General features: G+C 30.6%; 14 protein-coding genes and 1 non-coding gene across 29 annotated transcripts; 2 read left to right on the top strand and 13 right to left on the bottom strand.

Annotated features, from left to right (window-relative positions):
* Positions 1-665: 665 nt before the first annotated feature.
* Positions 666-2,637, bottom strand: LOC113860632 ((+)-neomenthol dehydrogenase-like). Its single transcript, XM_027493077.1, has 5 exons — positions 2,618-2,637; positions 2,207-2,453; positions 1,413-1,460; positions 1,150-1,323; positions 666-1,043 (listed from the first exon to the last, which is right to left on the bottom strand). Exons 1-5 carry the CDS (start codon positions 2,635-2,637, stop codon positions 666-668), a joined length of 867 nt encoding a protein of 288 aa, XP_027348878.1.
* Positions 2,638-5,433: 2,796 nt separating this feature from the next.
* On the bottom strand, positions 5,434-12,333 carry LOC113863262 (NAD-dependent malic enzyme 2, mitochondrial-like). The gene is made up of 19 exons (XM_027496785.1): positions 12,214-12,333; positions 11,546-11,642; positions 11,232-11,350; positions 10,968-11,135; positions 9,969-10,097; positions 9,411-9,471; positions 8,966-9,069; positions 8,797-8,880; positions 8,571-8,677; positions 8,317-8,419; positions 7,915-8,022; positions 7,659-7,724; positions 7,412-7,484; positions 7,231-7,317; positions 7,002-7,056; positions 6,841-6,912; positions 6,308-6,370; positions 5,779-5,893; positions 5,434-5,540 (listed from the first exon to the last, which is right to left on the bottom strand). Exons 1-19 carry the CDS (start codon positions 12,331-12,333, stop codon positions 5,469-5,471), a joined length of 1,803 nt encoding a protein of 600 aa, XP_027352586.1. The 3' UTR covers positions 5,434-5,468.
* A 3,641-nt stretch (positions 12,334-15,974) lies between these two features.
* On the bottom strand, positions 15,975-19,867 carry LOC113862759. Its single transcript, XM_027495935.1, has 2 exons — positions 19,571-19,867; positions 15,975-16,347 (listed from the first exon to the last, which is right to left on the bottom strand). The coding sequence occupies exons 1-2, from the start codon at positions 19,742-19,744 to the stop codon at positions 16,261-16,263; spliced, it is 261 nt and encodes an 86-aa protein (XP_027351736.1). The 5' UTR covers positions 19,745-19,867; the 3' UTR covers positions 15,975-16,260.
* Positions 18,026-18,167, bottom strand: LOC113864103. Its single transcript, XR_003504707.1, has one exon. It is a non-coding gene; the product is annotated as a small nucleolar RNA snoR135 (small nucleolar RNA).
* A 2,113-nt stretch (positions 19,868-21,980) lies between the features above and the next one.
* Positions 21,981-22,449, bottom strand: LOC113863419 (NAD(P)H-quinone oxidoreductase subunit S, chloroplastic-like). Its single transcript, XM_027496989.1, has one exon. The coding sequence runs from the start codon at positions 22,428-22,430 to the stop codon at positions 21,981-21,983; it is 450 nt and encodes a 149-aa protein (XP_027352790.1). The 5' UTR covers positions 22,431-22,449.
* A 1,821-nt stretch (positions 22,450-24,270) lies between these two features.
* LOC113863621 lies at positions 24,271-28,251 on the bottom strand. The gene is made up of 7 exons (XM_027497265.1): positions 28,108-28,251; positions 27,043-27,378; positions 26,859-26,952; positions 26,215-26,336; positions 25,897-26,046; positions 24,909-25,001; positions 24,271-24,538 (listed from the first exon to the last, which is right to left on the bottom strand). The coding sequence occupies exons 2-7, from the start codon at positions 27,361-27,363 to the stop codon at positions 24,488-24,490; spliced, it is 831 nt and encodes a 276-aa protein (XP_027353066.1). The 5' UTR covers positions 27,364-27,378; positions 28,108-28,251; the 3' UTR covers positions 24,271-24,487.
* A 1,202-nt stretch (positions 28,252-29,453) lies between these two features.
* Positions 29,454-34,228, top strand: LOC113862625 (digalactosyldiacylglycerol synthase 2, chloroplastic). 2 transcript variants are annotated; one of them, XM_027495710.1, is made up of 5 exons: positions 29,454-29,584; positions 30,715-31,097; positions 31,742-32,008; positions 32,421-32,770; positions 33,077-34,031. In XM_027495710.1, the coding sequence occupies exons 2-5, from the start codon at positions 30,816-30,818 to the stop codon at positions 33,573-33,575; spliced, it is 1,398 nt and encodes a 465-aa protein (XP_027351511.1). In that variant the 5' UTR covers positions 29,454-29,584; positions 30,715-30,815; the 3' UTR covers positions 33,576-34,031. The 2 variants fall into 2 exon arrangements, with proteins under 2 accessions (XP_027351511.1, XP_027351512.1); XM_027495711.1 differs by having other exon boundaries at positions 29,474-29,584; positions 30,707-31,097; positions 33,077-34,228.
* An 11,231-nt stretch (positions 34,229-45,459) lies between these two features.
* Positions 45,460-46,802, bottom strand: LOC113862476 (F-box/LRR-repeat protein At3g48880-like). Its single transcript, XM_027495561.1, has 2 exons — positions 46,441-46,802; positions 45,460-46,018 (listed from the first exon to the last, which is right to left on the bottom strand). Exons 1-2 carry the CDS (start codon positions 46,800-46,802, stop codon positions 45,460-45,462), a joined length of 921 nt encoding a protein of 306 aa, XP_027351362.1.
* Positions 46,803-50,327: 3,525 nt separating this feature from the next.
* LOC113860988 (SPX domain-containing membrane protein At4g22990-like) lies at positions 50,328-62,006 on the bottom strand. 9 transcript variants are annotated; one of them, XM_027493584.1, is made up of 12 exons: positions 61,762-62,006; positions 57,089-57,203; positions 56,926-56,998; positions 56,521-56,641; positions 55,668-55,979; positions 55,370-55,483; positions 54,831-55,285; positions 53,484-53,785; positions 52,279-52,451; positions 51,938-52,128; positions 51,314-51,447; positions 50,328-50,776 (listed from the first exon to the last, which is right to left on the bottom strand). In XM_027493584.1, exons 3-12 carry the CDS (start codon positions 56,976-56,978, stop codon positions 50,538-50,540), a joined length of 2,094 nt encoding a protein of 697 aa, XP_027349385.1. In that variant the 5' UTR covers positions 56,979-56,998; positions 57,089-57,203; positions 61,762-62,006; the 3' UTR covers positions 50,328-50,537. The 9 variants fall into 9 exon arrangements, with proteins under 9 accessions (XP_027349385.1, XP_027349382.1, XP_027349380.1 ...); XM_027493581.1 differs by having other exon boundaries at positions 52,279-52,454; positions 56,926-57,038; positions 61,762-61,897; XM_027493579.1 differs by having other exon boundaries at positions 52,279-52,454; positions 61,762-61,897.
* A 5,005-nt stretch (positions 62,007-67,011) lies between these two features.
* On the bottom strand, positions 67,012-67,359 carry LOC113862475. Its single transcript, XM_027495559.1, has one exon. The coding sequence runs from the start codon at positions 67,357-67,359 to the stop codon at positions 67,012-67,014; it is 348 nt and encodes a 115-aa protein (XP_027351360.1).
* Positions 67,360-70,172: 2,813 nt separating this feature from the next.
* LOC113861249 (pentatricopeptide repeat-containing protein At3g22470, mitochondrial-like) lies at positions 70,173-74,069 on the bottom strand. Of its 3 annotated transcripts, none has more exons than XM_027493949.1 (3): positions 72,345-74,041; positions 71,486-71,562; positions 70,173-70,713 (listed from the first exon to the last, which is right to left on the bottom strand). In XM_027493949.1, exon 1 carries the CDS (start codon positions 74,022-74,024, stop codon positions 72,420-72,422), a length of 1,605 nt encoding a protein of 534 aa, XP_027349750.1. In that variant the 5' UTR covers positions 74,025-74,041; the 3' UTR covers positions 70,173-70,713; positions 71,486-71,562; positions 72,345-72,419. The 3 variants fall into 3 exon arrangements, with proteins under 3 accessions (XP_027349750.1, XP_027349748.1, XP_027349749.1); XM_027493947.1 differs by having other exon boundaries at positions 70,190-70,750; positions 72,345-74,039; XM_027493948.1 differs by having other exon boundaries at positions 70,250-71,342; positions 72,345-74,069.
* A 492-nt stretch (positions 74,070-74,561) lies between these two features.
* On the bottom strand, positions 74,562-81,342 carry LOC113861250 (SPX and EXS domain-containing protein 1-like). 2 transcript variants are annotated; one of them, XM_027493951.1, is made up of 13 exons: positions 81,030-81,342; positions 79,476-79,582; positions 78,811-78,849; positions 78,583-78,675; positions 78,369-78,485; positions 77,831-77,926; positions 77,368-77,481; positions 77,072-77,125; positions 76,787-76,834; positions 76,147-76,297; positions 75,769-75,934; positions 75,439-75,508; positions 74,562-75,357 (listed from the first exon to the last, which is right to left on the bottom strand). In XM_027493951.1, the coding sequence occupies exons 2-13, from the start codon at positions 79,539-79,541 to the stop codon at positions 75,109-75,111; spliced, it is 1,263 nt and encodes a 420-aa protein (XP_027349752.1). In that variant the 5' UTR covers positions 79,542-79,582; positions 81,030-81,342; the 3' UTR covers positions 74,562-75,108. The 2 variants fall into 2 exon arrangements, with proteins under 2 accessions (XP_027349752.1, XP_027349751.1); XM_027493950.1 differs by having other exon boundaries at positions 74,624-75,357; positions 76,787-76,864; positions 81,030-81,321.
* Positions 81,343-82,068: 726 nt separating this feature from the next.
* On the top strand, positions 82,069-90,206 carry LOC113861594. Of its 2 annotated transcripts, none has more exons than XM_027494519.1 (16): positions 82,069-82,362; positions 82,491-82,581; positions 82,882-83,056; positions 83,139-83,244; positions 84,264-84,346; positions 85,043-85,069; positions 85,153-85,265; positions 85,404-85,517; positions 85,937-86,017; positions 86,210-86,274; positions 86,726-86,782; positions 87,205-87,276; positions 87,411-87,659; positions 88,319-88,434; positions 88,611-88,724; positions 89,758-90,206. In XM_027494519.1, the coding sequence occupies exons 1-16, from the start codon at positions 82,312-82,314 to the stop codon at positions 89,921-89,923; spliced, it is 1,680 nt and encodes a 559-aa protein (XP_027350320.1). In that variant the 5' UTR covers positions 82,069-82,311; the 3' UTR covers positions 89,924-90,206. The 2 variants fall into 2 exon arrangements, with proteins under 2 accessions (XP_027350320.1, XP_027350319.1); XM_027494518.1 differs by having other exon boundaries at positions 82,232-82,362; positions 85,392-85,517.
* A 1,783-nt stretch (positions 90,207-91,989) lies between these two features.
* LOC113862474 lies at positions 91,990-92,989 on the bottom strand. The gene is made up of 2 exons (XM_027495558.1): positions 92,547-92,989; positions 91,990-92,373 (listed from the first exon to the last, which is right to left on the bottom strand). The coding sequence occupies exons 1-2, from the start codon at positions 92,778-92,780 to the stop codon at positions 91,990-91,992; spliced, it is 618 nt and encodes a 205-aa protein (XP_027351359.1). The 5' UTR covers positions 92,781-92,989.
* A 2,279-nt stretch (positions 92,990-95,268) lies between these two features.
* Positions 95,269-98,776, bottom strand: LOC113861403 (UDP-galactose/UDP-glucose transporter 2-like). 2 transcript variants are annotated; one of them, XM_027494205.1, is made up of 7 exons: positions 98,115-98,776; positions 97,711-97,739; positions 97,422-97,623; positions 96,854-97,096; positions 96,441-96,542; positions 96,246-96,353; positions 95,269-95,723 (listed from the first exon to the last, which is right to left on the bottom strand). In XM_027494205.1, the coding sequence occupies exons 1-7, from the start codon at positions 98,238-98,240 to the stop codon at positions 95,457-95,459; spliced, it is 1,077 nt and encodes a 358-aa protein (XP_027350006.1). In that variant the 5' UTR covers positions 98,241-98,776; the 3' UTR covers positions 95,269-95,456. The 2 variants fall into 2 exon arrangements, with proteins under 2 accessions (XP_027350006.1, XP_027350005.1); XM_027494204.1 differs by having other exon boundaries at positions 95,326-95,723; positions 96,246-96,542.
* Between the last annotated feature and the right edge of the window lie 4,583 nt (positions 98,777-103,359).

The following is a 103,359-nucleotide window of genomic DNA, read 5'->3' as shown; positions in this document are numbered from 1 at the left end:
CTTGCATATTATATTTAATTTCTCCAACGTAAATGAGTGATATTTTAATAAATTGTAATTATAATCATTAATTAAAAAATTAATGTATATGATTTTAACAATTTCATAATTTTTTATACATTATTTATAATTTATTACAATTTCAACTATTAATTTTTTAATTAAAAATTATACTTAGATTTTCTCTTAAAGCATATTTCTTTACTTTAAACAAATCTTATGAAATGCATTTAACTCCTCCAAAGTGAAAATATCATAAATTAGAGGATAAAATATAGTTATAACCATTGATTTTAACAAATTCATGCTTTTTATACATATACATGTATTTTTATCATAATTTTAACCATTATTTTTTTAATTAATAGTTATAGTTATACTTTGTTTTTTTAATTACTTTCTCAAGGGACAAATTCTCGCATATTATTATTATATTAATAGTTAATAAGGAATAGATCATCTCATGTCCTGCAATATCGAAGTGCATAACATGGCAAATGAACTTGGACTGTGGCAAGCAAGAACAAAGAGAATAAAGCTCTAACTGGCAAGTATTCCTCAACAATTCACTAAGACACAAACATAATTGTAAAAAATATCAGCAAGATGCATATTCTCTGATGTTTATTCTTGACTCTAAATGATTACAATACAGTTAAAATCATTCAAAAGTTTGATTGTTCTTGCCTACTGAAGAAGAGGCCAGAAAGGGAACCATTAGGCAAAAGTGCTAATTTCACGACACTGGCAGCACCTTGGTGAACAGATAAGATACCAGTGTTTCTGTTTATGTCTGTTTTGACAAAACCAGGACACACACAATTGATGCACATGTTTGAATGCTTCTTTGCTAGAATCCTTGTGTAACAATTCATGGCTGCTTTTGAAACTATATAGGCAGACAAAAAGGTTGGCCAACCTTTGTTTTCAAGTGAACCTTCTTTGAAGTCTTTGAGAAACTCTTTCACTACCTCATCTATTCTCTCTTCTGTAAGATTTTCAGCATCACCAAACACCCCTTTTGCCCATTCATTTGATATGTACTGAAAACACCACCATAACACAATGTTGCCAATGTTGAAACCTTAATATATAATGATATTTCAAAAGGATTAAAGTTTTAAAAAAATATCTTTAGAACTCTTGTACCTTCAACAGGCCTGCTTGGGAGGAAACATTAACAATCCTAGGTGACTTGGATAACTGCAAAAGGGGAAGAAATGCCTCGGTTGTTTCCTTTGCACCATAGTAGTTTGTTGTTAGGCACTTTTCTACCATCTCAGAAGTTTGAGTCAGTTCCTTCCAGTTAATTGTTGATCCCACCTACAGTCACATAGAATATAAACTCAAAGCTTCAATAGAGAGGCTTCACAGAGACCAATACTACCACACATTAGACAAAAGAAATGCACACTTACCATTTCATATGGATTGACACCACTGATTCCTGCGTTGTTCACCTATTCATAGGTTAAAATGATTCATTCATATCATGTTAAAGGAAAACAAAGATGACTTTTAAGCTAGACATAACCTCAATTTCAATAAACGTTTGGACAAATGTTTTAAAAAAATAAACATAAAAATAAATAAAACTTCTCTTAAAAATTAAAAGTAACTTATACCATTTTAGAGAAATTATATAAAAAAAAGTTCTAAAAGAATATAAGGTACTTTTAACTTATAAAAGAAATTTAATTTATTTTATATATTTTTTACTCTTGTATAAGTTAAATTTATCTTAGGTTCGCAAGGTCTACCACTAGAGATGTGAAGCAGAGATAAGTTGGAATTGGAACTATACAGTATTTTCATAATAACTGCGACGTCCTATTAAGGCCATGCACTAAGTTGTATAACGGTTAAATATGTTTTTGTTTCTCTAAAAATTGAGTTCTTTTTCTTTGATATCTATTTTTAAAATGGAATTTATTTTTTGCACTTCTTAATCTTTATAAGGTATATTTGTTAATCTTTTGTTAATGTTAACTTTATTTATTAAGTGTCAATTTTACTTACTTTAAATCTTTCTAATACAAAACAAACAAAAGACTAATAAAAGAATTATATGAAAAGAGAAAACGTTTTACAAAATGAGAAATTTGTAATATTTAAAATATAAAAAACATACTACCTTTTTTGCTAATAAAATGAAAATGAATTGTAGCTGAGAATATTGAACATTAATATCAGCATGTCTTCTTACCAAGATATCGAGTTTTCCAAAGTGGGTCTTAACAAACTGTACTAGTGAAGCAATACTAGCAGAGTCAGTGACATCAAGTTGATGAAAAATGACCAAATGAGAGAGACCACACTCTTTCATTCTCTCAATGGCTTCATGGCCTCTCTTCTCATCTCTGGCAGTGAGCACCACCTTCACTCCATTTGATGCCAACTCTTTAACAGTCTCAAGTCCTATCCCTTTGTTTGCCCCAGTAACAACACCATACCTTAAGCACAAATCACACACAATTCTACAAATTATGCAAAAATACATTACACAAGAAAGAAAAAATGAATCTTTGCATGTGGGACTATGGTTGTGTAGGAATAGTGTGGCCCAAGAAAAATGAAAAAAAAGCAAAGTCTGAAGTGGTGTAATGCTATTGCTAACCTTAGTTTTGCCTCTGCCATTGATATTTGCTTAAACAAAATGAGGGTTTGAAGGAGAGGAATAAATGGTGTTGGAGATAATAACATGCATAAATAAGTAGAGTTGTAGTTTTCTCAAAAAGAAAAAAAGAAAAGAAAAAAGATTGATGGCTAATGTAGTCAAATGGGTTAGATTTTACTAAGTTAATGTTGTCTTTAGCACAGCATCATTCTTGTAGATATGAACAAATTTGTTTGTAGTGGTGGCACACAGGTATGATGAAATGGAATACTGGATTATATGTTACTGGACTAAACACAACATGTAAAGAAAGTGACAACACAAAAATCCAAAGAATGTTCCACCTAATCTCGTTTGCACATGCCTATATGGTCAATTTTGCAATGCGTATTCGTTAGACATTAATCTATTCATGTTTTTAAAGATAGATTTGGGTAAGTAGTTTCATTAACTGCTAATGTAATATTTTTCTTATTATATCATACAAAGATTTATAGTTATAAAAATTTATTAAAATAAGTTAAAAAATTATGAGAGTTCTAAGCTAATTTTAAAAGTTTTTTTAATTATAAATTCTTCTAATTTGAGTATATATTTATTTATTGGTAATATTTTGCATTAGTTTATTAATAAATATCAACTTTTATATACTACATTTAAATACTTACTAGAGTTTTAAGATTTATTTTTATCGTCTAAAATCAAGTATCTCATTTTTACGATATATATTTTATTCCTTTTAAATATTGTTTATTTAAATTTAATAAATTTCAACTTTACTTTTAAATATACACGATATATCAAATTAATAGATAATAAAATATGTATTTTGTTTTAAATAATTTATTTTATAAATTTTAAATTTTTTTATCTTGTTTACTCTTATTTAATATAATAGAATTCTCATTATTAATAGCGGACACATCTGTTAATATATTTTTTCTTAATATATATGATTTCATCATTGATTAATAATGATGATATGTTTATCTTTTATATGAATATTTTAAGTTTTTTTTTATGTATCTTTTACTTAAATTGTTAAATATTCATGCAATGCACAGAAAAACTTACTAGTTACTTTAGATCATGAGTTAATGTATTGTCTATCATGTGTTATTTGGTATGGAGTTTTCTTTTTGCCTCCCCCCCCCCCCCCCCCCCATTTTCCTAGTTAAATGAGAATGAATCCAGCAATAATATATAAATTAAAGTAATTAAGCATTCCAAATTTTAACATCAGTTGTTAGGACAAGTAAAATCTCATAGACATAGAAGTATATGTCAATGGTGCAATGACTTTTCAACATACAAATCTATGTCAATTTTCATCTGTATAACAATATAGCATATCCATGCCTCGATTTTCTAAGTAAAAAAAATTGCTGTTTTAAATGGTAATTAGAATATAAGAAAAATAATTGCTGTTATTGATTACTAATTTACTCTTTACCACCTTTATATTTAAATTCGTAATCATAACTATGTGATTTAATTGTCAAATTATAACTATTCCTATTTTTGGTATCATCGTTCCATTAAATGTAGAAGTCAGAAATAAAAACTATGTGAGAATGCAATGCTAATAGTTCATAGCAACAACTACACACAATAGATATTGTTTTATCTTGAATAATCTCAAATTTAATTGAGTAAATAAAATTGAAATTAAAATGTTTCCATCAATTGCAAGTTTCATTTGAATCTTTCGGAGGTTTTCTATGGAGACTACCATGTACGTTAATACTACATTATTTGTCTCAATTAAAAACCTAATCTTGAGTTTTTTATGGTCAAATGCAGTAATGGTTGCAAATAGTCGTTTGTTGCTGGTCAATTCACGCAACTTCTAATACCTTTAAGATTTTGATCATTCTCAATATAATATCAGTGTTTCTTTTAAACTAATAAGAACTTTAATTTGTACTTTTTCGTGATTTTTTTTAACAAGAGACGTGTAAGAAACAAACTACTCTCGTATATCAATATTTATTTGTTGGCAATTCAATGTAATTGTTCCAAAATTACAAACAATAAATAATTTAAAAGTGTGCTAACAATAAGATGTGTAGCACCCAAGAAAACAGGTTATTCCATCGCGTTACAAAAAATGAATTAGATTCATCTTATCTTATTTTTTCAGAGAAGTTAAAAACATTAACCTGTCTCATTTTATTAACAAGTTGGCGGGTGTTAAAGATTAAAAAAATTAAAATCATATATTTATCTTTTTTTATGATTTTAATTTATATGATCTTTTTGTTAGATCACTTTATCTAAAGAGAAGTGATATAACAACGTATTCTCTTTCTAATTATTATTAACAAAAAATCATTGGAAAACACAAAACTTGATATGAAACACATTATCATAGAGTCAGATTCGCATTGTTATACGAGACCTGATACATTTCATTGAAAGAGTTAAGAATGTAGTAAAAGAATTTCACTCATCCAAAATAAATACAAGATAAACTCTTCATAAAGTTGAATAATTAAATCGTTCTACGTTACTCTATATATCTTAAAAAAACGAACCTTTTTATTGATTTTCAGAAAGAAACATTTATTTTAACGTTAATAATAATGCAACAATCCGTGAATTTAGTGTTATTAAGGAAAGGAACTTGATAATTCGAGAGAAAAAGAACAGGTGTCTAATAACACACTACTGAAACTTCTAAACGTGGGTGAAAAAACGTGAAGGCATCTCTTGCCCCTCCTCACTATTTGATCTTCAACCCTCAAAAATCTTGCTATTAACGAATTGCTGAGATTAGAAACCAAAACAGTAAATGGCTTGGATGCATCACTTGGAGATATGAATAGCATAGCACAAGGCCCTCAAAAGTTTATTTTTCATGAACAAGGGGGCAATACTCAGGGTACCACATATTGCCCCTGACATACTCCACAGTATCCTCCTGCAACCAAGGCAACAGCCATGCGTTAGCACCAGCAGAATATCAGTGAAACCAAGGGGGAAAGAGAATAGATATGTTGAAAACTATAGCAGCAAAAAAGGAGTGTAGCCAATTTTGCAATGTTTGCATGCCAACTGGAACTGTTTTTCATCTTTGATAATAAGCAAAATATAGCAGCAGTCTACTTGACCAGAATATACAATATGTTATCTCAGTAAGTAATCTGAAATTTCCATACTTTTGACATGTGGCTAAGTTCTTTGAACCCTACATCACCACGTCCTTCGGCCTGCTTTTCTGCAACTGCTGCCCGTATAACAGCAGCCCCCACCTCTGCTGTGACATGTCGTATACTGCAGAGCAAACTAGTGTTGATCAGAAAAGCCATAATATCAAGCTGAGAACTATTTATTAACTTCCAACACAACTAAATACCCAGATCATTGTCTCTTTTGAAAATTTTGGGTACACGCTCCTCTTTACTCTTAACTATATTATGAAACACTATATTTGGGAAATTGCTGAACACACTCATCAATATTTTTAGATTTAGTACCATAATTGGCATCCTAATCCTAGATAAATTAAGAGAATCAGTTTAAGTGTTTATATGAATTGAATTTTACTTCTCACAATAGTTCAAAAAGGAGGATAAGGCTTGGTTGTTGTTTTTGTTGTTGTTGTACAGAGTTCAAAAAGGTGTTAGGGAAAAGAAGATCCATGAGAAAACGAACATCATTTGACAACAAAGAAAAAGGGAACATTACCAGTCAATGGATGGATACAAGATTCCCTTTTGGATATCTTCATCTGTCATGTATGAAGCAAGGCTGTGAAGATGCAGCATGTTAGTAATTTATTTAAAAAGGCATTGAGTGGTCATTAAAGTTAAAATGAATAGTAATAAGCATTCCACCATATAAATCTTAGAAGAAATGTGTCGAGGATAAAAAGTAGTGTAGAGCCTATGGTGAGTGCAAGGGACTACGACCATCATGTATGTTAATCTTGTTATTTACTACTTAACTTAAAAAAAACTATAAAATCCTCACTGTATTGAACACATGCACTACTGGGCTAAGACAAAAAACTATCCAGACATCAAGACATCAAAATAAAATATTTCAAAGAAAAGAAAGGAGACAGAAAACAGACAAACTGATTAGACATCATAAAAGACAAGGTCATGCCTAACACCCCCGAGTGACCCTACAAACATCAAAGAAGGTAATTTCCAGAAATTCCATCAATGGTTTTGGTAGAACAAAAGAAGTAAGCGTCCAAATTAACATGAATATACCATTCAGATGCTGCCTGCAACATTCCATCCGTTATATGACGAGCACCTGATAGCAGTGTTCCCAAACCGATCCTGAAATTCAATGTTGCAATAGAAATTACACCAATGGTTCCATTCAGAGAAATGATTCGAGCAAAAATATAAAGCAGAGGCACACCTACCCCGGGAACAGGTACATGTTGTTGGCTTGATTTACATGGCCAACATTTCCATTTCCTGACACAAATTCATTTGAAAGTCATGGTAAAACATAATGTCGAACTGACAAACCAAACTACATAGTAACAAGATTCATCCTACAATAAAGCCCCACAGCTGAGGAAAACTTGAAGTTTCGAACTAGACAAGATACTTCAAAACCAATAAATCATATTACAAAGAGTTAATTACCAAGATCTACATTTTCAAAAGGGCTTCCACTTGCAAATACTATATTTTCTCCAGTATGACTGAAAGCTTCAGTAGCAGTGCACTCAGCTGTCCCAATGATAACAAAAAAAAAATGTCAAAATGAAAAATATGAACATTATTAAGCAAATATGAGTGCTTAAGGAGCCTTGTACAAACAAACCATTCATGGTGGGATTAGACATGGCAAAGATAGCTGGTTTTGTTGAAACAGACTCTCTCATTGCCTTAAGCACCTGAGTTGAATCTCAACCATTAAAATGAAGAAACGCAATAATCATAAAATGAATGATGCAGAACCCAAAGATGCCAAAACAAATAATTTTTAAACATGCCTATTTTTAAACTTATAGAATAAACTTCGTTGAGTGATAAGACATAATACGAGTGGTACGATAACAGGTAATTACCTCCTCATTGAAAACACCACCAACGCCAGACAATCCAAGGAGAACATGTGGCTTAACCTTCTTAACCTGAAGATCATTAGGTTCAACAATTGAAGCATAAACGTCAATGGGTATGCATAATCTTTATTCTTTAATCTTGGATTCTTGGAATCATTTAAATATCCTCTTACATAAAAATATTGTTTGTACTATTATAAACATAAATAACAGATTAAAGACAATGGAAATTTTCTCAAACAAATTCAGTAGCATGTACCACTTCAACTATACTAGCTCCCTCTGTAAGCTCTTCAAGGTCTCTTGGATTTTTGGCAAATGGAATTGCAGCTGGATCTAGATTGCTCCTTTCCGTTGTGACAAGACCCTGCATTCAGGAAAGGTGCCATTATTAACAGACATGATGCATTATAATGACAATTGAATCAACTACATATAATGAAATAACTGAATCCAAAAGAGGATGTCAACATATATGCATCATGCCATCAACATTATAAACGAAGACAGAATATGATGACAAAAACTGATAATATTTGGATAAAAAAGTTAACCCAAAATCGGAGGGAACTGGATCATACATTGTTATGAATACAATTATGGTTTTTGAGAGCTGCAATTTAAATCACTAACAATGAAATGAAAGACAATGAAAGCATACATTTTTATCAATTAAAAAAAACTGACTTTTGGCAGCTGTTCCACTACACCCTGTCATCCTTGAAACTGCCTGGACAGCCATGTCAAGAACACCAAGCCCTGCACTGCCAACCAGGCAAGAAAATATCACGTAACAGAACCTGAGTCTTTTGGTAGCCATGTTAAGGCAGAAAGTAGCAATAATGAAGAGCATGACGGAACAATAACACAAACAGTGTCCAACAAAGGTTACATCAAAATTAGTTTGGCTAGTACCTCCCAGCTCCAACCACCACTATCTTTTGTTTCACAAAATCAGACAATGATTGACCTTGGGCTCTCACAGTTCCCAATAGTCCAGCAAGTGCAACACCAGCTGTGCCCTATTGGACAATGGAAATGAAGGAAAATGGAAGTTTCAGTAGTTACTTCAATAACACAGCGCACTACTTAACACCTTGAAGATTTTCAATATTAACAAAATATAATATCACTTTCTCACCTGTATATCATCATTAAACATGCAAAACCTTTCTCGATAACGTTTCAGGGTTTCAAAGGCCCACTTCATTTGGAAATCCTCAAACTGATAAAATTAGCCAATTCCAGTTACTAAATTAATAAAATATAAAGTGAACAATGAGAACACAAGTTCTAAAAGAAATACAAACCTGCACAATAGCCTTAGGCCATCGAGCATAAACAGCTTCCATGAATTCATCCACAATCGATAGATATTCTTCACCTTCCAACCTGGGTTGTCGAACTCCCAAATCTGTCAAATGAAAATGATGTCAGAATACAGTAACATTAGAATGTCAGTACAAGGAATTAGCATGTTAGCTTTTTTCATATTCAAGAATCAAGAGTGTCAAGAATCCCACTCCAACAGATCAAAAAGTCTTGGAGCAGGAATTAGTCAGATATACTTAATTAACAAAAGTGGAAAATTATACCTAGAAGGTTATATAAGTCAATTGCAACCACATAATCTAGGATAGTTGAAAATATGAGATCTTTCTCAGTTTACAAAGTAAATATGTCCACAGTAAATGAAAATATGAGACAAAGGACAACTATACAAATAAGCCAGTAACAGAATTGAGTTTTACTCACAAAGGCGATCTTCGAGTAGCTTTTGATTGTTTGTGCCAACATCTAACATAACTGGAAGTATCTGCCACAATTGAAAACCAGCATACCATGTAAGTTAAAGCAGAGTTATTAGCATTACCAAGTTGCAGTAAAAAAGAAAATGTAATTAAATTAAAATATTATTCAAAACCAATAATTATAAGTTTATAAAAAAAAAAAAAGTCTACATTTCATTTATTGATTACACATGTAACTGCACATGATAAACTTACAAATATTAAAACATTAATGAAACTAGAATTGTTGTCCGGCATCCTAAAACAGTTGATAACCTTGATAACCCAATCCCTAGATGTTAAGAATGAATCTATCATCAACTATGCTTGTATCCCTTTCACTAGGAAGATAAAAACTATAAACCTAGGCCAACAGGTAGCAAATTTTAAGGTAGCTCACCTAGGCTGCCACAAGATGTATGCCAACATTTCAAATATTAACAACAAAGTTATACCAAACATGCAGAAAATGCAAGTCAAGAGAAAATTAAATACAAAGACAGAGGAGTGGGAAAAGACATACTCTTTGTGGGTTGATTCCAGCAGCAGCAACATACATGTCCAGTTTTCCTATAGGTATTCCAATGCCCTGAACTCCAAGGTCACCCAGGCCAAGAATACGACTACCATCTGTCAAGACAATCATGTCTACCTGAAACAAGAAAACAAGATGATTATAACCAATACTAATGAAGCAAGCTAGGGAACAAGTTTGCAATCTACTGAACCAAAAAGGCAAAAAGCTCCTAAATTATGGCAGGGCATATAGTCACATAATACTTGAACTGCACCCAATTACTAGAACATTTTTTATGAAATCAGGTAAAGTGAAAACAAATGAGGTAACCACAATCACAGCTAAATACCTAAATCATTAGAAAGGTTCTAGAAAAACTTTAAAATTTACATCAAATCAATTTCATGCAGGGTAGATAATTCAACAATATAAAATTATTTCTCTTAATTATGAAACAAGAATAAAATACTCCAACTTCTAGATTTTCCTATTTTTTTCAACTACCTCCCCTCTAGTAATACCTATATAAACCTCCCTCTAACAGATTTATGAATTTAAAAAAAATAAATTATAGCAACAATCGTGTCCAAAAAAGGTCCTAAGTGACACTAATGAAGCAAAAGGTCTTTGGAGAAACTAAATGGACCCATATTTGCGGGAACACAGAAAACAATCTTGCAATCTACGTACTTCTTTGGTTCTTTGAACGGCATTACAAATTTTACATATTACTTAGAAAGAAACCTTTTCTATAGAATAAAAATACAACAATATCCAGGTTAGCTGAATTCCAGTTTATTCCTCAAGGAGTGCAAAATTTACTAAATTCTGCAACAGAATTACAGAATTCCAGTGAGTGCAGAATTCATTAAGTTTCAATAGTTTTAACACTTGCAAACAACAAAAAATAGTGTCAATATTAGAAGGGAAGAAGGAAAAGAAAAAGTCACTCAATCATGAGTGAAAAAAGAGGGATACAGCATTATATCAAGATTAATTCAATACCTGATGAGCTGGCCAGTTATAGATCATTGACATCATCTCTCCTTTATCTTTGGCACTAAAATACATTCCGCGTGGGCGCCTATATAACCCTGAATAATTTTCACACACTAACCCAACTGTAGGAGTATAGATTATTGGAGCAAACTCTTTGATATTATCTATAAGAACCTGAAGAGAATGGAAGGTATGAACATAAAAATCGCACAATAATAATTTTTATTATATATTCTTACATTAACAAGCCAATTTCCTCATCAAACTCACTCTGTAGTACAGAGTCTCATTCCTGTCATGCAGTCTATTTAAGATCCTCCATTTCGCTAAGGAAACAATTTTATCTGATTGGCCCCGAGTATTCTTCTCCAAAGATCTATATGAATTCACTGAAAAATAATAATAACAATAATAATATATTACGGCTATCAAATATTACTGAAGAAGGAGCTACTGACAGATAACAAACTTAAAGCCAAACACACTAGCATCGCACATAATACAATCTTAAGAGAGGCAAGCAGTAATTATGAGGCTGAACAAACAGAAGCATAAAGTATCAAAAGGTTAGGCTTAGAACTTACTAAAACGATCATATTGCTGTTCAAATGAAATGACACGAGGAGGAAGGAGGCCCCTAAGCCCCAATCGATCCCTTTCAGTCAAAGGAAAGCCAGTATCCTACATATTTTAGGATTAGACACAGCCATGAGAAGAAGCTTCGATTTTTTATGTCATGAATCAACATTCAGCATTTATCCAAATTAACTTAAAGGTTAAAACAGATGCCATGTAAAATATCAACATGAAAGAATTTGCTCCATGTTTGATTCTACATTCATATAATTCGTGCACATCACATATCATAATTTCGTAGCAAAAAAAAAAAAAAAAAAACCGCTAATGTAATCTAAATTCCAAAGAAATCTGAGTGTTCCCATCTAATAAACCAAATCATAAAGTCAAATTTTAAGATGGATAAATCATTCAGGATGATATTAAACTTGTTTTTTTAAAAAAAAAATTGAATCTGAAATCTGAATTAACTCGGCGTGCCCTGAAAAAGTAAAAATGAAAAATTAAATATTATTTTTTCATCAAACATAAGAAAACATCTTCCTTAATCTTTCTTCAGGTTTAAGTTTGAATGAAAATAACTTCAACCTCAAAACTCAATTTCAAATAATAATAATAATAATAATAACAACAGAATTAGCGAACTAGATCGAAGTTGAAGAGGAAGATAGTGAACCTTGTTGAACCAAGGATCGTGGAGGATATCAGTGCCGCGCTTGTGAACCATGCACGGACCGGGAATCGCCGTCGAGAATCGACGTGATGGGGAAGCGGCGAATCGCAAAAACTTCCACATTCTTCGAATTCGAAACAAATTGCACCAACCAGCACCACCTACTACGCTAAAGCGAAATCAAAATAAACAAAGAAAGCTAACGTGATTTTTATTATTATTTTCTGAGTTGCGATAAGCACATTGTCCCGAGAAAATGTATACTAGGTAGGAATTGAGGTAGGTGTTATCGTAGCGTGGCATTTATAGGGAGAGAAACTCTCTCTCTCTCTCTCTCTCTCTCTCTCTCTGTGTCTTCTGTACGAGTTTCTGAAAGTGAACAGTTTGAAGCGGGTTGTTGCAGGTGCTGACCGTACGTATTCGGGCAGTAAAAAGGCAAATGGATCAATGGGAAAAGCTGCCCGAGCAAGATCCGGGCAGGGACTAGGGAGAGATAGTGACTAACTTGGATGAATAAAAAAACGTGTTTTGGACCTAAAAAATAAGCTACAATATATCGTCCTATGATTCACTCGCGTACTAGGTAGTTTTTTAATGTTTATTTTTTAATTATGCTTTACAAATTTTTCATATATTATTAACAGTATTATCATAAATTTATATTTTATTTTTAAAATATTTATACATTAAAAATTAAATTAAACTATTATATATTAAATGATTAATTTATTCATTTTATGAATAATGAATAGATATATATTAAGAATTTTACAATAAATAAAAATATAATAATAAATTTAACAATTAATATATCCAAAAAAAGTTTTTATTTTTATATTTAAGAAAAAATATTAATAATTACTTTTATAAATAAAATCGGAAATAATATCTTTCAATCATGAGCTACCTGGCTCTTATCCATTTGGGCTGTTCACAATGATTTTCTCTTCAAAATGTCCAATTTTTAATTGTTTTTATGATTGCCCTTTTATTAATAATGATTTCTTTACTAATCGCAACACATTCTATCAATATCACCTTTTAAAAGTGTATCAAAATTTAATTAAATAATTTATAATTTCATATTTGTGCATGAAATTTAAGAACTCGGATATTTTACAATTTGCTGAAAAGTGCATTTCAATATTAATTAAGGATATATTCAGATCTCCTACAATTAGGTGAAAAGTGTATTTCAATATTGATTATATTTTTAACGGCTGTTTCAATATTATCATTACTTGTTAAAGTAAAGCTTATAACAAAATAAAATTATAAATGACTAAAAATTAGAAATCATTAAATATTTAAACTTTACTTAATGTACTTTTTTATATAAAACTGTATTACTAAGGGGATAACAAAGATCTTGCTGTAAATTTCTTAATATGCATACTTTAGAACTTAACTTAAAATTTTGAGTTTAGATTTTAATAAATATACTTATATTTAAACAAAAAATTTGTCTTTATTTTGTTGGAACAAATTATATTCTTCAAAAAAAAAATAGAACCTTACGTTATTTTCTCTCTGGGTAACTGTGTCTGACCAAAGACTATGCATTGCTTTGTGGCAACGAAGTTTAGAATATGCCGTGTCCACATTAGATGGCTAATAAACCAAACCTTTCTGAGGAACCTGTCTCAGAAAACACAATATTTGTCATTGGAATAGATTCGACATGTTCGATTTTAAGTGGTCAAAATTCACTCAATATCCATTTTATCATCTCATAATAGGTAGAAATTCATAAAATGACTAAAAGGCTTACAAGTAGAGGATTTTGGGTGAAATCAAAGAACTTGATTCCATTGGAGCAATGGATGGAAATTGTATGTTATGTTTGGAACCAAATCTGTTCGTTCCATTATTTTAGAACATTAGCCTCCTTCGATCAGTTTCCCATTGGCCATTACCACCATTAAATAAAAATACATATGCCTTAACTAACAAAATCTATATTTCAGAACTCTTACGTTCATTTTTTATTTTAATTATTTATATTTATATATGTTGGTACTCATCTTTTAGGTGTTAAATAGATGAAGGAAGAGAGATATAAGAAGAAAAAAAAAAAGAATGGATGAAAAGAAAATAAATATAAAGATAAAAATGATTATTTTATATTCCATTTATCGTTAAATTTTATTTTTCTCTTTCTCCTTCTTTATCTCTTTTATTTAAAGAGACATAAACATTTCAAATTGACGTAAAAATAACTTTATGTTCACTTTTTCTTCTATTATTTTTACAAATTTTTTATCTTCTTTTCTCCCACGTTATTTATCTCATTTTTACAATTATTTACTTATTTTACACCCATTTCATACTAGAAAATGTGAAAAAATATACAATCAGGAATGATGCTTACTTCTTTTTGTTTGGGTCATTGGAACGATGCTTACTAAAATTTACCCTGATCGCAAGTTCTTGAACATGTCCACTAGATAACACTTTAGTCCCATTGTTAACTTTTGACTTTTGCCAAATTGATTGTTAACATGTCTCGAATAGAATATGGATATCTCAAATTGATTGTTAGCATGTCCATTATATGGAAGTGCCTTTTTACTTGTGTATCTGAAGGTTTATCATAATATATTATATATACCCGAAAAGTGTGTGTTTATTTTCTGTGAAGGTGCGCCTATATGTTAAAAAGTTACACTGATAAAATACTCATATTTAAAATCAAAGAATTTGATGCCATGAATATGAGAGGATTAATGCAATGGGAGGGTATGATTCAATCCAGCCACTATGTTCTACTTCGCATGCCTAATTTCTTTCTTTTCTTTTTTTAACCATTTATACTAACATGCCTTTTGAATGGTCCTTGGGTGACCGGAGAAATACAGACGAAAAAAATATATTATATAAAAAATAAAAATAGGGGAAAAAAGTTTCTCTTTACACATTTGAATGAATTATAAATAAATAAATAATAAAAAATTGTGTATGGATACAAACTTATCCTATAGTGAAATAATAAAAAAAAAAGTGTCAATGTTAGGTATGTAATTTTATAATTTTTCTGCTTTCAATGTAAATATCTTGATGAATACGAAGACAACTTTTTACAGGCCACACCTTATAAATGGTTCTCTCTATCCTCATTTTTGGCCATCTAAATTAACAAAATTGAACACTTCTCTGATATCTCTTTTTCCTCTGGTTCATTACTTTCCAAATCTGATAATCCCCAAATAGTAACATCAAAAAATAAATAAATTTTGTAATGCATCGAGACATAAATTTATGATATTAATGTTTGGATGAACCATTGTATTTTAAAACTTTCGACAGTGCATGGTTAAGATAATTTAAAAGGTAATATATGTTTTTGATCCATGCAAATATTTTGATGTTCTAAAATAATCCTAGTCACTCACTATTTAGCAACGACATAATATACATGTTATTATACTACATTATATGAGACCTCAATGATTGTCAACGTAACATGTCTAAACACATTATATATCCCCATTAATCAATGATAAAAATGATTTTTTAAAAGTTTTAAAAATGTACAAAATTAAAACTAAATGAAATTTCTTTTTGAATGATTAAAACTAAACAAAATAATATTTATAGGAACTAAACATATTTAAGTCTAATATAAACTTACATTCATCTAAACATAAAACTCTAGTTTTTTCATTCAACATTCAAATGGGGAAGTCACATGTATATAATATTTATGAGAAACTCAATTGCGAAAAAATAGAAGAAAAGTGGAAAGGTGGACAAGATTGATAAAAATAACATCACTTACCATTATTGTAACCAGTAATCCCACTTTGAACAAGCTCTCAAATAAAGTATCCAGACATAAGCACACTTATTTAATTTCATTAGTTTTAAAATGCATGTCTAATAAATGTAGCCAAAACAAAAAGGCTATCCACTGTATGATCCTAGATCCAAGTCTTACATAACACTGACAGCAGCAACTCTGAAGATGCCCATATTCTCTGCATTTAACAAAGAAATTTTGTTTGACAAGATGTGAAAACCAGCACGAATGATGCAATTGATGATCCAGGATTATTTGTAATCTTCATAGTCTTTAGTTCCAAAGTTCTTGCACCAGAGTTGGGAAGGGATTGGGCGAACAGGGTGATGGGGCCGTTGCTGAAAGATTAAAAAGCAAATCTTCTTAGTCAATCAGTCCAAGTCATTGTCAGATTACTACTAGCAACATAACAAAACTTAAACGAAAAACAAAACATAGTAAAAATAATAATTATAGCATGCATTCAGGCATTTATAAAGAAGGAAAAAGCAACTTGAAAAGGTTGAAGAACCAGAGTCTTCCACCCCTTTTAAAATGGAAATTCAACTCACCCATCTATTCATGCACTTCAAAGTAAACCATTGGAAATTTTATCAGGCGCTTCAAAAGCAAACCCGTATTCTATTTTATATCCATGAAATTCTAGAATCCAGAGCAGATCTTAAAAAAAAATGCTGCATTGTAAGCAGCTATTATGCATGATTTATATCCCTCATAATTTGAAGTATATAATGTCCAAGAGGCAATGAATGACGTGTAGAGAAAAATATATACACAGCCAACTTCGAAAAAAATGTGAACCTTATCATCTTCACTGACAATTCATATATATAAACTTCATGTTTACTCTGGTTATTTTGAACTTTGAAGAAATAATTACTTATTTTTACCATTTTTTAGAGATCTTTTGAAAAAATTAAGCAACTAACTTTATTTCCTGCATTTTTAAATATGGCAACACACCAATGCCATTTATGATTCCCGTATTTTATGTCCAAGTTTCTCAGGTCCCCTTAATTTTTCTGTCATATGAAGCTTTCCAAATGCTGTTCTAGATTAAAATGGATAAATTTAAGTTCTTGCTGTACATAATTGCTTCCCAGGAAAGTTTGATTGAGTATCGTTCTTGGAAGATCTTTTCTTCCTTTGTTGTGCAATATGCCAACCAGATCATTAGCTTGATGATCCTTGCAGAAATCTCAGTGTTATATGTTGAATTTGGGCTTTAAGCCTAACTTAACCACAAAAGTTAGCTTGTAAGGTAAGGATTGTTTCAACATTTATATGCTCTTATTTGAGCATATCTGTAATTGATATGGGGCTTTAGCATTATCCTTCTAGCAATACCCATTGTCTACCATCTTCAGCATCCCTATGCTGCATTTTCAATGGTGCTTTGTGCAGCCCAAATTATAATTTTGCAACTCTTTCACAAGTGTTCATTTGCAACAAACTTAAAAGCATAATATGCTTTAGCTTGAAGAGAATTGTTAGAATTATGGTAGTCAAAATCATGATTGAGATTATAGAATCCAACAATTCTACATGCTCCTTAAGTCTTTGCGATCCCATTACTACTTATGAACACTTTTTGGTCAGATCACTCATAAAACATAAAATCACCACGAACATGCATTTCCAACAATTAGGTGCCGGAGTCCACTACTTCTATAGCAGTAAATAGGAAATAGCATCTCATATTTTGCATTATATCCTAAAACATAATATCAATTTAAAATATCTTATTATTCTTAGTCTAGATTCCCTCTTTTTTCTCCCACCTTACCTAAAACCTACAATCTCAACAATAAGTATTAAGTTTAGCAACAAATATAAATAGTTTTTGCTTCTAAGTTTGACATTATACTTTACATATTGTTACCATTTGCCGCTCAGCAACTTAGCACAACCTGGAAAAGAACATACCAACGTCTTTTTAAAAATATTAAAATATAGCAATAGAAGTACCAAAAGCAAAAGATTACTGAACAAAGTGTTTCCTTTTCAAAAATAAAGAGATGTAGGAGAGATGATTGTTGTTATTTCAACAGCAAAGATGAAACACAACTGCCCATCTTCCCCAAATTTATTTTGCCGGGAACTCTTTCGGAAGAGTGCAATGATTTAGCACAACACCGATACACACAATCCATGCTCATGACGTGGCCTTACTCCACTCCAGTTGTTTCAACCTATACCACTTGGAATTGATTTACACTCTGCAGCTTCATATATCATACAGGAATAAGAACCTAATTTATCTTCTCATTTTGGAAAAAGAAGAAGGGAAGAATAATACAAGATAGGTAACATTGACTAACATTTACTATGACATAATGCTCTTTTGTCTTTGAGCTAATCTTTTGGTAAAGGGAAAAAATCATGTCCTACCTTGGCAACTATATTGGTTAAAATGAGAGTGCTCCTTCATTCAAAGATTGTTAGTCTTCCTAGAAGAGGAAACTAAACTCAATCCTCATTAGTCACCATCAAGAAAAAAAGGTGAACAAACCCATCTGTCACCATTTTCAAACTTAAATTAATGACCACATTTGCTCTCAAATGGAGAATCACACAACATAACCAATAAAAGCAAAAAATAACATTTGAGAAAACAGATTATACTATTTAAAAGTTTGAATTCAATAGAACCCACTATTTATCATAGGGATTTACACTATCTATCTGGAAAAGAAAGCCAAGTTCATAAGATGGCACAAAAACCTAAAAGAAGAATTAAGCTCCCTAACAAAGTTCAATGTTTTAGAACAGAAATTTTTGACAGAAAGCTCACATGAGCTAAAACTATAATGACAGGACAGAAAATCAATCCCACTACAGAAGGAAAAGCCCACTGGAGGAGTGAGGAAAACAGAAGCTTGATCAAGATAAAAACAACAAAAATTAAATGAAAACGTAGTTATTCCTTGTCATAAGCTAAAATAAAACGCATTCACTCCATTCAACCCTGCTTTAACCTCCATCCAGAGTTACTTAAGTCTTAAAGAGTCCATTTCTGCCTCATAATTTCAGGAATCACATTCAACTCATAGATAAACAGATAGGCATAAATTAAAACCTAGCTCTACTTTTTAAGTTTGTACATAACGACTAAATGTTCTACACAGATTTGGCGATGCAGGGCAACCAGAAAAGCGGAGAGAATGAAATAGGAAAAATAAAAATTACAAACACACAGAAACAAGCAGACAAAAAGAACTAAGAAATGAATATAAAAACAAAAAAGAACGGAGAAAAAAATTCGAATCCCTTGTAGTGCCCAGCCATCAGTTGAAACCTCACTTACCCTTCAGTTCACAAACCCATTACAATCATCAATAGCGACAAATCCTCTTTTCAAATCACGTAAAGACCTTAAAATGCCAAGAGCATCCTCAACATTCATTCTTAATTTAGTCAAATAATAACAAAATAAAACCGGATCCCTAATTTCCAAATAACGAAAACATGTTAAATAATACGAAAAAAAAAACAAGTATCTAAAATTCACAAAAAATATAAATCACATCGAGGAAATTAATAAAATATAAAATGAGAGACCTCGAGTTCAGCGGATTTCATGGCGATGGGGATGCAGAGGAGGACGACACCAACCATGGCAATGGCGGTGTTACGCTTCCAATGCTTGGGACGACAATAAGGGCCACCGGACATACTCCATACCTTGTTCCTGAAATCGCCGTGGCCGTGATCGGCGCCTCCTCCTCCTCCCATTTTTACTTCGAAGATGAAATTGTCTCAACAGAAACCCTAGATTTTGGTGTGCGAGTGAGTGAGTGGAGAGAGAGAGAGAGAGGAGCAATCACTAAGGTTGGTTTCGTTGGAGTGGTAGCCTGAGCTGAGATCGAGTGCGAGAATCCCCTAATGGCTTATGCTGCTCGCGCTCTTGCTCCACCATTCGATTCATAGGATAAGGATCACTGGAATTTTTATTTTTCACATCGCTTAAGCTGTTTATTTTATATTAAAAAAATATTAATATTAACCTTGAATAACTAAAAGTGAAGGCATTTATTTAAATTCATATAATAAATAATTTTTACTCTATTTTATAACAAAAACAACGTGTATACAAATTGCTACATGCTTTAGATTTTTATTAGTGAATATAGATAATTTTATGTGTTATTTTTTTAATACAAATAATATATATAACAGTCGTTTTGTGTAATAAAATTTTTTATGACTTAATATATTTGTTAAGTTTTATTAGAAACTATTATTGAAAATAGTTATAGAATAAGACTCAGTCTTAATCATTTTAATTTTATTAGTTAAATAACAAAAATTTGGAAAAAAAAATAATACATTTATTAATATTGAAATATACTTTTTCTTTCAGTTTTTTCCACTCTTTCCATTTAGTTATTTTTTGTCAACTAAAGAATTTCAGGCCAGTTTGTAAATGTTTTACAAATTGTTTTCTTTGGATGAGCTTTGAAGTTCATGAACCAATAATCTAATCACATTCACAAGAGCTCAAAAATAGACATCAATATTAAAAAAAGTTGTAAATACAATCAATGCAGTTCAATATCCAGCTTGAGCAGAAGCTTGATTTTCCCAAAGCCACTGAATAAGTGGATAAGCCTCATCTTGGACAATCCTACAAAATAGTGAGAAGAAACCTGTGAACAACATAATGTGGACACAGACAACTTTGGGGAGTGTCATGACACACTTACTCAAAACAAAAGAAAGGCCATGTAGATAAGAAAAAATTTAAAGTTAGTTGATGATAGAAAATTAAAAATAATAAATTTTATTAAAAAATATTTATTGTACTTTTATAACTTAATATAATAAATATGTATTTTTTAATGCAAACTTTTTATTTATGTATGTTTAAACTCAATTGTATTGATTCTAAATGGCACCATTCTCTTCAAGTTCATAAAATCTTTAACAGTGGGTTGATGTAATTTTGTTTTGTGGTTGCCTTTAATCAAGTCGTTTTCTGAAGAAGGCTCATTCGTTTTCTGTGGCTATGATTCATCAAAATTGACCTCCATGTTTGTCTCATTCTACTTTTAAAAATCAGAGAGATATTTTTCTTATAATTTGGAGATTAAGGATACGTTTATTTCTGTTTTGAAAACAGTTTTCTATTTTTAAAAATAAATTTAATACAAATTTATACTAAAATTTATTTTTAAAAATAGAAAACTATTTTTAAACAGTAATCAAACATTCTCTGAAAATTTGAGTTTCAATCCCATTTTTAAGTGATGCTGCATTGATTCTAAATGGCACCAATGAAATGAGAATATGATTGAAATAGTCGTGGAGAATCATTACGTTAATTTTTTTTCTTGAATAATACTTTCTTTTACATCGAAATTAATTGCACAATAAAAAATCCAAAAGAATAAGTACTAACAATAAGACCAATTTGATGTTATACGACGAAAACACAATCCTTTGAAGGATATTTTAACAATATTGCTAATCTTTTGACCAAATTGAAAGGCCGTTTAAGAAGAATTGAGAATCTACTAATAACTTCACCCAATAAATCAGAAGATAATTATTTTACTGATTTTGAGCTTTGAACTTGGAAAATGAGAGACGTGAGCAACAACCATTAAATAAGTTATATGATAGGATAAATAACCTTTATCTTATCTTCAAAAGACTAATAAAATCAAGACATTATATTAAAAAGTATACTAATTTTGTATAGACAAAATATCATTACTTCACCTAAAATGTGATTATTTATTTCATGGATAACTGATTAAAATCCGCATTAAATTGTTAATTAATAAGCTACATGCTGATTTATGATGAATTGAAAAGAAAACAGTTTAACATTGATTAAACTCTCAATACAAAAGTCTGAGTCTCATCAGAAAAAAAAAGGATAATAAAAGGGAGGAGATAACAAACCTCATTCATTTTGAATTGTCAGATATCAGAATGGAAGATCTACACCTAAAATAAAATTTATTCAAAGTGAATGGGTGAGAACATTTTGTGGTTTTGGAGGTGGGTTTTTCTCTATGAACTTTATCAAGCCTTTTTCACCCCCAGGAAACCCCCCAGTTAGACCCATCATTTCTTTCTCAAAAGCATCTTCTGGAACACCAACACTTCCATCGCTATCTTGATCATTACTACTACTTGATGATGACTGCTGAGGCTTGTCATCAACAACTATTTGCCTTTCCAGCTCTTGTTGAAGACCCTTTTCTCCATTGCATAGTCCTCTCCCTCCCATCATTTCCAATATGTTGAACTTGGCACATGGTTTTAGGACTTCAAAAGTTGGTTTTCTATGATGTTGTGTCCAAGGTGGTCGTTTGAGAGAGAAGTGAGGAGTGAGGTGGTGATGTTGGCCTAGGAATTGAGATCGAAAGAGAGTGTCATTTAGGCCATGAAGTGTAGCAAAAGCACCCATTCTTAATTGTGATTCTGAATGATTTATACATAAATGCGTTTTGGATATATAATATATATAGCCTTATCTATCTTTTTTGTAAAGAAAAAATCGATGACTTTGTGGGTTCATCGTTTAATTCTAACCACAAATTAATATTCATACGTATACGACATGTAATTGGTGGTTGTAATTGATTTTAGCAGTACATGTAGACTGTGACGAGGACAAGGTATATTTAGAGAGAGAGAGAGAGAGAGAGAAAAGAGTATACAGTGTACATCTTAAAAAAAGTTGATGGAGTTGGAAAAATTAACCGTTCCTATGAATTTTCACAACCAATGGCATAATTATATTGTAAAACTCCTAATATCATATTGGTTTTGCTAATGTCAATTTTTAAGATTAATTTAAAGTGTAAAAAATAATAATTGTTGATTAAGAAAAGAAGTATTTTTTTTATATATTTATATAATAAATATTTTTTAATAGCACCTTTAAATACTTAAATCAATTTCCAAAGATTAATGTTACCATTTTTTTAAATTATAACCAGATTTTCTCTCATGCAAGTAATAAAAAGTAAAAATAGAATTTTTTTTATTGAAACTAAAAAATACTTATTATATTAAAAATGCACAATTCATTGTATATTTTCTTTTTAAAGTAAAACAAATACTAGTTAGTGTGTTTGGCACATAAAATTATTTGCAGAATTAAAATTAAATCATATAATTATGATTTTTTGAAAGTCTTTGTAAAATTGAAATCATAATTCTAAAGTTTAATTTTATCAAATTTTTGTATAAATGAAATTAATATTACATCATTTATTACTCTTATATTTTAAATCACAATTATTAACATTATACTCCTCGGTCCTTTTTATAAGAAACAAAATAGTCTCTCTAATTTTTTTTATAAAAAATAAAATAAAATATTCTCTTAATCTTTATTATAATAAATAAATTTCTTTTATACCTTTCTTTTATTAGTATCATTAAATATATAAATTACTAATTATACCATTTAATATCATGAGTATTTTTAAAATAAAATTTATATTTATAAAAAATATAATATACTTAATTATTTTCTTTGGTCCTAATGATTTAATTTTTTATTTTTTATAAAAAAGACTAGAGAGAGTATCATGTTATGCAACTACACATAAATTTACTAGCACTATTTTTAGATTGTCTAACATACATAGTGTATAACAAAAGCCCTTTTTTTTGGGGTGAAATATAACAACAGCTTTTTAATATATATATATATAAATAGATACAACTCAACAATATATCTATAACTGACAAAATAAACTATTTGATTCATTTGAGTTAACCCATTGCATGTATCAGGAGAAAAGGCTCAAATCTAATTTGAACTTGTAAAATAGTGTTCTAAATGATTAAGGTTGGTTTTTGTAGCTTAGCACACATCAAACTTGATTAAATTATGCTTAAAAAAAATTAGATTTAATTCAAACTCTGTGTAAAATTCAAACTATACATTTTATCAGACAAGTTTCAACCAACTAGGTTGAACAGACCCATTTTGCCAACTCTAAATATATCATTTTTTATCATATTTCTATAATACTTGAATGAAATTTTGAGGTTAAAAAACTTAATTTGAACAATTAAAAAGATATTAAGACTAAATGTGAGTAATTAAAATTAAATATAAACTAAGAGATGGGTACTAAAAGGGTAATTAAACTTTTATTTTTCTAAGTTTTGTTGAAAAAAAAAATGATAGAATCTCAGTTAAGGTGGTTTGACTATACGAAGAAAGAATAGAGGCTTTTGGTATCGGAGTACACCAATTGGACTATATACAATTAAAATGATCACAAAAGATGGAAGACACCAAAAAACAATTATGCACTCACAACTTGAGATTCTAAACATCTACAATCCTCAGCCAGGATTCTATAGAGTCAATCAAAACGGTGACTCAATTGCACTAAGATAACTAAATCATTATTTACTATTTCCACAGTTATATATAAGGTCCTACTAATTTGGAAGCTCCTTTCAATTCAATTCTTGTAGTGCTGATGAAGATTGGTACCTTCAGCTACTGCCAGGAGAAGCATGTGACTTCTCAATAAGCGACTCTAGTCTCTGCTCATAAATACAGAAACGAAAAAATGTTAACTAAAGATGAATGCAAATAATCAAAAAACAGAATTGAATGTTGAAGTTCCTAGCCTGCAGTTCTGTTGTGTAACTGTCAACAAACAATCATTCCAGCCAGTGGTGTGAATTATGAGGGAAAGGAATAAAAGAAACTTATTCAATTAGATCGTGATATGAATTTAGAGCCAGTATATGATCAACAAATACAGAAAATTTTCCAAAGAAACAGTTAAAGGTCTGGTTCCCTAGAACATAAAGAAACTAAGAGATTGTGTTTCCAACTTTCCAGTATATTTGAGAGAAAAAAAACTGAAAGTTATTCAATAGAATCCATGCTCTAAGAGAAGATACAAACCTTCACTGATCTATTGACTTCTTCAAGTTTATTAAGCAGAAATCCTCCAGCTACTCGGCGCTCTAGGGAAGAAGTATGTGGTGAGCCAGCCATCTGCAGATGAGTGTAAAAGAGAGGTTTATGAGTGAAAGTAAAGCAGTGCATCTGATACTATTGCCAACATAATGGTAGCTTGACTTTGAACAGAAAAATATCAGAATGATTTAAGTTAGCATTCTTATGTCAGAAAAAAACTGTTACAAAATTTTGTTTCTATCAAAGCTAGTATTTATCAACAAATTTCAAATCTAACACATCCAAAGTCATACCAAGATTTTATAGGATGATTAGAACAATTAAACAAATAATAGCATGAATATATTACGGTTCTCCAATATTTTGAAAATGTTAACTCTGTATTTTCCTTTTTGGTAGGTGCATATGGATTGCAATCTTTAAATGTACATGTCCATAGATAAGTGACTGCTTTTTGCGCCTTTCAAGAACCAAATTGAGAAGACTTATCCTACAATTGCATAGCAAATGGAAAGATCAATCTAAAATTGTCACTGGATCAGTTTTCACGGGCCATAATGATATATACTCCCTACCCAGCCAAACAAATTTACCCAATTGAATAGTCAACAATTCCAATTTGCTCTCAGTAACTTCCACAATAAAGCAACTGTTTTCTTTGAGGCACTATTTAAATTCTCGTTGCCAAAATGAGAATAGACCACAGCTAAGAATCTAAAATTCAGAAGCTCAACAAAGCCAGGAACGCTGCTCATCACCAAAAAATCAAAGTAGGACAAGTATTGCAAGGTAAAAAAGCCTCTTGTGTTAGAATTCCTAAATTGTATTGCTTTATACAGATTCTCTCGAAACTTGCCGTGCACCTTCAACTCAACCTACAAAACTCTAATAATTGAAACACTTGCATAAAAATTTGTATGGATCTGGTGACTCTTTGTTAGGTTAGGATGCATGGCAGGAGGTCTATCATTACCTTCGAACTTTTTGATTGTGATCTTGAAACAATTGATCCCTCAGTTGTTGCTCGCATACGAGCCATGTTTTCCACATCTATGCTTGGAGCAACAGGCTTCCCACTTTCACTTACATCTAATGCAATCTTTGAAGCCTCTGTTATGATCATCTGTAAGCCAACACAGCATTTTATGATGATGACATCCACTTTGTTAGTACTTAGCAGTATAACGTTAAAAGAACCTCTACAATATAAATGTAACAATCGAAGTTGAATATTAAAATCTGTGTATCCAAAAATATACAGAATCATATTAAGAAATAAATTTTGCTTCACCTTTCTCAAAAGATCAGGGTCAGAAACTCCTTGAACTTGTATTTCATCTACAGGGGCAGCTTTTCCACGTGCAATACTTTCAATTCGAAAAGTATGGATACCATATATAGACTGCAGGCAACCTGGCAAAAGAAATGAGGAAATCTAGTCAAGGAAAAGTATGAGACATAACAAACATCATATAGGTAAGGTTTTAATCACGAGCTAAAATGTGCTTTTGAATGTTTTTGTTTATTTAATCAAAGCTAGTTATTTTTAGCCATTAAAACCCCTTCAGCCCTTTCATTCTTTTGTTTTGAATGATATAAAACTCAAAATTCATTAGGAACAATTGATGTATTAGACAGTTACTCTACAGCAACCAAAAAAATAAACCTAATCATGTAGCTTATTGTAGTTAGGTAAAAAATTTATAGAGTAAAGAAAACCATTAATATCATTCATTCCAATTAGACTATAAAATATAAACCATGTGCTTAACATCTCATAACTCTAAGCAGTAACAAGGGATGAGGATTATACATATATATACAAATATACAATCATGTCTCAGCAAACAAAACCAGGTCAATGTAATTATAATCTTCAACAAAGCATAGTAAAATAAAGAGCAAGAAGACAATCTGGTATGCCTGCATCAGTACCTTGTTCAATAATAATATCAATCACCAGAGAAAGGGGTACACGCCTCTCAATTGTTACGGTCCCCCAAAATGGTATAAATGAAGGCCTTGACACCTTAACCAAGGGAGAAAGGGAAGAAAAGATCACTTCCCATATCAAAACTCATACACAGTGTCGTGATCATTAAGAACAAATCATATATACCTTGTAAACTACTTCAGTGTGTGTAACATATAATTTGCGAGAAGACAAATCCTTTTGAAGCACGTATCTCCTGATGGGAAGGTAGAGCAACATAATGAGGCCAATCCCCCAAGCCAAAACAAGCAGTAATGATATAGCAAGCCATATGACCATATCATATTTAACACTACTGCTTGCAAGCTCTTCAAAGGATGCTGAATACAGTATCTGTTCTGAACAATCTTCCTCTTCATCATTGCCTAATTCAGATACAGGGTCTGCAAGTACCTGCTCCTTTGATGATCTCAACTCTGCTATGTGATCTGCGTGACCAATCAACATCTCTTCAACCACAATCTGGTCAAGATGAAAAAGTACACGAATAATAATATTAGATCCAAAATAAATATAAACTCTTCAATGCAACTACTGCAAACACCCCTCACAGCACTCTTGTTTCCGCATTATAAGAATGGCATTCAAATAATCAATGGCTAAAAACATATAAAGCATGAGTTACAAGACGTGTTGAACTGAAAGGTAGGAGATAATTTTCAATTTCACAGGAATTGATTGGTGGCTCGCTGGCTCCTCACAAACAGGTCATTAATCTACTAATCTTTCAGTGTAAAATTAGAGAACTCAGACAGATAAAAAATTGAGATCAAATGTTCATATGAAATTAACTGATTTATACATACTGAAAACCCTCCAAAACACTCTGCACCATTTTCAAATGCATTTATATCTCTACAAAAATGAAAAATTCAAACAAGTATTGTGACTTTCCCTTACTATTCAGCTCCAAAAAAAGACCAAAACAACAATCTATTCGGCAGCGGAGAAAAAATCATGAAAGAAATGAAACAAACAACACCACCATAAATCATTTACAACCAACATTATCAGGAACACAAATTCCACCAGGGCATCACGTTTTCTTTCATTTACCAAATAGAAAAATGAAAAGGAAAAGAAATAAAAAGTGGGTGCACATTTGCTTTTAGACCCTTTTGAGAATTTGCCTTAGGAATTGAACGAAACGGAAAATATTAACGAAATCTAAGACAAAGGTGAAACCTTTACCTCGTAGTCACAGAAAATGCGCCGAAATGGTTTAATGGGTATGTGAATGAGACCTGCAAAATGGTAGGGTTTATTGTAGAAGGTTCAAGTGAAGTGGAGAAAACAGGAAGAACACCAAACGTTCAAATGAAAAGGTGGTTGTTGCTGGATTTCCTATTACTCTATGTTCAGTTGGGAAGGAAGAAAAAGAAAATAATTGTACAATGCAATTTTTATTATTAATTAAATTATATTAAAAATTATAAAAAATAATGATTATTTTAATAAATTTTAATTAATAACAAATAATATATTAAAACGTCTGTTTTAACCCTTTATCATAAAAAAACATTGAGAAAAAACTAAATTTTAAATTGAAAAAATGAAGAAATGAGATCAATTTAAAGTTAATATTGCTTACGTCCTGATTGATTAATTATAAATAATTTATTAATTATATTCGTTTAATTTTTGTAAATTAATATTATATGTGATTTAAATGGAGAGTTTTTTTTTTCAACACAAGATATGAATGATTTTACATTGAATAAATTGTGTAAGCATTGTATCATAAATCAACTGGTTAATAGTTTCAAGATAACATCAAATAATTTAAATGATAAAAGCATTATTTTATAATTATTATTTTAAGACATTTTAATTTTTTTATTAATTGTGTTCTATTTGTACAAAAATAATTTTTTTCAATTTTATTGATGACAATAGAAAAGCCTAACTCGTAATATAAAATAGACTTCACAAACTAAAACGTCTCATCAATGTTCTGATATAATTTCAATTATGTAAGTTATTAGAAGACTACAAGAATATGTTCTTTTTCATTTACTGAAACTTCGAAAACTAAAAGTACAAATAAATATTCTTCTTATTTATTTCTTGAGATCTTTATCATGAAATTTACAAACAAAAAAAAGCAAAAAATAATCACTATCACTTACAGTCAAAGTACATTGGAGTATATAAACAAAAATAAAATGATGATAGTTATAATAAGTCTAGAATCTCCAAGAAGTTACCAACAAAAATATAATAAGCCTTTCATTTGTAAATTTGGTAGAATGGGTGGGTGAAAAATTATACCTAAACACATTAATTTCACTAAAATGAATTCTACTAAAACTAATTCTACCCAATTTTAAATTAAACAGAATATGATTAAATTAAAAACTTGAGTCTGAGTTAAATATTAATACTCCATTAGAATTGTTTAAGGCCAGAAGTTTTCTTTCCCTCAATTTCACCAAAAATAAAAATAAAAACAAATAAAATAAAATTGTATTGGCTTGGCTTGTGAATTTCGAAGCAGACGTATTCAAAACGACACCGTTTGCTTCACAAAATTGGGAGCATATTCTCTCTCCTTATTAATTCCCTTCGTTTTCTCTCTTTAAACCGTTCATTTTCCACGAACTATTCTCTCTCTAAGATCCCTTCCTTGCCATTGTTTGCTCCTACCCTTTTACTTGATCGCTTCAAGGTGCATTCTTTATCCACAATTTCTCCCTTTTATCAATTTATTTATTTATTTATTTATTTTGTAACTTCTATGTTTAAAGTTTGAATTTTGGAGTGTTTAAGATTGGAAAAACAGCAAGGAAGCTAAAGGGTGTGTGGAATTGAATTGGGTAGGTTTTGGTTTTGGAAACTTAGCTGGTTCTGCTGATTTCTGAATTCTGCTTTTGTTGTGGCTTCCCAATTAAGTAATCACCAATTAGTCCTTAAGATAATCATAAGCTAGATGTTCATTTCTGATGAATGGGATGGATCATAGTTTTTCTTGTTAGCTTCCTGGGTGATATGTTTCCTCTATTTTGTTTTGTGATTAACGAAGTGGAATGTTACCGAGGGATTCTACTTGTTTTTTGAAGGAAAAATTGTGAATTGGGATGGGACTTGTTCCCCTTTTGATACCTTTTTTAGATATATATATTTAATGCATGATGATCAATGATGATTATGGAACATATAATCAATGCTGACTATGGAGAAGCTGGATAGTCCAGGCAGCATTTTAAAGAAAAAATTATTCCCGTTTTTAGCACTATTTCTAAATATGCGTTTGTCTGTGAAACGAGGCAGGGATACATTTTCTTCGATATTATCACTTTTTTTCTAACAGTTTTGTCTACAATGCATGGTGCTAATGTGCCTGACATATACTTTTAGAGGTGTTTCCAATTGCTTTTAGATTTAGGAAAAAGCTAAACCTTAGGGCACTGGTTAAAGAACTAAAAGTGAAAAATTAGCCAGAAAATATGATAAATACATCTCTCTTCATGATTTCCAACTCAATTCAACACAATTTCCAATAAAACTTTCCACTTTCAATTCCTAAACCAGTGCCTGGGCACTGGTTAGCAAGATCATTAAATTTATAATATGTAGTAATGTGTTTTGTTATTTGTTAGTTTCAGTAAGAACCTATATATTATAAGTTTTTATTGAAAATCACATAATTTTTCAACGAAAACTTACTTTTTATTAATTTCTTATTGGATATCCTTTAGCACACAATAGAAAAATTGATATTTAATTTATTCTTCTTTCTTATCTGTGACATTATGCATATATATTGGCTAATGTTTATTCTTTATTGCAGTTAAAGTGATCATTTAGTCATCTCTAAAGCTGTATTTTGCTAGTGTTTTTGCTCTGCAATGGAGTTCTGACTTATGTTGATGAGATTCCCATTTGAGCCCTAGAAACAAATGGATAAGAAAGAGCATATTGCAATTTTTACTACTGCTAGCCTTCCATGGTTGACAGGAACAGCCGTGAATCCGCTGTTTCGTGCTGCATATCTCTCGAAAAATGGGGAAAGAGATGTCACCTTGGTGATTCCTTGGTTATCTTTGAAAGATCAAGGACTACTGTATCCCAACAATATTACATTTTCTTCACCCTCCGAGCATGAGAAGTATATCCGCCAATGGGTTGAGGATAGAGTTGGATTTACATCTGGTTTCAGCATACAGTTTTATCCTGCAAAGGTGATGATTTCTCTCATGTTTTTGCGTTTTCCATTAACAGGAAAAATTGGAAGCTTACCCAACACAGAAATATGCAAGTGTGCAAGTGAAAAAAACTATAAGAGTATATAGTCTGTGCACTGTTACTGTTAAATGTTCTTTTAGCTGTTGGAATTGTGGGATATGTTGTTATCTATTGTTAGCTGTACCTTGTTACAGTCTGTTACAACTTACAACAGATTTTTCAGTAGTAGTAGCTGCAACTGGCTGACTGCCATCAGTTAGATGCAGTTGGTGTCCTGTTTATAGTTTTCTCTATGTAAATCTCTCATTGCTGAACAGATCTGAGTCTCAAATTCTATCTGTGACTCTTTCTTATGTTTCCTTTCATTTTCTCAGCTCACTGTTATGTAATAAAGATCATGGTATATGTGGTCATCATGAAAAAAAATATTATTTTTGTAAAATGGTCTGACAATGAGGTTTTCAATGAGAGCTTGCAATCTTCCATCATTAATTTTGTAATAATATGTTTTTACATAAGCTATTTGGTCATAGATTTGAGCTTCAATCAGCTTTTATGTTTAAGAATTCGCTGTTTATTTTTTAATGCAAACCTTATTGTTATTTAAGTGGTGCTTATTATTTATATACATATAATGCAGTTTGCTAGAGATAAAGGGAGCATTCTTGCTGTTGGAGATATTTCAGAAATTATCCCTGATGAAGAGGCAGATATTGCTGTTCTAGAGGAGCCTGAGCACTTGACATGGTATCACCATGGTAAAAGATGGAAGACTAAATTCAGGCTAGTTATAGGAATAATTCACACAAATTATTTGGAATATGTGAAGAGAGAGAGGAATGGAACCATGCAAGCATTTTTGCTGAAATATTTAAACAACTGGGTGGTTGGTATATATTGTCACAAGGCAAGTTATTATATCATCATAGAAAATAATGCATTATGTATCCAATGTTTACATTGGCAATTTGGCATACTGGCTTTTACTTCATCAATAGCTGAAGTTTGAACTTTGAAATGATCTCATTTTACAAATTTCACCTCTCAATATATATGTGTGCTCTGGTTTGGTAAATAAAATGCCTTGGTGATGTTTCTTAGTGTATTCATTTGTGTGGATGAAAATCTAAGATAACATGAAGCTGTCCTCTGTGTGGCAGCTTTACATGCTCACGTTGCCTAGTGAATATCATCCTAGCAAGAAATGAGAATAAGACATCATTCTTATGATTAGCTGTGAAAATAATATTAACAGTTATCATAAGCTTGCAATCATTGGATGCCTGCTCTCATGGAATTGATTAGCTGTATATTTGCAGGTAATTAGACTATCTGCTGCCACCCAGGATTACAGTGGGTCCATCGTTTGTAATGTTCATGGAGTTAATCCAAAATTCCTTGAGATTGGCAAGAAAAAGAGGGAGCAACAACAGACGGGAGACCAGGCCTTTACCAAAAGTGCCTACTTTATTGGGAAGATGATATGGAGTAAAGGCTATAAAGAATTGCTGCAACTTCTTAGAAATCATCAAAAGGAATTAGCTGGGCTTGAGGTTGATTTATTTGGCAGTGGAGAGGACTCAGATGAAGTTCAGAAAGCTGCAAAAAAGTTGGAACTGGCAGTTAGAGTTCACCCAGCTCGTGATCATGCTGATGCTCTCTTTCATGAGTAAGTCTCCTACTGATTTGCTCACATTATGTTTGGATTTCATTTCAGTTAGATATGCTGATATTTTGTTTATTGGTAATAAAATTTGTCAGTGATGCATAGTTTGGAATGGAAAAAAAAAGAAAGTGGGAATCAGCATTTGTAATATTCAATTGAAAGTTAATGGATCAAATATTGACACCATAAGATTTAAATATTTTGTAGAGTTTTTTTAATTACCCTAGCTGAAATAAAGTTCCCATTTGACTATGTACTGGTGGGAACTTGTGTATGTTTATGCTTAACACTTTATTTACTGCATTCCAGTTACAAACTGTTTCTTAATCCGAGCACAACAGATGTGGTTTGCACAACAACAGCAGAAGCTTTAGCAATGGGCAAAATCGTTGTGTGCGCGAACCATCCCTCAAATGAATTTTTCAAACAGTTCCCAAATTGTTGGACCTACGATGACAGTGCTGGATTTGTTAAACTCGTTCTAAAGGCACTGGCTGAAGAGCCTGCCCAGCCTACCGATGCTCAGAGATATGGCCTTTCTTGGGAGGCTGCCACAGAACGGTTCCTTAAGGCTGCTGACCTGGACAAGCCATTAGAAAGAAAATTGTCTAGAAGTTCTTCAAACTTTATGGCTACCTCGATGAATTTGCACCAGACAGTAGAGGATGCATCAGCATATATACATCATGTAGCTTCTGGATTTGAAATATCAAGAAGAATATTTGGTGCTATTCCAGATAGCTTGCAACCGGATGAACAGCAACGCAAGGAGCTTGGGTTGACTAATGCTGCCGGGGAACAAGGTTAAAAAGATGATATTGGGATGCAATGATATTAACATTAGTATAATTTTTTTTTTGTTTTGTTCCTAAAGGTTCAGAAAATTGATTTCTTTCTAGCCACATAGAAAAATGTATGGTGCCTGGAAATATGTAAAAGGCATCCCTGTGTAGCTTCAAGCATGTTTAAAATTAGCCCATTTAAGTCAAAGCTTCTATTGGTGTAAATGATAGAGAACATGACAATATTATCTGTGTCATGACCTGTATTTCCATTTGTTTGTTCTAATAAGTTAAACCCCAAACCCATCTCAAGAACTTTGCTTTAGGAATTTAGTGGAAAGATGATGGATGCTTGGAATCTAGAGTTGGCATAGTAAGCTATAGACTATAAGCCAACTTAGATTAACCCCACAATTTCTCTGTTTTTGTTCTTTGATCAGGTGTCTCCATAGGTATAGAATTGAGATTAGTCCTCAGGTTAGGGGTAGTGTTAGGTAAAATCTTTTCAAGAGTACCAACTGCAGGATTTGAATCCCTTAACATTGTATATGAAGTTGCCTAGAGTCATAATCTCCTTTCATTGTGATTAACCAATGTTGAGTAGGGTTAGCTTACTTTGAGAATTAAATTTGTTAAACTTTTAATTTTTTATTGATTACTATTTGAGATCTAATTATGTTTATGACAATTGTGAAGTAGTTTGGTTTCATTAGTTAAAAGTTTTACAATTTTTTTTTTGTTTTCTTTTTGCGGACTTGTTTTACTCATGAGATGTCATGTGGAGTTGGTTGAATTGGTATTTTTCCTTCCTATGTCGAAAATATGCTAATTTGGTCTGTGGGAGCCTACGATTTATTTTGATAAAAGGTGTAACACATGTTTGGTTTGCTTCTTGTTGAAAATATGTTAACGATATTAGATGAAAATTATCTAAACATAAAAAAAAAATATTTGTATAAGAACTAAAATGTAATTGGACTAATTTGTAAATAAGTGTTATATTTTCAAAATTTTAAAAAAACTAAAAGTTATATCTTTAATCAAACTTATATTTAGTGTAGTTTTGTACCTTAAAGAAAGCAATTTTTGTGTAAGAAAAAAGACTTTTTAAAATATTTTATAAAATTGATATATTATAAAAATTATAATAAAAATATTGATATTGATACGCTATTCATTTTTTTAATGTATAATAAAAGATAAACATATAAAATAAAATAATTATTATTTCAAGTTCTTAAGATTGAGTTTTGTTAATCTTATACTTAATACATGTTTGATTATTGATTAATAAAAAATTACTTTATTTGATAAAATTGTGTTAACCTGAGTTCTTCATGTTGAGTTTAAATATTTAAAACTAAGTTTATTTTTTTAAAAATAATGCATACATTATATTAAAGTTATAAAAGTGTAAATAAAAAATTTCATTTCAATCAAATTTTATAATAATTAATTGCTTAAATTTATTCTTAACAGTTAAAATTAATATTTTTTTATTTTATATTTTTATCTTTATCTTACATTCAAATAAATAAATAAAGTATTAATGTTAAATTTTTTATAATTTTTATTATTTATCAATTTTTATAAAATAGTTGAAAATGACTTATTTTCTTTATAAGAATTTTTTTTACTATTTTTGAGATGTTAAAACTATATTAAATATAAGTTTGCTTGAAAATATAAATTTTTAGTCTCTTCAAATTTTATAAATTTTTTTATTTAATACCTCGTTTAACTTTTTAAACAAGTCTATAATTTTTTATTTATTTATTATAATACACATTTTATTTTATAGTTAAAATTTATTTATAAATTAGTTTCTATAGTTAACATTTATTTTTTAATCCTTATAATTTTTTTTTTTGTTGATGTTTTAGTCTTTCTTATTTAACGTCGTTAACATGTTTTATATGATAATGACTAATAAAGAAAGTATTTATTTATGTAGGGATTAAACTATAACTTTTTTTTCTCCTGTAAAGATTAAATTAAAAAAATAGTTAAATATAGGAACTAAATTTATAATTTAGCTTTCTAAGTATTTAATTGAAAAACACTTAATAGTGTAATACTTTTTTTTTAATATTATTATCTGTTCATGAATCATCACATGATTAAAAATTATTTACTTTTATAATAATTAATTTAAAAGTCAATTTTAGAATGATTTCTAAGTAATTGTCAATATAATTCTTTTACACTAATAATGTATTAATATTAAACCTTTTTTTAAGATCTCTTAAGAAAGTTAACCAAAATATGTGGTTTTCTTGAAATTAAGTTGAACTAAACACATTTTATAATACATGTTGAATTTTATAACAAGTGTCGTAAAATTAAAAGAAAAAAAGATGAAAATATAATATTTAGTTTATTAAGATCTTATTTAATAAAATATTTCAAAATTTTTAATTAAAATATAACCATTTAATATTTTTATTAATATTATGATCTTATTTTATGATAATGAATGTTAGATTTTTAAAAAATTAAAAAGGAATGAAAGTAATAAATGAGAATCTTAAAATAAATATGTGATTAAATGAAAAAACATTAGGTAATAACTTATTGTATACGAGAAAGAATTGAAATAATGCTTATTAAAGAAAAATGATAGAAAATTGATTAAGATGGTTTGAATATTGAAAAGAAAATCACTACAGTTACTGATGAGAATAATTAATTATATAATTTTTAAATTTATGAAAAAATTAGAAAAAGACCAAAAAGAATCTTAAAATAAATTATTAAACAGAATTTTATAAAAAATAATTTTTTTGGAGAAGTAGATTTTTAACTGAGCTTTATTATGATGTATGATTTATATAATTGACTTTTCTTAAGATGACACTATTTTATTCTAGCTGTTATTTTAATATCTTATTTAATATTCAACAAAATATCAGTGTTTATTTAATATTTCTTATTTTTGAATATTTTATCTTTGTTTTTTTTTTCAACAATTATTTTTTTTATAGATTTTTTAGCTAGAGAGTTGGAATATTGATTTCCTAAAATTGTATTTTGTTGAAGATACTTGTACTAATTGTGTTGTATATGCATGCATAACTTTTGTCACTTGTTTGATGGATTAAAATTTTGTATTGATCCTTAAAAATTGGGGAGTTTTTTTAATTTGGTCTTTTAATTACCCTGCATATTATATATATATATATATATTGTAGATACTTATTAAATATATACATATGGTTTGGATATTTGTTAACCTATATAACAATAAGACAAAAAATAAATAAATAAAAATATCAATTACAGGTAAGAAAGGGACACTAAATCAATCATGCTTATACTTGAAATTAAAAACAAAGTCATTTTAAATAATGAATTGTAAAAATTTGAAATTCATTTTATTCGAATAGAATTTGATAAAGTTGTATAGTATATCAATTGATTTTGTCAAGTTTCCAAAATAAAAATTTACTCTTTCCCTTTTTTAATTGATTTAGATAATTTCTTGTCAAATACATGCATATTTTTATATAGGAAGTTAAACATATCACTTTTAGAAATACCTATAAAATTTTTATTATTTTTCCAATAAAATATAATATAGATAAAGTCATATCATTTACTCTTTCCGTAACTTACTTGACCAAATTATATCATAATACTAATTTTTATAAAGGTAACGCTTAAAATATTATTTCATTTTAAGAAAATACTAAAACAATTGACACATATTAATTTAATATAAATTTGATAATAAATTTAATTTATTTTTAAAATATAATAACATACAATAACATAAATATATAGTTGATTATTCAACTTTTATCACATTAAATTCATGTATACTTTTACTTAAACACCCGTAAAGAGACATATAGTCAATTTGATACGTTTTCAAATTATCACAACATAACGTTGATTTTCTAAATTATTATCTTTTAATTCAACAAAATAAAAGAAGAATGGAATCAATATAAATAATAAAACTAAGTATACTCATCAATGCCCTGAAAACGGAAAGAGATGTAGTAAATAGGTAAGACTGGTTATTCAAAGTCAACTAATTAATTCACTTTGATTGAGCCAAGCAACGTTGGATTATGGTTCACAAAATATAGTAAGGCATAAAACGACATGTCGTTTCACTGGCAACCTAAAACAAACCAAACATTTAAACCAGTAACGGTTCTCTCCAAAACTTGGTCGTTTGTTGCCCCCTTAGGCACCCAGAGACACTGAACAAAAACAAGAACCCACTCCCTCCAATTTCAAATTCACGCGCAAAACAACACAAACGAAAACCCCTTTACGATTTGTGCAATGCTTCTTAACTTGAACACGTTGTGTGTATTCCTTTATTCAGCCATGTCTGACACGTGGAGTAAACAAGCGTTACTCATTTACCCCATTTGTGTTTTTACCTTGTTTGGACCATTGCAGGGTTAAAGTTGTTGTCTTTCACAGCCTTGTGCTGTGTATTCAGCTGTTTGAGGCTGCAATATAGAAGGGTTTCAAACCCAAGTCTAATTTCCCTGTCAATTGCTTCAATTCATACTCAAACCAATGTAAGCTTTGTTGAATAAGTCTTTTGTTATCACTAAATTTCTTTATCATTGTTTTTCCTCTTTCATCTGCTGAAGCTTTGTGAAAAAATGGATTTTGTGGATTCACTTTTATGTTTTATACCAGAAATCAGTTTTGTGTGGGATGGAATTTTCAGTCTGTGTGAAATCATTGCTCAAATCCATCCATCAATTATGCTGATCATTTGATATGTTTGCCAAACTCTCTCATTAGTTGGCTTTTGGGAGGCTTGTGTTCTTGCTCTTAATCTGTAACACAGGTTAAGGTTGTTGCTGTTTTGTTTTCCAATGTCAGTGTTTCTTGCTGAGGAATGGAGTTGAGGTTTTATCTTGCCATGTACTAACTAGCAATCATGATTTTATCCCTGTTTGATGATCTGTCTGGTTGGACTGTCTACATCTAAATTGTCATTTTCTTTGTATTGTTATTGACATTTTTATGATTGGTTTTGTGGGGTTGGGTCTCGTTGAGGGTGTTCAATCCCTGTCTAAATATAAAGTTTTTTTTTTTAGTTACATTTTTTGTTTTATTGTTATTCTGTATGCTGCCAGAACTTAATGGAAAAGTGATATGGACTCAGTATGATTCTTTTTATCCTGAATCTTATGATAAAATTTTCAGTTTATTGATGGTTTCTCTGTTGGGTTAGGTCATCCATGTGAAATCCTACTGTGTCTTTTTGCTAGAGTTATGAAAACCTTTTTTAAAACTGTGATAAACACCTCAGTGTATGTCTGATTTCGTGATGGATTTCTTGTAAACGTATGTTCATTGGGTAAAGCTACTCTAGATAGTGTTAAAAATTCATACATTTAAATTTAAACAAGTAAGCTTTTAGGTTAAGTGGTTCTTGGTTCTTATGCAATGCTTGTCACAACTAAGTTCAGTAGGCAACTACAAGCATAAAAGAGTAGAATCTAGTATGTCTAAGCTCGAATTTTACTTTTTAGTATTGAAGATTTCTTTTTTGGGTACTATTTGCCATATTGATATTAATAGCCACAAGAATTACATGACAAATTTTACCATGCGTTTCAACCTCATGAAAAATCTGCATTTGAAGTAAAGTTTCTGATAGAGGAGGTGCTTAAAAACCTTATTGCACAGGAAGCATGATAGCATGCATTTATCTAATACTATTAATAAAAACCAGTAACACAAGATACAAGTTTAACCAATAACAAATCAGTCACTAAAAGAAAAAAACGGTTTAACCCAAAACCAAATGCACAAAACTATAATTATTGCTTGTTTCATAGGAATACTCAGCGGCCAAAACTGAATACATTATAAGAAATACACGCTCTTGTTCTGTGTATGAGATGATTATAATCTATTTTTTAATGGTTCAATTGCCTATTAATGGGCTTGAAGGAGAATTCTTTAAAGATAGATAAATATACGTGAGTGCTATTTTGTCGTCATCTTGTAGAAAATTATGAAGTTCCTTAATTTCTGTGTTTAAGTAATGACTTTTCTGAGCCATTTTCAAAATCCTTGGATTTGAGTTTTTAGGGTAGGTGATACGTGCAGCAAAAGTATTAGAGTTGTTTAAAAAAGACAGCTCTGAATTTATGGTTACTTTGTTACACAAATTTGGACACAAGGGATACATTTGTTAGGATGAGGATCTATTTTTCTTTATTGATTCACCTCATAATCAAAATTTCTTTAAACGATGTGGATTTTTGGTTCTTCCTTCTTTATTGTTGAATCATTTTCTTTGTGCACCACTAGGCACCAACGTAACACAATTAGCAAGGGTGGTGTATGTTCTTGTAATTTACTCTATTTTTGTAATTATTTTCCAACCTTCTTGGCTTGAAATTATGAAATGTTAAATGCAATCTATCATGGTTCAAGATCTTTTTCCTTTTTTTGATTGCATTGATGTTCGTTTGGAAAAAGGAGAAAAAAAGACACTTGTGTTTTGTGTATGTGTCTCAAGGGAATATCTACTTAAAGAATTTTTTAGTTATATGAGAACATTACTAATCCATCAATCACTTCTGCATAGTTAACCACTTGTCTAATTCATTATTCCTAAAACAAACCGATTTTATCCTGGAGTAGCTTAAATCTTAATTTTCATTATAGGCTGCTTCTAGAACCAAAGAATATAATTTATTATAAATTTAGTATGATTTTAGATTTTGTTTTTTTTGCTACCAGTTCAGTCATCAAGAAACCAGAAAAAAAAAAGCAACACAAGGGATACTGGTAGTTACTGAACTGAACAAACGCTACTCTTAACCATGTCATACACACTCTTAGTGCACTCAAACAATTAGATGTTTCGTCTCATAACAGTTGTTAATGATGCCCAAAAGAAAAATCTGTGAACAAATGTTTGTGTCATGGAATCCTCCATAACTTATATTGTGAAGGTATAGAATAAGGTAGAAAATGAATGCATTGTAGAAAAAGATGCAGCTGTTCTGCGAATAGGCTGATTAAATTTACATCTTTGAATGGTTTTGTTTTCTTGTTAAAGGTCTTCTAGGAAACTAAAAAGTGAATATATCTACTACTAGTCGTAATTGTCAATTTGTTTAATGTATTTAATATTTATCGAGTTCCTCAACTTGTTTTTGGTGGAATAATGCTTTGATGATCCATTTCAGAGGACTTGGACATTGATATTTGATGATAGATAGTACATGCAGTAAGTTTCTACATTTCTGCAAAGTTGAAATGGTGCAATTTGTGGTTGTAGTGTGACACTAATGTGGAAATGGAGGATCAATTAAGTTCAACAGAACCATTTGATGTTTCTGACAAAGCAACAGCAGAATCAGAAATTGTTTCAAAACCAGTAAGTTTTAAATTATTTGTTTCTATTTATTATTTTTGTTCTTTTCCATCACCAACATCAGAATAAGTAGAATCCTGTATTTCCTACTAACATACCTCTCTTTTATGGTAATTACTTTCCAAAAATAAGGAATTTATCTGTTAGTGTTAGACGTTCTTTGTCTGTGGCCTCAAATGGGAAGTCTGTAGGAGTTGCATTTTATTTGTAGAAGAGATGGATGAAAATTTATATCCTTTTTCTGAGTACATGATATTATTAGATATTACATATTAGTCTTAGGAGGAGTACTTTTAATAAAGGATCCAATCTAACATATTTTCTTCATCCTAAATTATCTCAGCCAGATATTCATTTTAGAAGATGTAGGATAGAAAAGTAGCAGTGGATTTTCTGTAAGTGGTTCAAGAAATATTCAAGGATTTTCAAGTGGAAGAGTTTAGACTGTTTGGATGTTATTGGGATGGGATTTTGTTCATGGCTACCAAGTAATTCCCAACAAATATGTTTTTGAAAGGGATTCTTGATGGTGCTTTGGTATTAAGGTTTTGTTTATTTTGATTTGTTTTATTTGTTTTCTTATAGCTAATATTATTTTCTCATAATTTAGTAAATCTTACAACATAAAAAAGAAAATTTTCCCACTTGATGGGGTCAGCTATATGAATCATATAATACCATAAATTTTTCTCATGTGTAACTAAGCAGATAAACCATTTACCTCTAAGGCCCTAAATCTCTCTTAATGGTTTGACCTATAGTTTTTCTATCTTGCTCTACCTCTAATTATTGGATTCTTTCATCGGGTCAACCCTTCTTATTGGTGCTACTACAAGTCTTCTCCACACATGCCCAAACCATCTAGATGAGACTGCCAATTTTTCTACAATGGGGGCTAACCCAACATTCCAATCTAACTAAGTATAGCATTGCATCTCAGCAACATTAATCTTACTTCTGTTTGCTCTTTACCGCCCAACTCTTAATCCCATATAGTATTGTGGGTCTTAAAGCTGAGTGATAAATTTATCTTTTAAGTTTGAGTGGTACTTTTCTATCTTATAATCACACTCAACACTTCTCCATTTCATTCACCTTCCGGATCCTGTGGTTGACACTTGACTTCACTCCATCTCCCCAATTTTGTATGATGGACCCAAGATGCTTAAAATGTGACCTGTGGTATTTTATGTTATCCAATTTTTTCCTAAGATAAAATGCATGCATCTCTTGATGAACTTGCATTCAATGAACTTGCATTCAATGTATTCTATCTTACTTCTACTTTGGCAAAATTCGTGTGTTTCCACGGCTTCTCTCCAATTCTCTAATCTTTGATTTATTTCTTTTCTCAACTCTCCAACTAAGACCATCCATCTCATATGCAGAAAGCATGCACTGTGCTATTGTTTCTTGGATTAGTTCAGTAAGCATGTCTAGAACCAAGATAAAAAAAAAAACCACTCAAAGTAGATCTAGTGGACTGATGACTACCATAGCTGGTACTCCAAAAAGGGAAGGTAACATGGCAGGATGGTGAAAATGAGAAGGACTAGAATCAGACTGTATGCAGCAAAAGTAGTAATTTAGTAAATCTTATTTCAAGAAATCTATTTAGGAACAAGTTCTTCAAATGATGGCCATGGATATCCACTCTCATGTTGGTAGTGTCTTGCGAACTGACCATACTTATTATCAATTCTAGCCTGTTTAGTTTGTTTTCATTCCTGTTCTTACCTTTGCAGAAAGAACTTCCATTGCGTTTGTATTTTGGGAATGGTCCAAGAATCCATCAGAAGCTGTGTATTGAGTATGGTGTGGTTAATAAATGCTGTGAAGATTGTGGCCAAGTTGGACAGCTAACTTGCTTTTCATCATCATTCCGAAAGTGGGTATGTTATTCTTAACTCTGACTAGATTATCTTAATACAATTATTTAAAACAAGTCTTTATGACAATTTGTTTCTCTTTTTTCTTTTCCCTCTAATACATTTTTAATATGCATTTATGATTTTAGGCTTTAAGGAGGGTAACTAAAGAAGAGCTCAATCAAGTATGCAGCCGCTGTGATGAACGTGGACACAACTGTGTGAACTGTGTGAACTGTGACATTCCTACAACTTACAGATCGGTACTTAAAGCACGACCTACGACCTACTTTTTCTCCCCTCACTTTTTACTAATTGCTAGTATATTACAATCATATTGTTGTGTTTAGAATGAAATTTTATCAAATAACATAACACAAAGAAAGTATGCATGAACAGTAAAAACTTCAAAAAGTAGTTGAAATAATATATGCAAAAGATAAGTCACTAATAAAGAATGATTGGAGATGACAATTAAATGGAACACATGGAAATCTGATAAAATGATCAGGAATTTTATCTGAAACTTGCCATAAAGAGGAGAGTGAAATCTTTGGACGAAAATTAGCTTAAAAAGAACTTAACATGTGGCATTTTTGGCAGCATACTGTTATACAATATATAGATACTATAATTTTTTATTCTCAATTTGTAGGATGAAGTTCCTGTCCCTCAAGGAAGGAAGCCTAAGCAATGTGGAGTCTGTGGTGAAGCAGGACATAACCGACGAACATGCTCAAGAGCAGTTTGAAACTTTGTCTTTTTTGTTCATCAGAACAATGTCTTAACTTTTTCTAGTTTGAAACTTGGTAGAGTTTTGGATGATTTATGCTTGGTGCACAACTTTGGAAGCTATTTATGCCTTCTCTTCTGGTACACCAGTACATATATGATGTTTACCTGAAGTCTTAGTTTTAAGGAAAGAGCATTCATATTGAAGCTTGGTTCATATATGGTGATTTGTTATGCTATATGAATAACCATGCAGCATATATGGTGCCATCAGGTAGTTTAAAATGTTACTAGTTTTTTTTTTCTCTCACTATTCAACAGTTTTCCTTTCTTCATACTTTCTCCCTACAATAATTGATCATAAATAAATTTTGATTCTTCCTAGTGGTTTTGATTTCGTAGGTAATTTGAGTATTACATCATAAGACCTACATAATTTTTATGATTTTTAATAAATTTTAATTAATCATAAACAGTATTTTTGAAAAGAGTGTATTACTAACATTTCTCAACCATTATTTATAAGTAGTAATAAACTATTGTGTGTAACTTATTTTGAACCTAGCCAATAGAAGGTTAATATGCTTGAAAAGGTCATGACTTCAAAATGAAATGAGTCGAATAGCATAGCTTAATGTGCAAGAGAACTCTCTCATTCTCTTGCCAAATCCTGGTGCTTATATCATCCACACGTCATTTTATCATTGGAGGCATGCTTGCACATGATGCAACTTGTCTTTGACGAGTGATTATCTTTTTGAGATGCTAAATACCCAATATGTACCATAGTGTTGTATGTAGCATTTTCCTCCAGTTTGAGACTTCATGTACCCAAATGTTCCAAGTTATCCAAAACACAGATCATAGCCATAACATTTTAATTTTTGGGATATGTCTGATTAATGCTTATGCCATTCCCTACGTCAAATTGACTTGTTTTCAGTGCAGTAAAGCTTTTGCTCCAGCATGTGATAAGATACGTTTCTAACGATTAGCCTAAAGCCTGCTTTGTTCATACTATCATATCAATATATTTTCTCATAATCTTGATTCCTCTCTTCCATTTGCTATCCTTATCCATTAGTGGTTGAGTTCTTGGTTTCAACATTTTTCAGACTTGTTTTAGGCCCAAGAGACTTGCTTGTAATAATAACATTACTTACACTATTAATATATATATATATATACACACACACTAAGCAAATTTATATATACTAGCAAAAAATATTAAGCATTAGGAATATTGTCTACATTATATAATTAATTAGTATAAACCTAGAATATCTTTAATAACAGCTTAATTTTGTTACATAAATGATATGTCAATGAAAACAAACTCAATAATAACATTAGTATATGACACTTTTTATAGTATTAATTAGACTATGCATGTAATAATACAAATGCAACCTAGAGACTAATAGGGATTTCTTTTCTATTTCATTATACAACTCTACGGCAATGGACGAAGAAGAACACAGTGTATACATGTAAATAGATAAACATAAGATGATTTTAACTCATGAAATAAGTTTGATTATTTTTTTACTTAATTTATTTTTTAATTTTATAAGTATCGATTGAAAAGTTTATCCAAATTGAAGAACGTCTTGAACTTTAATATGAATAAATAAATAAAATCTTGAAATTTTTCATGAATAAATAAATAAAAGCAGAGATAGTATAATATAATCTTCCAACATAATAAAAAGTATATAATCATTTGTCTGCGCTACTGCTGATCACATGACACCCTTAATTTCAGCATATATATTTAGAGCACAAAACATTAATCAAACTCTAAAAGTAAATACTTATATATCTACCTTGCCATATCAAGTCAAGGCTTTTTGCAACTTGTTCAAACAAGACAAAGCGATTAAAAATGGACATAATGCTTCATGCATGCAGCATTCAGCATATATACTTGGAGAATAATTAATGTGCAAGAGAGGTTATTTCATCCTCCCTCCAAAGAATCTCAAGGAATTCATATTCCTTCTTTCTTTGACTATTGACACGCCCATACTTGCACCTAATGCATGTTTTTGCTTGACAAGTAAGAAGCTTTTTCAGACACGATTCATTCAAATGGTTTGGAAGTTCATGAATTGGGTACACCACATATGTAGGACTTGCACTAGTTTTCTCCAAAATGAGGCTGTGACATATGTTTACTACCTCCAAATGCTCCAAGCTATCAAGCACACTGAACAAAGCTTTCTTGTTCACCATTGTGCTCCTAATACTTAGAACCTTGAGATTTGGAGTATGCTTGATCAATGCATCAGCAAGCTCTATGCTGAAGCTGCATGTAATTTTCAGTTCATAGAAATTCTTGCAGTATCTTCCAATTGCAGCAAAAACAAAAGGGTGGTTAAAGTTGGAGGTTATAGTCATGGACTCAAGGTTTCTCCATAATTTCATAGCTTGGTACACTCCTGTGTTTGATATGTTTCCCCAGCCTGGTAGAACTAGTCGTTTGAGATTTCGGGTCCTACAAAAGAAGAGACTAATTAATTAAATATATTACCAGTAAAGTAGCTTAAATGGTAATTGTTATTAGAAATTAAGTTCAATAAAATTAAACTTTAATCCTTGGGAATATATACTATACTTAAAGATTTATAAAAGAAACAGTAATAATAAAATCATAACTTACTACTTTTTGTACAATTTTTTTAAAAATAAAAAATAAAGCAAAAGTAAGATGGTATTCTTATAATTATTTTTGAAAGTAAAAAGAATCAAATGTGATGGATCTTAGTTTATAATTAATTTTTTTATATATATGGTTTAGTTTTCAAATTATTTAAACTCATTTTAAGTTACTTCTAACTAGATATAGCAAAAATAGTAGAGGAAAGAGAATTTGAATTAAAAATTACTTGAAGACATAAGGCAAGTTAAGAACACTACCTTTCAGCGGCAGAGACTAAGTGCTCATCTGTTATGGGTATAAAGTAATGAAATATTAAGCAACTTGTATTTCCATTGCTCAGACTAAGAGCATCCTTCAACATTTGAGACAATGTTGCACTTGAATATTCATCAGACCAAGCTAATGGTGTCTTGGACTTATTGTTGCAAAGCTTACAGTTGAGTATACTCATATCAAGCTTATTCCAAATTTCAGAGCTAGAACAAGCTTCACGCCAAGAACGACAAACCTGTGAGACTGCTGAAAGGTCCACAAAAGTGAGGTTCATGAAAATTTTTATCAGAATATCATAGCTCAATTCATTCCAGTTTGCCTTTGATTCTGAGCTGCTTCCCATCATTGTTGAACGTTATTAATTACCTTCATGAATAACACAGATAATTATATTATATGAAGCAGAACTTATTTAAGTTTGTCATTAACATATCTAAATCTGTGTGTGGAGTTAATAATATGAATAAACAATTATAAATAATATCGTACAAAATCCCTTTCAATGACTGTGATGATGACATGACTTGTATTACAATCCAGTCATATATGTTAAGAGATTATTATATTAAAGTCATTCAAGAACTATTACATAACAGATTATACACAAGATTTTATATTTATAAGTTACATGCAAGGGTACATGCAAAAACTTACTCTACCTGTGTTGAATTACAACTTCATTTAAAAGTATGGAGGCAACAAGGATCTTATGTGAAATAAAACTCTAGATTATTACTGTAAGGAAATCAGCTGGAGTTAAAGCATTAGGGAGCTATCAACGGACTAAGAACAACTACACAAGCTATCGACCATTTCTATCACTTTGTAAAAGGGCAGAAATACCCCTTGTAGTTTACACAAATGTATTTTTCTTATCAAAAAAGAAAATTGGACACCAACACATTCCATCTGAAACTTTAGATATTAAATACATCAGTTTTTGTCATTTATACATTACTAAAATTATCCATTCTTAATTAGATTGCTCCTTCCCCCCCCCCCCCCCCCCCCAAAAAAAAGAAACATTTTATTTTTTCATGAAGTTATTCTATTTGCATTCCAAATTAAATTTTCTGAAAGATCACCGATTATTTAATTACCTTTTACCATTTATTTTTTCATGTGGTCAGGGGGTATTAATTGTTCAGGGCTTAATTATCATGCTTTAAGTTATACTATGTAGTAGTATTGTTTTGTATGAGCGCTAACTACTGTGGAAGATATTGCTTAGCATGTTCAATGGATGATCGGAATTGTAAAAGCGGGTTAATTAGTTGATGATAGTGTTCTTTTACTTCTTTTACTTTGTAAGCTTAATATATGCAGATTTGAGTACAACTTGTTCTCAAGTTTGCATTTCTTATCAATAAAATTCCTTTTGCTAGTAAAAAAAATGTTTTTTTAATGAAATAATTGAGGTGGTGCCAAGAGATGATTTAAGAGAAAGAAAACACATACTCCATGAAAAGCCAAAAAAAGAAAAAGAAAAACATACCTCTTGTGCTCTTTACAGTCAATTGAGGAAGCTGTTTGATGGTCTTTTCTTATTCTTAGATATGGTGATGAGTAGTCTGAAGAGAAACGGGGAATAACATATATGCACAAAAGCCTCAACCTTGAAATTCAAAAAGCTGCTTTTCCTATGTAACGACAATGTAACAACTCAACTTATGGCATTGGGATTACCATTCACAATGTTCTTATCGTGTATTCACATGAAGATTGCAGTGAGCAACTCAAGGTTCCTTTTATTTGTAACGTTTGGTTCTGCCTTGCATGCATTGCATGGCAGTGTGAATAACATGTGACCCCTTGTGCTTTTGTTATTTGTCATCAACCTAAGTATATGCATTTCATTAATTCAACTATTAAAAATTAAATTTGTATATATCTTTTATTTTTCACATGTTTTTTTATATACACATTCCAAAAAGATAGCTTGAATATAAAATAAAAACATATAATTATTCCTTTTTAATAATACGAGAATATTGTTATTAAACATGTGTAGAGTTAAAATTTAATAAAAATGATAATCAGTATATAAATTTTACTTCTAATTTAATGAATCTGACTCGTATTTTTAAAATTCTTAAAAAAAATGTAAAAATAATTATGACTACATAAAAAAAATTCAATAATATATTCCTAAAATTTTGTATTATTGATTACGATTTTTTATTGAATTTTAAAATTAATATTTGATAATTAATTAAAATCACTCCATTTAGTTTGAGAGATTCTCACTTTACATACATATACTCATGTACATGTGCATAAACGCTAGCTTTATACACGTGTATGCACACATAAAAATTATATCTAATGAGTTTTTTTAATATACGAGATTAAGATAAACAAATCTTGATCGTTAGATTTTATTCTGAACAGTTTAAGATTAAAAGATACAAATCATATGAATTTTTGAAAAAGTTATGTAACTTTTTAAAGTAATTATATATTTTTAAATCTTTTAATTTTAGCCATTTGTGTTTCATTATGCAATCTATATTTATTCTTTTCACTCTTACATAAAAAAGTTTATCTGCCTATACCCTCCTACAAATAAAATTATAAAAATATAATTAAATATTTTATTACAATATTAAATAGTCAATTCAACCACAAAATGAATAAACTTTGTTATTGAATTAATTAAATAATTTTAGGAATAAATTCAAAAAATTGAAGTAAATACTTTTACGTGTTCAACAACATTAAATGTTATTGAATATTTTAAAATTTACTAGAAAATAAATACTTAATAAATTAAATTTTTACAACAATAAATATAATTATTTTATTTAATATTTAATATTTAAAAGAATCAGTTAGAAAGATGAAAGATGATTTGCTAATTATAGTATTAGCCAAATACTAAACCCTTTTGTTCAATATCTTAAAAATGGCATGATATAAATGTTCCTTTTTTCACTTAATTTATATCTATATTTTATATAAAATTTCCTTAAAAACATATAATATAACTATAATTTCAATATTAATTATTTTAAGAATTAATTACATTATTATCTTTAAGAATATAATTTTAGGGATAAATAATACTTTTTGGTAACAGTATTTGAAATCATTGTTGACAATTTTGTTAAATATATGTGGTATTTAATTATATAGACTTTTCAAATTATAGAAATGGGTCAATCAATGCATAGTCAAAATACATTACAAAGCTGTTTTTCTTTTCCCATTTACTTTATTTACACAAAATGCGACTGTTAACAAATAAAGAATGAAATAATTACTAATAATATATCAAATGTTAATAGAAAATTTCCTGAATTTTTCATTTCACACAAATAAATAATTAAATAATTTTGTATTTTTCAGACATTAATAATAGTATTTTTATTTATATATAACACTTTGTAATTTCTTGTTCATTGAAACAAATGTTTTGATTTTCACCTAGAGATTTTCAAGTAGGAGGAACGAGTAAAGAGCAGAGGGCAAACCATAACTTTTTCATTGTTTATTTTAGACCAAACAATACCTATAGTACTGCACCTAACTTTTGTTCTAAAAGTAATTGTATATAATATCATAGACGGTATTAATTAATTTTTAATTGTTCAAATAACAGAGATGTTGATAAAATAACGTGTCTATACTTTACTTTAAACAGGTTTACTCTGGCCATTTTGGCCACCAAATTTTGTCAGTTAAACTAGCGATATTAGGCTTGGTATTACAAACTCAGCTTGGTTTCAACTATGAATCCGAATTGAATATAGTGCAGTAGCTAGGTGTAGTTTCCTTGTTAATTCTATTATTTCGCAGTATTTGCTTCAATTTTCTGATTGAAATGCTCAGTATTGAGGGAAAGAAAAGAAGGTCTATCTTGAAAACAGTCTTTCACAAGGGTGATTTGTTACTACACTATCCATAGAAACATTATAGCAGATAACAAAAACACTATATTGTCAACCTTATTGAGGTATCTGCTGACACTGGCTGATATACATCATTTTTAACTACTGATCAGTGATCACTGATAACTGAGCAGTTACACTCTCACTATATACACTTTGAGATTTTTATGGGAAGACTAACTGCTATTAAACTAGTAAAGAGAGTTGTAAGTGTAAAAAGTAGCAATAATGGATGAAATGCAGATGAGAAGTGCAGGGAACAAGGTGGTATTCAGGAGTTTATTTTCATTCATATATCCAGAGATTGTTATTGTTCCATCAGCAATTACTCGAGCTAGAGTTCCAGCTTCTGTTGACAACAATCCTCCATTATAGGTACCACGAGAAAGCCTTGATGACATCATTTTTGATAGAAGTGAAAGGTTCACTCCTGGGTTGATGGAGCAAACAAATAAGATGGTGTGTTCAAGGAGCATTTCAGCTTCAGATTTTAGCACAACATGTGAAAAAATTTGTGTAATTGATTATCTAGCAATGATTGATAAGGCAAACAAATGGATGTAAAATGTTTTTAGATGAGAAGGAAAAACACCACCCTGAAATTTAATTGCCCTGAAATTAATCGTCACATTGAAGTAGACTGTAAGGTTATTGCAAATAAAAGGCAATATAACTACCGTTTTGTTTACTTTTTTAATCCTCAATAAGTGAGAAACAGTCAACCAGTTTAACAGTTAATGGACTTTGTTCATGCAACACTTTAAATTTCTTAAATGATCTTTTAAATGGTTTTGGTGATACCATAACCAGCCTTATTGCATGATGGTTACAAACTACTTCCCTATTCATATTTCATTGTCATCAGAGAAGCAGTGCAGTTTTCATCTGATGATGCAAAGTTGTCAGTAATCCTTCTACGTCTACCCATTCCTGTTTTATTTATTAATATATAAATTTTGCAAATTACCTTCAAGAACTTCAGCAGACACAAATGTAATAAGGGCCGATCCAACATACTGAGTCACTGAATAAGGGGTCATTACATGGAAGCTTAGGAGTAGTCCAATGCAAACCATGATTTCCGATGTTAGTAGAACTTGCCTGCAAGTTGAAGCCAACCAGAAAGGAAAGATAAAATTTGTGAGAAAGTGAGAAAAAATCGGTAAGACTTTTCATTTTGAGATTGCAGACATCATCTGTACCATGGACTCCCATTTTAAAATGTGCATCAACCCATGAGCAACTTGCTAGATTTCTTATTACAAATAAAACCCTGAAGCCTTTTAAGATCAGAAACAGAACTGTTCAAAACAGGAATTTTAAGGATCATAAGGAATTTAAAGCCAGAAGTAGACATTTTGTAACATTGACTAGAGTCTATTTAGGTCCAATACAATTAGCAATTCCATGAGGTTTATATTGACTGGTTTTGTTTTCTGTAAACAGGACTGGATTTCTTTAATGGACTACGGTTCATTATTAATCCACTGTCTAGTCACTAACATGAAACAATGAATAGTACAAATTAAGTTTAATTTTGAGGATCATTAATAAGTAGACAATTTCTTTTCACTAATACTTGAAGTCTTACCTTTCTTCAAACAGGTTGCTGATGTAGTTTCCAATAACAATATTTACAGGAAGCACAGTAAGACCCAGGCATGCGAGGAAAATGGCTACATTGCTGGTCGACCAAATAAAATAATATTCGGTGACAAGGCTTGATTCAGCAAGTACAATCTCCATTGCATATTTAAGCATAAAATACACATACAATTGAACCTGATAAAAACATTTATAGTTAGTGCAAAAGATTGAATGAGAGTTCATAGTCTCATAACAAAGATAATGGCTTCATAATCATATTAAATAAGGTTCGAAAAGGAAGAAAATATGTAGAAAATGTTTGAAATCATAACATGGGTTTCTCACCTTCACTGATGGTGTAAGTAATTTATATGCCACAGCAATAGAAGTGACAGGTTTCCGAGTTTCTTCAGCATCGTCATTTTCTTCTTCTCCATCTTCATCCTGCTCTTTTACTTCTGAGTTCATTAGTAATGGTTGTGTATGCCCATTCTCTACTGCAACATGCACTGCTGGTCCTATTAACAAAGTGAAAAAACAACTAATTAAGGATGAAGCATAAAATAAAAAACAGAATACATAAAATATCTGACAAAGTGAGAGAAGTAGCACTTTGTATCAACTTCATGCCTTTTAGGTGTAGCAAGACTGATTACTGAATTTACTAGCATGGAATCTAAGAACTAAACTATGTGAAATAGGATATGTCAGAAAACACTGGACATACAGTAATGATACACTGAGCCAGATTTACAGGAGAAAGTTACGTAACACAAAACTATGAAGTTAACCTGATCTATGTAAAGAAATAGTTGGCTCACTACAACTAACTGTTTAACTTGATCTATCCTTCTACTTTGGGCAAACAGATTTTATTTCTTTCGTTTTAGTTTTCTCTTTCAATGTGGTAGAGATTGATGTTCCAATCTTGTGCCTTGGGAGACCAAGTACCCGGTACAACCATTAAGGTGAGGAACAAAAAAGGAACTGGGGAGAAAATCAAAGAAAATAAATTAACATACAGAATTATTTCAATGTCTATCTGTTTAATAATTAGTGAAACTGCAGCAGTGTTGTGACTATAAAATCCTTGAAGACCACGAAGACAACGTTGGACGATACTTATGGAAATAAGAAAGGTAAAATTCTGAATGGTACCCAACACTTCTAGTAAAGTTTTCAGTCTTTTTTATTCATCTGCTAAGATCTAAAGGGATGGAGATGTGTGTCACGAAATGAAAAAACAATCATGATAAGAAAAAATTAATCTTGTAGTCATTTATTGAACTTTGTTAGACATAAAGAAAACCAAAATGAATTTCTCTCATTATAGAAAAACAAAAACCAACAGTATTCTTGGCACATAGGCCTACTTCAAGCCAAAAAGAAAGGTTCTGATATTGAAGAAGGGGAAATGATAACAAGTTTCAATACCATTATTAATGCAAAGTGAAAAATGACAAGGGGAAGAAAGTTGATAGGAAGGAAAGAACAGTAAATATAAGTGACTTCCATATAACAAAAGGAAACAAGTGATCTCACTGTCATACCAGCCTCTGCTTGATATGGCACAAGAGTTCCTTCAGTCTCAAGGGTGGGCTCCTTGAAACACATCCACAACCACAGTAGATAGAGAAGCCATGCAAGAGCCATTACCCATCCAGGTAGAGTGTCTTGGTTCATGGTGAACCTGTAAATCCTAAAATTTGTCTGTAACAAACAAGCAAGAGCTGGACCACAAGCCATTCCCAGAGCACTTGCACTAACAAAAGCTGCCGAAGCCTGCATTCGAAGTTTCAATGGTACACAGTCGCTGATATAACGCCTGTTAACAGCCCTTGCAGAGCCTAACCTGAAATATCATTATATTGATCACAAGTTCACAACGATTGTGTCAAGTTAATAAAATTGGAAATTACTTTTCAAAACAATGAAAACATGCATCCACATTTTTTATTTTTAAGATAACGTTTGGTATACATGTCAAAATGAGATAGAACATAACATATGACTTCTATTTGATGTTTGGCTCATTTTAGAAAGAGAACAGAACAGGGAATGAGGTTGAAAAGTGGTACACCTTGGTTGCACTAAAATGGGTAAATGAAACCAAAGAGAACAGATCTGTTTAGTCAACATGCCAAATGCTACCTAAAATTTCTTAATGGTCAAAATAATATTTCTGTTAAAGAATGCTAAGTTGCACATTAGTATAATCATAAATATTCCAACTGTAAGCAGCACTCATATGAGTCATAACATGTAGTCTCACATTTAAGGTAGTTGGTCAAGAAAAATGGTATTTTTCTACTTTCACAATTATAAGTTTCAATAAAAGAAACATATTTAGATAGAGAAAATTTACCTATGTAAAAATTTACAACATTACTTCATAAAATGCTACATTTTCTTACCAATTAATCAAGAGGATATGCAAATAATGCAATGTCTCTGTAATATAAGACATCAGTTTACTTTTTTTTTTATTAATCCACTGTTTCAGGTACATATGGGGGATTGTTTTAAAGCGTCTATCACCAGGTTTAAATAAAACAATTTTGACCATCCATGCATGGTTATGGTCAAGATTAACTCCCCTCACTTCTAAATAGATATGCTCCCATACACACACGCAAGTTTATATATCTTAGGTAAATCAGAGATAGTGATTATTTAAAGTCTAAGTCTACACTAAATTATGATAAAATATACCAGAATCTGAAGTAGCTATGCTTTACTAATAACATAGGTCCAAAAGTTGAACAAAGATATCCTGGAAATTTTGTGAAATGATCAACTGGCTTTTATGATATGTAGCAGTCTTTTTCTACCAAGCAAACAGCATCTAAGTTTCCAAAATGTGAAGTATGAAACAATGAGTGACAAGAACAACTTACCCACAGAAAAGGCGTCCCACCAGTAGAACTACTAATGAATTCATATCAAAAGCCAGTGCATATAAGGTGTTTCCGATTAGAAGAACAATGCTACTGAATATGAGTGGTCTTAGATATGATCTATTTGACCATGCACTGAAATAAACTGAAGAAAACACTTGTGCAACGGCCATTGAACCGATGACCACACCACATACACTTGCTGCAGCTCCAAGGCTCAAAGTGTAGTTGTCTGCTGTAGGTACAATTATGTAAGTGTTGACCATATACAAAAATGTATTCGCCAAGTTCAAAAGAAGTGACATAAAATGATATCTTTCATCAACACTATGATCTTCAGATGGAGATGGAAGCTCCTCTTGGATGATAAAAGCATGTTTTCCCAAGAACTGAAGGAAGTTTGTTGAGTTTGATAATCTGTCAACCGCTACTTTGATAAAATCAAGAACAGGATCCTTCAAGAGATTATTGGTATTAGAGCAAACACAATAGATGGTAGTGCTTAGCAGTATCAAGCATATAATGGATCAAGAACTAACTTGATGACTGTAAGAAGGTTGGTCATATATAGAAATATAGCTTCCTTGACATTGTTGTAAATCTTGAAGGTCTGCAAGACCATGAGATAAGACTCCAACAACAGCCCCAATGCCCTGCAAAGAAGATATTACATAATACTGCTTCAAACAGACAAAGTGAAGACAAAAACAAACTATTGCATAAAGAGCATGTTACATTTAGTAATATTAATGTTGTAACATTAAATGGTATGATAGATCCAGTTTCAAATAACTTGAAAAATATGAAAAATGTGGTATTCAGGGGTAGCAACATTACCACATGCCTGAAAACCTGCCTTAACTGGGAATAAGGATGATTTGCGCGCGTCTTGACATAATAATCTGTGAATTTATAGCCAAACCGCTTATCAATCTTCTTCAAGATCTTTCTCAAACCAACAGCATTTATTTCCACAAAATTAAGAAGCCTTAAAAGATCTCTTCCAACATCTCTATATGCTTCTTGAAGTTCAGAGATGCTGAAACTATTTGGCTGCTGGAAAAGAGTATGGTGGTCTTGTCCAATATCTGACAGCCTATGTGCAAGTACTCCTTGTTGTTCAAGCAGAAATAAAACTATTTTTTCTATCTGAAATTCAAGATCAAGGAAAGATTATTTAGAATTCATTGACTGTTATATGGGATAATATATGATTAAATGGAGTCTTAAACTCAAATTTTTTAACATTTCAAGTGACATTTTGCTAACACACAAGCTCTCTGGCTCTCCCTTCCCATTGTTGCAAAACAAGTACCCTAAAGTACAAGTTCTATGCATGGAAAATTGACAAACTGAACGAATAAGTAGAAGAGAGCATATGTGTGTTCAAGTATTACACAAGGGAAGTGCTCAGTTTTGGTTTGGTTTTCTACATTTACTCATTTTCTAAACTTGTTGAATGTATGTCTTTCAATTTTAAAGAGGACAATATTAAGGTACACTATTTTTTACCTATTATATAAAAATGAAAAACATGTCTTGTGCCCTTTTCTTAAAGCATCTTCAGTAGTCTGACAAATGTATACAAACAAAAACAGATGGGTTGAGCTTTTTCATACAAAAGTTGAATATGTATTGAAAAAGTAGCCCATATTTAGCCACATAAGTGAGAACATTTAGGTGCAGTTACCTGATTGTCTAGCAGCAATGAGAAATCTCGGAGAACATTATGGCGATTTTGAGCTCCAACCTCCATTTGTTCTATATATCTCTTGACTTTCTTCTTCATTAGCTTATAGTTGATATAATATCTGAATAAAGTCAAAAGAATGCGTTACCTGAATTGAAACAATCATTTCTCGCTTTGGTGCAAGTAATATTACCACCATTGAACAAAAGCAAATGGGTTCAAACTATGATACACAAAATAGAAAAGTATGTCATTTAAAACATTAGGTTATTTTAACTGTATTAACGTTCATTAATCATGCCAGAAAAAACAAAAAAGAGAATAAGACCAGGTTTTGCATGATATTAATATAAATAAAAACCCTCAAGAATTTTCTAGTAACTGGTCTCAGTCAAACAAATGTACCCTTTCCATTCTTGAATTTGTGATTCTCTCAACTTCTTGCCGAAGCCAACCATACTTCAAGAAAGATAGTGTACTGTAGTAAACCAGGAACAAGAATTAAGACACCTACAAAGCTACATAACAACTTCAGGCTTCATACGAGTGTTGAAATGGAAGCAGAAACCTGATAATAATAGCAGCTACTCTCTTTCGTCTTGGTGATCAATATCAACACTTCAATTGGCAGACCCCAAAAAGATGGAAGACATGTAAAGCTACAACTTCATGGACTTTGGTAGCTGAAACCACATTTGCTAAGCTCAATTAGGAATATTTTACTTAACAATCATAAGGAAAGCATAACATCAAAAGAAAAGAGCAAATTCAGTGAAAAACTCTGATCTATCAGAAAAAAATCACCACTAAACTCAAAACTCAAAACAGAAAAAGAGGATTGTGTAGAAAAAAAGGTTGAGCATGCCCAATTGATTATTTCCAAAACTATATGATCCCAAGAAATGAGGAATCAGAAGAGTAAAAAAATCAATACCAAGATTCAAAATTTGAACACCCTTAAAATGTTATCCATGTCATTGTGAGGGACGTGGGTCTAATGTATTGTAGTACTATTGCATTGTGTGCTCAAGTTTCTTCAGCAACAACAATAATAGTCAACAAAAACAATTCAGAAACTCAAGTTCCAAGCTACTTAAATGCATGTCACTGAAAAGGGTACAAATGAGAGTCACAAATATTTAAGCACCTACCACATACATTATTTTAATATTTTAAAATTGAAATTGTACGTAATATTATATATATATATATATATATATATATATATATATAATTTTTTTAGTATATACTTTTTCTTTTTTAGAAGAAATAAATAAATTTTAAAATTAATAAAAAATTATATATCATAAATTTTAAAAATATTGATAGTACTCTAATCTTTTTTATAAAAATTAATTATATTAATTTTTAAATTTTGTTAAGTTCAACTTTAAGTTTAAGCATTTAAATATAATAAATTTTTATTTAAAGAACATAATATTTCCCAACACCTTTTACTCTCTAAGTGACGACAAATGCTTTCTTTTTTAATAAATATTTACTACTTATTTATATATATAGTTACTTTTTATTGATATTGATACATTTAGGGACAAGTTTAATATTTTTTTTTAAAATATTTTATTATAAAAAATAAAGACATATTTTAAATGCATTAATTATTAAATATTTATATCTTATGTAATAAGATAATCATCCATTATCCATATAAGTAAATACATTCATTTGTTATATAAAACATTAATTTAATTATTTAGTACTATAAGTATTTCTAAAATAAAGCATAAAATTTTGACATATAATTATATTTTATTAATATTGATAAATTAGGTATATATTTTCTTATAATAAATAAAATATTGACTACCAAATTGATTAGTTGTACATTAAATGAATGATTAAATCTACTTATACGAGTGAGTGGCTTGTTGACACAAATCTCATTATATATATATATATATATATATATATATATATATACTTGGAATTAGGATAAAAGAAAATGAGACTCACTGTACGGAGAACCTACAGTACTTCACTTGACAAACACCTTAGACTTGAGCATCAACATAACATAACAAAACTGTATTTCAATTTTTATTTTTTTATTCAAATAACTTTTCATATATATATTTTTTATGACTTTTAATGCTTAAACGGGAGCTTTTTTAAGAATAATCTTCAGCATTTTCGGGCGTTAATTCTTTTTCTGCATATGACTGTTTTTATGGATGGAGCATTTTTAATTCAATCTTTATTTTAATTATATATTTTTATAATTTATTTTTTAATTTTAAAAATTCTATAGAAAGAAAAAATAAAACAAATATACAATGGACATTTTAATTTTTTTTAAAAATAGTTGTAAAAATAGATTAATTAGATTTGTCTAATAATACTAGTTAAAGTGCCAATGACATGCTTGAGATCTCAAATGATATGATGTAGAAATATATTTAAATATTGATTTTTTGCCACTCAACTAAAGAATTATCACACATGGGATCCGGATTGCTAAGAATCTCATTATGAAAAGAACGACCACTGAGTAAAACTATTGATTTATAGCTTCTTTAATTTGGTTCGTGCTACATGCCTACATCTACGCATGTTAAATAAAAGCTATTATAGCTATGCTTGGTGAACTTGTAAAAAAGTTTGTATAAAAAATATAGAATTATTTTTTCATAAATTTATCTCTTCAAGTTTTAAAAAAAGTTAAATAAGATAATTTTTTTAGATATTCTAAAAAGACAGACATATAAGTAACTTATGAGAATTTTTTTTAGTAATTTTTTTCCCATAAGAACTTCTTGAAAATTTTACTTAAACAAGACCTATGTATAAATTTTTAATATTAAATATATGTTCACATAATATTTATGTGTATCAAAATATACACTTTGAGAAAATCTTAACACATACACTCTTAAATTCTAATTAATTAAGCAACTAAACCTAGTTTTAAAATATTTGTGGAGGTAAAATATTAGTTATAGTTATACAACTAAAAAATGTTTTTCTTTTTAGCATCTTCAATAATTTTATATATGTATTTTGAGATAGTATATATATATATATATATATATATATATAAAATGATAAAGATTAAGTTAATTAGAGATAAAAAAAAATTCCGATAATATTAATTTGTAAGTGTCTAATAAATTGTCATACAAATACAACACACACAAGTTTAGATAGTTTCCATTAGGTGTACAATGTAATAAGAGAGAGAAAGGCCCAATGACTAATAGGAAAATTGTTAGTAAACACTTAAATGCACCGTGAGAAATATAGGAGTTAAGTTAAATAGGTGGTCTTTTGAGGCCACACGTACACATGCATATAGATACACACATATACATCCATACAAAATTCTTGTTTTGAGAAGCATGTACAAAAACAAGTGCAACAGAGCTTGTTGCCACAAGTGGCTTATCCGTTGCTAGGACTATGTATAGCTAAATATTGAGAAATCATGTATCAAATAATATGTAAGCAAAATACTATTTTGAAGCACTAATAGCAGTTAATAAAAATTGCTTTGTAATTATATATTTAGAAAGCGGTTCTTTATTAACCGTTTTCAGATCTATACTTCTAAGAGCGGTTCTTTGTTAACCGTTCTCAGAATTATACTTCTGAGAGCAGTTCTCTATTAATCACTCTCTAAAGTCATACATTAGATAGCGATTAATAAAGAATCGCTCTCTAATCTCATTCTTGAAGAGCAGTTAATAAAGAATCGCTCTCTAATGTTATTAAAGTCATTTATAAATGAACACGAACACGCTCAACGCATTTCTTCTTCATAGCTAACAAAGTTGGTTTCTTTCACTGTAAATTTCTTCTCTGCTCTCTTATGTTTTCTTCATCTTTTCGGTTAGTCTGCTCTCTCCGTCTTTTCTTGCTAACAAATTAGTTTTCTTGTCCATCTGTGAGTACTTTTCATTCTTTGTGTGCTCTTTTCATCTTCTTTACGCTAACAAATTAGTTTTTTTCACATCTGTGTGTATTTCTTTATTCTCTCTTTCTTTCTTCTTCTCTTTGTTAACAATGAATCATCCAATCTCTCTTTCTTTCTTTTTCTTTCTATTAATGTTAAAAATTATCCTATTAATTTGTTCTCTTTTTTCTTTGCTTACTTGTGTTTTGTTTATGCAGATGTGGATTACTTGGTTAACACTAAATATATAAACTCAAGATTTATTTTTGATTTGTAATAAAAATGAAAAAAACTCACAAAGAAATTAATTCTAAATTTTGATTTAAACGTAATAATAAATTTTTATTTTGCAACAGAAAACTCACAAAGAAATCAATTTCAAATTTTGCAGTTTAAATTTATATTTTGGAGAGCGGTTTCATGCAGAACCGCTCTCTAATGTTACACTTATACTTTAGAGAGCGATTCCGCCTGGAACCGCTCTCTAATCTTAATATCTGATAGCAATTCTTTAACCGCTCTCTTAAATATAATACATCAGATAGCACAAGATTTTAAAATAGTTTTAAACGCTCTCTAATTCAAAACAGAACCGTTCTTATATCTCCATTTTGGGATAATCAATGGCCCCGTTATTCTTTTATAGTAAAGACTTAAAGAGGTTGTAATTGTCAATCTAAGACAGAAAGGTACATTCACTCGTATAAATAGTATAACAACTATTTCTTTTGATCTATATATAATCTACTTTTCCTTGTTTGTGCTTCTTTTTCCTACCACTTTATGTTAAAGTCATGTCCTCTAGTTGATATATGAACCAAAAGAATCCATATTGGCACGGGGTTAGAGACATGAGTCTCACACTGCCAAGAGACTTAAAAAGTGTTCCTTGAACAATGACATCACACTTATAGTACACATGGTATTAGAAAAATGAGCCTAAGCCTAACTCACCTTTAAAAAGTAGCTCATTGAAAACGTTTATTCAAATCTTATAAGCAGTGTTCTAGTTATATTCCTAAGAGACGTGGAATATGTTATAACACATCTCTCATGCTCACATATGATAAATTTTGAAACTATTATAGAATAAATGGAGGTCACTCAAGTTTAAAGTTCATTCTCTCTCCTAATCATAGATCAGGCTTACATTCATTTTAATACATGACTCAAATTACATCCACCAAATCGATCTGGTGATCAGATGCCAGATGATTTTTTAAAGAAGTTATAGCTGCTATAAGTAGCGTAGGATTCTAAATGTGAATTGTATATTTTCAAAAAACAAAAAAAGCACATTCAAAACAAGGATATACTATACTTGGACTTACAATAGCTGAGATGAAGATTGAAGATAACATTCCATAAGTGTGACCCTTTTGCTTTAGGCACTTGAGTTTTGAGAGGAGCATAGCTCAATGAAGCAAAATTTACCTGGAAGCAAATATAGAAAGTTTACAACCAAATGCATGTGGTAGTGTTAAAAAGCATGTTAGAAGCTCCTAGATATATATGTAACAAAGTGAGGGACTTGACAGTCAACAAATCCTAGAGGCCAAACTCACCACTACTTTACTGCACTCATGAGGGCACTCTCTTGGCTTTTAGAAAAACAAAAGGCCACATCCACATGCTATCCATTCCAAAATCTCTATGACATTTATAGCATGGTAATAATCACCAGGATGATTTTGATAAATAATTGTTTACCAAACTTTTTCATCAATAGTGGACATGTTTTGTCCTCAGTTCAAAAGTGGCTTTAAGCAATTCACTTCTTAATTTTAACTAATTTTGTCCATGTTTGTCAATAATAAGTGTTATATGTCCCTTTTGCTCCACTCTTTTATATCCTTCAAAAACTAGTTTATGTGTAGCATGATTTGTGTCCTTCTTGTATTAAAAAAGTGAACAAATAAGTTTTTATTTTCATATATTTTAAAAATATTATTACACTAATTTTAATACATATCAATGAAAACACTAATAATTTAAAATTTTTTAGATAAGAACTTTCAATCAAACACTGGATAAATTTGAAATAAATTAATCTAATGAAAAAATATTGAAAAAAATTGTAAAAATAACTTTGACTTATACTTAGCTAAATTGATATCTCTTTTAGAAACTTTATATTTGTTTCATAAAATGATAAATAAATACTTCAAAATTTCCTAACAATGTTTCAGGTGTAAACATGAGATTTATTTATTTCTTTATTATTTTTGAGGTCGTCAACATGTGATTTTGGATACTTCCCAAATAGAAATTTGTGCAATAAGGACACAACAAAATCTAGTATAGGTCCATTATTTTGTGGCAGATGCTGAGGTGTCCCTCTCTACTGTATCTATTTCACGTGCCTACTATTTTTTTATCCATAATTTGTATGTTCCACAGAGAATATTCTTCATCTATCCATATCAAAATAATGAATAATATGGATGGTCTCCCTTTTTCCCACATTTTCTTTGCTTTAGTTTTCTTTAAACTATAAATGTGGGCCACTCACACATAGATAAGAGCCTGCCAAGCTGATGTGCTGTCTAGAAGTTACCCGTTAGAAAGAAAATTTTGCCAAAAGGAAGTGACAAATTTCAATTGTGGTAGAAAAAAAATATTAATATAAACCACGCGTAAATAGTATTCATCATATATGGTAGCTGATTTTATTTTATTTTCATCATTTTTTTTAATGTCCTAGAATCAGTGAGAAAGTGAAAAACTCAATACTTTGGTTTGGCTATTTGTGACATTTAATTTGATCAAGGTTGAGCCTAAAGGGCCTATAATCTGCAAGATATATAAAGGCAAAAGGAGTGCCTATTATTTTATTGGTGTGTGGAAGGATAAGTTTTATCACCCAATTAACTTTGATTTTAGTGGAAGACTAAACTTAAGGTGTGAAAAGAGTAAAGAAAATCTCATGATATATGGCTAAAAGATAACATTTTGTTTTGGTGTGTATTTATGTGTTTAAACTTGAAAAAGATAAAATAAAAATTAGTATATATTACAAAAGTACTTCAACTTGGGGTTTTTTCCCCCCTTCACTTGTTTGATGGCACAACAAAAATACTTCTTTAAAAGAAACATGTCAACAACAATGCTAAAGACACCCCTAAGCGTACACTTCAAAAAAAAAGTTTTAGATTATATCTCACCTTTTTAAAGAAGAGAAAGATATAAATTTCATTATGTAAGTAACTCAGCAATCCACGTATAGGGGGCCACAATTATCTATAACAGAATATTATTATGTTCATGATTAAAGAAAAATAGGTTATCAACTTTTCTTTAACGTCGTAGATTATCCACTTAAATTCCTAACAATTTGGTGTGTACTTGCAAGTTGAAATGCAATTGCTAATATTAAATAATTAATAAGCCTAAGCAAATAGTATAACCAGAAAAAAAAAATTGTATTTATAGTTAATTTATGCTAGTGGGAAGCCTTGCTTTCTAGATACAAGTGTTAGGCTAAGATTTTTTGAGTAGGTATGATACTTTGTTAAGTTCCAGATTCGTATCGTTAATTTTGTTACTCACTGAAAAATATCTTTAGCTAGTCTTTGTACTCTTTAATTATTAAACTTCAACATGCTACGTATGAGCTTGCTAATGACAAGGATTGTCATGAGTGATGATGTTCTAGTTCTGCACTTTTTAGCATATAAATAACCTTATTTTTCACCTTTTGATTTGCACTTCTAGTGATGATGTTGTAATATTGAAGAAAGCTAATTAGAAGGCCAAAGTGCACTAATGGCCCCCCAAAAATGAACAAGTTAGTGTTATTTAAAAACTAATGATCAATTCGTAGTTATCTTCAAAATATTTTCTCCTTGGAGGTGTTTTTCAACATAGGTAACTCTTAGGATTTTGTTTTTTTTAAGGAATTGAGTTTTTTTTATTAATTGAATTAATGAAAATGAATCTAAATAATAATGAGAAAGATTTCTCCTCCGAGGATTTTTATTTTGTAGAAAACTGAAATCTTCTCTAGTTAAATAATATACTACACTCTTAACTCTATAACTCTTTTATTCCTACCCTTCCTCCTAATAATACCACACCATGAAATTTAACCTCATCTTCAAGGTCGCCCTCCCATTGGATCCAATTAAAACAAAGCTTGGTTAACAAGATTTGGGCCTGGCCTATTTGGTATAGAAATGCTTTCATATTTTTTGATGGTCGATGCTTCTTTTTGTCTATTTTTGGTATAACCTGTTTGCTATGATTTAAAATGAAAAAGTTGTTTACAATGACAACACCTATGTAGTGTAGACTCACCTTAGTTCAACTATAATGACCCATTGGCTCTATTACATGTGAGCTAAATAGATTTGCAGCCACAATTAATGGTGGTGGGGACATGGTTGGACTCTGTCTAACCTAAATCTCCATCACCTTTACCCAAAAAGTTTCATACTCCAATGGAAGTATTTATATCTGGAGAGAGAGAAAAATTATATAAATGTAATAAATAATATGATATGATAAAAAGAGAGAGATTAAAATAAATAATAATATATTAAGTGTAATACTATTTGAATATTTATGAATTATAATTTCCTCCGTCCACTCCCTCTACCTCTCCTCATCGTTGTGCCATCAATATTGCATCATAACCATACAATTGCACAATCAAAGTTGTGAACTAAACAAATTCTTGCACAATTGCACTTGTGAACCCAATTAACGCAACACATCTTGTTCGGCCAAAAGAAGATACTATTATGTATTGAGATTCTTCCTTTAATGGAGGGGTAAACATAAGATAATTATGTCATGAAAGACAAAACAAAACTTTGAGTGTACTCATAAATGTGGTCCATTTGAATTGTCCATGAGACTTTCAGTTCAATTAGGGGTGCACCAATTGCAAGATTTTGCAATCTCTTCATGAGATCAAATTTAATTCGAAACTGATAATGCACATGAGGAGTACCAATCCCATCTTAGCATGGCTTATCTTATATTTTAATATTGTTTTTGTGTCTTGGTTGTTTCCTCCATTTATATAATAAATTAACCTTCAGGTCATCACAACCCACGTTGAGTTTAACCACAACACTTGAGTTTCCTCATAGTACATAGCCTTTTGGTTAACACCCGCGCCCCATTATAGAATTCTACTTCACCTCTACTCCAATAACACCAATATTAGCAACTTCATTCCTTTGGATCTTAAACTATCGATTATGGAGTGCCCAAATGAAGAACTTGATTGAGAGTACTAAGACCTTAGCAAATTTATTAATGGAAACATTTGCACTATAATTGCTTTGGAGTGCTTCTCCTCATATCGGCTTTGTCATGACAATAATAAACTAAATCTTTAATTATATTTTTCCACTGGCACAAATCTGATCCACTAATTTGTTCATGGATAACAAGTTGACTCACGAAGGAAACTCTTTAGCCTAGCAGTGGATTTTGAGATATATATCTCGTGAATCATGGTTTAAACTCCAAGATAATTTTGCTCATTCATTAGTGGAACGCGTGTTCCTCCTCAAACAACTAACCACCTAGCTGATCGATAAGTTTTGATCTATAGATAAAATGGAATCATGTTATCCTAAATAGAAGAAAAGTCTTGATTTAAATGAGTGTTCAAAACTTCCTTGGCTATAGCTATCAAAGTTATTCCTGGACAAAAAATTAAAGCTTTTGGAAGCTTCTCTTTTGGGGGATTATTTTGGTCTGTGAATGAGTCAACTAATTTAAGTCAAGTGGAGTGAGTCCATTTTAATTAGGTGATAAAAGTGCTTATGTCTTCATTCAGGTTCAAATAATTGTATCTTATTTTTTTGTCAATCGAACTACTTATTACTTAAACATTAAATATTGGTTGCTTCTAATTGGAGTTTGCATCTAAATGCATCCATTTTTACTAAAGTTGTCGTCTATAATAGATCATCATTTTAATTGTGATTCACATGTTACTGTACTTCCAAAAAGGTTGCGACAATTATATCAAGAATACCAAGCACTTCCAAACTAAATCTTAACATTAAGTATTGAAACTTTAATTTGAACGATTTATACAGTGTTATTACAAAAAAAAAAATATAGCAACAAAATTGATTAATTGCATATCGAATTGCGTGAGTGTTAAGGTAATAATTGCATGTATCTAACACTAATGAAATATGGAAAATGGCATATTCCTTTAGTCAGATATAGGAATGCATTTCGTAGCTCAGAGGAGTCATATCCTTTTCTTTCTTCTTCTTCTGGAAAAAATCATAACTTTTAGGCTTGGACTTAAGGAAAAGAACCAACCATGCTATACAATTCATCGCCTAAAAACTAAAATCCTCTGCAAACAAAAATCCAAGAAGTATAAAAGACTAATTTCACATTGACTAATAAGATATATTGCACAATCTAAAAGAGTAAAAGGAACCATTTTACTTTATATGCATGTTTTGTACGTACAATATATTAACAAGCAAAATCAAAACTACTAAAAAAATTTAAGGCTGGCAATAATGCGTGTTTGTTTGTTTTTTTTTTTTTTTTTTTTTGCTTGTAATTCTATGTAAAAAAAAAAAATGCATGCAAAGAAACTAAAAATTATAGCTATGTTGTGAAGGCGTGATCTTGATAACAAGGCCTGGGAAAACATCATCAGGGTCATGGATATGAGGGTTCCTTTCCACTATAAAGGGGTCACCACACTTGTCACTGATCGTGTGAAGTGTCTCTCCTTCTCCAACCACATATATTTCGTTACAAGGTTGAGACAAGACCTTGCTGCCTCTGAAGCTACCTTGATCCTGAAGCAGAAGCTGAGAACTGTCCCTGAATATGCATAGCAATATGAAGAGCACCAGAAGAAATGCACAGCACCATGAGGTTGCATTAACTATGGCTTTTGAACTTGACATTGGTACCTTTCTCGGGTTGAAAGCCATCACTTAGGAAGAGTGAGTGAAAGAGAGAGAGAGAGAGAGAGATGGATATGATGTGAGGGAGAGTTGAAGCTGTATGAAAGGGACAAGATGCTGTTCTATGTGTTTAACACCTTTTATAAGCCAAAATTCCAAATTACCTTCTTATAATATATATTTTCTTCTTCTTTCGGATATTTCTTTTTATTTTATTTGTTGCACCCTCCAATACTTAGGATTAATGGTTTTCGACCCTGGGTTTTGAAAACCAATGGAATTATAAAAGGTGTGCCGAAATTTTCCAATGAAATAGTTGAACTTTCCAACGGGTATCTACAAACTGTTGTTGGTAGATTCTTGTACGGTCGATGTTTATTCACATAACATTTGAATGAAATTTTTTTGGCACACATGTATTTGATTAGAAGGGGATCCTGGACACAAAGATTAGAGTTACTGTTGTATTACAAAAGAGTCATATACTTGGGTTGTGAAATTAACCCTTCGAAAATACAAGGTAAGACTACTTACAATAGATTCATAATGATCTTTCTTAACATCATCGTCACAAGAGCTTTATATAACTCAGTCTCCCATTTATACATGTTTGAATAATTGAGCTTACAAAATAAATATTAACTGTATTTAATAAAAATCTTTTTATTTTTAGGTCATATAAAATAACATAATATAAACATACATAAGATATCTGCCCTTATTATCTTCATCGAGTTAGATTTCAGTCCCTATAATTTGTTACTTTTAAGTATCTCTCCTTATACTTTCATACACTTGTTGTGCCCTACTGGGAACTGACTTCTTAATAAATAAAAACACAACTAAGAACTAATCATTGGTGGAAAATAAGGACCAATATTTTAACGAATAAAAATTGTAAGGATCAAGGACCCAGTGTATTAATGGTATGGATCAAACAAAATAAGTAAAAATATAAAAATTGATGCTTACAAAAAGTAATGTATAAAAATCAAAACTAAAACCAAAATAGACAAAGACTTTGACACCAAAACCTTATGTAAACTCGAAATTCACATGCATTTGTGTTAACATGTTTAGTATTTGATCATAGCTTTATATTACAGTTTGTGACTATAAGTTTAATGAATCAAAACTGGATGCATTTTATAATTTTTTATATAGTTAAAAAAATAGAGGGGAACGAAGTTATAAACCATTTGCGTTTCACACTGTTGAGGCCACTCAGCTAGGAACTTCTATACAACTTTTGTTTTAACTGGTGTGTTGATTTAAGTGGGCCATGTGGAACCCTAAGGATCACTAATTGAGAACCATGAAATTGTTAGAGGGGCAAAAATAGCATTGATGCCTGTCTTGTAAACATAATGGAGGGTGACTGGGAGATTAGAAGTATGTTGGTATAAGGCTTAATGATTACTCAAATCTTACGCATGCTTAATGAGAGACATTATATTAGGACTTGGGTTTTATATGGTGAGCTGTTGACTTGCAAATGTGGCCATAATTTCATCGCTTTCCATTTTGGATGCCTACATCATTAGTGTCAGTAGCAGTTTATAGTTGATGGAAAATGTGGATAAACACTTATTATCACTTATATAGTAGGTCAATTAGTAATTAAATAAATTTTGAAATGGACCGCTTTGTATAAAAAGTTTTACAATAGGAGATTATTTTGAATTTTTGAAAAATGCAAAAATATGCTTTAAAATAGTAAATTTCGTTTTTAGATTAAATAATTCAAACAAACTAAATTACAGTAAATTTAATTTCAAAATCAATTCAAAAGATGTATAAAAATTGACCCAATTTGCACTTAAAATAACTTATAATCAAATTTTATTGAAGGGTTTTGACAAAAGGAAATCTTCATGCACTAAATTCAATTTTTTGAATTAGAAAAAAGATGACAAAAAATTATATAATTTTTGAACGTGTAAAGAATGCAACTAAAAGCACCCGTGAATAGAATAATAGAGTAAGTTGTATCTTTAAACCAATGAAAAAAGGTAAAAGAAAACCAAGGAAAATTTTGAAAAAAATTATTAAAATGGATCTCATAATAAATCATTTTTTAAAAAATTTAAGTTTTAACAAAACTCAATGGTATCTTATCCATGTAACTGACACTATTTAATGAAATAAAACTTAATTATTATTATTATTGCACTAAACTAAATCGATTTAAATATTTCAAAATCCAACAATAGTAGTCATTCTATAAATTCAGACAAACCTTATCAACTCTACAAATTTAAATCCACAGATCATTCTAAACAAAAATTACCGAAATTCCACTTTTCTGTCCCGACTCACATCTAAAAATTTGTAAATTTTCATTTGATATTTTCTTCTTTTTTTTGAATCTAATTCCTAAAAAATCATTCTTCATTTTTATCTAGACCCTTCTCTAATCTCTCCATTTTTTGTTTACATAATATCTAACCCAACTCATAATTTAACTAAAATATGACATGAATAAAATATATCGGTAGCATCATATTCTTCACATGTTCAAATGAAATTTAATGCTATAAGATTAGAATTATTAAAATTGAGATTTAAGGATATAAAAATATGAAGGTATAGATACGTCACTATTGCCTACTTTAACTTCATACCATATTATATTCGACAATTAGACGTCACTATTAACGAATGAACTGTATGGAGTGAGAAAATATTTTTAAGGAACATTTTTGAAAAATAAAATTAACAATGAGACGAAATAAGAAAAGTCGTGAACTTTTTAGAAACCATAAACTTATTTAAACCTAGACTAAAAATTTAATGGTTCTTAATTATTATAAACAGAGTGTAAAACACAAGTTAAATAACTAGAATCCAGAAAATGAAAAAGGTATTCCATTATCATTAAATATTCTGTGGCCATATTCCAACTGTTAATTTTGCACATATGAAAAGAATATTTCAAGTGCTTCTGAATGTGACAAGATCCCATTATAAGTCTTCAATTAAGCTTTTATAGCAGACCCCACCAACTAAAAAAGACAAATAGAACAGATGAAAAACTTGAAGTGGAGTCGTGCCTCCTCCACCCATTTCCACACAATCAGCAAACCATTCACGTCTTTACTCTTCAGTGAAAAACAGCATATCAACCAGAACCTATTTCTGTGGCTCAAAGACAACCAAAAAAGGGCCAACCTCTTGAATGGTTTGGGCTGTAGCCCCCATTTACAAGCCTATTTCATCAATTAGGCCTACTCCTTAAATGGGCTGGCCCTTGCCCACCCCGTTAAGCCCATTACATTCATAAAACTAATCATGATATTTGAAGGCATTAAATTGTAAACGGAAGGGTAAACTTGGTAAATCCATCCAAATACCAAGCTAAGTTTTCCATCAGATGATATTCTGATCCAATACACCAATCAAAGAGTAAGCTCAAAGGCTGAAATTCATCTCCAGAAAACATTATAAAAAAGTCAGTAAGTAGTCTTTCACCAGACTTTTTCATCTTAAAAGTTACTTTTAAGTTAAGAACTTTTTGGATGTGTGTTGCCTTAAGACTTCAAATAAAGAAAGAGAAGGAGAAACTCTTAAAATTGGCTTATCTAAAAGTTCTGTTTTTTTTTTTTAATGATTTCTTCATAAGAAAAAGCTTTTATTGTTTAGAATGTTTGTAGAAATATGTTTAGCACAATTCTTTTTAAGGAGAAGAGAAACCTAAAATAAGCTAGACCAAACACTAAATAACTGTTAGATAAAATCAACTTTAGTAGGTGTGCTCTGAAGAAGAATGCCCTAACTTGTGCCAACTCAATAGTTGTTGTAGCAATTTTTTCCCATTCTTCATGAACCTCTTGCTGGTATACTATCTACAATTTTTTTTATTCTTGATTCTAAAACTTGTGCTACCTGAAGAAATATTTCCCTTCTAAAACTCTTAAAATGCTCAAACTTGTGCTATCTCTATTTTGTACTGCATATGGATCTGATGAGAACTTTTTTCTGCCCCAATAGATCAGCACAAGCCATGTGAACTAAAATACCAAATCAGGCATGAAATGAGAGGGTGAAAAAAAATACAGATATTGATCAGTTGAAGCATGAATTTGACATATAAATCAAAATCATAAAAGTAAGCACAACAACAAATGAATTATATCTAAGAGGTATTATATACCTGATCTAAGCAGTCAAGCGAAATATGTGAAGACCCATCCTTGGATCTTGGGATGACATCAAATACACCATTTAAACCTGGTTGTTTGGAATAGAAGAAAATGTGAGCAATCATTCCAATGGATAAAATATAAATTCCCTACCAATTAATGTTGCAACAAGAGTCCGGTTAACAGCATTGTGAATATTTTGGTCCGGCAGAAGCAAATCTTCCGTTGTACCCAACATTGTTTACCTCTGTTGGTATAATTTTCCAAAATGATTTAAATCAGATAAAATCACTCAAAAGCATAGTTTTGATAGAACCGTTGCTACTAAAATCAACAATAACTGGTTGATAAACTCCAAATGATTGAGCAAAAATCTCCTCTCGGTGTTATTCATCCAATTAGACAGGGTGCAACCAAAATGTGGGAATTTCAACTATTTTATGAGTAAAAATAACCCAAAAGTATTGCAAAAGAAAAAGGAACCACGTAAGAGAAAAATATTTATTACAAAAGGTTGGAAGGACAATTATGTTAATTTTACTTCGTTAGCTTCACGATATAAAATTTTATCAAAACACTAATCCATGAGCAATAACTTAGAAGATGAGGCCAAATAAGCATATTAAAAGTACACAGGAAGGAAGAAGAATAATGGCCTTTTCAAGACTACAAAAGTTAAACATTGGTTAAAAACATAAGGTCAAAATGAACTTTAAGATATATGAATTGACTAAAACTTCTCCAAGAACAGTCAAGCCACTATGGACTCCAGTTTCTTGGACACAAGAAACATGCATCTGTTAACCATTGATAGTTTCAAACAAATCAAGCACGAAAATAAGTATACTAATTAGCACCAAAGTGTCTAACCTTATACCGTTTTCCCAGAGTCAAAGTTCCCAGCAGCATCTTCATGAAGAAAATTCTTGGTCCTAACAATTACTATCATTTTTCCAGTAGAGCACGAACCATGGTATCAAAAGTTACAGCATTAGGAGGGCAATCGTTATCTACCATTTTCAAAAGTAAGGCCTCTGCTTCATCTAGCAAACCTTCTTTACAAAGCCCATTGATCATAATATTATATGTTCGGATATTAGGATGACAACCTTTCACAGAAAGAAGTTGAAAAATCTCTTTTGCAGCCTTTAGTCTTCCCCCTTTGCAAAGACCATCTATAAGTATGTTATATGTGCGTATATTTGGAGAAATTCCTATGTCAATTATGTGCTGAAATAAGGCAATTGCCTTGTCAAGGTACTTATGTTTGAGATAATCATCCAACAATATATTGTAAGTAATTAAATCTGGAGGTTGACCGCTGGTACGCATCACTTCAACCAGGTCCCACTCATACAAGGTTCTTCCAGATTTGGACAAACCATCAAGAAGACAATTATAAGTTACAGTATCAGGAACTAAATTCTTCTGATGCATTTCAGTTAAGAGCATCATAGCTTCATCCACCATTTTAACCTTGCAATATCCATTAATCAAAGTACTATAACTGATAACGTTAGGCGACGGACCCATTTCAACCATTCTATCAAATACTTCTTTCGCCTCATTCACATTACCACTTAAACAATACCCATTTATCAAAGCATTGTAACTAACAACATCAGGCTTTAAGCCTCTTATGACCATCATTCCAAACACATTACGAGCTTCCACAACCAAACCTAATTTACACAATGCATCCACCAATATATTAAATGTATAAACATCCGGTAACACATTTACTTGTATCATTTCATTCAGCAACTTAACAGCTCCTTGAAACCGACCAACCCCACAAAAACCATGAATCAGAGAATTGTAAGTGAAAACATCAAGAGCAATGCCCCTTTCAACCATTTCAGAACACAAATCACACGCCTCAGTTACAAGTCCGTCTTTACCCAAACCATCAACAACCGTATTATAAATTATCAAATTAGGCCCAACACCAACACTCTCCATCTTTCTCAACAACTCAACAGCATCTCTTGTTTTCCCAATTTTGCACAACCCATTGATCAAAGTGCCACAACAAACCTCGTCAAAACAAAACCCTTTTGACACAGAATCATCATGCAATTGCAACGCCTCCAAAATCCTACCTTTCAAACACAACCCTTTCATGAGGGTAGTAAGGGTAAGCTTATCCAACTGAAAACCCCTCTTAAGAATCTTCCCCATGACAGAAAAAGCAAACCCCATTTGACCCAAATGGGAGAAACAGTTAATCCAGATACTCATGGTGATAATGGAGGGTTTAGGGGTTCCCTTAAACTCTAACTGAGAACAGAGAGAAACAACAGTGTGATAACGTTTCATTCTCACGATTGTTCCTAAAAGCTTGTTAATTTCAACAACGGGGGGTGGGGGAAAGCGGTGGAGCATGCGAGTGAAGGAAGAAACGGCGTCGTTAAATGTGGGAAATTTGTGGAGTTTTTTGCGGGGGCGAGGAGCGTAGAACCTGGTGTAAGGGAGAGAAAGGAGAAAGGTGGTGAGAAAACGAGGTGCGTTGAAAAGGGTAGTTGCATACCTGGGATTGGGATTCAGCATGACATTGGTGTTGGTTGGGTTGTACAGCACAAGAGCACGGAGAAGATATATATATTTATATATCAGTGTAAAAAGATTATAACTCGTTAAATTTAAATGAAAAGTTTAAGATTCAGGTGTAAAAATTTTAAACTTATGCCCTATATATATTTTTCTGAGTTTTTTATTAACTTACGCTTATACTAGTGTTACTCTATGCATCCTTTATATCATTTAATTTTGAGCAATGATTTTATATTTACTTATTTTTATAAATTATATCTTTTTACAAGGCCCGTATGAAGTCAATACTTTTCTTTCTGTTAAGCAATACTTGTAACATATTTTTAACACAATTTTAATTATTACCTAAAATTTATTTAAAAAAAAAACAAAAATTAAATAGATCTTACACATAATTTAATGATCTTATTCTTAGTTTAATAATTTTCACTCATACGTATATAATTTTTTAAAAATTTTAAGTCATAATTAAAAGTGTATTAGAAAGTGTGATGTTACTGCTCTCTTTACTTGGTTGGTATTCTATTTCTGGGCCTAAGTATCCTTTTTAACTCTGTATTCAGCAAAGCTAGCTAAGTATCCTTTTTAACTCTGTATTCAGCAAAGCTAGCTTTTGTGTCCGTTCTCTTGTTACAAATGCTAATAATATACTTTAAAGAACCACAAAAAAATAAGGGGAAAAAAATGAATGCACCATCTATTATGGCCACCATTGTTCTCAAGTACAATTCGTGCAGCTCCTCATGTACGAAAAGTGTGAAAATGTGCATGCAACTATATGCTGGCTTCTTCATCTTTCATTGAACCGCTGAGACTTCCTTCTGTCTGAGAGCAATGCTCTTTCCACTCCAAAAGAAAGAATAACAAGGCATGACTGAGCCAAGGGCTGCTTCAGCAATGGAATCAACTATCTCTATGAATCTCAGACATCCATGTATATGCATGAAAACTCCCCATGTTGGTAGGCCAGGAACACATGAAGAAAAATGCTTTTGGGATTAGAACTATTATTAGCATAAAAATTGAATTAGACCTGTTGCTGATATGAAGATATTGGCAAAATTTGGTTGGCTGAGATTCTCTATACATCATGAATGTTGGAGCCTAGCAATTTCTCCTCCTCTCTTTGAATTTCTGTGAGTTGAACACCGGACCGTGTAATCTTATTCCACTCATTTTCAACTCTAAAAAATACCCACTGGAATCGTCGGAGCATCTCTAAAAGAGTGATAGTAAACACTGTCAGGTAGTTATGGCGGAGATGGGCTGACAATTTGTAAGTCCATGAACAGCGCAGAACAAAGTTGCTTCCAATCGCCCAAAAGTATATCTGCACCTCAGAAATTAGATTTGTCAAGTCCAATAAAATCAACTTGTTGCATCGTTGTAATAAGATGCTGCGGCTTCTTACCCATTGTCGACCATATAACAAGTTGGAAATAAGATTTGGCTTGTTGAACTTGAATATGCGAGAAAAGCCACTGTAAGAAAAGGAAAAAGGATAAAAATCTCAATGTAAAGCAAAATCAGGGTGATTACTTATCATAAAAAGTATAGTGCAGCAGAAAACTAGCATTTGAACAACAAGTGCATCGTGCATATCAATTTGTTTCTTTAATATTATTATAATTTTATCATAAGATTTAAAATTTAAATTTTTTGTAGATGTAATACTTGTATCTGTGCAAATAACAAGTTATGATATTATCAATCTAAAAGGGAAAGAAGACAGATTTGGTACCTTAAATCCCAATCTCTGGTTATATCCCAGTAAAATGAATAGAGAGAATTAATAACACTTGAGAGGAGCCACATTGGTCGATAAAGAGTGGTCCATTTCTCAGGGAGGACATGGTATTTAAGGGCTGAAAGAAAAATTACTGGGACTGCTGTTGAATATTTTAAAGCTGGAAAACAAATGCAAATGGAGTTAGGAACTTAGAATACTAGGTAGGATATCAAGTAAATGTAATGTGACACACAGCCACTGTTTTAGCAAGAAGAAGATTGACTTCTGTGCCTTAAATGATAATGAGTGTTGCTCTTTCTCGACAACCACTCAACCGGGACATCTTACACTTCCAGGAGAGCAAGAGGAGAAGTTACCAAGAGCAATTACCATTGAAGAGGCAATTTTTTTCTTTGGTATCTCTGTACTGGCGAAGACATTGCAATAAACGCCATATGTAAGGAAGAACAAGAACTATAGGTATTGCAACTGAGTGACTACCACAAACTGAATCAGCTTCGAGCCAAGCAATTGTGGCAACCTGCATATTATAGAAAAATAAAAGCATTGTATTCAGTCCCTATATTAAAAATATGGAAGGAAACGAGTTAATTTGCACAGGCAAACGATGGCAGAGAATGGAAAAATTAGTTTTGATGAATCTACCGCATATTATGCAGCTTAGCACCAATTTTATCAAAGATCTACAGCAAATGAGAGATTATAAATGTATAGGAACATCAATGATAAAAAATAAACACACATGCAAAATATAGGTATAAAGTTTTTAATTGCGTGCTTCAAAATGATCTAATGAGTCAGATTCTAATAATAGACTCCTACAAACACATGATACAGAAAATAAACTTTCATATGCTATGCATTCTGTATCTGTTATATTTTTTCACAATACTACTATAAGGTTATTATACCAACACAAAAGACAGATTAAACTCTAAATAACACAAATGAAATAGAGATCAACAAGTTATAATGTATACATGGAAAAAGAAAATTTGATATACCATACCTGTCTGTTTACCATTCTACAAACTGAACGTTCCAAATCTGAAAACACCTGTATGCAATGCACAATTAGGAGCAACAACTAGAAAAAGTAATTGACTCTTACCATAAAAAGACGTCAGGAAAGATCACAATGGTAGGGTTTTTTTTTTTTTTCAAATAAATTATCAAATCAGTGGTGACTGGGTGGTAAAAAAAATATACAAATTTCCAGGCACCTAGAAATTGACTTTTGTGAAGTAAATTGAAAAATGCACCAAGAAATTTACTATTAGGATATGTACTATACCTTTGCCATGGAGGTTAAAATATCAGCCACGAAAAAGTCTGGAAATGTTATTGGCTGTATGATGAAAAGAAACAATATTTGTGAGACAAAATGATATAAATGTCATCCATGAGAAAATCAACAAACAAACTTATAGAAACTAGTAAAATTAACAACCTAAAATATCAAAACCATTGAATCAAACTAGTAGCCCTTAGATTAGTAAATTCACATCTTGCTTTACAAAAGGAATCAAATGCAGATCAACGCTCAAAATTCCATATCAGGCATGAGTCTGTGACAGTGAAGAATCTTACCTGCAAGGGAAAAGCTATCCGCCACAATGTCCTCAAAAAGAAGTAACGAGAAGACAAATAAAAAATATCAAAGGGAAAGATCAAGATTATGGCAACAAGAATGTAGAGAAGCACCTGCAATATCATAGATATATCAGATGATTGGAATATATGGTAGACAAGATGATTCTTAAAGAAAGGATCATAGGAAGCAATCCATTTCATGGCATACACAAAGTGCTACTTCTGGCCTTTAAAAAAACTAATTTAAGACATCAGCTTCTACATGAAATCATAACTAAGAAGCACATCAACACCAACACAAAAAATGACAATTACATATGCATTTAATTTAATCAAAAGAAAATAAAATGCACATTAAAACAAGCCAGTGAATATCACTTCATATTCAAGGAAGCAGTCAAATTCAACTGGTTGAGAGGAGAGAGAAAGCTAGATAGAATGAACAGAGACAATACTAAACTGGTTGAGATGCAGCCAATGATACTTCCCCATGAGAATAGAGATAGAGATATGCAGTCATGCTAGTAGGGACAATGATTGTCATCCAAGTGCTACACTGAAAATAAAATAGAGTTAATGTCAATAAATAAACATGCATACTGGGTGTATATAGCAGCAGCAGCAGCATCAATCCACGCTATTGACTCAACTTCCAGATGCATTACTGTAACAAAAAATTTAAAGTTGATGCAGAAACATGGACTGGAGATTGGACTGTGTGACAAGGCTGCTAGAATCAGTACAATATAACAAAAAAGATAGAGACAAACAGGAAATCATAAGAGAGAAACTTAATTAAGGAACCAGAGACAATGGCATAATTTGTTTTCTAGTGCCTAGGCATTTATTACTTTGATCACCAATATGTTTTAAAGAACCAGATACAGACAAATCCATACTTCAAATATTGATATTTAAAATCAAGAAAAACATCAAACAACTTTCCACTTTTCATTGAATAATGTTTTCTCCAAAATGAAGGCAAAGAACCTGACTACCTTCCATATCTCTTTGTGAGTAAGGTGGTTTTGATCAACATCGAAAACTTTGGCATAGCTTACGCTAGATTGTAGAAATACCCACAAATTTACTCCCCAAAGCCAGACCATCATAGTCTGTAATAGTATAGTAACAACAAAAACCATCAGGTAAAGTTCCATAAAAATTGTGCTCAATGTACTACATGAACGAAAGAATTAACCCCTCACTCACCACAAGAAGGAGAGGGTTGTAATACAAAAATGCCTCATATAAAAACAGATCTCGCAAATTTGCATCCATTCTCATGACAGAATCCCAACCAATCTGATGTAAGAGCAGAAAAAAGCAAATTTAGGTGTGATGAAATAGGTAAATAAATTATTGAAGGTCTTCTCAAGAGATGTTCATATTAGTATCCATAGACAATCATAAGTGTTAATAAAGTGAAAAGACAGGGACCTTGCAGCAAGTACAGCCCAATATCAGAAAGAGTGTCACCTGGAAAAAGAATATACAAAAGATATCCAATTATGATAGGAATAAAAAAAAATTAACAGAGACTTTCAGAAATACTTAATTTCAGTCTGCATAAAAGAACTTCTTTATATAGTTTTAAAATTGAATTCATCTTATCCAACATTACCGAGGAACATCCAAATAACACAAATATTTTAATAAGATAGAGGCTTACAGACAAAACATACTGCAGCAAGTTTTCCACAATAAGAAATTATAATGAAAGTAGAGCACATATCTACAAGCACAAGTATAATAAATAACTTGCAATATATGGCTGAACTTTGGGAGATCCAAGTAGGTCTAATATGAACAAAAACCCAATCAATATAAAGAAACTTGCTAGCAATGCCATTACTACATCTGTCAAAAAGTTTTTGTTTTCTTCCTTTTCCCCACTTTGCTCTTATTTTATTTTTCTTGTGTGCTTTAGTGAACAATATTAATATAACATTTTGTTATAAACCCAATAAACATTAAAAAAAACAAAATAAAATAGTCCAGCTCAAAAGTCCTTCCATTCCCTCAGCAAATCAGGAAAAAAAATCCCCCTGCAGAATGGTATCTGGCACTGAACTTATGAAATCGTGAAAGATAAACTAACAGACCTTGAACCTCCACAGAAAAGTTGGAGATGGCATAGCACTTTGCACAGGCGAAATTATATTCTTCATTGTATCAGCACTGTTGTATTATAGGACCTATAGGTGTGCTTCTGCATAAAAAAATGAAAAAAAAAAAAAAACAACTCAAAATTAGAGTTTGAGAATAAAAGGAAAGCTCAATAACATTTTCAGGGCAATGGAAGGGATAGCTACTAAACAGAAATAATTTTTCCCTTTCTCATGAAATTGTAAAGGACATTACAAAAGTCCACCTTAGAGCCATAAAGCTCCAGCTATGACTGGGTTCTAACTTCAAAGGAAGGGTTGGACCCACTGTATGGGTCCTTTTTTCATTCAGGAATAAGGGCCTGGTCATGACTCAAACCAAAGTGATCTTCAAGTCACATGGTGACAACTTCGACCTCAGTACCAAGGCTCCTAAAAAAAGGGCACTACTTACTATTAATTAAACAAATAAAAAAGGGAAAAGCATGGCCCAGAACTTAGTATCTTCCTCAATACTGGTTGAGGTCACACTTTCTCATAATCCTGATTCATGACAAAAGCCATAGTCCAACAATTAAGCACCCAAAGCTCAATTGAACTTGAGAATTAACAATCATTGCCAAAGTTCTTCACAGGAAATAATCTGTAATTCCATATTGTTTTCAGAGTGTTCAGTCTAAATTGCTTAATATTTGCTTTAAAAGTCTAATACTTTCTTGCTTATAGATCATTAGCACCCATGCACGTCATTGTTGAAATGTAACCCACCCCACTGTAAATTCAGCACACATTAACACAAGCCAGGCATGAAATCTCCATTTATATAATCTCACGATTCACTTTATTAAGCCTCTACTGCTAAATTATGTTCCAAAACATAGCAATGGCCATTGTCCATGGCAAAGGAGGTGTCATTAACTTTTGTTTGTGTATATGAAATATCCTTGACACAAATGATTAACCACAAGTAACAAAAATTATAGCAGTAATACTATTTATCAACCAGGAACTCCTACTTGTTATAAATTTTGAACAGGTAAACTAGGGTTTTCATGTGCTGGAACTAATGGAAGAGGTTAGTCAGCTACCAAAAAGAAGGCCCCCACCTTATGAATGCTAAATCCAACGTTCCACATAAAAAGCCCATCAATTTGGCGTGCACTATAATAGAAGCATATCCAATCCTTCAATAACTTTTAAGCATCCTCACATCAAAATTAAAAGAAATCAAAATCAAAAAAATAAAAGTTCACACATTTAAGTAACATGCACGGCAACAGAAGCAAATCCATTTCCATTTCCAATTCTCAACAAATTTAAAAACCAACAACAAACAAATTAAAACCCAAACAAACACAGCTTTAACAAACACACATTACAGAGTACAAGAACGGAGTCAAGGCCAAAACCCCACGTAAAAAAATCCATCAAAATCAAAACTTGACAACCACCCATCATTCAAAGAACCCCACAACCTCAGAAATTCCGACAATCAGCTTCTGGGGAGGAGCAAACAAACCCAAAAAAATGGTATTGAATCAGATCAATTACCCGTTGTTGTGGTCAGCGTGTGAGTCAGATCTGAGAGCAGAATTATGAGACGCTTTTGAGCGTGAAGGACGGCACATAACAATAGGGAATGATAATGATTGTGAAGATGTTGCGTCAATCTCAGAGCACGTTGCTAACTTGCATTGTTGGCAACGAGATTTGGTGAAAACAAAAAACCGTGGCAGTGTTGTTATTTTACCCGCCACTCTGTCTCTCTGCTACAAAAAAAATTCGCCACAATTCAGAATTATGGATTTCACAGCATATGGAGAGAAAAGGGTTCACGTTTGATTTCACCGGCAATGGTTACTGTGATCATCACACTTTTCTTTTCTTTATTAGGTGAAAATGGAAGACAGTGAAAATGAGAGGAATAGATTAGTACATATTAATTACACTATTAGTTTGTTTTATTTATTTTATTCAAAAATTAAAACCTTTATAGTACCTCTTTTTATGACATTCGAAAATCTAAAAAATGTTCTCTAATGTACTCATTATCTTTGTATTTTGGAAAAATATATTTTGAAAAAATATACATAATTAATGTTTTGATTTTAATATGCATTTGTAAAAGAAATATAAATTATATAATATAATTACTTTGACTAAAAAATCACGATCATAACCATTATTTAATGTCTGAGTTTTTAATAATATATTATTAAATTAAAATGTGTGTTTAATGTATTTTTTTTATTTTCTTAGTTTTCAAAAATGATAAAAAAAATTACATTAGCTATACGTTAATTAAAGGTTTAATTAAAATGACAAGGCTTACAGTTTCCGTAAACTGACTAAAAGTTATTGTCAGATTAATCTGTTGATACAATTGCAATTAAAGATATTTTTCTCACAGATATTGAAAGACAATTTTATATTTTTACATAAAAAAAATCTTTTTATATACGTAAAAAGAGAATTTTTAGGTGCGGTAAGAAAGACACTTTATTTAAAACACAGTGAGACATCCAGCAAGTATATAGGAAGTACCTGGCATCATTCATGTATTTATAAATAAATGACTAACCAAATATTCGTATATCTCTTAGAAAATCAAAATAAACATTTACTTTTCTTTCAGAAAATGAAATATAATTATCTTTTTTCTAATTTTTTAATAATTTATATCCTTAATTATAACTTTTTATTTTTAATCTCAATATTTCAGTATTGAGTATTTAATAATTATAATTTGTACTGAATTAATTAAACCCTCTTAGTTTAAACCTTCACCCCCTCGTATCAAAGTAGGCGCAAACCAGAAGCTGAGTAAGGAGCTATGGCGAGTCCAGAAGAAGCCAAGGTTGAAACTTTCATGCAGTGGCTACAGGTTCGTTAACATGCTTAGTAATTTGAGGCCAAAGGGATAATTATATTAAGCTCTGATATCATTTTATCATGAATATTCAATGTTGTCTTTTGCCAAGTTTCTCAATTTTGATTCGGTCTTCAATTCAGGCAAATGGGGCGGAGCTACGGGGTTGCAAGATCAAGTGCTGTGATTCCAGAAAAGGGTTTGGCATATTTTCTGATAAAGATGTTTCTGATGGTAATATCAATTTGAAATATGAATAGAGTTGAGAGAAGGAGTTGAAGTAATTGCTTGTTAGAGAATAGCTGATATTGTTTTATTGTTTGGAATTGGAAAGTATGTGCAATTCTGTCAATGCCCTTTTATTGCAATCTTAGAATATTAAAAGTATTCACCGTGCCTTGGAAGCTAAAAAAAATGGGCATCTTCAGAAACAGAAAAAAATTGAGATGCTTAGTGTTCTTACCTTATTGTTTATAGCTCTGTGCCTTGTCCATTGAAACAGAGAAAGTAATTCTTGTTTTCTTTGAAAAACAGGGGTTATGTTGGTTGTTCCACTAGATTTAGCAATTACTCCAATGAGGGTGTTGCAAGATCCTCTTCTAGGACCAGAATGTAGAGCAATGTTTGAAGAAGGAGATGTTGATGACAGGTTATTAATGATGCTGTTACTGGTTGTGGAGCGTTTGCGTAAGAATTCTCTGTGGAAGCCGTATGTATGGTTGATTGTGTTTTACTTCATGATTCAGATTATGTTGTGAGTTTCAATTGTGGAGTGGTTAATACTAAATCAGGTACCTTGATATGCTTCCAACCACTTTTGGAAATCCACTTTGGTTTACTGATGATGAACTTCAAGAGCTAAGAGGAACACCATTATATCGTGCAACTGAATTGCAGGTAATTTATCATGGGACTCATGATAACATTAACCAGTTTAGTTAAAAGTGTTCTTTTCTTGTCAATTTAAAGACATTGCATGACGAAAAACAAGACTGGTTATCCCCATGTTGGCTTATGTGTATTTGTTTACCATAATACTAGGGGTGGCTATTCAATCCATTTATCCACTAACCATCTAATTCATCTATGCATAAATCCAAACCACCCAGCTAATTATAAAAAAAAAATGAATGCATTAATTAGGTTGGATCACCATTTGTTATTGGATGGATAATGAACCATCCAATATATTTTGTAATCCATTGGGTTAAATAGTTCAAAGTCTATTAGTTGGGTATAGATCTTCAAGGAATAGGTCCTAAACTCTATACTTTTTAAGAACAAGAATGCATATAAATATTCAACTTTATTAAATTAAAATATTTAAAAAAAAAGCAAAATATAATACACCTTAAATGGATGGATTGGATATCCATCCGTAGGACAAGCTTAATGGTTGGTTTAGATGGTTTTTTATTAACTGAGTTACAGATGGCTTGGATTTTTTAATATAATTTAATGGATTGTAAATGGATTAATGGTTTATTGTTTATTCATCTATTGTGATTCAAATTAAAATTTAATCCAATTCATCTATTTTACACGCCTACATAATATCATAAAGTAGTTCATGTGATCTCTCTATTCTGAAGCTGTCATCTATAATCTTTGAGTAGTAGACTAGTGGTGGTCAATTTGAATTAGTTGTCTTCAGTATATTTTTTCTAATTACTTGAATTGTATTGGAGGAGTAAGCTCCAGATACAATCTGAAAATCACCCAAAAGTTGAACCTTGTTTGTCTAATGTGATCTCCATGGCCATAATGGAGATCAAGATTTTATTTTTGGTTGATTTGACCTTTCAGGTGAACATGCTTAGTTTGTATTTTGGTGTTTGAGATGGAACCAGATGTCAATTGTGGTATTAACTTCTGGCTTACTTAACAGTATATTTGAAAACTGTCTTATCTTGCAGAAGAAAAGCCTGCTTTCTTTGTATGAAACTAAAGTGAAGGATTTAGTGAAGAAGCTTTTGACTCTTGATGGAAATTCAGAGATGTATGTGTTGGGTGAAATTGTATTTTTATTGATCAGTTTATGTTTTCAAAGTGGTTTATTCATAATTGACATAATTTGATGTCTTATGTTTTGACTTAATAAATATAGGATATATGTCAGTTTGGTATTTTGGTTTTGGGGCATTTGTGAAAATATAATTTAATAATCACTAGTTCACTACTTCTCCTCATATGAAAACCATTATGGCATTAAGAATCCGAAGCAGATGTTCTATAGTGTATACTGTGTTAAATGTACATCTGCTTTCTCTAATAAGTCCTATTCTCTCATTTCATTCAGATAAAAGTCATCTGGTTATTGATGTCATAGGCAATGATAATTGACAAGTCTTATGGAAAAATTCTTGGATATAGACCTTTTCAAGTTGTCAAAAAAAAAGTGTAGGTTATAGGATCACATTCAAGATATTGTCTTCTCTTTTGGGCATAGTCTGCGTCTGTAAGTACAAAATTATAGGATTTCATTGATTTAAATGGCTTTCAATACAATGTTATTTAAATCAATCAAATCCTATAATTTTGTACTTACAGACTTCAATACAATGTTATTTACACCTTTACCCTTTCTATTTACCCCTTATCTATTAGTAGTACATGTTATGCATATTACTTGTTTCAGTTGTTTGCTAAATTTTACACTTACTTTGCTTCTCTTCTGTCTGACCTGATTTTTCAGTGAGGTGAGCTTTGAAGATTTCCTTTGGTATGTAGTGTGCTTCTAGTGAATTTTATATACAATTTTAAATAAATCCTTGGAGGTTGATAGCAGACTTGCCTTCTTGCTAGGGCGAATTCAGTATTTTGGAGCCGCGCTTTGAACATTCCAATGCCTCGTTCTTATGTGTTTCCAGAAATTCCAGAAGTTCATGACAGTCACATTCCAGAAGCTGATGAAAAAAGTGAGTCCATATTTTTATTTTATTAATTTCTAAAAACTATTTTCTTCTGTTATGTGACCAATTGAGAGGTCATAATTTAGTGGTTCTCTGAATTTGAGAGTGAAAAATGACATTGAAATAGGGAAGTTTTATTTGCAGGAAGACAGGTTAAAAAATCTGACAATGTAACCAGGGAAATGGCATGTAACACAGTGCAAGGAGACAATGTTTGGGTAGAGGGTCTTGTCCCTGGAATTGACTTTTGTAACCATGGTACATTGGTGCTTGAACCCCTGACATTTCACTTCCCTATCTGTTTTTTAAGTACTTTCCTTTTCTTTTCATCATTGATTTGGTTATGATTGTTTCAACGTTATAAACTGTTTAATATCATGACACAAAATCCATTCTTAGACCTTCACCTAACAGCTTATAAATTTTGGTCTATTAAGTTCTTCACATTATCAAAGCCTCTAAGATCCAACAGCCTAGATGTCAATCCTTCTTGCCACCATTGTGATATTTTAGTGCAAACTATAAAGTGATAATGCCATGTGATTTCTCAACTCAACACTTTCAATCCTTCTATGCATACATGTTTCCTGGCTTTGTGCCAGGGTGAGTTATATTCATGCCATATATGAATGTATCAAATTCCTTATGTGATTTACCTTGAATACATGCCCAATCAGATCTGAAGCCAATAGCAACTTGGGAAGTTGATGGAACTGGTTTAACAACAGGAGTTCCTTTCTCCATGTATCTTCTTTCTGGTTGGTAACTTTCTTTTTTGTTACTTTTCAGCATCCTTGCTAACATCCAAATAAGTGTTTTCCTGTGCCTCTGCAGTTGTAGTAGTTACTGTCAAATTTATAATTTAATTTCTCTCCTCCATTTAAGTAGTTTCATTGTGTAATATCTATGAAACTACTCCCTTTAATTCAATTGTTTTCTTGATTGCAAAGCTGCTCAAAGTCCCTTGCAGATTGATCAAGAAATTTCCATTTGTTATGGCAACAAGGGAAATGAGGTACTTTATGTTGTTCCATGGTTGAAAAAATAAGAAACCATTTTCCCATATTGTTATCTATATTTTATTTTACTCTTCTGTTCTTTTTATTAAGCATCAATCTTTTATGCACAAGGGGGAAATAAGATTTCTGCATTTGGCCAATACTGGTGCAATATCTTGTTGGCAGTTTATTCAACATGACTGTAAAATGTTTAGTTGAACCAGATACATAATTATCTGGCCAATAACTGCCAACAAAGCATTGCACCATGGACTGGGTTTTTTAACTGAGTTCACTTGTACCATTATGAATACATTTGAATATATACTTTAATACTTGCATATATATTTTAGTAAATGCATGACCCAAAGTAAATGGGGTTTCTGTTCCGTTAAAGGTTGATGTATAAGTTACTTTGAAACTTATCTCAAGTACTACATTGTTTCCATAATTTTCCACTTGCTGCAGGAACTTCTATATCTGTATGGTTTCGTTGTTGATGATAGCACAGATGACTATCTCATGGTAATTGCATATACTTGTACCTTGTGCACTCAGAATAAATTTCTCTTAATTCTTCAACATGTTACTCCCCCTTTCTCAATTTTTTTTTATGGCTTAATTCAGTTTCTACTTTAAAGAAGCTTTGTTGTGTTCATTTTTATAATCATGACCCCTTTTTGTGCTGCTTTCTGAAAGCTTGAATTTGTGCGAAGTTTTCCTTAAAATATTTAGTATTTTCTACCTGTTGTTTATCAATTTCTTGCCACCGTAACACAGTTAGTATTGCAACTATAATATGACAATACCTACGTGATTTTGTCTGTGGTTGCTGCCATGTTGCTTCATTTTATATTCTCTATCACAGGCTTTTCAATTCAAGTGATAACAGTTGTTACTAATATAGACATGGCTTACTAACTTATAGGTGTTGTTGGGTCCTCCAGGTCCACTATCCACCGGAAGCAATTAATGCTATTTCCTTTTCAGAGTCCAAAAGCCAGCTTCTTGAAGTGCAGGTTTGCTAATATTTTTTCTTCAACATTCTGCTTTATTCTGAAAAGGGTAGAATATGATTTATTTGACCAATTTTAAACTAACTATTGTTCTAAAACTTCCCACTTCTTTCTGTTTTTTTGTTTTATGTTTACAGAAGGCTGAAATGAGATGTCTTTTACCCAAAACTTTGCTGGATCATGGATTTTTTCCAATAGGCACCCAAAACAGTGGAGATAAAAACAAGTGCAAGGTTGACCAAGTTTGCAACTATAGTTGGAGTGGTCAGCGCAAAACACCATCTTATGTAAACAAGCTGGTATTTCCTGAGAAATTTATGACTACTTTGAGGACCATAGCCATGCAAGAAGATGAACTTTTCAAGGTTTCTTCAATGCTCAAAGAGGTGCAGTTTCTATGCAACATTTTATTTTTCATCTTTGCTATTAACTGTGCCATAATCACTGAAACTGTATTTTATTTTGCTTTGGTAAGCTCCTGTAAAGAGTTACCACATTTCCTACCCTTTTCCAGCACTTAATTACTATAAGTGAATTAACTCTGCTACTTGACATGTAATTCCGTGCTTTTCATCATGAGGACAATGTCTAAAAATTATATTATGCATTTATCTTTTAACAAAACAGACCTTGCCTTTTCTACAGTTACTGTTGATGACAATATTGATATACTGAATCCCCTTTGCTATTGTAATTCTTTTTCAAGGTCAAATACAATTTTACATGCCTTAATAATTGTTCTATAATTTTCTATAAGACATGATTAATGCATAACCTCCTTTTATGTTTTAATTTACTTTAGAAACTGTTTACTTGGTTATATAAACATAATCAGTAATAATGCATTTAAGGTCACTTACATGTCCTTCCTGCCATTTCCTTTAATTGTTGGCTGATTTTAAGCTGGGAATGGGATAAAATAAAGTCAATATATTACATCTAGACAACCGTGAAGCAAAGTAATAAGCATTATGTTAATTTGAATTGTTTTATTTTCAATTTCATCAGAATTCAACATTAATACAATTTTATGCTTTCTATAAAGCTTGTTGGACCTGAAGGGGATAGACAACTATCAGATACAGATGTCCAATCAGCAGTGTGGGAGGTCTGCGGTGATTCCGGAGCTTTACAATTGCTTGTTGATCTTCTTCGTGTGAAGTGAGTGTCAGGCCTTACTCCTAGTCTGCATGCTTCTGACTGCAACTTGATTTCTGCTTTTGATGTTGAATATCTTTCAATGTGTCATTTTATTAATTGAGAAAATAAGCAGTAGCACACACTAGAACACCAATATTGATGTCTTGCAATGCCTTACTGATTTCACTGCATTCAAGAATGATGGAGCTTGAAGAGAGTTCCGGAACAGAGGAAAGTGATCTTGGTTTACTAAAGAAGGCCCTTATTATTGATAGCCAAGAAGATAGCAAGCAGTACATGAGCAATTTAAGGTAGAAATTAATGTCCTTGATTATAGTATTCATGTCCCTTAAATCATCAGGAATTGCTCCAGTACCTATCTTTTCCTTTTCAAGACTATTGGTACCTGAGTTGAGTAATCAATTATTTTATTTCTTGTTAAATATATTTAATGAATTTTCAATGATTATACTAAAACCAATGACCAACAAATATTTAACCTTATCCTTATGGATAGCGTAACAACTTCCTAATCTATTTAATTATTAAAAGGTTACATGAAAGTTCTATTTTTATTTGATTATGAAAGAGATTGAGTATGCTTGTATTAAATTCTTTGGATGTTATGTCGTGGTTCAATCGATATTTGTAAGAATCTCTCATTAAACTGCTGTAGATAAGGTTTTCTTGGATTCAAAATTTCATCTATAACTTGAGTTACAATTGGTGCTGACATTACTCAATCTGCTTTCACGACTCAAACCACTACTAAATGCATGCACGTGCTCTTCCATTGAAATTACATGTTTAACATTTTTGGTTGCATACAAATCTGGTTTTGTTGGGTATGAAGTGACATTTTTTCTTCAATTTATTTTCTCCCTTTTTCCTCTTACAAAATAATAATTAGAAACTGATATTTTTTCCTTATGCATGCACTTTTTTGTACTATAATAATGATGCTTAACTAATGTGATTCATAATTTTCAGTCAGACATTTTACCCCCACCATTTGTTTCAAGTGTGTTAATGTTGGTTGAAATTTTAAGCCCTGCATTTCCAATATGTATAAACTTCTCTGTTTTGCGTGAAAGAATCCTCACTTAGCCCAGTTTGGATCAGCTTCTAGTTTGAGTTATTCAATTGTAAAACCCTATCCATAAGACTTTTGTAAGCAAGAATGTCAGGCTTTGTTAGATGAGGAAAAAATTAATTTATACAAGTTTAATTAATTTTATTTCCTTGATTCATTTTGTCTCTTATAAATGTCTATTATAAAGTTTATCCAAACTGATTCTTAGTGTGCGATATTCCTTGATTTTGTTCATTCACCCAAAATTTCAGCATAAAGGGAAATGAATCAGAGGAATCAAAGTTCATGACTAGAAACAAGAAGTGTGCTATAGTATATCGGCGAGGCCAAAAGCAGCTAACTCGGCTATTCTTGAAAGAAGCAGAACATGCACTACAGTTATCACTGAACGAAGAAGAGGTGATTATTCTTGATTAACCATGCCACACTCTTCTTGTTCCCTTATCTTTAACCAATAGTATTTTGTTAGAGGTTTGAGTGATAGTTATTACTTACTAGAGATCTTTTATGTCAAATCTCTTTCATTTGTACACTTAAAATCCCTGTTCACTTGTTTTGATTTTGAAGTGTTGTTTAGCTCCATTTGGTATCATGGAGCTGAAAAAAATGATGATGAAAAATAAGAAATAAGTTTTTGCTATGAAAAATGTTATAATTATCTCATTCCTAGTTATACCAAACTAGTGACATTTAATGAGTTTAAATTTTGCTTATTATTTTTCTTCATGTTTAACTCGCTTAAGTAGAAAGTAATAAATTTAAAAATGAAAAACTTGAGTATAACTTAATTTATATTTATATCATTTACATTAATTTTAAAAAGATAAAAGTTATCATTTTTGTTCTTTAAAACATTTTTAAAAAAATTATTTATTTAATTTTAACAAAATTACTCTTTTCGTTCCTAAAATTTATTTTCATCTTCTAACTTTTTTTTGTTTTATTTTAATCCTCTAACTTTTACAAAAGTTTCAAATAGGTACTTCTCTGTTAAAAACTCTAACTTTATTAAAAAAAATTGTCGTTTTGTGTCACGTGTATTATGTAACACTATTCATCATCTTCTTCTTCTTCAAATCTCTGATGTTATTTTTGGCACTTCTTCTTTTTTTTTTCTTTCATTTTTTTATTCTCAAAATTCTATCTTCTTGTTATTAACAACATCAAGCACTCACCTTTAATATGATGAATTTAAAATTAACTTCTACATTTTTCCATTGACTCTTAGATTCCTTCTAAAATTTAGAACAAGTACATTATCTTTCGAGAGTTATTTCCCTAAATACTGGGGTAGAGAAGATAGTGTAGGGTTCTGTGTTTTCTAGTGCCAAGTAATGAGACATGGTGGCTCTCCTACTCTTGCTGCAAATCATAGGATGCTTCATGTTCTTGTTATGGCAGACATAGAGATAAAAAATAGATATTTAGAAAGTTAATTTGTTTATAGCTTAATATTAGTGATAAGAAGATTAAGATTTAAGTATAAGAATATGAAAGGAGAAAGGAAAAAGAAAAGCCGCTAGGAACTTTATTGAAAATCTAAGAAAAAAAAATTTTAAAAGTTGGAAGACTAAAATGAAAAAAAAATTAAAAAATGAAAGTAAATTTTACCCTAAACAAATAATTTTGTCTTTAATTTTTTATATATGAATTAATTTCAAATATTTAAACTAATGGACATTTTTATCTTTTAAAAACAAAAATGAAGATTTTCATCTTTTTAAATATTTACTTGTCTGATCTCATTTGAGTCAAATCAAAATGATATTTCAGTCGCCATACTTTTTGAACCAATACAAAATACATAATTGGCTTCAATAATCACATATCAAAGAAAAAAGAATTGAATAGAAAATTATCTCTTTCTCTCAAGAATGAAGACTTTGTACTATTATAGAAAAATCGAAAAAGATTAATATAGGAAAGTAGTAGAATCAAATACTAACACTTACAGAAATTCAACTAATATTACCTATGCATAAACAGGATTTTCAGAAAATTTAGCAAACTGCTGTGAACAAATACAAAATTTAAGAGCATTTATAAGCTACCCAAAATATATATATTAGACACGAATTAAATATATTTTTAATCGTTCAAAATACACCCAATTTTAATTTCAATCTCTACAAATTTATTTTTAATTTTAGTCTCAGTATTTTTTAAAATTATTAATTTAAATTCTTAGTAACTATTAAATAAGTAGATTATTAACTTAAATATTATGACATATCTCGTGTCGTTTTTTATGTAAAACCAAATTAGTAAAGGAACTAAAATTAACATTTTTTTTAAACGGATTAAAATTAAAATATGGTAAATTTTGAGAGAAAAATCGATATATTTTGAGAGACCAAAAGTATATTTTCTATTGGTTGACATACCAAAATTTGGACGTTGCGAGCACCAAGGCCAGTTTAACCAAATACATCTTTCATTACCCAAGAAGTGTTCTCATATACAATAACTTCAACTCTAGTTGATCAACCCTCTAGTCCTGCCACATGCTTAAGCGACCATCCTACTAAATAAGCAACAACCGCAGCTAGGGCACCACTGAAAAGTGTAATAGTCACAGAGAACATGATGTTTTGACCAGCAATCTTTGCTTTTGCCACCCCAAGAAGAGCAAGGGCAAGTGCAGAAACAAAGCAAGCACTAACAAGCTTAACAGTGTCACTGTCAGTAAATGGTATTAGAATGATGAAAGAAAGCAAAGGAGTTGAGCCAAAGAGCATGAATGATGCAAAGGTGCATATGCCATTCTTCCAAGGCTTCACTTCTTGGTCAGATGGCAGCATTCCTTTGTCTGCCACCATTCTTTGGTCCACCAAAATATCATTGTATTTTGTAAATATGTCCACAACCTTGCACCAAGTAACAAAATTGATGTTAAAACTTAGAAGCAATTTGGCACTTCCTATCTATAAAGGCCAAATAAATGAATATTTTGAAACAAAAATCAGTTGGCTTTAGCAAAATTTTGTTACAAATTTCTCCCAATAATAACCAAATGGTTTATTTTTCCTCTCATACATACCATGGTGGCGTCATTGTAGTCCATTCCAAGAGCTTGATAGTGTCTGACCAATTTTGTTTGCTCATTGTCCCTATGGTTCATGACATCCCATTCTGTCACTCTCCTTTCCTCAATTATCACATCCTTCTCAGAACTAGCAGACACAAAGTCCCCAAACCCCATTGATATTGCTTCAGCCACTAAGTTTGCAAACCCAAGAACCAGCACATCTACTACATCCATAATGTAGCACATCAGTTAAAATATCATTTACACCTTCATATATATGTAATCTATTTTTGCATCAATGACATGAGAATCAGTATCATATTTCAGACAAACATGACTAAACAAGCACACACACACACACACACACTTCCTTTAGTCCATACCCTCCACTCATAGTGTTCAATTAGTCTAGTAGTGACTAGTAAGAAAAGCCATAGCTGTATACCACAATAATGGTCTCAAACTATAGGTAGGTAGGAATCTAGAGTTAGGAGGAACTATATCGTCATTGTTCATATTAAATTATGAGTTCTATCATTTGAACATCTAGAAATTGTCACACATCCCATACAATTATTTCTATCTCTTACTTACTTTTCCTTTTTTTATATCTACACGCATTCAAAAAATACACTTCTAAATTTTAGATGTCAGTAAAACATTTTCCTTATATTATTATTAGCACAAATAAAGCCTTTATTCTGTTATGAAAGGATATTAGGACAAGGTTTACTTATAACTTCAAAGATGAATTCATTTAAAAGAGCTTTTCCTATTAGAAAGCATGGGCTGGTTCATGTATTGAAGCCATACTTAATCATTTTCCCTTTTTATTGTGATATGTAGCATAAAAAAAATTAAAGATGCTCCCCCATTTCAATCTGCATCAAAATTTTGTCTTCTGCACAAGCACAGTTAGTGTAATTTTGTTGTGAAAAGGACAAGAAGCTGCAAGTACCTATCATACAATCATAACACTACAAAAATCCCTTTTCTTCCATAACTTCAAGAAAAGGTCTTTGATGTTCTAACTACATCACAAGGGACCACACCTGCAATCTCCACCAACCAAGCCTTTTTCTTCGTAGAAACCGAAGTTAGATGAAACAATTTTCGCCCATGTACAGTTGTACTCAAACTCAACTACAAATTTGTAGATAAATAAAACTAATAATAATAAATCAAATAATTTGCCATTATTTGAATAAAGTGATACTAATGTTTTTCTTTCATAAATCGTACGTATTCACAACATTAGAATGTGATGACCTTCAAAGATTTAAGTACACTAGAGAATTTGTCCTCCTGTATTTTACACTTACAAAATTAGTTAACATGAAAAACATTCAAAATAATTTAAACATGTGTTAAATTAACAATTTTTTTTAACATATATAAAAGATATATAAGAAAAATTAATAAATGATAAATTTTATTTTATCAATATATTAGATTCAATAATTATGTATATAAATATCATACACCTTTAAACACAAAAAAAAAAAAAAAACCGTTAACTTAATTTATATTCACATCCTAATTATAATTAATAGTTCAAAATCAATTTCACTAAAATTAATTACACTCCAATTTAACCTAAATGACACAAAAATCAATATGCAAATAGTAATTTTACTTGCAAAAGATAATTATTAGTACTTAAAGGAATGGGACACATACCAGAGGAGCTACTGCTAGCAGAAATAGAGGAAATGAGAGAAAAGCAAGTAATAATGGCATCAAGCCCTCCATACACGATGCTCTTTACATATTCTCCTTTCCATGGCTCTCTTGGTCTCTCACTGTTCCTTTCTGAATCACCACCATCTTCCACCGCTCTCTGGAGGAGCCTTGTGGTGGTGCCACCACTGCTGCCAGCTCTCTCACCCATTAACACTTATTATTATTTTATGGTATATACTATATAGTGGTCAATTGTGGTAATAAATGATTTTACTGTGTTTTCACAGTGATTCATTAATTGGTGTCAATTTGCATGCCTTTGCACAAACACGTAGACAATGAGTGCAATTCTTTTTTACTGTTTAAGGGTAATTGATTGACACGTTTCCATGATGAGCACATGGCCACCGTATGGACTTACCACAGAGTATAAAACACTCTTCTTTTACATCTATTATTAAACTTTGTTTAATTTCAAATAAAATTGTATGCACTAGTTATTAGCTGTGTATAATTTGAATGTTATAATCTATAGCTGTAGTTTAAAACACGTCACGACTTGACTAATAACTAGTACATACACTTCTGTATGAATGTTATACCTGTAGTTTAAAACACGTCAAGACTTTACTAATAAAAACTATTTTTTGTTTATTATGATGTAGTACTATATTTTTAAGTTCAGTCAAACAGTTCGTTAAGGTGTAGAATTATATTATTTAATCATAGACAATATTAATTTAAAATCTTTTCGATGAAAACATATATCTTTGTGTAATTTCTTTTTTCTCGTTATATTATCTCTCAGAATTTTTTTAAAAAAATTAAAAGATTACTAATCACACACTCAACACATTTTGTTTTTCAAGAAACTTACTGTTAGGTGAAATTTAAATATCATTGAGCAATGAATAAGATTTATTAAATAAGAAATTAAGCTCACATCATTTGATAAAACACAAAAATTTCACCCACTAATAAAAAAATGTCTTGAAAAATTCCTCAAAAAGGAAACATACAGCTTAGTAAGTTTTTTGTTCAAATGCTTCAGCGAAGAAAAACCTATAAATGCGCTATTATTGTAAATGAATTTAAATCTAAAGTATTCAATTAAACAATTAATATAAAAATGCTAATTGAACAGCAAATTATTTTCTTTTTCCTTAACAAGATATGAAAATGATAAAGAAATCATGAATTTAAAAATAATGAGTTCAAAAATAAAATTTGCATATTGTGCTAGACCAAGGGCTTCCTTTCATCGTCTTCTTCTTCTACAGAATCTGGCAGAGTCCCCAACTCTTCATCACCATTAGATTTTGCACTATTGACCCTGGCAGAAGGATTTAAGACCCTCTTGGTGTTGGTGGGTTTGTTATCAGGTATCATCTTCAATGTGATTCCCATGGCTATGAGTAGTAATCCACTCCCATGTTGTTCTGTTAATGGTTTTGTAAATATCAAGTATGATAATAGCAATGTCACTGCTTTTCTTGCTGTTGTTATCTGTGAGAAAATTCAATGAAGGAAAGTAAGTGAGGACCACACAACGTGATTAAAGTTGAAATATGAAGCATCATCCCATATTTGTAGTTGATTTTTATAATATGTCATCAATAAATAATTGATTTTTCTAAATCCACATGATAAAAATCTATGTATAATAAATCTGTATTAAAAATTATGTAATTCAATGCATTAATGTCATTAAATACTATAATGTTTAATAAAAACTAACTATTTATTGATTTTTTATAATATACAATGTTGCCCAGATTAAAAAAAAATCAATAAGATTAACTTAAATAAAAGGGTGGGAGATTTCATAGCATCCCATGCATTATGCCAAGTCAACTTTGAATTCAAATTCAAATATTTAATATAAATGTTTGGTCATTTATTAGCATTTAAGGGAAAGACCTCATGGTGGTGCATGTTTTTTCATGAGACTTATTAATGTTAGGCGCTGTAGAATGGTCCAAACTGACATAATAATAAAAGCAAGAAAATCTCATGAAAGCAATTTACCATGGCTGTGGTGGCAGCACCAAAAATTGCAATGAGGGAGAGGACAGAAACTTGACCTATAAATGTGGCCATTGCTTCGAAGACTAACACCCCATACACATAGGGATGCTGCAAGGACAAGAAAAGGTGATTCCGTTGACAAGAAAGCATAACATAGTAGAGTGTGGAAAAGGAGGTGTTATATTCCAAATTTACCTGTGAACATGAAGTCCATGCTTTGAATAATTCTCCTGTAAAAAGCATGGGTGGGATTAAGAAAGGCAAACCTACCACTGTAGAGCAAAAGAGCATCTCCATCTGTGTTAACAATGAAAAAAGTATTAGAATTTTTTATATGCTATTAATAGACAATAGCTTAAGGGAATGTTTGGAAGAACTTATGAGACGCTTAAAGATATAACTTATGACTTTCATAAGTTTTTTTTAACTTATTATTAGTATAACCTATATTTTTAACTTATCATAATAAATTTCATGATTAAACTTACAGCATAAGTCCTCATGTAAAAAAAATTATAAATGAGCGCTTGATTAAGTTAAGAATCCAAACTCACCAAATCACAATTTTGTCATAAAAAGTGCAAAGAGTAGGAAAAGATGAAAAATACCTGTGTGGTCTCAGGATTCATTGTAAATATTGCTTCTTGCAGATTTCCAAGAAAAGAATCCATGATCAATGCTCCAGATATCATAATAACACCAATGACACTGAAATTTGGTGATGTCTGTGCATCTGCTAGTGTGAACAGAATCAAGCCAACTACAAGAAGTATTGCAGATATATATTCATGCACTGGATACTTCCTTCTCAAACCCGGTATGAAAGCGCCCATTATCATCACTGGCAGAACCTGTTACACCAAAATTGATTATAATATATTTGAATGTTCAGTTAAATATAACATCTTGACACAGTTTAAGAGGCCAAAAAACAGGATAGAATTTCTAGAACAAGTCAACTAATTTGGAGCAATTGAACTATAAGTGCCATTAATTCAGCAATGATGTAAGCACATAAATGAGACAAATAGACAATCTGTTTCCCAGTATAATTAACTTAGGAATAAGATAAAATTAATTTAAGGTGTTAAAACCATAACTGATACATTTCAGTTCCTTCAAATTTGAGTAAAGTAATGATGGCTTTTATTTTTTCCATGTGCTTTTGTCAGTTACCTTTGTGGATTTGAACATGATTTGTGCAGGGTAATTAAGAAAAGCCAAAGATCCCTTTGTTAGGCCATGGGAACCCATGAGTACAGCAGAAAGCTTCACATAAGTTTTCCATGGATTCACCATTTGCTTGCTTGTGAAGCCTTGGAGGTAAATCAGAAACAGGTAAACAAACCCTTGAACAAATGTGAAGTACCAACCATAGCTGAAACAAGAAACCATGTCACCATAAGTCTCCATTCAAAGCTACAAAGCAGTAATGAAGAAATAGTACCAAGGTGATGAATTTTACCTAAAATGGAGCCTGTTATACACATATTCCTGAAAATCAGCCCAAAGAGAAAAATAATTAGTATCCCAGAGAGATAACCAGAAGGAATAACAAAAGGCAGATAAATCTTGGACTTTTGAGAAACAATTTTCCTGGAAAATTAATTTTTGCTACTAATCATGAAAGAAAAGAAAAGAAAACTAACAGGACAGAAATTTCCCAAACCAAACAAAAAAAGACCAAGTTTAACCCCTTCTACACCAACACACACAGAGAAACAAAAAAAAAAATCAAATTTTGTTTTCTTTCTTCTCATATATTGCCACTATTTCTGCAACTACAAAGATTACATAAACCAATCCAAAAAGGATTCAAGAAAAGCCACAAGGTACAAAGCATGTATGACATATCATCCAATAATTTACCTCACATATGCCATTAACAAGATAACCAAAGAAGAACCCAGAAGAACAAATGAGGAATTGTTGCCATTTGGGTCTGTCAGAGAGTGAAATTCCAAACAAACTACGAGCCTGCTCTTCGTTCTTCATTTGTTCATCACACCCCTCTTTCTCTCCTATTCAGCCTCAAAAACAGGCACCAACCCAGAATCCAATTCAACAAAAAGATTATGTTTTTTGTACTTAAAATTGCTCAAACCATGAAATGAAAACCATTTGAGCCTAAAAATCTTGCTCTTGCATGTTGACTTTGCCAACCACAGAGAAAGAGGAATAAAGAAAGATAGAGTTTTGGTCACACAAAATGGAAATTTGTTTGATTAGTCTAAGCAAGCATTTGTGCATGTAAAGTTTAGAGAGAGAAAGTAAGAAGAGAGAGAGAGAGAGAGAGAGAGAGAGAGAATGTGTGTGTAAGTGTGTTCATACAATCTCGCTTGTCCTATGTATGTGTTTATGTAATGTTGATTCCACGCAAAGGTGGAATTGAATAACGAAAGATTTTTTAGGTACACTCTTAAAGGGAAGTATTTAATTGTAACACAAGGAGAACACCAGCTATGGTTAAGAGAGCAGTTATGTCATGTGAGCTACATGCATATATCTCTTCTTCATACTCCTCCAATCAATATTGTTAACAACTTTTACAAGAAGAGGATAATATATATATATATATACACTTTTAGTTTAATTTCTTCTTATCTTATTTATAAGACATTTCAATTAAATTATATAGATTAAAAATTATTAAAATTAATTAATGCATTAAATTTTTAAAAATTATTATATTTGTAAAAATTTAATTTACTATTATTAATTATAAGAAATAAATATATAAAAATAATAAGTATATTTAAAATTTTATAAAGAATGTTGTATTAAATATCATAAATTTTTTTGAAATAATTATATTTAAAAAAAAGATGGAGTATTTTGACGTCAGAAGTGGTCCATTACCAATATAACTCCTGCTAATTGCTGAATGTGGTGTTTAATTCAAAGTAACCAAATTAGGAATTCTAATAAGACAATTTTTACATTCTTTTCATGCACTTTTTAATGATTCATTCCTTTAATATAAACTCAAGTTTATATCTTTTAAAACGCAATACTCTCTTTGTCGTGTAATCTTTTCTATATTATTGAGAAGAAGATATTTTATATATTTGTATTAATTTAAGAATTTAATTTGACAATATTGATGAGTAACTTGTTTACACTATATTTGATTATAAATTTTCATATTAATAAAATTTATTAATTTTTATATCAATTAATATAAAAATTATAATGTATAAAATTTTGCTTACTAGATAAAATGTATGTATCACTTTTAAATAATATGAATTTATTTTTTAATAAAGTAAAAATATATTTAAGACATATTAAACGACAATGTTTAAAAATGAACTTATATAAACACCAGGTCAAGGTTTACTGATTTAACCGCACAACAAGTACTGAATTATAATAATTAAATATAATTTTTAATATCATATGATATACTTGATAATAAACTACTAAAAATATAAAATAAAAAAACTAAATTAAAACATTAATTAAATAAACTGAGTGAGGGAGGATTGATGTTTTAATCTAATTAAATATAATTTCACTCATTAATAATATATATTTAGATCATTAATTAATGTTTTAATTTAATTAATAATTTTATTTAATTAAATTAAAACTAAATTAAAACATTAATTATAATAATTTCACTCATTAATAATATATATATATATATGACTTAATTATATCTATCTACACACTATATTTAAATAAGGGTGGACAGTTTTATTGATGGAGGATTGATGTGTAATACTCATTTAGGCAGTTTTATTATACTTCTATATATGCTTAAAACTGGCAGGTTTTGTAGAATATTTTTTATAATAAATAAATAATTAATTTATCAAGATTAAGAAAAATTAGTTATACATTATAATTTTATATTTTCCTTTAAAATATTTATATCAAATAACTGAATTAATTATTTATATTATATATTGAATAGTAAATATCTACTTAATATAAATTTTGTAATAAAATTAAAATGTAAAAAAATATAATTAACATATTTGAGCTACATTTATATTTTTATAATTTTAAAAAAAAATATATTATTTCTTATAAAAATGAAGAAATAAGTACCATTAAGATTGCAAGGAACAGTAAAACAGAGGATATTAAATTAAACAAAGTGTTTTGGTTAGTATATGTTGGAACTTGGAAGTAGGTGTGGATGAGACTGAATAAAAGTTAGAATATAAGCTTTGTAAAGAGAAACGGCTTTATGGCAACCCCACTAATAATAGCAATTAATTTATTTTATCTTTCTAAATGAAGTCAAAACAATGGATTATAAGTTTTGCAATTATTTATTCTTGATTGAAAAATCCATTTTGTTTTCTAATCACTCACCATTAAAAGTTTCATTTAGGTTCTCATATTGAAATAACAAAAAATGATTAAACTAACGTTAGAATTAAAAAATTATGTGAAATAAGTCAATCAAATTGAAATTCCCATCTTTTTCTGGGTTTCTTCTCCAACGGGCCAAATGATCATTCTAGCTTAGCAACTATGACTTTGTTATTATCATTTACTCATTTATAGATGTAAATGTTAATGAGTTTTCGTATAAATTTATTTTTTAAAATACTTTATTAATTAGAAGTAAAGAATCATCAAATATCAACTGATTTTAACGTCTAAATTAATTTAATTAATATTTATAATATTATTGATTCAAGGCTTCATTGGGAAGGAAAAAAAAATTAAGGAGAGCAATAAAGTGAGAGAATTTGATGCATAGTACCTGTCTGTAATTGGGGGGAAATGAGAAGAAAGTGTTTATGAGTGGTCAAGTGATGAACTTAGGTATTTACAATATAAGGGCTCATATATGAATATGTATAGTGATATATAATAAGACATATAATTAACATAAATATAATTTAATTTGGGTAAACTTATATATAAATCCTAGTAAAAGAATAAAAATAATATAAAAAATAAATATTTTTTTTATAAATTAAAAATAACTTATCTTTTAAATTTTTAAAGAAATTAAATAAAAATAATTTATAAAAAATAGAAAATATAAATTGATTTTGACATATAAAAAGAGTTTGATTCATATTATTACTTACTTTTTTTACTTTTATAAATATTTATTAAAAAATTTATCTAAACTGAAATTATATGTAGTTAATTAAATCCTAACTATCTAATTATTATGTTATCTGATTACTTAATTGCTTAACTATATACAACTAAGATGAATGTTTCTATTATTTCCTCTCCCCCTAACAAAAAGAGGTAGGGCGAATACAGGTTAAGTTTACTTAAGCTTTATAAGGTTCAAGTTTAATCTAATTCTTAAAGTTTAAATTTAACATATTTATTTGATATGGGCTATTTTTTTTAAATTCTAGCTTAATTTTTAAAAAAAAATATTTGACTTAGCTTATTAACTTATTTAAAAGTCTACTTTATAATAAAGTCTCTTCCTAGGTTAGTCTATGACTTGAATCTTAAAATTTTTAATTAAATATGCTTTAGAAAAAGCTTTGACTTGACTCACTTAATAAATAAGTTTAGTTTAACATTTCAATAAAAGAAAACATAGCCTAACTTGAGATCCAAAATTAGTTACAATTAGGCTATGGATTAGCATGACCTGTTTTCATCTTTAAAAAAATAAATTAGTACATTATAATGTTCTATGCACTATATGTTATTTTGTTCTTCATCCACTTGTTATAGCATAACAAATCAAGAAAATTGAAGTTTTTAATAATTTTTCGATATTTTTTGTGATAGTTACGACTTGTCATTCAAACAACAATCAACATCACCATTTTGTATTTCTATACCATAGGCATAGTAAGGTGACTTTCTTACTTACCATTCTCATTGAGCCACAAAAAAGTGGTCCATAAACAACATGAAATGGCCAAAGGGAAGCCTTGGAAGAACAATCTAATAGCATTCTTTGCGTTATCCGTGAAGCTCAACAATGTAGGAGTAGGTACCCTTTCTTCCATACAATCACCAAGCCTTGCATCAAGATAAGGATGCTATATTTAATGGTCCTTTGCATGGTCTCTCAATCACAAATATATATGTGCTTCTGTCAAGGCAATATGCCTCGTTAGGGCTTCATGACAAGCAAGGTTCTTATTAGTTAGCACTTGAAATCACAAACAATTAGACTTGAAAATTCTCACCAAAATTAAAGCAATATTCCTCCTACATGGTTTATTTTCAATGCTCAAATTGAACCAGAAATTTCATTAAAAAAATTCAGCATCCATATTCTCAAATTTACTTTTAAATTATTAGAGTTTTCTTTATTGAGAAATGAATGCAAATGCTAAGACCCTTCCTTTTATGTTGGTAATAAACCTTTGATTGAGACCATCTAAAGTAATGAGTCCACTTTGAGAGTTAGAACCTAAAGACACTAATGTTAACACTTCCTGGAAAGTTTCAACAGTTGCCGCTACTGTTACTATTGAAGTTCTAATATCACTATTGGCATTCTTCAACAACCTCTATGGTGATATCATCCATGGAAGTCTTTATCATCTTACAATTTACATCCTAGGATACAACTTACATCTTCTACGTGTCCTTTTTAGCAAACATCATTGTTCAACTTTCAATTCATTCATTGCCACACACAAAAAAAAAGGTGCAAAACCAAGTATCATGTTAAGATCTAAGGAGATATAGGTTATTGACTCATCATGACATGAATGAGTGTGAATTTCATCATTGTTTTCCTGTGCTCGACACAAGAAAAACATGATTGAGATGATAAATCACAACTTCTAAAGTAAATATTTTCAAATTTTTGTTGTTTTAACTTACACCAACTTTATTTATTAAAGATAAGTAAAAATAATAGTAGATATTTTATAAAAAATTATAAAATATTTTATAATAAATTAAAAAGAGGAACTTGTAGGGATCATCCTAAGTGTATTACGTCGTGATTATGCTTGTATGGCCATATTAGTTGCATCAATTAACAATACGTGTAGTCGTGTACTACTTAATATATCTATGATCACCATTATAATTTTTTTTTATGTTTAAATTTGAAAAGTTAAGTAAATAGTTGTAAAGCACAAATAAGATACAAGTCACATGTACAAAACATGTGATACATTTTTAAAAATTATACATATAATGCAAAAGT

This window comes from Abrus precatorius, unplaced genomic scaffold (genome assembly GCF_003935025.1).
Source record: "Abrus precatorius isolate BTA unplaced genomic scaffold, Abrus_2018 Scaffold3, whole genome shotgun sequence".
NCBI lineage: Eukaryota > Viridiplantae > Streptophyta > Magnoliopsida > Fabales > Fabaceae > Abrus > Abrus precatorius.
Note: the sequence above shows the minus strand (reverse complement) of the source record. Positions and strands in the feature narration are given on the sequence as shown.

What these genes read in the sequence shown, in the direction of transcription:
- LOC113860632 (XM_027493077.1), bottom strand. Translation starts at nt 2,637, where the DNA reads ATGGCAGAGGCAAAACTAAG. An exon ending in TTGGAAAACTCGATATCTTG is followed by an intron (nt 1,461 to 2,206) that starts GTAAGAAGACAT and finishes ACCTATGAATAG; the next exon opens with GTGAACAACGCAGGAATCAG. An exon ending in ATCCATATGAAATGGTAAGT is followed by an intron (nt 1,324 to 1,412) that starts GTGCATTTCTTT and finishes ATGTGACTGTAG; the next exon opens with GTGGGATCAACAATTAACTG.
- LOC113860988 (XM_027493578.1), bottom strand. Translation starts at nt 56,978, where the DNA reads ATGGTTGGCTTCGGCAAGAAGTTGAGAGAATCACAAATTCAAGAATGG. An exon ending in CATTGCTGCTAGACAATCAG is followed by an intron (nt 55,980 to 56,520) that starts GTAACTGCACCT and finishes CTTGAATTTCAG; the next exon opens with ATAGAAAAAATAGTTTTATT. An exon ending in GTCTGCTGAAGTTCTTGAAG is followed by an intron (nt 50,828 to 51,313) that starts GTAATTTGCAAA and finishes TAAAATCTGAAG; the next exon opens with CTGAAATGCTCCTTGAACAC.
- LOC113862474 (XM_027495558.1), bottom strand. Translation starts at nt 92,780, where the DNA reads ATGTGCTACATTATGGATGTAGTAGATGTGCTGGTTCTTGGGTTTGCA. An exon ending in ACTACAATGACGCCACCATG is followed by an intron (nt 92,374 to 92,546) that starts GTATGTATGAGA and finishes ACTTGGTGCAAG; the next exon opens with GTTGTGGACATATTTACAAA.
- LOC113861250 (XM_027493950.1), bottom strand. Translation starts at nt 79,541, where the DNA reads ATGAAGAATATAATTTCGCCTGTGCAAAGTGCTATGCCATCTCCAACT. An exon ending in GTAGAATGGTAAACAGACAG is followed by an intron (nt 76,298 to 76,786) that starts GTATGGTATATC and finishes TATAATATGCAG; the next exon opens with GTTGCCACAATTGCTTGGCT. An exon ending in AAAAAATTGCCTCTTCAATG is followed by an intron (nt 75,935 to 76,146) that starts GTAATTGCTCTT and finishes TTTGTTTTCCAG; the next exon opens with CTTTAAAATATTCAACAGCA.
- LOC113862475 (XM_027495559.1), bottom strand. Translation starts at nt 67,359, where the DNA reads ATGGCTTTCAACCCGAGAAAGGTACCAATGTCAAGTTCAAAAGCCATA.
- LOC113863262 (XM_027496785.1), bottom strand. Translation starts at nt 12,333, where the DNA reads ATGTGGAAGTTTTTGCGATTCGCCGCTTCCCCATCACGTCGATTCTCG. An exon ending in TTTTTTTAATTGATAAAAAT is followed by an intron (nt 8,023 to 8,316) that starts GTATGCTTTCAT and finishes TCCTGAATGCAG; the next exon opens with GGTCTTGTCACAACGGAAAG. An exon ending in TTGCAGGCAGCATCTGAATG is followed by an intron (nt 6,371 to 6,840) that starts GTATATTCATGT and finishes GCATCTTCACAG; the next exon opens with CCTTGCTTCATACATGACAG.
- LOC113861403 (XM_027494204.1), bottom strand. Translation starts at nt 98,240, where the DNA reads ATGAAGAACGAAGAGCAGGCTCGTAGTTTGTTTGGAATTTCACTCTCT. An exon ending in TATAACAGGCTCCATTTTAG is followed by an intron (nt 97,624 to 97,710) that starts GTAAAATTCATC and finishes TTCTTGTTTCAG; the next exon opens with CTATGGTTGGTACTTCACAT. An exon ending in GTGCTGCCACCACAGCCATG is followed by an intron (nt 95,724 to 96,245) that starts GTAAATTGCTTT and finishes ATTTTCTCACAG; the next exon opens with ATAACAACAGCAAGAAAAGC.
- LOC113862625 (XM_027495711.1), top strand. Translation starts at nt 30,816, where the DNA reads ATGGATAAGAAAGAGCATATTGCAATTTTTACTACTGCTAGCCTTCCA. An exon ending in TACAGTTTTATCCTGCAAAG is followed by an intron (nt 31,098 to 31,741) that starts GTGATGATTTCT and finishes CATATAATGCAG; the next exon opens with TTTGCTAGAGATAAAGGGAG. An exon ending in TTGGTATATATTGTCACAAG is followed by an intron (nt 32,009 to 32,420) that starts GCAAGTTATTAT and finishes GTATATTTGCAG; the next exon opens with GTAATTAGACTATCTGCTGC.
- LOC113863419 (XM_027496989.1), bottom strand. Translation starts at nt 22,430, where the DNA reads ATGGGTGCTTTTGCTACACTTCATGGCCTAAATGACACTCTCTTTCGA.
- LOC113861249 (XM_027493948.1), bottom strand. Translation starts at nt 74,024, where the DNA reads ATGCTGAATCCCAATCCCAGGTATGCAACTACCCTTTTCAACGCACCT.
- LOC113862476 (XM_027495561.1), bottom strand. Translation starts at nt 46,802, where the DNA reads ATGATGGGAAGCAGCTCAGAATCAAAGGCAAACTGGAATGAATTGAGC. An exon ending in TTAGTCTCTGCCGCTGAAAG is followed by an intron (nt 46,019 to 46,440) that starts GTAGTGTTCTTA and finishes CTTCTTTTGTAG; the next exon opens with GACCCGAAATCTCAAACGAC.
- LOC113861594 (XM_027494518.1), top strand. Translation starts at nt 82,312, where the DNA reads ATGGCGAGTCCAGAAGAAGCCAAGGTTGAAACTTTCATGCAGTGGCTA. An exon ending in CTTGATGGAAATTCAGAGAT is followed by an intron (nt 84,347 to 85,042) that starts GTATGTGTTGGG and finishes CTGATTTTTCAG; the next exon opens with TGAGGTGAGCTTTGAAGATT. An exon ending in ATGGCAACAAGGGAAATGAG is followed by an intron (nt 86,275 to 86,725) that starts GTACTTTATGTT and finishes CACTTGCTGCAG; the next exon opens with GAACTTCTATATCTGTATGG.
- LOC113863621 (XM_027497265.1), bottom strand. Translation starts at nt 27,363, where the DNA reads ATGTTGATTGGTCACGCAGATCACATAGCAGAGTTGAGATCATCAAAG. An exon ending in TGATATTATTATTGAACAAG is followed by an intron (nt 26,337 to 26,858) that starts GTACTGATGCAG and finishes TTCTTTTGCCAG; the next exon opens with GTTGCCTGCAGTCTATATAT. An exon ending in CACAATCAAAAAGTTCGAAG is followed by an intron (nt 25,002 to 25,896) that starts GTAATGATAGAC and finishes ACTCATCTGCAG; the next exon opens with ATGGCTGGCTCACCACATAC.
- LOC113862759 (XM_027495935.1), bottom strand. Translation starts at nt 19,744, where the DNA reads ATGGGAGGAGGAGGAGGCGCCGATCACGGCCACGGCGATTTCAGGAAC. An exon ending in TGAAATCCGCTGAACTCGAG is followed by an intron (nt 16,348 to 19,570) that starts GTCTCTCATTTT and finishes TTAATCTTTCAG; the next exon opens with CAACGGCCCCATCACCCTGT.